Here is a 144,179-nt window from a genome sequence, read left to right on the forward strand (position 1 = left end):
AGTATCCTAGGGTTACGTGATCACCTTCTGTGACGTTTTGATATTCAAAGTCAATAGGGAAGCTAGATTCACTTAACCACCATGTTACTAACTTAACAACTTCAGTGATTCACTTAATAACTGTGGCAAGGAAGGTCGTAAAACGGGGCAAAATCACACAAACGTCTCACTTAAAAACAGAAATTGTAGGCTTAATTGTAGTTTTAAATGGAGGACTATCTGTATTATGTGACAAATTTGTTATTTTAAAAAAAATATTGTAGTTTTATAATAGTGCAATCAATATTTGTACAGCACTGTCATACACAAATTACCACATTAAAATGTCTAGTAAGCATTAATTTGTTCTATTATTTTAAATTTACTAATATTATTCATTTTTCTCTAATTTTTCTCTAATTAATTAGAAGCATGGATACATTTGAATGAAAGTAAATTCCAATAGATTATTGTGAAAAAACCTTTTAATAATATATTTTTATTTCAACTTTATATAATTTAACTAGACATCATGGAGAACTTAACACTTAACAACAGAAATGTTAGGCTCAGTTGTGGTGGTAAGTCAAGGACCACCTGTAGTCTTACTTTCACATGCAATTCCTTCATTTGGTCACTCCTCGATACCAACTACAGTGATGACTATCATTCCAATATCATTACTTTTTAATGGAGTATTCCTATTAAAATGGTGGTTTTTGAACATTTTTTGTACAAAATATTTACCTACTTGTAAATAGGTAAATAGATTTAAAGATCCTTAGTACTTTATTCATGTGGACCCTCCTCCTTGCATAGAGTATTATGTTGTTTTAAGCAGGGTGGGCTTCTGGGGGTGCACAGGGATTCGGGAGAACCTCTAGCTAAGATTCTGTGCTGTTTGGAGAATTACCAAATCCCACTCCTGGCTGGCCCCGCCCACCCTGCCCCTCCCCTCCCAGGAGTCCCCATGAGGCCAGTTCTGGATACAGGTAATTGCATGGCGCGTGCAGAGGCTCGGGGAGGGTGAAAAATAGGCCTACCAGAAGTTTGGGAAAGCCAGAAATGGGCCCATTTCCGGCCTTCAGATGGCCTCCAGAGCCTGGAAAAGCCGTTTTCGCCCTCCCGGAGACTCAAGAAAAGCCTCCGGAGCCCGAGGAGGGCAAAATCACCCCCCCAGCTGTGGTGCAGGAGGTGACTAGGCCACGCCCACCTTGGCCACGCCAACCCAACAACCGGCCAGAGAACCCCTTGCTAAAAAATTTTAAGCCTACCCCTGGTTTTAAGGTGTCCTTAACTCATAAGATCTTCAAAGTAAATCTGCACTTCACATCAAAAACCAGCATGAAAAACCTTCCTAAACCATAGCATATTTCTAGTCATTCCTGTGCAATTATTTATTCCTTTGCAATTATTCCTCTGTAGATATGTAAACTCTTGACTACAGCCATGTGTTTTAATTCAACAAATATGTTCCAGGAGCCATGCATGATAAATCCGATACAGAAACAGTCTTGGTCAGATTGAACAATGGTCTGTGTGGAAGAGGGGCAGGAAGCCATGTTAGTTAGGATTCTTAGGGGTTTGCACAAAAGGGGAAATGTTGGTGTGAATCCCATAAACCCATCACATAATGAAAGTTTTGCTGATTTTGGGGGAATCAGCTCTGTTTCAGTAGAACCCAAAGTTGGAAAGCTTTGGGTCTTCCAAGTTTCATAAAAACAAAATCTTACTGGGCAAATAGTGTAATATTGGTGTGTGCTATGCCCTATATACCTCTCCCTGTTCTTAGAACAGCACACCTAGCTGGTGTGCCTGTCCTCCAATCCTCCTGATACTTTCTATCACCTTTCTTTATTCTATTACCTGCCCTGATTTTCCTAGCACCTTTCCCCCCCCCCACTCCCTTGCTGCCACCAATGCTGATGATCCAGCTTCTCCATATCTTCCTAGAACTTTCTTTTCCTTGCTTTCCTTGCTTTCCTCAGCCATCAACATCTTTAGCTTTTCCTTAGCTCTTGCCAACTACTTTTCCCATAACCAAACAATTCTTTTAATTCCAGAGCAAAATAAATCTGTTTTGATTCATGCATGAACCAAAGTACCCAAAACAGGTGTGTTTGGGTTTGGAAACAGACCATCTGAAACCAGCTACTCCATGCATGGAACTGTTTGTGCATGGAATGTTTTCCACATTCCTACTTTCAATCACAGATGGTATCTATGTGGGGCACTTTTCTGGGTTGGCAGGACAAAGCTTTGGTGATTCATAAACCCAAAGTCACTTCAAAGAGTGAGATGGATAGCATGTAAATTTAAACAAAGAAACAAACATTGTAATATTTAGCTTTGCTCCTTGGCATTTATGCATCGTTTTTTAAATCTATATAAAACCACTAATTAAAGTAATTCAGGGAACCAGGATTAAGTATTAGCAGACTGGGTTCTATAACGATTTGCCATAGCCAATTGTACTGCAGCGAGTTGGCCAAGGTGAGTTGTCTATGGTGAGTTGTCCCATTCCGTATCAGAGTTATTTGTTCTTGCTATATTAGCCAGATAGTTCAGTGTATATGCTGAATCAGTATCTAGGACCTGCAGTATTACCTACTAATACTTGCAGTATTGTAGTACAGCGGTCCCCAACCTTTCTGGCTGCATGGATGGTGCGGGCGATGGGGGCAGAGGGGATGTTTTCGCGCACACAACCTAATCCTGCACATATGCAAATGAAACTTTGCGCACTTTGCTGCTTGCGTGGCCCAGTTCCCAACAGGCTGTGGACCAGTACAGGTCCAAAGATTGGGGATCAGGGACCCCTGCTGAAGAATAATTAATAAAATGTAATTATCTAAATCTTTTATCTTAATTAATTTACATCAGACAAAAGTAGTATTCACTCTGTTCTCTTTCAAGATTCTCCTCCTTTTGCAGGATTATTTCTGTAAAATCAAAACACTTTTTTCAGGAATCTCCAGTCTTAGTCTGACATGAATAATTTTATTATACTGTTCTCTGAAAAGACAGATTTGAAGTTTCAAAAGTAATTTTAAAACCAGTTCCATGTGGATTCTATGACTTAATGTACTTTTTATCAAATTTGATAGGTGGACTGCAAATTTTCTTCAATAGGAATGACCTTACAGAATGCACAAGTTCTAGTTACACAAAAATTAAATTACTACAAGAGAGAAAAAGTCATGTTTGTTCATTAGAAACATTTCAGAATCTAATAAGTAAGGTATTTTTTTTTTTACTGAGCTCTTATCAAAAGAATTACAAAATGGAATTCCAATATATGAAATGGAATGGTCTCTCTATGATGCTGCTTAAAGACATTCTAGAAATTTCCATTGTTTCAAAGAAGTTGCAAATTTGTTGATCGAGCCACCTCCAAGTAAAAGATTCTATATTACTGTATTTTTATTGGCTGCAGGTACACATTATTCTTAAAAATTATTCATGGTGATATCAATTTTAAAAAAAAGTAAGTGCCCTGGGTCTAGGAAGTTTCAAAAATCAGATTCCTAATGTCAAATATTACTTATTCTTACAAAGGTCTAAGACAAACCTTTTTCTGTGGACTATACCAAATGCCAGACAAGTGAATTGCCCTATAGATCTTTAAAAACTTTGACCTGTCTTTTCTAGCTGGCATGGTCAATGGCAAGAGATTAGAGGAGTAGTTGTCCAAAATATTTTATTTATTAGATTTTTATCTCACCTTTATTACTTTATAGGTAACTCAAGGCAGAAAAACAAACAAAAAATTTCTTCCTCCTCCTATTTTTCTCAGTAACAACCCTGTACAGTAGGGTGGGCAGAGAAAAAATGACTGGTTTAAAGTCACCCAGCTGGTTTTTATGCCAAGGCAGAAGTAGAACTCATAGTCTTCTGGTTTCTAGGCCAGTACCTTAGCAACTTCACCAAATATCTGGCAGGGACTACTTATTTATAATGCTTAATAATATATTACATAATGATATCATAATATAAGTTATATAAGTAATTTATGTTACTTATTGCTGTTTTTGGATGCTAGCATAGCTTTCATTTTTAGCTGTTCTGTCTTGCCCCTTTCAGTGGTGAAATCCAAATTTTTTTTACTACTGGTTCTGTAGGCATGGCTTGGTGGGCGAGGTGTGGCTTGGTGGGCGTGGCAGGATACTGCAAAATCTCCATTCCCACCCCACTCCAGGGGAAGGATACTGCAAAATCCCCATTCCCTCCCCACTCCTGGGGAAGGATAATGCAAAATCTCCATTCCCGCCCCATTCTGGGGCCAGCCAGAGGTGGTATTTGCCGGTTCTCTGAACTAAATTTCCGCTACCGGTTCTCCAGAACCTGTCAGAACCTGCTGGATTTCACCCCTGGCCTCCTTTCTCTTCTTGCTGGCGCAATTTACATTATTAAGTACCATTTCCGTTGCTTAATTCTATTGTGTGATTGCTCAGACTATTTGGATTTCCACAACTGGAAGAGCAAAATATATCCATAAATGAACGGATAGCAATATTGCAACAGCGTGTGGAACAGAAAGGGTGGAAGCGCCGTTTTTGCCATCGCAAACTCTCGAGTATTCTCTGGCTTTCTCACCCAGGACCCTGCGGACGAGAGCCCAAGCGTGAGCATCCCCTCTTCAGGACAACAGCCATGTGTCTGCTCAAGTGTGATTAACACTCACTTGCCAAATCTCTCCCTGGGCCATTTGGAGCTTGCACGCGTCCACGCTCCTTGTTTACCCCGCTGCGGCTTTCACGCGCAGCCTTTTTGTTTACCTCTCCGGCAAATGAGATAAGGTGGCTGGAACTGGGAGGCTGCTCGGCTATCGTTATAAAAACCCCTCGGGCGGCAGCCGATCCACACAGCCCAGCGCGGGGGAGGAGAGGAAACGAGAGGCTGCCCGCGTTTTACCGGTGGGTTGGCTGGGTCTGAGAGCGGCCACAGTCAGAGCATGGAGACTTCGCCGCTCTGCCTCCACAATTCTCCGCCGCTTGGAACCGCAAACTCCCGGATCTCCTGCTCCAAAGACACTTCAGGGTAGCCGACCTCAATCACCACGAGAGCCCATTATGGGCAACCTGCGCTTAAGAGCAAACCTTGGGGAGGAGGGTGGGTGGGAGGTGATCCCCATGTTTTCCAGTTGCTTCTTGATCGCGCGGGAAAAATGGAGCCAGCCCCATCCATGGTCCCGGGAGCTTCCGATGTTCTCCCCCTCCCTTTACTGCGTCCTATTGCCACATCGCGGCTAACGCAGGGTGTCTAATATATTTGTAGGTCCGAAGGATTCTGGAGACCTTGGATCCCCACCCCAAAAGATGCCGAAAGACAGGGTGTGCAAAACGTTGAGGTGAGTGTCCTGTAGTCACAATTATGACAGCCCTTCCACATGGGCTTAGATTAGGCTGCAAGGAACTGGTCTTTCTTTAGTTGACTAATTCAATGTTTTTTCACTTAGGAGTAAGGTGAAAGGAAGGAAATGTATTGGTGTTAACGATTGCTACTAATTCTAGACTAGGGATATTGGCGCATTAACAATAATACAGATCTCACTGCATTCCACGAAGGACCTTTTTTTTAAAACAACAACAACTAAAAGGATGGTTTTCATTACTAAATTAAGTTTGCATGTGGGGCTCATCATGTGACTGAAATGTAATTCCTAAATTGGTTATGCCTTTTGCAATGTAATATATCAGTTTGTGCTAGGCACTATGAAAGGCAGCAATTTATTAATTCGAATTTTAAGGTTTATAATGATTGCACTATCAGGAGAGGGGAAAATAATCATGCATTTGCGTTACAGTGCATCGGGTGTGCTGACGAAAATGAAATCCAATATTTACTTTGATAATCACTGGATGACTCTAGGTCAGTCATGCTCTTTCAGCCCAGCCCACCTCACAGGGTTGCAGTTGAAGAAAAAAAAATGGAAAAGGGAGTGCCTAATACACTTCCTGAACAAAAGGCAGGAAACAAACATAGTATTTAATAATAACATTATGTATTCTTTTATTATACACCACCCAGAGTCGTTTTCCTGAAATGGGTGGCTTTGATTTGATAAAAAATGTATGAATATTAAATAATCAATTTCAAATTTTTTCTTTCTGAAAATATCATAATTTTCAATCATTTGTTGACCTTTATTTCTTGCTCCAGTTGCACAGCCCTTCTGAGGCTACAGAAGACTCTGTAAAACTTGCACAATATACCCATCCAGTGAGGTAAGACAAAACAATTTCATTTTTTCCTAAAACATAGTTTTACTGAGACTCTCAGGATTAATCTTTTCCATTTTTCCCAGCTGGGCTCCTGGGCCCTAAAAAGCTACCTATTGGGGGGGGGGAGGGGGGAGGGAATCCAATAGGTAAAGCCCTCAATTGGATATATTTTCAGGTAGTAGTTAATCATACAGAAAGGTATCAAGAAAAGTGATAGGATTGTATGTAAGATTTATTTTGAATAACATCTGAAATCACACAAAACGTATCAGGACTTAAACTAGTAGCTACTGGTAGCTTTCTGAGTGGCTTTGGGTCTCTCCCTCGTTCTCTCTCTCTCTCTCATTCTCTCTCATTTTCTCTCTCTCATGTTCTCTCTCCTGTTTTATCTTTATCTTTATCTTTCTCATTCTCTTTTCTCTTTCTCTCGTTTTCTCTCTCACTTTCTCACTCTTTCATTTTCTCTCATTCTCTCATTTTCTCTCTTGCTTTCGTTCTCTTGTTTTCTCTCAGTCTCTCATTCTCTTGTTTTCTCTCTCACTTTCTCATTCTCTTTCATTTTCTCTCATTCTCTCTCGTGTCTTGCTTTCATTCTCTCATTTTCTCTCTCATTCTCTCTCATTCTTCTCTTTCTCTCTTGTTCTCTCTCTCTCTCTCTCTTTTGTTCCCTTTCTCTCAATCTCTCTCAGCCCAATCTATTTTACAGCGTTGTGTGTGGAAAAATAGAAGTACTGCTTCTGTATGAAAGGCAGAATATAAATAGAACAAAACATAACATCAATAAATAATTAATATAGCTTTTTCAACATGATTTCTCAATATTTCAGCAGCTTCTCCAATTATTAGTCTAGCGGTTAAAACACTGGGCTTGTTGATCAGAAGTTTGGCAGGTCAAGACCTAAGCACCGCACCACAGAGTGAGCTCCCATTCTTGCCCTAGGATCATGTCAATTTATCAGTTCGAAAGCATGCAAATGCAAGTACATAAATAGGTACTTTTGTGGGAAGGTAACAGCGTTTCGTGTGTCTCAATGTATAGTTATGCTGGCCACATGCCCACAGAAATGTCTTTGGACAATGCTGGCTCCCTCAGCTAGAAAACAGAGATCAATACCGCCCGTAGAGTTGGGCATAAGTGGTCAGAGAAACCTTTATCTTTTTTTAAAAAACTATAGGTAGCCCTCGACTTATAATCATTTGTTGAGTGACCATTTGAAGTTACAACTGCACTGAAAAAAAGTGATTTATGACCACTTTTCACACTTATGACCATTGCAGCATTTCTGTGGTGATCAGTATATGGGTGCTTGGCAATTGGCTTGTACTTATGATGGTTCCAGTGTCCCTGGGTCATGGGTCACCTTTTGTGACCTTCTGACAAGCAAAGTCAATGTGGAAGTCAGACTTGCTTAACAGCCATGTTACTAATTTAACAACTATAATGATTCACTTAGCAATTGTGGCAACAAAAGTCATAAAAGAGGGCAAAATTCACTTAACATCTTGCTTAACAAATAAATTTTGGGCTCAGTTGCGGTCATTAGTCAAGGACCATCTGTATTGCGTAGCCTTAAGAAGATTTTCTCTCAGTGTCTTCCATATTTACAGAATATGTTGTTTTAATTTTGTGGTTTTAGTGATGTTCTCTTCTGTCTTTATTCTTTTTATCATGTGCAATAGCAGTTACAATAGATGAAAGTATATCATATGATCTGGAGCTGACAATGTCAATTAGCAGAGTATCTTTTGAACTAATTAGAAGACAGCAAAATACTATTTTCTTGTTATTTTTATACATTTATTGCCCGTGAAAAGAAGAGCCAATTCAAATACATTTATTTTTGAAACAATGTTTTTACTTTAGTATTAATCAATTATTAAATTTATGTGCCTCCGTTCTTGCTATCCCACACACTCTTCTTATTTCAGAACAGACTTGAAGGCTTTGTCTCAAGTGCCAGAAAATGTTAACCTGCTGTTGGGATTTTGAATATTGATTGGGAGAGTTGTTGTTTTCTGTACACTTAAATGTCATAGGTTGTTGTTCTACCAAAACTGCCCTCGTGATATCTTTTTCTGCCATGTTCCTTGGATGTTCCTTGCCACGTTCCTTCATCTTCACCCCAGCCTCTAAGTTAGACAGCCAAACCTCTTCCATAGCTTGGCTTGTATTAAGATAGCATTTAGTCTCGCTCCCTCCAGGGACTGTCTTGTTTTCAGTGTCACTCCATCATGCCACAGACTCTGCCTTTTTTTGTGCACATCCGAAAGGGAGAGCTGGCGATGTGACAGTGTCATACGGCTTTCACTATTCCAGTGGAAATGTTGGCTCCTACAAAGGCTTCTGCCTGAAGTGGCATAAAATCTGTTAAGTTTTATCACCGTGACCTTGGAGGAAAAATGACAGGACATGAATGAGTGGCAAGTGAAGCAACCGAGCATGTAGGGTTTGCAAGCAATTTTTGTGAACTCAGAATTGTTGAATGTTAAGCATTTCAACTCAATAATGGGGAAAGACCTTAAGAGTGACTCTAACATGGTCACCCATACTGTACTATTTTATTTATTTATTAAATGTATATGCCATTCATCAAGTGGTGGGATTCAAAAAAAATTACTACCAGTTCTGTAGGTGTGGCTTGGTGGGCATGGCATGGCTTGGGCGTGGCTTGGGCATGGCATGCGAAGGATATTGTAAAATTTCCATCCCCTCCCCACTCCAGGGGAAGGTTACTACAAAATCCCCATTTCCTCCCGATCAGCTGGGACTTGGGAATAGATGGGGGCAGGGCCAGTCATAGATTGTATTTACCGGTTCTCCAAACTACTCAAAATTTCTGCTACCGGTTCTCCAGAACTGGTCAGAACCTTCTGAATACCACCTCTGTATTCATCATGACTCTGGAAGGTTTACAACTTTATTGTTTTCCTGCTCTTCCTCTGGCCATGTTGTAGCATCTATATCAATTTTTTTATTTTTTTATTTATATGAGAGATATATTCTGCCCTTCTCATGTTTATGTACCACAGTCAAGAATAAGATCCCCTAGGGATGTTATTTGGTTGAATTTTGCTGGCTGATCCAAGGCAAAGCTTTCTTTGGAACTGATCACTGTACTTCCCAAATCATGGGACGTGATTTTCAAAGCAGTTGATAAGGAAGTTGGCATGGATCCCTGCAGCAGATGTGTCCAAATGCAGTCAATATTTTTGTGATAGCTACATCTGCATATTGGTTACACTGTGGATCCTTACCAGATGCAGGCTGAGGACCTCAAGATCCAATGCCACTCATATCATTTCTGTATGGTTTCTCTCCTCCTTTACAGACTTAGTCACCCTCTGTGAGAACAGCATAGGATGAATTAGAAACCTGCCATGGTATATTTACTCAAACATTTGTTTTTTCCCCTCACAGATAATGGAATATTATCCTATATGTCACTTGTAGTAATCAACAAAACTGAATTTTTGTGCAGTGCTAAACTTTCTTCATTGGATATAAATAATAACTTCTATGGAATTATTAAGTGCCCCAAATTATTAAAAACTGCAGCTATAAAGTCCATACCAGATGTCTTTGAATCCCATTTAATTTATGAATAAGACACAATGTGTTTGAATTGTGAAGTTGCATTTGACTGGTTACCATTTTTTTCAGTATTTGATTATTTGATTATGCAGGGTGATTATAAATGTGAAATGACGTAAGTCTTTAATAAAATCTGAACTTCTCATTAAACATTTATGATTGGTGTAATCAAGGAAAATTTCAGTGTCTTAAATCATTGCCTTTTATTGTAAGAATAGAAATTGGGATATTGATTGGAAAAATTAAAGATTCCCTTTCAATCTGTGATTTTTTCCCATAAGCATTCCTGGTTATTTGTACTACTTCTGCAGATGTGTGTTGAAGAGGTCATACTTGCTGTAATTAAATGTAGTGTGACCTTAAATGAACTTATCATGTCTTCTTGCCTATGTGCACTTACGGTTCTTTTAAAATCCTTCCAGTTTTAAAAAGCACTTTCTGGTCTTAAGCTCCTCTTGAGAAATGTTAGAATAGTCCTGTTGAATGTTCTTAAATATGTTCAATAAAGTGGCAGTTAAAAATGAATAGTTTAAATCTCAGAAGGTGCTTTTGAGTGTCCAGTGTTACTTATTCTGCCTAGATATTGACTTTACCATTTGTTGGAAAGGTATAGATCAAAAATTCATCTGTACAGAATATTAGCAGATATGTGTTTAAAGATAAATTTAGAAAATAAATTTTTCCTATCTTATCACAGTATATTTTATGAAAGATTTATGACGGATTTTGAGGTAGAATGTTAATGCAAATTTGACTTTCATGCTTTTACAAATTAAACAGCATTTAGCTCCCCTGAGAGCATAAAGGCAATCTTTGAACAAATTTATGCATTAATTAATTCAGCAGCAAGTACTTGGCCTAAAAAGAAAGGGGTATCTCTAATTGTGTATAAATTAGAATTGTGTACAATTAGAAATATTCCATTTTGTTGTCAAATACTAATATTAAAGAAATGATTATTTATTTTAAGATACTTTAAGCTAACGGTAGGTTAAGTAGAATGAGATGAAGTGATTTTAATTATTCCTTACATATTAAATTACAAACTTTTCTATTTGTTTTAGGCTATTCTGGCCCAAATCCAAGTGTTTTGACTACATGTATCATGAAGCTGAAGCACTTCTGAGGAACTTTCCTGTCCAAGCCACAATTTTCTTTTATGACGAATCAGAGAACGAGGAAGATAGCGATGGCACAGACCATGAGTCTGGAGCAGAAATGGATAATTAACTGCACTGTTTCCAAATGACCCTGTTTATATTCCTTTATTTAAATATTAATATCAAAATGCAATCATAATATTTTAAGTAATTTATATGTAAGTTATTGTGAAATTAAAATTATTTTTATAGTACTGGTATGTATGGGTTTTATGTCTTCTGCATGATCTTTCCTCCCTTATCCTTCTGAAATCAATAATTTAGTTATGCCAAGAATTAAACAATACTAATATATTAATTAAGGGATGCAGTGGCTAAGATGCTGAGCTTGTTGATCGAAAGGTCGGCAGTTCAGTGGTTCGAATCCCTAGTGCCATGTAACGGGGTGAGCTCCTGTTACTTGTCCCAGCTTCTGCTAATCTAGCAGTTCAAAAACACATAAAAAATGCAAATAGAAAAATAGGGACCACCTTTGGTGAGAAGGTAACAGCATTCCGTGCACCTTTGGCGTTTGGTCATGCCGGCCACATGACCGCGGAGACGTCTTCGGACAGCGCTGGCTCTTCGGCTTTGAAACGGAGATGAGCACCGCCCCCTAGAGTCGGGAACGACTAGCACATATGTGCAAGGAGAACCTTGCACCTTTACCTAATATATTAATTCATAAAATGAAAACATATAAAACTACAGGAGCGGCTAGATTAAGTAAGAGTGAGATGGTAGAAAAGATTGGTTGAGAGGTTCTATATTGGGATTCAATAGTTTTGTTTTTTTTTAGAACAGTGATTTTTTAAATGTATTTTTTATTTTTTATTATTTTTATTATGCAAACCTCAGAACACTCAGCCTTGTGGTTTTTAGAGTTATAGTAGTAACATGTGAAAAGAAGAAACACAAATTTCCATGTTTTACACCCAATATAAATACAGGTAGTCCTTGACTTATGATCACAATTGAGCCCAAAGGTTTTGTTGCTAAGCAAGAAAATACTTAGCAATAGATGTAAAATCTCAGCATTAGAAAATTCATATGCATGAAAGAATAGCAGACATGCGTTTAAAGATGAATTTAGAAAATACATTTCTTCTATCATAGCATATTTTATAAAAGATTTGCAACAGATTTTGAGGTAGAATGTTAATTCATTGTGAAAATAGTTTTGTCTCATTTTATGAAATTTCTTGCTACAGTTGTTAAGTGAATCGCTGCAGTTGTTAAATTAATAACATGGCTGTTCAGCGAATCTGGCTTTCCCGTTGACCTTGCTTGTCAGAAGGTTGCAAAAGGAGATCATATGATCCTGGGAAACCAACCATCAAAAATACATGCCAGTTGCCAAGTATCCGGGTTTTGATCACATGGCCACGGGGATACCACAGTCTTAAGTGTGAAATCACTTTTTTTCCACTGCCATTGTAACTTTGAACTTTGACCAAATGAATGTTGTAAATTGAGGACTACCTGTATACTCTACAAATTACCCTTTAAGTGGTCTGATTTTTAATTTATTAAACTTAATGTTGCAATCCTGCAAGCTCCTAAATCCACTTCAACTCAAACATGGGCGTAGGACTTTAAACCAAATTAGTAACTTTTAAATTCAATGAGGCCTAATTTTCTTCAGTGCTGTGGAAAATTTTTTAATGATGTCATCTTTATTAATCTCTGTACAGTATTAGTTCCACATGATGACATTTCAGAGACAGCACATTGGATTGCATGGGTATTTCCCTTGCATAAACATGCATAAATATGTAGTTCTATCCAATATGAGCTGGGCAGTGTTTCTGATAGGAAGGGAAAATAGTGTTTGAGGAGTGTGTGAGGTCATGAACTTAGCGCCTGCCTGCAGTTCCTTAGAGCACATGCAGCTTTTCCCACGATCATGTGGCTGTCCTCCACAGGTGAAACATGACCCTGGAAGAGATTTACTATGTTGAATTTAAAGACTTGCAGGCAAATGCTATAGAGACACTGACATCTTCCAGAACTTCTATTTTGCCTTCAAATCTGAAGTGCTGCAAAGTACAGTATTGTTTCCTTCCTTTAGCAGTGAGATTAATAGGACAATTGAATGCATTCTACTGGAAGTAAATGTCAGTATGCCAAGATATCAATTATTTTTATTTTTATACTTTAACATACAGAAAAAAGAAAATAAAAGCATACACTACACATAAAAGAAATCAGTCAGGCCAATTTTAACATATCAGGCTGTGATCATGCAGAGTAATATTCATCAGTCTTTCTACTATACTTCTAGGCAGTCCCTTCAAAGACAGCAGTGGATATTGTGCATATAATTGATCCAGGAATGACATATAGGTAGTCCTCAACTTACAATAGTTCATTTAGTGACCGAAATTACAACAGCACTGAAAAAAGTGATTTATGACCGTTTTCCCCAGGACCATTGCAGCATTCCCAGGTCATGTGATCAAAATTCAGACACTTAGCAACTGACTCATATTTATGTCGGTTGCAATGTCCCAGGGTCATGTAATCACCTTTTGCAATCTTCTGACAAGCAAAGTCAATCAGGAAGTCAGATTCATTTAACAACTATGTTAACTGCAGTATTGTGTTATTCACTAAACAATTGTGGCAAGAAAACTCATTAAATGGGGCAAAACTCACTCAACAAATGTCTCGCTTGGCAACATAAATTTTGGGCTCAGTTGTGGTCGTCAGTTGAGGGCAACGTATACTGGGCTCACCTTGTATTTCCAATATTGAAAAATTAATCTTTGCTTGATAATTCTACTGTCGATCATATAAGGATACATTCAACTTTTGTTCAAATGTATATGCACATCTTTAAATGTTATTCATCTATACATCATCATGTACTGTCTGCTGCCCTGCTCCTGCCACATTTTGCTAACAGCAAAGACTGAAGCTCAGCGTAAAAGACTTCATTTTAGCCATTGATCCTTTGCAGCAAAAATAAAGATATCCTTTTTGGTTTACTCCATTCTGAAATTACAAATTAATGGGTCAAATATATTTTGAGAGGGTTCTTTCATTACTCACGTAAGAAGAAAAATCCGGTCTGGTTCCAAGCTGGGAGAAAGTACAGGAAATAAAATGGAGGCTGACTGGAAAGAAGGACTCTTCTTTATTGATGAGCAGAACCGACAACAGCATGTAGTTCTGGGACAGCTGACAAAATGGGATTGGGATAGGTGGGCTTTTATACACTCTTTGGGGTTTTATGTTTGAAATACTCCAGGAGGTTGTGCAATGTAGTGAGCTTCCTGTGTTTTGCTATTCTAATAGTGGTGGGTTAATCTTACTATGTCCTAAAAGTCTTGTCCTGTTCTTAATCCCATCAGATGGAGTTGAAGGTGTTTTGTTTGTGAATAGATTGGCTCAGTCTTTCTTAATGGGCACAAAATATCCATCTCTAAAGACTCCAGGCATCTACTGGAAACTGTTGGGGATGATTTCTGCCTTTGTTAAGATTTTTTTCTCCATTTCTCCTTTGGGGAAATATAATATTCTGCCTCTTTTAATATTCCCTGAAATATTTCATTCTCTTGGGGTGGGGATGGGGGATGGGGAGGCTTCCTGCACTCATAGTTGTCACTGCTTTGAAAACAATGTCGCTGATTTGAAAATTATGCAATGTTTATACAATAGTCCAAATTTTGGTTTAAGATTTGTTTATTTATTACATTTAAATCTATAACTAGACACAAGGACAGTTTTCCCCCTTGCCATCAGTCTGCTAAATAACTAATTCCCACAAGTCAAACTATCTAGAAAGGCAATATTACCATTATTATTCTCATTTTCCCTATTCCCTATCTCCTTATGACTATAACTGTTGCTTGTATCCTCTGATTTATATTGTTTAGTGTTCTAGTTTGATTTATGTTGATTGCTTATTTAGTATCCATGACTATGATTGTTGCATCTAATGTTTTATGATGAATGTATTTTTACAATGACTATGATAATGATCTATCACTATTGTTGTATATACACTGAGAGTTTATGTACCGGAGACAAATTCCTTGTCTAATCACACTTGGCCAATAAAGAATTCTAATTCTAATTAACTACTTATTTTAATTATTTCCTTCTGTTTAATTACTTTGTTCCATTCAGGATGGGCTGTACATTAAGGAATCTCAAAACCTGAATTTTTATAGAGTTATAGAGGTAAAAAAAATTTTTTTTGTTGTAAAATAAGGGAGAAGAAAAGATAGAAGAGCAACCCCAAATATAATTAAAAGGAATTTGTTTTTCTTTAAAAAATATATGTATATGTGGGATTAATTATGGATAAGAGAATGTACATTTACAATATATTTATACAGCTTTTTACAGCTTTTTCATAGTGGTCCTTCCTTATTACTATTTCCACAAATTTTACTTCATCTTATTCCAAATTACTCTCTGTCCCCATCATTTCATTTACAATATATTTCTTTTTTTTTTCATTTCAATCACTAAATTGTATTTTACCAATTTTTCCCATTATTTTTGACATTTCTTTTATCTCCCCCTTATTTTTCTTCTTTTTTCCTTTCGTCCTTTCTTCTTTTAAAGCTGTAAAGAGTCTTGTATATAAGTGTTGTATGTCTTGTACTGTTTTACTGTGTTATAAATAAACTTTTTTAAAAAAAAATACAATATATTTTAAAGAAATAAAACTTTTTTCAAAAAAAAAAAAAGATTTCGTCTTCTTGCAAACACATTCTCCCGTTCCGTTCAAAACCATTCGCAGACCCTTCAAGAAGGCAGAAGCTTTCCCCACCACCACTGCTTTTATATTTACTTTGTATTTTGTATTTTATAATACTTTATAACTCAAAAAAAAAAAATGTTAAAATGACCAAAAAAAAAGCAGAAACGCTTAAATTGGTCGGGCGCGAAGCAAGCACGCAACAGAGTGGGGCGTGAAGGTGAACTAAACGGAGGAGGGAGGGGGGAGAACTATCCTCCGTAACAGCGAACGCCGCCGACACTTCTCCCCCCGCGTCAATGAAAACGACCAAACTCAAGCGCGAGCGGCTGCCACCAGGAACAGCTCGCTCGCGCGTCCTCTCCCGGCGCGCGCCTGCGCACTCTCCCACCCCCGCCTCTCCACCCGGGGCTGCTTTCACAGCAGGCCCGAACCCGGAAGCGGTTTAAACTCTCTCCGGCTCCGTTGTGGTTTTTTTTTTTTTTAATTATTTCTATTCAGGGAAGCGGAGGATTGTGTCGGCCTCCCGTCTGATTGCAGCGGGAAGATGCTGAACGTGCCTTCTCAGTCTTTTCCTGCCCCCGACTCACAGCAGCGGGTGGCCATCGCGGGACGCAGCAAGGTGCGAGGCTGGGTTAGCGGCTTTGGAGTCACCCCATACCTGGTGGGGCTGCTCTGTCTCACGCCCCACGAGAGACTCGAGGGTCGCTGGGTGGGTGGGTGGGTGTGGGGTGGATTTGCGGAGCAACGCTTGTTAGAAGTGACGTGGGGAAGAAGGAGGGCTGTTTGCATTGTAAATCACCGGGCGGTGCGATTTGTAGCGGGAGACGTCGCACCTGTTTGATTTCTGCCTGTCGTGGAGAAATGGTCCAATGGAAAAATCACGTTGGCCAATTAAACAGAAAAGTTTTATATAGTCATATTGGCTTCTTAGTGGTATGTGCTTTTTGTGGATCTGAAATATTCACTCTTGCGTAATCAGTCCTTTGCAAAACAGAAGGAAGTTCCTGTATTTAGGCTTGCTGGGGAACAGAGTTTATACTGTGCAGGGTGTTCTGCCAATCCTGATTTACATGAATAATATCTGGTGGTCTTTCTTAGATGCTTATAATTAAGTCTTTCCCCCACATGTCTAGATTTGATATTCGTGGATCAAATTAAAAGTGAGATGGGGGAAGAGGAAAAGCAGATTTTGGAAGTGGTGGAGAAGCAATATGATTATTTATGCGCCATCATTTTTTTTTTTTAATGTGAGAAGATGAGCTTTAAAGATGCTCTTTATTAATATGGACTATCGACTTTGTGATTGGGAAACTGGGAAGCCAGGTCGTTGATCTGATTTGCCCGTAAAAGTCTGGCAAGTGGAATAGTAGAGAACATAAAGTTTCTTTAAGTAGTTTGATAACTGTACCAATTTGTCGGTTGCTTCCCTTCCTCAGAGACCGATGGAGGAGCTCATGGCACATCTAGTCAGGATGCAGTTGTGACACTGAAGCCCACATTGCAGAAAGATTATGAAATGTGTGAAGCCTCTTCGGGGGAAAATTGAGTCAAATAACAATTTCCTTTTTTTAACATTGTGCTTTTAATATCTCTGGCCTACTGTTTCTTACTCAATTTCTGCTTCTTGTGTAATATACTTACCTTGAAAAATTGAATTGATGTAGCAATTTGCTTTGTGTGTCAGTTACTAGATGAATATCTGTGATGTGAGCTTTGGAACATTGCAATTATTTCACAGTTGCTTCATATAAGAACTGAAGTTTATATACTGAGAAAAAACAGACCCAAAGTATCTTTTAAGGTAATTACGCAGTGACCCTTGTATATTCTGAAAACAGCACTTTTAGCCGATCCCTCAGTTTACCTAAATTTTACCTCATTTACTATTTCACTGTCTTTCCCAGTTGGAGGGCTATTGAGTTTCCATATGTAGCAGAGCAGTAGCTCTAGCTATCATGGCTAGTTGTGTTGGATGCTGTAGTTCAGCTTTATGGAAAGCCCTAAGTATGTTTATTATGTGTTGATTGATTAAAGTTTTATTGCTGTCTTTCTATAGGAACTTGATGTAGTGTATATAGTGCTTCCTCTGCTTAGATTCAATAATTTCCAATTTTGTTAAAAAAACAACAACTAGATTGTCATATGTAAATAAACGATACAGAATATATACTTTATAAATACCTACTACATCTTTTCACCATAGCCTAGATGTCCTTCTGAAGTCTACTCTGTGCTATTGTGTATAGCTTTGGATTCATTATGTACAACTTGTGACAAATTAGAAATAAGGAGAATTTGTATTTTCTGTATAAATGTAGAATGGAAAGGGCTGTACTGATATTTAATAAATAAGGGTGAATCACAAAGGAATACCTGATATGCTAATCAGCAATGGAGTGGAACATTGGTGAGGCAATAGAGGGCATGGCACGGGTGTTCTTCAGGATGGAAGTAGCTGTGAAAATTTGGCAGCAGATCGGGGTGAAATGTAAAATTTGTTACTACCAATTCTGTGGGTGTGGCTTGGTGGGGTAATGTGACTGGGTGGGTGTGGCCAACTTTTTTTTTTTTTTACTTTTCAAAGCATTTTTTCTAATGCTTTGAAAAGCCTCTGACGATCAGGCAACTCAGCTGGGATCGTCAGACACTTTACAAAGCATTTTTTTTACCACCTCTTCTGCCAAGAGATTGCAGAAAAAATTCTTTGAAAAGCCTCTGATGATCCCAGCTGAGCCGCGTGATCATCAGAGGCTTTTTTTTTACTTTTAAAAGCATTTTTTCGTTGGAAGAGTTTGTAGAAAAAATGCTTTTAAAAGTAAAAAAAAAAAAGCCTCTGATGATTGTGTCTCAGCTGGGCATGGTGGGGGGGGGGGGTGCAGGGATTTTTGCTACTGGGTGTCTGAACCACCCGCCGCCATCGCTACTGGATTGGGCGATCTGGTCCAAACCGGGAGCATTTCACCCCTGCAGCAGAGCCTTACTTGTGGTGACATTTAGTGGCAGTGGGTTTTTTTTAAAAAGAAAGCTGTACAAGGCTACCTGACTGCCATATGTTGTCCAAATATGCTATGTCTATTTCATTTATTCTGTTAATGTTCTTTATTCCCGCCTTTTCTCTTTTTAGGTACCTTTGAAATCAGGTCGAAGTCTTATGGACTGGATACGGTTAACCAAAAGTGGAAAAGATCTAACTGGTCTAAAAGGAAGATTGTTAGAAGTTACTGAAGAAGAGCTTATGAAACATAATAAAAGGGATGACTGTTGGATATGTATTAGAGGTGGGTTGTTCTGTTGCCAATTCTTATACAGTTTGTTTTTCACTGTATCTTGGTAACTGATATAGGATAATAAATCTTAGGGGCAGGTAATTTGAAAAAATATGATTTATAGAAGCTTTTTAAGCATGTACAATATCTTGTGTTTTATGCATAGCTAATAAAACATCCTAGCATTTGCTGCACAATCCTCTTAGATATTCTTAGGAGACTTATTTCTGTGTTTAGAAGTATTCACAAGATCTACTTTGTAGGATTGTGCATACTTTTCAAATGATTTCCGAAATGATTCAATCCAATCAATGAGTGTGCAGCTCCAAACAGCTTCAATTTGGGACAGATCTGCACTAGCCTGTCAACACAGATAATGTTGCTTTAAAATCTGTCTTTGAAATAAATTGATTCTTTACAGAAACTTTTTTTCCAAGCTTTTGCAGAAGCTTGGAAAAAAAGGGAACTGCTTTGATGAAAAAAAAGATGTGGTCTGCTCATTTCATGGACATCCTGTTTTTTTTTTTTTTACTAACCATAGTTTTTTCTGTTCCTTTTGAATTCTCTGTCTGAGAAACTGAATTTAGTATACGTATTGTTGGTTTTGGTGCTTGAATGAAGAGCAGATCTTCTTTTATTATTAAATTGAGGCCCTACCTTTCATTCGGAAACCATAAATGACACACATAATGTTTCCTTTTCGTATTTTCCTCATAATAACTGTGAGATAGGATGGGTTCAGAGTCACCCAGGGAGCTTCTGTGCAGAATATGCAATCAAAATAATCTTTGAATTACAGGATCAATTGCAGCACTGATAACAGTACAATTAAGATCACAGAGAAGGCTATAAGTGTATTGTCATGATGAAAAAGCTGTTGATGAAGCTGTATGATTGTAAAGTACTGTATCCTAGATAAATATCAACATATATTGAACATTTCTTGACTTTTAACCAATTTTGTTATATACATGATGTACAATGACAATAAAGGCTGTATATATAATTTCATCAATTCTTCAAACATTTATTTAATAGAATATTCTCTATGAAATCCTTGGTGGTCTCTAAGTTTGGTTGTAGACATTTCATTACCTGAATAGGTAACATCATCACTGCTAGTGACTGTGGAGTTTGCTCAAGCTCCTTTCAGGCATTTGCCAGAATCTGTTGAATTCAAAATAGAAAGAAAACAGGAGTGTACATAGCTGTCAGCTGCCTTTACTGCTTGTGGATCATGTGGAGAATTGTGCTTGTTATAAAGTTGTCACAAAATCTTTTTAGCCCTCCGATTTACATTATATTCCATATACAGATTGCAGCCTTCAGGCAAAAACATGAAAAGGTTTGCAATGGATAGTGCTCAGATAAGGTCAGCTGAAGTGAGTTTCAGCTTCTAAAACTTTTAAAGTGTGGAAATTCCTTGATTTTTGTTTATCAGAAAATAAGCCAAACTGAAGAAGAAAGGACATAGGACATTATCTGTACAAATATGCAGCCAATACTACTCACCATTATTTTCTTTTATTATCTATCAGTAATCTATATTTTGATCTTTAACCAATATAAAATAAAAATTTACTAAAACTATTATTTATTATAATAAATAACATTATTTATTATTTATTAAATTTGTATGCTGCCCATCTCTCCAAAGGTGAATCTACAGTGTTAGCTGTAGGATTAATGACTATTATTTAAGAATGACCTTTATTTGTATATTATATATATACCAACTATGAGGTTATGAAATAGTTTTTATATTCTCTATCATTATAAAATTATTATTGAGCTGAAATCTGTAAAGATATAAAACTTTATAAGATTAAAATTATGAAATTCAAATTAAACCTATATCAGGTATATTTATCATAATATAGGCCCGTGATGGCGAACCAATGGCACGCGTGCCACAGGTGGCATGCGGAGCCATTTCTGCAGACACACAAGCTGTTGCCCTAGATCAGCATCACTGTGCATGCACGCACGCCTCCTGCTCGCCAGCTGATTTTTGGGTCTCTGCCACACGTGGGAGACATGCGCGCATGCCCATGATGCCCCTCCCCTCCCAGGAGTCTCCACACGGCCCGTTTTGGATGCCAGGTAAGTACAGGACTCACACGGAGGCTCTGGGAGGGGGAAAAAACGGGCCTACCGGAAGTCTGGAAACAGATCGTTTCCAGCCTCTGGAGGGAGGCTTCAGGGATGCCTGCTAGGCCCAAAACGGGGCACCGGGGAGTCACGCGTGCATGCCTAGGGGGGTGAGAGCACGGGATTGTGCGCACATGCGCAGTGGGAGGAGCATGTGGGGGGCATTGCATTATGGGTGTGGGCATGCGCGCATGCACTATCGTGTGCACAAGTGTGCTTTTGGCACCTGAGGAAAAATCGGTTAGCAATCACTGATATAGACAGTCTTCTCTATTAGGATTCTTCTTTGGTAGAGAAATGTCTGCATAGGATTATCAAGTGAAGATGCTTTGCTTGTGCTCATTTATGTATGTGACAACTTTTTTTTTTCTTGAACAGGCAGGGACATAAGGTACATTAATACATTCTGATGCTGTATGATGAAAGAGGTGATAAAATTCATTTGTCAGCATAGAAAGTAAATGAAGCTGACCTTCGAGATAATGTATAATGTAAGCCGTTTTATATGCAATATATGCAATTTTGCACTAGATGGCATTCCTAGTACAAGTAACAAAAATGCAAATACTATATAACCATAATCTATAATATTTATGTCAGCCTAGGAAACAGGAACATTTTGCCAATTTATCTTCCACTTGTTTGGTTTCTGATTCAGTTCTTCAGAAGGTCATTCTATTTTTTTTCCTTTCGTGTGTTGTTTTACATTGTTCCATTTTATTGTGTGCTTTATGCAGAGTCCAGAGATCATTTGGAAATGAAGCATGGCGTAACATTTTAAAAAACAAATAAATAACTAATTTATACAGGATTATGGTTATGTACTTGCTTGAGGTCCATTGTCATGGATGAAATGTTTTGACAACTATTTTTAGAATAAGTGTTTTTTTATGCCATTCAATTCAGCTAACACAACCAACAAAGCATAACCAGCTTCATTGTTTCAGTCTATGTTCAAAATAAACATGACATTTTATACCACATTTACTTTATACCTCCTCATTTAACTGGTATTTTTAATCATTGTTCTTTGCTTTCTAGGGCTTGTATATAATGTAACACCGTATATGGAATATCACCCGGGTGGAGAAGACGAGTTAATGAAAGCTGCAGGAACTGATGGCACAGATTTGTTTGATCAGGTAGGAAAAGAGTGTAGTTGGTGTTCAATTTCTAAAAATATTGTTGTCACGTTCCATAGTTCAGCATCAAGAAACCTCAGACAACACAGTTCAGTTTGAAGCGTTTATCCTTGAAAGCGTGAAATCCGGCACGAAGTGACCAACAAGCAAAGAAGCAAAACAAAATCAGCGCTAATTGCAGTTTATCCCTTCATCCTTAAGTATGTGCATTTATCCCACCCCCTGGCATCCCCAGCCCCTGCTGTCTGCTCACCATTAGCCCAGCAGAAGTTTTGCATGTGCGCCCGCCCCACCCCCTGGCTTCTGAGATGCTGACGCTCAGCTGTTTTGGCCAGTCTCCGCTTCCCAGCTGATTACAGGTCTGGAGGCATACCCAGCAGCTCAAAGCCAAATGGAGCAGCTGTTCCGCCTCTTAGCTGATGGCTCACTCGGCATGGTGGATCCTCCCCTCCCTGAATGGCAACCCCGGGACGACTCACCCCACAGCTAGCAGTTTCGGGGCTGACAATTGTGCTGCACACTAAGAGGTCTTGTTCCCGGAAGAAAAAACTGCTGCTTTGTAATGTATCTCATTAAAACATTACATTTTAAGGAATAGACTTAAACTTAGATTAACTTTATTGTCATTTTGCATGTACACTAATTGGCATACATTAAAATGAAATTTCCTTGCATATAGCTCTCAAAGGGTCACATCTCCAATATGCTAATATAATTATTATAATAATAACTAGTTACCGTATTTCCCCAAAAATAAGACCCTGTCTTATATTTTTTTGAACCCTGAAATAAGCACTTGGCCTTATTTTCTTATTATTTGGGGCGCGTGGAGCAAGACGGGGCTCCTCTTGCTGTCATTGCCACACCTATGGAACAGACCTGTAATCAGACCTGTAATTACAGGTAGTCCTTGGCTTATGATTGATTGCTTAGCAATTGTTCAAAATTACAGTGGACCCTTCAAAAGCTATCTATGATCCGGTTTCAAAGTTATGACGGCCATAAGCCATCCTGCCCATTCTCAGTCACTTGATCACATTTTGGGTGCTTGGCAGTTGGCTCACTTTTACATCCATTTGTAGCATCCTGCACTCATGTATCTGCAATTTTTGATGGGTTTGGTTTTTTTTTGCCAGTTTCTGGCAAAACACAACCAATGAGTATAATGGATTTGCTTAACAACCATGGTATCACTTAACAACTCTGTAAAAAAAAAAAGTTGTAAACTTAGTTCTGGTCCTGTGGTAACCCGCTTAATAATCACAATGAGTTATGACCATAATCTTGGGTTCAATTACAACTGTAGGTTGAAGACTGTCTGTATGTTTTTGTTCACTTGGCAATTTAGTGTTGCTTAATTTATGAGATTTAGAATATTTTCATGGTTATTTAGAAGTATGTTATCAAGAATGTTAGATGAACAGATGTCAAATATAAGATTACATTTTTCCTTGCAGGTTCATCGCTGGGTCAATTATGAATCGATGCTGAAAGAATGCTTGGTTGGAAGAATAGCCCTGAAACCTGCAGCTTTTCTAAAAGGTATATGCTCTTTATTCCATAAGGTGTGCTCAATTTCAGTGACCTGAGTGAAGAATTATTGGAGTGCTCTTGTATAACATGTCTCAACAGCAGTAGCACCTGGCTGACTTTACCTGGGCTTAGAAACGTAAGTTTGCTATTAGGGAGTTTCAGATATATAGAATAGGTGGTAAGTGGAAACAATATTCTGGAAATAGACAATGGTAAGCCTTCTTCTGTGCTGTTGCCAGGAAAATAGTATAGATTTGTTTATGCAGTTGTAGATTTGTTTATGCAGTTATTAGGAGGTGAACCTGAGGGTGTTTTTATCCTTAGAATATATGGAGGATATCAGAATGCCTGTCTCTATGACAAAGATTAAACATGTTAACTTTAAATACAAGACTCAATATCAATAAACTCTCCAATATGTTATTTAGAAGGCATGTGGTTTTCTACTTTATATTGGATTAAAAAAAAAATGCTGGCCAGAAATATACGGTGATTTGTGTTAAAAGTATTGCTGATATTACTCACAAGGTAATCAAGTAATTGGTGGAAATTTGCCAGTGCTTCATTGAGAAAAATACTGCTACTAAGTAACAATGTGTACATTAATCTCAATTTCTGAACGTATTACTATTTTTCTTTATTTCATATTTTAATATTCCTAAGAAAGCTATTCAGAATATTTCATGTTTGTAATCTGATTTGTTTCTGATAATCGATTAGTGTATGCTAAGTATGCATTCCACCAGGAGATTTACATTTTTAATGAGAAAACACTAAATAATAACGGATAATTTAACATGTATTTTAAAACAGAAAAACAATAAAGGTGCAATTAAACATATCAGAGATTTTGAAAGATTTTTTTTCCTTACTATTTAGAACGGAGAAGGGCGGTGGATATTATTAAGGATAAAATACTGCAGTATGACTATAATTTTTGGAAAAGTATACGTTTGATACAAACTATTTTGTATCAAATTTATATTTTGCTGATATAGGGGAAAAAAGGTAGACTAGTATAGATCTATTTCAAGCTATTTATCTCTCATCTGCTAGCCATACCCTTACTTGGATTCGAACTAGTCTTCCTTTATTTCTTTATCAGCAAATATATATATGGAAGCTATGACTTGATGATTCCTAGGGAGAATATGGAAAGCCAATAAATCTCCATGTCTGTGACATTTTTGTGTTGTGAAATGACCTTTGCAGAAGTACATCATACTATCTTATGCTGGTAAAGAACTGAGTTGTAGCTACATTGCCTCAGTCAGTTGCTATAGGTTTAGCAAAGAAAAACAAAAGACAGATTCCACAATCTGTCACATACCTCCACATATGTATGGGTACTTGCTTCCAAGGTGCTTTGTGCATCAAAATCAATTTTCTGAGCAATCCTGTACAGTTTCATAGAGCTGAAGCGTAAATTCATGTGTGTTGCTGCCAATTCCATGTTTTACTAACAGTTGACTTCAAATTAATTCCTTAACCTCTGATTTTGTTGAAGAGTGGATGGTTCTGAAATACTTATTCCTGCAGATGTGTATGAACACCTGTTTAACCTGCAGCATTTGAACATTATGGAAGACGGTTTTGCTGGCTTAGATATATATAATGTTTCATAATTATGTAGCACCTTGACATTTCATGATGTGAAATTATGAATGTTTTCCCCCCAGACTCAATAATCAGAAAAAAACACATGTTTTAAGTTGAAACTTCTTATCCTGTGATCATACTGTTGACATCTTTGCCCTCTTCTTTAAAACTGATTATCTAATCAATTTAGAGAAATCTCTCAAACAGTGAATTTTGCTGTTGCTGTGTAGCTTACGCTCTCTGGATAATGTAGAATTCATATTTGACCTAGCAGAATAATGATTTAATTGTATCAGAATCATGATTGTGTGTTGGTAAACATTAACAACAGCACAAACAGCTTATAAAACAAGCCAATTTAGCCCAGCTTTCAATGATTAAAATAAGATTCAGGGACTAGGTTTCCTAGACAATTCTTAATATTGTGAGTGATTATAGTTTGTTTTTCCCCCAGCTGTTGGCTGATTTTCCCTTCTATTGTTTTGCTCTGCATCTGGTCCTTGTTCCAAAGCAGTTCTGTGCAATCTTGCCCTTGTGCCTTCTTGCTGTGTTTAGAATGGTGCAGTAGCTTTAAGAATAAATAAATAAATTACATAAATCTCTGTCTTTGGATGCTGGTATTACTATTAGGAGGAATTATAGTACATTCCATACTGGTCAGCTGCACACTAGTGTTATCAAAATTTACCAGTGTTTTAAAAGGTGTTGAGGGTAGATAGCTTCTGACACTCATGGATTTTATTGGGGTTTGTAGAATGTGTATTCAACCCAATTTAACAGACTGCTTTTTAGTTTTTCTTAGTTTTCTAATAATATTTTTCTTTATTTACTTATTGGTAATAGAAAGTATAAAAAGCTGCAATTTTAAAAAATATCAGAGGATTCTGGTGACACAAGACACTTTTTTCATGTTATAGCTCCCTCTGTTGATATAAAAGACTACATTCCATTTTATTCACGAGATGGAAGAACTCTATGAAAAATAACATCATCAGAGTAGATATGGTTGAACATTTTTATTCTAGTTTTGCATATTTTGGGAGGAGATACTAAAGAACTAAATTGGTGTCATTAGCATTGAGGAGTTTTGATTTGTTTGAGGATAATTCAAGTAACACAAGGCTTTGTAAGGCCCCCTCAGAGCCACCGATCCCCCATATGTTGAAAAGTCCATATATTTTGACTTCATCTTCTTTGAAAGGGTCTCATTCTATGGCTCATTTTTGTACCTCTGTCCTATTGATGTTTCTTGTGATATTGCCACGGTGTGACAAACTGTCTATGTGCTATCCTCTTAGCCACTAGACAGTGTTTCTGCACCTTCATAGATCCTATCTAAGGGCATAGAGTAAATCATTTTCCATTACTGGAACATAAAATGTTCATGCAGTTTGGCTATCATGATTTTGTAACCTCCAATAGATGCCAAGTGTGTTTGTCGTTTGCTAAATGACATCCTACACATTAGAGTGTAATACTAGTATACTTTTTATGGACACAAACACTACTCACATTTCATGCACTTAAAATGATTGCAGTAGTTAGAAGTAGCTTTCTCTTTAGTATAGTGCTCACATTTCTTAGAGCTAATATTTTGCGTGGTTAATATTCAACTCTAGGTTGTTTTTTTCTTGAATAAAGCTTTTGACGTTTTTTTTTGCCCAGAATATTTGCACATAGTATCATAATTGGAGAGGTTTTCTCTATTGTGATCACTACAGTATTTTTTTTGCATGCTTTACAGAAATTTGTCTCCCTGTAACTGAAGAAAACAGAACCTTGAATGGTGAGTATGATAACATCCACCATTTTTTTTCATACAATTTAGAAAAGGAAAATATGTATTCATCCATGGAGCAGCAGAATCTTGTACTGTACTGGATTTCCTACTGAAATATCATACCATCTGTCTCCAGTTCACTATTGTAATCCTTTCTACCAACTGGGCCGCAATGTTCCATAGGTGTGGCAATGAATAACAAAAAGGGACTCGAAGTACATTTAAAAGCATCAGACAACATGAGAAAGAAAGAAAGAAAAGAAAGAAAGAAAGAAAGAGACAGACAGACAGATAGACAGAAAGAAAGAAAGCCTCATGCTTCATAAGAAGTAAATGCTTTGCATTGGTAGTCAGGTTTTAATTATATTTTACCCCCTGTTACTTACTGTTTACGCCATGTCTAAAAATAATAGTGTTATTAAAAAGAGAGAAAATGAGAATATACTGTTCTGAATTCTTTTTTGGCCTTTTTACAGAAAGTCTGTTCCAATGGCTCTGCTCTTGATTTTCTCCCTTGTTTTTACTTCCAATTCTTATACTACCTTGCTTGAATATCATATAGCAGAGTTTATTTAAAGCTCAGCTTTCTTCTTCTCTACCTCTCCTAAAAATGGGGGGAAACTAATACATTGAAACATGCTTATTTACGAATGTGAGAGTGTAGGTAGTCCTTAACTTACAACCGCAATTGAGCCCAAAATTTCTGTTGTTAAGTGAGACCAGGGTGGATAAAAATCAATGATTTTTTTTTAAAATCAAAAAAACCAGATTTTTTTAATTTAAATCAGATTTTTTTGATTTTTATCGAATTTATTTTAATAAAAAACTTTTGGGGTAAAAACCTATCGTAAGATAGTTTTCTATTTAAGATACATAAATAATTTAGTTTATTCAGCATGAAATGGAGCTTAGTTATGTAGCATGAGGCTGTATATTCTGCAATACTGGGACTATCGGTGAGTCAACAGTGGGTCAAAGGAGTAGCAGAGATGACAGTTGCTCTTTAAAAATTATGATTTAAATCAAGCCTTTTTACTAGTGATTTAAATCATGATTTAAATTGTGATTTAAATCAACTCGATTTAAATCAAATCCACCCTGAGTGAGACATTTGTTAAGTGAGTTTTGCACCGTTTTAGGGATGTTCTTGCCATAGCTGTTAAGTAAATCATTGCAATAGATAAGTTAGTAACCCAGTTGTTAAGTGATTGTGGCTTGTCAGAAAGTTGCAAAAGAGGATCACATGACCCGGGACACAGCAATGGTCATAAATATGGACTAGTTGCCAAGCATCTGAATTTTCCTGAATCACAGGATCACAGGGATTCTGCAAAGGTCATAATTGAAAAGCGGTCATAAGTCACATTTATCAGTGCTGTTGTAACTTTGAACTTACAGTTCAAAGTTCATTACAAAATGAACTGTTGTAAGGTGAGGACTACCTGTAGAAGAATCTTCTAGTTTGGGCTTTCTTTGGAATTCTGGTTGGCTTGGTGATAAATAGGTACTAGATCTTTCCCAGGTAAGAATTTATCTGGTAAGCAGAAAACCGTTTTTGTCTCTCTTCATTTATAATGCTGCTTTGTGGTGATAAATTGTGGGTCTGAAGTTGAGAAGATAAAACAAGGATCACTTCCCTCCTGAGGAAAAACCCATTTCTTGAGCAAACGGAAGAACAGCACAGAGCTTTAACTTTGAAAGTATTCCTGACTAGAAAAGACAACTGAGAAAACTTGGTGGGACTGCTTCACTTCTGAAGCACTTTCCTATCAATTACAGCCTTCTGGGAAAAAAATGAATTTATAAAAAATTCACTGCATTATGTGAAACACTGCTTTTCAGAGATGAAGTACTAGTTATTTTAGGTCAGAAAATGGTAGCACTAAATCCCTTAATTATTGATTCACACAAAACAAGGATGACTCAGCTTGAAATATATAAAGGAAAGAGAAACCGTTTCTAAAAAGTTAGACATTCAAGAGGATGTTACAGGGCCCAGGTTATAGAAATTTATGATTTTTAAACATTCCTTATAATGCTGAGCAAAATTAGTTTGTAACTGCATTTATGGAGAAATATGTCAATTTTTAAAACTGAAGCAGGAACAAATATAAGAAATTGAAAGTGAGAGTGAGATGGGCAGTATCTAAATTGGATAAATAAGTCAATAAAATAAAAAGTGCTTATTGTACAGACATCTGCTTCTATTCAGTATAAACTCCCAATCCTATTTTGTGAGATTTTTGAGATCTATAATACGAGTTTATATATATTTATCTTGCTAAGTGGGGTCTTAGCAAGTGGAACTTTGGTAAGAAATATTAAAAAAAGATGATTTTTTTCATAGCTGCCTAGACAGATGGTTTAGAAGCAGAAGTTATTCAGTAAAATTCATTTAGCAACAAAAAAAAAAATGGAGTGATTTATTTTCTTTTTCCAATGATTCCTGTGGCTTATTAAGTTGGGCAGAAGCTTATTGTTTTAAAATCATCTGAAGAAAATAAGTGGTAGTGTTGAAATATTTAGTATTTTTCTAGAGGGAGATGGGCCACCTTGGCTTGGGATAAGTGAGGAGTAAATCCCCGCAGTACAGTTTTTGGATTTTTTTTTTCAGTTTCCTTTATTCATTGTATTTTCCTTTGGTTTTAAAAAATCTTTTAGTTTTTAGGGTTTTTTGTTTTTTCCCTTTCTGATTATTTATGCTTCATTTTCAGTTATTTTAAACATTTATCACAAGTAATAAGTAATTATTTTTGCCCTTGACCTATGACTATAATAACTGCTTAATGTGCATTTTTGACATATTTTAATCATTTTCTGGAATGTAAAAGGTCTTAGATGTCCTTCTAAGAGGAAACAGATGTTCTCTAAATTAGGCAATTTAATACCTAACATTGTATTTCTTTTACAAGAAACTCATTCTTTCCCAAGAGAAATATCTTTTATCTAAGACATATATTCATATGGATAGAAATTCAAAATTTGGTTAAGGCATCAGCATTTCTAAAGAAACAAGGAATAAGTGATCTCAAAGAATTATTTTAAAAAAATGTTTATTAAATAGGTTATAACTTTATTTGTTTGTATTGGTCTATCATAGACCATCCAGTTGTTTTACACAGGAATTTTAAATACTGAGGGATTAGATAATTAGTGGCTGGAAATTCAAAGCATGTTTTCAATCCTTTGCTAGACCATACTGCTGTTCTAGCTAAATTATATTTCTGAGCATGGAAAGGGCTGCAGACATACATATCAAAGTTTAATTTGATGATTCTGTGAGGAGAAAAGAACTGCACTGAATCAGAAAAATGAAACTCAGATCCCAAGTTTTGTTTCTCTGGTCTACCGCTCTTTCTTCCATGTGCAGAAGAGAACAGCATTTGGCCGGAGAAAGGAAACTTTGGATCCTCCCCCCCCCCCAGGAGTTTCCCTCCCCTCTGTGTGCTAGTCTTTCTACCATTCAGAAACATTTCTGGCTAGAAGCCTAGCCTATATTTTTAATATTGCAGTAATTCATACAGAGAGAGGCAGAAATACTAATTTTTAATCTGATACAATAATATTGTAAATATCTGATTAGTTTCCAGAGATAGCCAAGTAACTGAATTTATTTCTAAACCTGTTTTAATGTGGCTAAAATCACCAGATGACCTTTTGGTCTCTGCTATTTTTCTGTGACCATTTTACTATTCTTTTGCAAAATCTCAAAAAACACAGTAAAGTAGAATCCCAAAATTAATCAAATCCGATGCTAAATTTTGTAGAAACTTTTGTTCCTATATAGCTTTTTCTCCTTTCTTCCAATACAACATAGAAAGTACAATACAACACAACACAACACAACAGTATTTATAGATTTATTAATTTATAGATTTCTGTTTCAGCTGAACTGGATAGTAGAAATTATTTAATAACTTCAGAAATCAACTTCAGATTTATTTTAGAATTCTGATATATTCCAAAGTTGGTCAACTTAGAGTTCACTAAACTTGATTTTGGTGAAATTTAGTCATACATTTCTATGTATGACTAAATTTTGACCCACCACTCTCATCATGGAGTGAAAGTATCATTTATATTCAGCTGAGCTAAGATTATTAAGATATCAAATATGTTTGAGATGTGATTATTTAAAATAACACTGCAAAAGATAAAAGACGATACAGATTTTTCCAAAGTTCTAATAATTTAATATTTTGTCTGTATTGTAGTAGGAAATTAACCTTTTCCAATAAGCTTTGCATCATACTTTCTGAAGGGGCATGGTTTGACAAGATTCTGCTGGACTAGAGTTCCACCAATAGAAGTGGGGAAAGAGGTTTTTCAGAAATAAAAACATCAAATTCCTCAGTTTCCATAAAAAATAAAGCAGGTCATGCTATATGGAAAAAAACCTACAGTAGTTCATAATAGGAGTATCTTTTACTGTGAATGAGGATGTACAGTATTGTGGTATATTTTGCTATTTTACTATGGTGGAGACTTTGTTTTCTTTCCTTCAGTAAGAATAAACAATTTTTATGTTGCTGTTACTTTTTTCTGCAACCAACATGGCAATTGTATTCCTTAATGTCCGTGATGGCGAACCTATGATACAGGTGGCACGTGTAGCCATATCGGAGGGCACGCGAGCCCAGCTCCGGCGCGCCAGCTTATTTTTGGACCTTCTGGACCCACTGAAAGTAGGGAAATAGGCTGTTTCCTGCCTCCGGAAGGCCTGGGGGAGGGATGGGGAAGGCCCATTTTTGCTCTTTCTCAGCCTCCAGAGCCTTTCTAGGAGCCTGGGGAGAGCGAAAATGGCCTTCCTCACCCCCACCCTCCCGGAGGTCTTCCTGAGGCAGGAAAGGGCCGTTTTCGCCCTCCCCAGACTCCTAGAAAGACTCTGGATCTTGGGGAGAGAGAAAAACGAGCCATCGCGTGCCAGGAGCGGGGGGTGGTTGCACGCTCATGCACGGGGGAGGGATGCATATGTGACCTCCCCCCTCCCCCACCCCCCGCTCCTGGCACATGATGGCAAAAAAGTTCGCCATCACTGCTTTATGTGGTGTGCTTGGCTGTTTTCTAAATGCGTTTATTTTGGATTTGTACTTATGTTTGGATTTATTCTGGATTAAATCACAGACTTAGATTATGGACTGCACATTTTCTGGAAAGGAAGAGGAAGGAAGAAGTTTCCCTTTTAGCTTCCTTCTAGAAACAAAAGAAAAAGAAGTGGTGTCAAGGATCAAGACCAGAAGGTAGAACTAGGTGTTCTACAGTTGTTTTCTACTAACAATTGATAGCATCTTCCTGACCCATTTAGACTTCATTATGCCAAAATAGCAATAACAAGGATAAGAACGGCAGTTGTGTGATGCTTTGAAGACATTGTAAGAAGTGGAGAAATGGCTTATGTTAGTATCAGAGGTATTATAAAGAAGTTGTTTCATTTTTATGATGTACAATATTTGGTTACAGTAAAAATAATTCATTAAAATTCATTAATAATAACAATACTAATATTAATAACATGTCAAAACCAAGGTAAAAGGTTACCTTTATTATCTTTCATCTATATAATAATTAAAATTTAGGATTGTTTGTCTGTTGGTAATCTTCCATTGGATGAAATGATCCATCACAGGGCATCAGTTTTTGAACCAAGGTACCTCAAACAGTCTTATAGAATGCATTCAAAATCCCATTCTCCCATTACTTCTGTTGGATTGAAATTTGGAAAAGTTGTGGCCACTTCAGTGAGCTGGGCTGCTATGGTTAGCCACGGTCACATGGTTGTCATTTCCAGTGCTGCCCTGACAGATTCCCACAAGTCAACTGGGGAAGCTATTATCAATCCCATTGATAATAATAATTTTTTATTTTTTTGTAATAGTTTTTTTGCTTTGTTATTTCTTATCCAGGGTTGTTGCTTTAAACCAGCAGTTTCAACAACACATTTTTATTTATTAGAGCTTGATAATTTCTCTTTGTTGCCAATTTATGGTTGTTTGGCTTTTTATAATCTAGATCTGATTGTCTTATTAAAAGAAAAATATGCAAACATAATTTTTAAGACTCGGAGAAGCTTAAGAGTGCATCTTTATTTGACACACACAACCCCAATACACCATGATAATGTCGGCTTTTTTCCCCCTCATCCCTATTAAAGTCAAGCCAGACTAAATAGGTTTATGTAAGGAAATCCAAGATGTTGAAATAAGTTTTGAAAGTATATTTAGCTGATTATCATAGAATCATTTACCAAGTATTGAGGTTTGTACTATGTCCCTTTGTGTGTATTAGAGCTAGTGCTCTTTTTACCCCTCAGGAGAGTTTGTGCAAACACAAATAAGTGCTGTTATATAGTCAAAGCTACTTTTAAAGGATCTGTAAGTTCTTTTACTGGTTAGGGTTAGGGTTAGGGTTAGGGAGAATTGCTTGGCAACCTTGTAAGTGATTTCTTCTGATATTTCTAGAAAAAGTGTAGAGAAGAGCAACTAGGATGATTAGGGGATTGGAGACTTAAACATATGAAGAATGGTTACAGGAACTCGCATGGCTGTCTAATGAGGAGAAGAACCAGGGGAGACAGGATAGCAGTGTTCCAATATCTGAGGGGCTGCCACAGAGAGGAAAGAGTCAAGCTACTTTCCAAAGTAGCACCTGAAGGTCAGACAAGGAATAATGGATGGAAACTGATCAAGGAGAGATTCAACCTAGAAATAAGGAAAAAAAATTCTGACAGTGAGAACAATCAACCAATGGAACAGCTTGCCTTCGGAAGTTGTGGGAGCTTCATCACCAGGGGCTTTCAAAAAGAGATTGGTCTGCCATTTGTCAGAAATGGTGTAGGGTGCTTGGGCAGGGGGTTGGACTAGATGACCTACAAGGCCCCCTCCAACTCTGTAAATCTGTAAACATCTGTAAACATCATTGATATGCAAATACTAATGATTCATCTGATATAAAAATAAATTACATGCCAAGGTTTTTCCATTTCATGTGGCTTTTTAAAAAAGTGAACTGCAAGCCAATATTTTCCTCATTTCTGTAGTTCTGGATATTTCTGTGTCTGAAAAGAACAAGACATTTGAATGGGCGGTCATAATAAATTTAAATAATAATAGTTTAGTGTAAAATGGTCTGTGATGTTCCTCTTGCTTCTTATGCTAGGATTGTGTAACCAAATATTAATCTTAAACAAACAAGTTTGAAACTGGAGGTTCTGAATTATTTCTAGTAGCCATCTCCATAAGCTTTTATGATTATTTGATAAGTAACAAAATTAATAGTATTTTTCATCTAACCCTTTGTTCATGAAAATCAGGAACATATTCTCCCCATTATTTTTCCTGCTGTCCTGAGGAGTAGATTAGGCTGATAAATCCTTAATGCTAGAATAATGTTAACCATTGTACATTACTGTACTTCTTATATTTTGTAGGTGTACTTTCAAAAAAAAAAGTTTTGGAAGACTGTTCCAAAGAAATAATTCCCAGGTATTGTCATATTTTAGCATTAAGTGGGATTCTATTTAAGGAAGCACTGAATGAAAATTTATTAGAAGTATATTATATAATTTACAGAATAATTGGAATAAATCAGCCATACTGTACAGACTAATTCCCCCCCCCCAGAATAATAATAATAAATTATTAATAATTATTCCTGCAGAATAATTATGATATAGTAGCATGTTCAAGGTTTGCTGGTCATACAGTTTTAATGACACCAGTATTGCTTCTAACACTTAGTTGTTTCAGACAATCAAACTGAATATGGATAGTTTCAAGCCATTGTCCAGGTCTGGGGTTAAGTCTCACAATTTATAGATTGGCTCTGATGCAAGTAACATTTTTGAATTTGATTCTGTGACACAAAGTGTAAATGAGTTCTACTGCCAGTCAGAACAGGTCACATACTAAGGGTGAAGATGCATTCTCTGAGCTTGTGGGTTGGTTTCTGAATTTTCATTACCAGACTAAATAACATCTTCAGCGGAGTTTAGGGGGTGTCAGTATTCTTCTTTTTATAAGAGCTTCAGGTGTAGGTGTGTCAAGAGAGAATCTTGTGGTGGATCAGCTGTGAGTCATCAGCGAGTCTTGTGATGGGTCTTGTGATAAGGAGATTACATCAGATTAGGGTCATTAAGAGGTAAACTGGTGGGGGAGTTGTGTGAGTTGGTTGAGGGTGGTGCTGTCTCTGGTTGGCTGTGTGATTGATTTGGATTCTGAGGGGGTTGTATGTCAATGTGTCTGTTGATGAAATTGCTTGTGGAGTGCTAGGCTTTGATGAACTCATGTGTATGGCAGGTGGTAGGGTGGCCGATGATTTTTGTGTGGCCCCAATTGAACCGGTATTGTTTGGTGTCGGTGTGGGTAGACATTAAGGATTTGGGATCATGGTGTTTGACTGCCAGTTGGTGTTCGATGTTACCTAGCCTGGTAATGAAACATTTGGAAACCAACCCACAAGCTCGGAGAACGAACCTTCACCCTCATCCTATCCCTGAGCTAAAGATATTTGCCACTATTGCAAAGTCACATAATGTTGATTTGAGACAGAATTAATTCTATATCTGTTGAACTTTATTTACATTTAGTTCCCTAAATGGATATTAAAATGTAATAGCAGTACCAATATCCTATTCGTTTATCAGAATTCTTGTGACGTTTTCCTTCAGTTTAAGGAAGTCTAAAATTATTCCTATGACAGCCCCATTATTAAATAATATTTAATAAATCACACATGAAGAAAAATCCCTGTGGAGGCACATCTTTTTTTTTAAACAAAAATTTACAGTTTTCTCAATTTATTTAAGTTATGACTGGTTCCAGACAGAAGATTCAGTCACTGTGGTAATATACACTAAACAAAAGGTAAATAAATTCATTTGCTAGAAAAGATTTGCAATATTGTAATCTTGTCTTTTTTCAGTATAGGCTTTGCCTTTGTTTCTTTTCTAGCTGTTATTTTAAAATGTTTAAATGTATCTTACTTCATTTCTTGAGAACTCTTTCTTTCTTTCTTTCTTTCTTTCTTTCTTTCTTTCTTTCTTTCTTTCTTTCTTTCTTTCTTTCTTTTAATTTATTAATCATATTAACCACCCATCTCCCTCAGACATCTTTTTTGCTGTCTCACATATTTAAAGTTTACTTCTAGATTATTAGTATAACCGTTCTATTACTACTGTAAAAATCACCTTTCTGTGATTTTTAATCACATTCTGAATCTAAACCTAAATGAACCAGATGTGCATTCTTCACCTACTTCCCTCATCTTCACTTTCTTCTTGTTGCTTCTTGTTACTTTGTAAAATGCCATTGATTGTGCCTAGTCATAATAATGTAGAACAATGTTGTAACAGCTGTCTGTACCCCATCCCCATTTTCCTTCCCTCTGAAAGGATATGAATTCTGAATTGGTGATAGCAGATGTTCAAGAACGTACATTAAGAGGAGAAATAATTGTGAAAGACTTCTCGTACCTTATACATGTTGGTAAGCTCATGATTGGCATATTTAGTTCACACTTTATCAATAAATAAATTGATTAGATTGCATTAACATAACACAAGTTCGGCTGATGCCAATATTATGTGCATTTGTCAGCTTTTGTATATGGTGAAGGCTGCATTTACCGTATATCATAAGACTAGGATCCAATGATGTAAAATGTGCTACACCATGTGATAGAAGAAAAAGTGTTTATTCTTGGAGCTTTTTTCCTTTGCACTTGTTCCTGCTTCTTGAGCAAGATGTTTAAAAAGCACCTAAACCACATGAAAAGTGAGATTATGACAAAATTTCAGATTCCTCAGTACTGAATTTCAGTAACTGGGAGCAAATGGAAAATGCATGTCTGTGTTTTTTGCATTAGGCACATTTAATGAATAGAAATCTAGGAAGCATCAAAATACTAAGATGTATTGTTCGAAGTAGGTCAGAAATGTCTTCTGTAAGAAGCAGCAATTCTCTGAATTTTATGTTCAAGTGTTTCCAAATCCATCTTTAAGAAACCATGGATTTAACTAGGAATACAGCATATCTGATCTACCACTGGGTTATCCATTCCTTTTCCCAGGAAAATTAGAGTTCCAGTTATGCTCACTTCTTGCTCGGGTTCAGTGATTTGATGCTACATGAAAACCTCTAGTTTACATATATTTTATCAAAGCTCTTTATTACACATGAGTGGTTGCTCCAAATTTGTTTTTTCCAGGTTAGTGCAAGCCTGTTTTATATGCAAAAACAGTTTTGGAACTATTACATGCCATGGAAAGAGAGGAAAACTCCACAAATCTAAGGCTCATTCATGTAGTAATGGAATTGTGCCAAATAGCTCGTTGTGTAACTTTTCATTGTACAGACTTTCATAAATTGAATTACACCATGATCCATGTTTAAGCAGTTTCACATTTTCTTTTTACCTTAATACTTAACAGACTTTATAACTAATAATCTTATGTAAATTAAAGACTTTATTTAACCAAATTATATGGATTGTTTCAGAACTGAGTTATGAAGTTTATGAAGATATGATAGGTAAGTAACTCCATTATTTTGTGGTTCAAACTTGATTTTTTTTTTCTTTATCTTATTAACATACTCAGGAGTTGATGGAATAGGAATATTTCATTTTGATTTTTTTCTGGTATTTTTAATTTTTTAAAAATCAATTAGGGAGTGAAAAGAGAAAGAAACAATAGAAGGAAAGCAGGACCAAATAATTTATTGAAAGCTTTCAAAGCATAAAACTAAATAAGGAATTTGCAAAATGTTAAAGCACAAAGAAATTTCATTATTCTTACAAGTTATATTATATTGGAGTAAATATAATTGTACAACAGTTCCACATTCCAAAACTAGTTGTCAAGAGTTCCAAATAACACCCCCAACTAAAGAAGACTCTGAGGCTAGCAATTCCTCAAAGATCCATTTTATTAGAGATGTCATATTGGCATATCTGGGAAAACCCGAATCTGAAAGTTCCCGGGTTTTCCCCACCCAAAAGAAAGTCAAAGGCCCATCCCCTGCACCCACATGTCCATCACATGATCCAATCAATCCACCATCCAAACTGGAGAACGCCCTTGACTCTCAGAGAAAAGAATGTTATTATGGCTATATATCTTCACCAACTCCTTGCAAACCCCCCTTCCCGTTTTCTCAGGCACTAAATGTGGCAGCCCTGAAGTTCCAAAGACAAGATGGCTTCCGGGCCTGACAGTAGTGCTAGAATCAAATCAGAAGGGTTTTTTTCAATCTTTCTTCTTTAGTTTAAAAGTTCACAAAAAGTAGTGCCAGAATACACAAGAATTACAACATCATCAGGCATTGATGATATTATCTAGTTTGGTAATGAAAAGTCTGCAAGAAAACCGTCAAGCTCAGAGATCACCAAGGACCCCACAATAACAAAATTTAACCTAAGCTAAACCAACTGGATGACCCTCTGTCAGTCATTCTCGGTTGTAAGAAGGAGACAAAGGCAAACCACTTCTGAAAAACTTTGCAGGGATTAGTCCAGGTAATCACCAGGAAACAAAACTGATTCAAAGGTGTGCACATCTCCCTGCCTCTAAAATTCTGGCTTTATATTCTATTTTGTTGTTGTTGTATATATTCCCATGCAAGGGGATCTAATCCAAACACTGCTTAACTGTAAAAATGTGCTTTCAGACTATGGCATACAAATATTTTGGAAGTTTATGTATGTATAAAAAAAGTTTAATTCAGTAATACAGGTAGCTCTTGGCTTACAACAGTTCACTTAGTCACCATTCAAAGTTACAACATCACTGAAAAAAGTAACTTATGAGCATGTTTCATTCTTATGACCGTTGCAGCATCCCCATGGTCAGGTGAACAAAATTCAGACAGTTGGCAACTGACTCGCATTTGTGACCTTTGTAGTATCCTGGGATCATGTGATTGATAACCTTTTATGACTTTCTGACAAGCGAAGTCAATGGGGAAATCCAGGTTCACTTAACTATGGTGTTACTAATTTAACAACTGCAGTGATTCACTTAAACAACTGTAGCAAGAAAGGTTGTAAAATGGGGCAAAACTCACTTAACAAATGTCTCACTTAACAACAGAAATGTTGGACTCATTTGTGGTCATAAGTTGAGGGCTACCTGTATGTTCTGTTTTAAAAAACTGAATGAAATTGCCCTCCAGCAGCATTTGATGGATAGCGATTTGTAAAATTACATTACCTGTGCAAAATGTTGTAGGTGTATTGCTATAGAACAATACTATGTATATTTTTAGTACAGATTTCTGAAAAAGTGGGAAAAGTGGAATTTGTCTTGAAGAAGAAAGAAAATTTGTCCTGGAAAAAACTTGGGCAGCCTCTAAAGAGCCATAATTCTTTTGTCAAATGTACAGATAGAGGTAATACATTTTATTGTTCTACTCAAAAGTTCGTTTCTACACACCTCCTCTTAATTTTAGGGTATAACAGAAATTCCTGTTCCCATTCTATACATCTGTGAAGGAATATACAGCTGACCCAGTAGTGGGTTTCAATTTAGTTTGCTACCGGTTCGCTCATGCGTGTGTGCAACCCTTCTGCACATGCGTAGAAGCGTCTGAGTGGGTGGGCAGAGCCTCTCACCTACCGGTTCGCCCGATCCGGGGTGAACTGGTGGCAACCCACCACTGAGCTGACCTTCAGGAAACCTGGGGCAAGCCATTAAGGACAGACACGCAGAAAAGATTACACAGTCCTGAGAAAGAGGAATCCATGGGGAAAAAACTCAAAACAACCCCATCTTAAGTGTGTTTAATATTAGATGGGACAGAATAAGCCTTGGGCAGGCTTTTCAGGTTCTATTACTATATCTATAACTACAATTGAGATCATCCCCTGAACTCCTTCCATATTTGGTTTTGACCTAGCCTCTGTCTACAGAATCAATACCGACAAGGATATTCCAGTTTTGGGAGATGCTCTTTGGTGGAATTGTATATAGCTGTGTACAACTGTGTAGCTCAGAACATCAGTGCCTCCAAGCAACTGTAGGCAGTTTAGATAATAACAGGTCCCATTAATAAAGCAGGATGTCTGTCAAATTTGTGATTTTGCTTTGGCCAGAAGCAGAATGATAGAGTTAGGGAAGAGAGAGTGTCTTTGATATTGACGAATGTTCTAAACTCTGAGGATATAAGGAAGTGCCTCTAAAACAAAATGAATAGTGGTAGTCCCCTGATTGTGCTTGAGTTTCTGTCTATCTTCTGTTCACCCTTGCTTTTATCGAAGCATTGATTGATTATCAGTAGCTTGATACACATATTTCCGAATAAATTTTCAGGAGAGGCTGGATGAAAAAAACAGCATAAATGAGGATTAGACCATTGTGTGTCTCACTGTGACAGTTTTGTTTGCCACTCGGAGAAAAAGTGGTTGTTATCTGCTATGCTGGCATAGCATCAGTTTGTAATGATGTACCTTTGCATCATCATGTCTGTAATTGATTTGTTTTACACTGTAAGACTTGAATATGTGGACCAGATTTTTTGGCTAGAAATGTACTTCGAATCTATATCTCAAGAATTTGAATATATTGGCATTATTAATATGCCAGTAAATATAAATGTTAATATTTTGAGATTAAAATATTAATGTAATATTTGAAAACTTTGGGTGAGCAGAATACAACACTTTGTAAGAGGCACAGAATTTCAGTGACTTAGAATTTTCATTCTGTTTCTGTAAAGAGAGTTCAGGTCACTGAGAAATTTCTTTCTGAAATTCCTGAACAGAACAAAGATTTTAAATGTATTTGAAGCATGAACATTTAACAGTGTTAATACTTGAGCAAAGTGAATTCAGTTAACTCCTCGGTTTCTGTGTTTCTAAGATTTGTATTACAGGAAATGCAAGCTGCTGTCAAAGACAAATGTCAGTCATGATACTAGACTGTTCTGTGTAGAGTTACCACCAGGAACTCATCTCCAAGTGCCAGTGGGACACCATCTTTACCTCAAACAAACAATTACAGGTAATGGGGGTGAAAATCTTACCTCACTTCAAGAATTTATTGGTCCTAATTCTGATTTTCAAGGAATGCACAAGTAGTTCATTCTTTTACTAAGGGAAAAACATATATCTTATACATTATATCATACAGCAGGGGTTATTTGCTCATCTATTTGATGATAATGCAGTATTATAAGGTATTTTCTGCAATCCTGTGATTTTGACACATTTAATATATATATTTTAGATACTTGGTGTTGATCTTTGGCATGGCATAAATGGGTCTCCTATGGGGCCCCACTACTGACACTCCTTGGCCAAAAGTAATAACATCGACTAGAAGACTAGAGACAAATGATACTCAAAACAGGTTGATGATTATTATTATGGATTTTTCTTTTGCACTGTCTTTCTTTAGGTACAGAGATAGTCAAGCCTTACACACCAGTATTATCTTGCTTGGTATCACCATTCAAAATCCCCTCTTCCAATTATAAGGCACAAATATTTTTTATGATTAAAATTTATCCTGGAGGACTTTTCACACCGGTGCTTGACACTTTGCAAATAGGTAAGACACACATTTTTCTTCCTCTCTCCGAGCATCTTAAAAATCTATTATTTTTTTTCTTTTTCATTTTTAAAATATTTTCAAAATATATTATACATTTTTTAAAAGAATAGTATTTTGTAGACTGCAAATTGCCCAATTTCATTTGTTGCATTATTTTCTGTAGAATACCTGCGATGATGCTAACTTGTATCTATCACAGGGAATAGAATTATTATGATTTTCTAATCCTTGAACATTTATAGTACTATATTTGTCCTATTGCATTTTTTAACAGGAGACTATATTTCTTTGAGTAATCCTGAAGGTATTTTTAAAAAATCACAACTGGAAGATGTAGAAGATTTGGTTTTATTGGCAGGAGGCACCGGATTCACACCAATGGTTAAACTGCTCAATTATGCTTTGAGTAATAGTGCTACCCTCAGGTATCTTTCTGTTCTAAGACCTACCTTAAAAAAGTTTCCTGTTCATTTGGGGCATTCAAAGCCTTTTCTTTTTATTGCTTCAAATAAACTATACTGATGAGTGACCAACTTCGTAATAATGATTGCCAGCATATACTTTTACCATGTTTCCCTGAAAATAAGCCCTCCCCAAAAAATAAGCCCTGCCCCGAAAATAAACCCTCCCTGAAAATATTAAACCACATGGGCAGCTGGTCCCCGCCATTTCCTCTGGTTAGGGTTAGGGAGACAGAGCTGGAAATCAAGTAAGACAGCAAGAGGAGCCCTGAAAATAAGGCCAAGCGCTTAGTTCAGGGTCTTATTTTCGGGGAAACACGGTACATGCCAGTTGTTTGATCTGTAGCTCTTCCTCCTCTTTCCCAAGGTCATTGCCACATATCATTACAACAGCATTACAACAGCATTAGCTGCCTCCCCCATTCCATCAACAAGATCTTTTAAATTCCTTGTAAAGACAACATCCTTTACACGGAATGCAAAGTGTAGCTTCAGCCTATTACAACCTATTATGTTTTTATTTTACGATGTGTATGCCTGAACCAAGCTAGCACCATGTTTAACCACCAACAAGCCACACCCTCCCAGTCACCTTACCACCAAGCCATGCCCATTAATTAAGCCACGCCCACAGAACCGGTAGCAAAAAAATTTAGATTTCACCCCTGGGCAGAAGGGCTATGAGCTAAGAAGGGGCAAACAGAAAGCTGGAACCATCACATCTTACTATTTTTTGTGTGTTTCAGAGACCTCCTTCTAGAGTTGAATAAGTGGATTAGCTAAAGGCATTCTGGGAATTCTTACTAAGGTGCTCAGGGTTGTGTTTTTCAAACAATACTGTTTGTTTTTAAAAGTTGAACATTAAATATTGAAATATCCTTTTAAGGGCAGTAAAAATGATGTTCTTCAACAAAACAGAAGATGATATACTTTGGAAAAGTCAGCTGGAGCAGTTAGCTCTTCAGGACACGAGGTAATTAATAGTTTCCAGAAACTGATGTATACAATGACTTTGTATTTTTTTTTAATCCTGATACATTGAAGCCCTGTCTGCTGTTCACAATAGAAGAATGTGATACAAAAGCCCAACATTTAAGCAGGGACTTCTTTTGGGGAAGAATCAATGGGAGTTGGAAGGGGATCACTTAGGCTTCCAAATCTGAACTCCTGCCCCATTCAGAAAGCCAATTAAAGCATTCATGTCAAATGGCCATCCACCTTGGACAGTGAAGGAAGGATTCTGCCTCTCTTGGTATTTTGTTCTACTATCAAAATTTATTGTTCCATGCCCTGCCCTCTAGCAAATGGAGACACAATCGTAATTATTTTTATTGTTCCTGAACTTTGTGACCACATTCTATGTCTTTTTGATATCTCTAACATACAATATTTTAATTCATTTATTAAATTTGTTTGCCGCCCATCTCACCACAAGGTTATTGTATATATGCTGATACGTATATAAGCATAGATACAATACAACACATATGCTAGCTAATAGCTATGGTATTCTGGGATTGTCTATATATACACTGAGCTAAATAAGTGAATTGCCAATGTTGGGTGAGGGTAAGGCTAATAAGAGCGGATGATTACCTTCTCAGGTATGCAAAAGTAACAGGTTCTAAGAACTGAATGTTTATATTAAATTTAACAGTAGAACCTGTTACTTGAGAGCAAAGTTCATCACTTCCACAGTATGTTCTAAAAGTAGACCGCTAGAATATTTGAAAATGATTAGTACTTCAAATAAATGGCTGTCCTAGCACATTATTTTAATAATCAACTTTTCAATGGGCATCCAGACCTTTTGTGACCAGTCATTCACTCTGATTGGCTCAAGGAAGAGAATAAATGTTTATGGAGATTCTCAGTCATCCAGGTCATGGTTGTCCCAAAGGTGCTTTTTCAAGAGGCAACTGAACTTCCTTGTTTTTCTTTGAAGACGTTTCGCTTCTCATCCAAGAAGCTTCTTTTTCTCTTGAAAAAGCATCTTTGGGACAAGGAAGAGAATAGGATGCATTGGTCTTTTTGATGTCCCTAAAATCTACTTCAGATTACAGACTCTAGTCTAGAGCAATGTAGCAGTGTGAAGAGAAAAATTATTTGCCTTTTAGTAGTGATCTCAGCTCCTTAGGCCGATAGAAGGTCAACTCTGGATCCAACTTGTTGCATTATTGTGCCAGTAATGTAGAATATAAAGCAGAACTATCCAAGATAAGTATGCTGATTCACTTTACTGGAAGTACAGATAGTCCTCATTTAGCAACCACAATTGGGACTGGCAACTTGGTCATTAAACAAAGTTGCTCTAAGTGCTTATGGTTTTACTTCAGGATTTCTTTGGCTTTATGGACCTGTGAAGGTCCTAAATATGAGGACCTTCATTGCCATCTTAATTGCTGATGGTCACCATGCAAGGCAGTTGCTAACGGAGAACTACCTTTTTGTTCTGCATGAATTGGTATATGGATTTCTAAGCATTTGAAATGTGCATTTTAAACATTGGTGTCTTTAATTACTGTTTCTCAGGTTTGACATTCAGTTTGTTCTCTCAGAGCCAAAGAAAGAATGGCCAGGCAAACAAGGAAAAATCTCCCTCTCTCTACTTTCTGAATTTGTGAAAAGAAGTAAACATGAGTCTAAAATACTTATATGCATTTGTGGCCCATTGCCATTTATGGAACAAGGAATACAGTAAGTGAAATGGGAACAGGATATAAATACTGTTCAACTGCATATTTTGTACATTGCATATTTTAAACACTTGAAACATTCACTCTCATGCTTTATGTGAAATGTTTTGAGCATAAGTAGGGAAGAGTACATTAAATAAATGGACAAATTGCTTAAGCTCCTGTTTGAATCATTGTGGGTTCAATTGCATTTTATGGGTATTTTAACTCAGGTTTTGTAAGTATGTAACCTCCATACCAGAGTACATATGAACATATGACTTTTGTTAATTGTTGTTGTTTAAGCCATGGCTCATTGGGCAAGTCATCTTTTGCCACATAAAACCCTTAGTCTGACTGGCCAGATTGATTTATATTTACATTTATCAGTATGAATCAGTAATTAAGGCTAATAATCACTGGATCTATTTTGAAGCAATTTTCAATAACATTTGGCACCACTAAATTAATATATGACTCAGAATAGAGTTCTAGTCATAGACTGTGTTTTTAAAAGAACTACATTTATAGTTCCTATTGAACTTTGATTTAGTTTTCAATTGTGAAACAGGTCAAATAAAAACTTTAAACAAAATTAATATAGTAAATGTGATAAATGAATTTTCTCTTCTTCATTCCATACCTTAAGAATTGGCATGCCTGCCAGAGTATACTTTTAATAATCTTACAGCTTGTAAGGAAATAAAAACAGACTTTTACATTACTTTTTTCACACAAACTAGATTGGGGTTAATTTTCCATTTAATACATTTTGTTTCAGGTTTTTGCAAACCCTTGGACATTCGGGTAATGACGTACATTGTTTTACCACATAACAAAAAGAGAATATCGGAACTCCTGTACATGTATTTCATCATCATATTTATTACTTTCATTCGAAGTTCAGCAAGAAAATATTATGCATGAATAATGTTCATTTTAATATAAGTACTTGAATTCTGTATTCTCGGTCAAGAAATAATTTTATATTCTGCTTATTTGTAATTATATTTATCTTTGCTACAATGTGAACTGAAATATTTTAGATAAATTAGCTCATTTTATATGCATTGAGCAGAATGAACTCTAACCTCCAACGAGTAAGGTTTAGTAGCATTCCTTTGCACTGATACGCACCAGATACCTTTTCTTAAGTTATAATTTTGTTACTGTAAAACTCCTTACTGGCAATATATTAGAAAAGTACATATAAAGTGGTTAACTCAGGAAAAAGATTGATTACAATATAATCCTATTAATATGAAGCTCTAGTGTTACAAATGTTAGCTTTGTGTTCTTACTCACAATACATAAATTTTATATAATGAATTACTTTTTGTATAAGACTAATAAAGCAAGGAAATATTAATTAAAAAGAAATATTTGTAAAATTTCAGTCTTCTGTATTGACTTTAGGAGATTAAGAATTGCTTAACATCCCATATTCTGGAAGGATGGCTTTCTGAAGCTAGGTAGTCTTCAAAGTCAGTCTTCTGGAGAAAAGTTGAAGAATTTATTTTAAAATAGTTCGCTCTGGAAATATTGATCAGGAAACTCTATTATTGTTTGTTTGTTAGATTTATATCCTCCTTTTTCTAGGAGCTTAAGGCAATGTGTACAATGTTTCCCTCTTCGACTTTTCCACAACCACCACTCTGCAAATGACTGAAATTGGACATGAACCTACAATATCTTGTTTCTAATTTAACATCTTGACGACATTGGCCTTCTTTTCTGAAATATATTTAAGATTGTTTTGTATCAAAGTATGGAAAAATGTATAACAGGGTCAATAAAATACCGATTCTAATGCTATAATTAAAAAATTGGAAATATCTAGGAATAAAACTTAGCAACAGTAAAATGGGCAAATGTATGCCTGTAACCACAATGAATCTATAGTTGTATTTCTCAAAGGGAACCAGTTTTTACTGAATTCCATATCAAGGTTCTTCCTTCCCCTTGAGATCCCACTTCCTCCAGATTGTTCCCCTCCTCTCTGGAGGGAGAAACCTGGGATATGTTTCAAGTTGCTGTAGCTTCCTTGACTGAAAAAGGAAGAAAATTGAAAGTTTTTTCAGATTATACTAAAATATTTGGTTTCTTTTCTATTGTCAGAGAAAATCTATTAATATGAAAAGGCTCTTACAAGATTAAGGGTGTTGAACAAATTACAAAATAAAGAATTGGCTTCATATATAGGTTATCAAAGTCCAATTGTATTTTTTAACCGTTGTTGCTGCACCTTTGGGAGGTGCAAACAGAATCCAGAGAAAGTGTGAAGCACCTTTTAGCTGCATTGTTATAATAAATTCAGCTTTCTCAAAAGTTCAGTGTATTGTTTTCATTTTTCATTTGTATTCATTTTGGAGTTTGGATTTCTAGAGGAGTTGTGGCCATTAAGTTTACACTACAGCAGATCGGGGAATTTGATGGCCTTTGGGCCACATCTGGCATTTTGGATATCCCTGTCTGGCCCGCATGAGGTCAAATGGAAGTAAGATAAAATGTAAATAAGCATGCCGCAGGGGGCAGGAGAAGAAGCTGAATGTGCTGTTCAGTCAGCTGGTGAGAGAATTTTTTTTCTGCATCTGTGGCAGAAGAGCAGCAGCTGAGTTAAAATGGTCTCTGCAGTATCCCACCTTCTATCACTGATAGAAAATGGTAATAGTTAAACACATTAATACTCTCTGACTTGAGAGAAACAAAGACACGTTTTAAGAAACTTAAGTTTGCTCCAGATGGAAAAAACATTACAGTCAAACAGGATGTATACACAAAAATGTAATAGAAAATTAAGGGGGGGGGGAGTTGCTGTGTATTTTATCTTTAAAATGTGTGTAGTCCCATTAACTTAAAATGGAGCTCTCCTTATCTAAAAGAGGAATTCTTAGAGCTTATTTTTGAGAAAACTGTAATTGGATACAAAGGTTTGGGATACAAAAAAAGGGACATCCAGGGATGGTTGTAGAATTTTATTCATTCTCAGTAATACTTACATTAAAGCAAATGCAAAAAAAAAAAAGTTTGTGTTATTACTTGACAATTTAAAATAGCAATGCTGTGGGCACCAATGAATAGAACATTTTTGATTGTAATATTATAAACAATTCAGAGAATGTAGCTAAATTTAATAGAGAAGGTATTTAATGAAGATACACTATTTATACATCTTAACTGTTGAATTTAACTGCCACACAGTATTGTGATAACACACAAAAGCTGTAGAAGGGCATTAGATAAGTTCATGAACATGGGTGTGGTTGCCTGAAATAATAACCAAAATAACTTTTTACATTCAGGAAGACCCTGTCTTAGGTACCTGATTCTGAGAATTAGGAACAAGATGAGAATAATAACTTTGTGTTTGTGCCTTGCTGGCAGTATTCTCAAATAGCTGGAAACTTGCATTCCCCCCCCCCCAACATCAACTTATATTATCACTGTATCATTCCCAACATAGATCTTTTTTTCCCTTTGAAGAGTATAAGTGCAAACTTGCTCTGGAGTCTCCTGTTGTCATAGTAACATAGACAAGTGGAGCAAACCACTGGAAAATTACCTGCTTATTCCAGAAATATAAAGGATGTGGATACAATTCCTCCTTCAGTGGAATAGAAAAGTCAAAGTGAGATCATTACTTAGAAAAAAGAAAAAGATGTACAGCTCTCCACAATGCTGTGCAGCAAAGGGGGAACAAGCTTGTACATACATTTTTTTCTTAATATAGTTTCCAATATTGCATTTCCTTTTTCCTCCATCTTAAATAGTTGAACTATATTAAAGTGATGTCTTGCAGCTGCAAAAGGGTACTGAAATCTGCAAAATTCCATGAGACATTCAAAAGACTAGAAAATTGGATTTGGATCAGTTCTGGGTGTCTCATTATATACTAACCATGTTAGCCAAAGCAACAATACATTATACTGGTACTATCACTTCATGTTTCTGTAACTCTCCCCTTATTTATTCAGTTTATGTGCTGAATAAATATTGAGGGAAGTGTGGCTGGAATAAATTGAGTGTGGTTTTAAAACTGGAGGAAGAAAGTTCAATAACCTGTACTATGTTGATGACACTACTGATAGCTGAGAATGCAAATGGCCTGCAAGCTCTAACAATGAAAATTGGAAAAAAAAGATGTAAGCTTAAATATATAGAAGCCCAAAATAATGACAATAAATATGACGACCAGCCTTTGAAATGAGACTGCAGGTTACTGACGTGACAGATAGCTTTTGCCTGTTAGAATTGGCGGGCGAGAAATAAGTCATAGACCGGTACCGGATGCTGTGATGTCTCCATACCTACAAAGATTAGAATTGTGTGGACAATGTTTATTTCTGTGACCCCATGGTAGCAAAAATGGGACTTTGAAAAAGCATGATAGAGGATGAGGCTTTCTTACTTGTGTTGGAAAAGACTTCAGAAACTGACAAGAAAACAAACGGATCACAGAATGAAGCAATCCAGAATTCTCCCTCGAGGCAAAAAAACGACAAGGCTCAAAAGTATTATCTTTTGGGCACATTATGAGAAGACAAGGCTGCTTTGAGAAGTCCATAATCCCGGAAAAGGTGGAAGGAAAAAAAAAGAAAGGATGACCAGCAGCAAAGTGGATGGATTCTATCTATCATTTCATTATCTTAATTGCCAAGTCTAAGGCCGATTGCTGGACTTCTCGTCTTCATTTTGGGTTACAACTTTTACAGCTTCTTCTATTGTTTGCCCCCCCGGATCTGGGCTGCAATATCCGGACTTCCACTAGAGGGCAGCTGAGAAATGCCGCAGGAAACTCTAACCGCCTCAGAGGCGCCGGCGTTGGCTGCGCGGTGGAAGGCGACAAGGCTGCAGCCGCCTCCCTTCGGCAAGTCCGGCTCTGCGGCGCGGCGCGGCGCGGCGCGTCTTATGAATGAAAGCCGTCTGGCGAGTGGGCGGCGGACGGTGGAGAAGATCGCGGGAGCGCGCCTGGCGAGTGGAGGGAAAGGAGGGAAAACGTGGGAGGGTAAGTGCAATCTTCTCTTACGCGTGAAGGAGCAGGAGAACGCGCAGCCTTCGTGCAAAATTGCAAGGGAGAAACTGTGATCGCAATAGTCATTCGCTGGGAGACGTGAGAAGGCGGCGAGATGCTCCGGTCATGTCATCTCAGCGAACTTGGGATCTCTTTAAGGCGATCTTTGAAGGGGTGGCAGCATGATTTGGACACTTCCACCTTCCTCCCCCACCCTTCGTCTGTCTGATTGCCAAATGATTTTGTTTTACACCTTTATTAGGGGGAGGTGGCTCTGTTTTTAAAAGGCTCCAGAGAGGTTACACAGATGTCGCCCTGGGTGGAAGGCGGTGGTAGGGCAGCGTATTGGTCCTGCTAGGGGGAGGTTTTGTGTGTGGACAGTTATGCGGGGTGGCTTTATGCAAATTGTTCCGGTGTTAGAATAGATACTCAGTTTGGGAATTCTGGAGATGTAAACGAGGAAGGAAGCAATATCTCCCCATCTCTCCTGAGGTTGATCTTATCCACTTGGGTGGTGTGCTAGGGAAGGGGTGACGTCTCTGTGCCACTTGGGTTATAAACTGAAGTTGCTGCCGATTGAATTATGACAGACCTTTATTTAGCATATTTTCCCGTTTTTCTGGTTCTTCAAACAGATTCTCATAGATGCATACAAAAAATAAAGGTATTAAAACTATGGCATACAGCTTTAAAAAGTATATAATGCCCACGATTAAACAATCAGATAAAATGGGAATAATAGCAAAAAGCAAATTTAGGAAATGTTAAAGATAAAAAGCAACAGGCCATAGTTTTAAAAGACTCAGGCAACCGAAAAGGTCTTACTTAGTTTTGCACCAGGAGTCTTTTCTAGGAACTGTACATCTTGTCCTCCCTTTTAGAGTGAAGTGGACTTAGAGAAGAACTCTGAAGATCCTAACAGGTAGGCTGGTAAATGGAGAACATAAAAACAGCCTTTCAAGGATTTGAAGCTGTTGAGGGGATTGAACTGTGCAGTATTCAGGAGCAGATTGGTAGACAGGGCTCTTGGGTTTTTTTTAAAAAAAAATTGGTTTATAATATAAAATACAAAAATACAAACACAGATAGTAGGCAAAATAAGGGAGGAAAAAGGGAAGGGAGAAGTGTGGAGAAGAAGGAAAAAAAGAAAAAAAGGCATTGACTTCCAAGTCCCTCTGATGCAGTAGAATAAGACAGTAAGATTAAACCTCAACTTTTTACTTTTACAAAATAGTATAATAAACTAACCATTTCTATAACAACAAACCTATCTAATCAGTAAAACCCAAAATCAAAGTTTCATTTTTTCCCACCTCAAGCACAAAGTCCAGAAGCGGTTTCCAAGTAGAAATAAACATACTAATTCCTAAAAGTTGGAAATAGATGCATAAAGGAAGAGGGAAATATCCAAGATCTGGTAAAAGATATGTTGTTGCGGTAATTACTATAATGTATTTTGTGTTGCACAGCTCTTTGTCCATCCTTTGCAGCTTTCTTTTTGGACAGCATTTTCCTTGTTTCCTTTCATGTTTTGCCCTAAACCAAGTTTGAACAATCCCAAGGGTCTTGCTTCATGCGCTTTGCTAAAGCATAAATCATAATGGCCAGACAAGCTATATTACAGCATGATGTGGGAACTCGGCAAGAGTTCAAAATGCCACATCACTTTTAAAGAAGTTGAAAGACAAAATGATTTGGATCCATTTTCAGAAAATTCAACCAGTTCTAGTTATCTTCAAACAATTTTCTTGGCATAATATTTAGTCCCTTCAAAAGAAGATAGAACAGATCAAGTGAAAACATTGAATATATCTTCAAAATGATTCTGGAAAATATACAACAATATACAGTAGTGGCTAAAATTGTGGAAACCTTTTGGGAAAAGTGTATTTTTGGGGTTTGATGGCTAATAATACCACTTTTTTTTTTTTTGAGTTTCAAGATAATCATATTCCACTGCTGGAATGGCCTGGGAATAGCCCAGACCTTAACCCAATTGAAAATCTATGGAGCTGACTAAAGAAACTTGTTAGTCAGAAGCAACCCAGCAATAAAACCCAGTTAATAGAAGCAATCATTCAATCTTGGTTTCACATTATAACAGCTGCAGAACTAAAAGACTTGGGAAGACATTGTAAGGTTGTAATTCATGCTAAAGGTTACCCAACTAAGTATTAACTGACGTGATAATTTATGTATATCTTGTTTTTTCTATGGTGATAATTTTTGTATATCTCATTTTTTCTATGTGTGTCACTTTTCTTCTTTATACTGTAACTGCTATTTTAATAGCAAATCCTTCAAAAAAGTTATTCCATTACATTTTTGATTAAATTATCTTTCCATTGATATATAATTTTATGGTACTACTCAAAAAAAGTGGTGTTATTAGCTAGTTTTAGAAAATACACTTTTCCCAAAAGTTTTCCACAATTTTGGCCACTACTGTAGTTGTACGCTGTGCAATCACTTTTTGAAATGGGCAGCTGTATAAATGGGACTAATAAACAAATAGTTTTCATCCTTTTTTCTGGTTTATCTGAATTCAGATGGCCAGAGTGCAAAATCTGGGATGCAGTGAAATTTCAAGAAATTGTAAAATCCATCTAGAAGTTGTAACACATTAATTTGATGTCAAATTATGTTGGTTTCTTAGAGAAAAAAAATTAGAAAGCCACGAAACAGGTAATACTAGGAGCAAACCAAAATGTGAAAGAAAAGTACTGGAGAGAAGGAGAAAACAGAAGGCCTGAAAAATGCTTACCAGATGTGTCTAGACTACAAATCTGATGATCCTAGGGACTAACACATCATATCTGGAGATCACACAATCTGAGGACGGCTGATGAACAGGATAGTGCTCCATCTGCAAAATGCAGTTTAGGTAGCGTTTGAACAGCTTTATTGAATTATTTGTTGCTAGGCTCTAAACAAATTTCTTATGGCCTCAAGCAGTGTTAAAATGTATGTCCTGTTCTTTTTAGCCTCTTAAATTTGGAGAAAATTGAGGAACAATGCTTTTAAAACCTTGATTTTCTTTTTTTCCTCTCCTGGATACTTCCCTATAATGAGTTTATTCTGCAATGTTTGTTCCTTGACTTTTTTATTGCTATGCTTTAGGTTTAGAAAGCTTCTTCCTCAGGGCCTAATTAACGCATATTGCCAGAATATTTTTTTTTTCTACAGTGATCTTTCAGATGACACAGAGATCTTCACGTTAACCTATCAATTTATTGCTCCTGTAACCAATATTTTCAGTTCAGTTTCACATTCTTTCCTGCTGCTTGGTATTTGTGATGCCATTCTCAACGATGTAACACAATATGGTTTCCTAGTTTAATTCCTCCTTAGACAGGTGGCATAGCCTAATTCAGCCATGTCATTTGGAAATGTGTGAATCATAAATAATTTAACTAGAGGAGAATAGTGGAAATGAATTTGAGAGGTGCCTTCCTGTCTTCTAGAAGGAACTAAGCCTGAGTGTTTTATGTCAGCCAAATCTTGCATTAGCAACCCTAGGAGGGCAAATTATTTCTTTGCAGAATAAAGTGAAAACCTGAAATCAATGTGGTTTGATCCTGACCTTTGATACATCTCTAGTTTTATGCTTTATTCTGACATTGTTGCGACAGTGTAGCAGTAGCAATTGGGTATGTAGAATTGGAAAAAAATAATAATGCTAGATATATGCCATAAGAACAGCTCAACGAAAGTCCCCAAGAAACATCTCTTTACCGACAACCCTCTCAATTTAAGTGGATGGCAAAGTTTCCAGATGTTGGGGATCATAGCATGACTTCAACCCAAATTCAAAAATACTTTAATGGTCTGAACCCTGAGAGATTTGGTAACCTCATTTCTTGTGCAAAACAATTCATTTAAGAGACAGGTTCTGAGCAGAGCAAACAGAAGTGGTACCATGTGAACAATTTGTACAATAAGCACTAGGAGAACATAGAGTTGCATAAGAGAACAGGAAGCTGGAATTAATTTTGTTTGGGAGATGTTTCCGGTTTTGGACATTATCCTGTAGTGCCAACAACCCAGCACCCCACAGTAAGTGAATCTGATTGTGCATTTAGAGTTGTATGTGAAAAGGAATAAAAAACAGAACTGGATGCTATAGCAGTTTTTAATATGGTTTTAAATTAATTAAGCTGGATATAAAGGGGAAGATGAAAATATTAGGTCTGGTCTAAATAAAATATCCCATCATCTTTACAGAATGGATTGGAGAAGCTTTCTCCTTACTTAGGAGATTTCTACTATCTTCGGTAGAGCTTGTATTTTTTGGTTTTTGAAGGTTTGCTGCTTTGGATCTTACATTATGGCTACAGAACAATACTAAATACAAAAATGGAAAGGGTTTTTTTTTTTGGAAGGGGCAGCATAGAACCTTAGATAAAAAATAACGCTGGTAGATATAAATTTAGGAAATAAAATCAGAAAGATTGGGTGAGGCAAGGCTACAGAGAACTTTGAAGGCAAGCTTAGCAGTGTTGGCAATAATGACATCATGCTAATTCATTTCATTTAGTTGTTTTTAAACATTTATATCCCACCTGTCCTCCATACAGGTTTCCAAGGCAACACGTACTTAAGCAATAATTGGATTGAGTCTTTCCCCTCACTGTAGGTTTATCAAAAGAATGATTGCGGGTCAGAATGTTCCAAGCGTGGGCGGGAATAACTCATATATTAATGTTCATGCTTTCATCAAAAACTCAACAAATGTATTTCTTATCAGATCGGATGTAATAGCTTTATATTCTCTGGCAGAACCAGCTGTGGGTGAAAAGCACTGGGGGAGGAAGCACTGGTTCTTGAATTGATTCAGCAAGGGTCAGTATGAAGTCAAGAATCAACTTTTTGTATTGCTTCATGCCTCTGTTGTTGGCTGAAACAAATTAAGAATCTGAGATTATTACCTAGTTGTGTCAGTGAAACTTTCTATAGAAAATCAAATATGTTTGTGGCCAACAATCCCAGTTTGCAGGCCAAGCAGTCTTCCTTGAGTTGTTGCCCTGCAGGATTGTTTTGAGAGTTGAAATCTTAATATATCTGGAGTAAATCAAGTTGAGGAAGGCTGCCCTGCAACTTCAGTGGGTAGGTGCTGAATCAGCAAATCTGTGGAGAAGAAACTTCTATGCTTCAGCAGCTTTTCTGTCATCCAGGAAAGAAACTGAACCTATCATAAGTCCTTAAGTGTCAAAGAAAGAAGCTTGTACTCACACATTTCAAAAATAACAGACAGCACACCTCTGCCAAGTGGAAGCTGCGAAGCAAGGTTCAGATCTCAGCGAAGCAATCTTAAAGGGAAATCGAGATTAGCACCTTGGAGAGCTCCATGTGAAGCTCGGTTTGCTAAATCATAAAAAATATTTTAAAACATGGACAGATTAAAGAAGCTGTTACAACACAAGTACGCCTCCCAAATCAGAATATTGAAACTGAGAACAAGATACAGTTCAAGGGAAAAAAGCCAAAGTTTTAAAGCAAATTCAAAACAAATACGTCAAGATCAATGCATTTTATGATAGAGGAAAGGAAATTTGTGGCTAAAGTCTGCATTTTAATAAACATATTCATCTATGGTCTGTTAGTTGCAGCTTTCTACTTTTTTAATTTGAAGTATGAGATAAAATTCCATTCTCTCCCATGCCACTCATTAATTGATGAAGCAGTTACCCTCTTTCAATAAGCTATTGTATTTTATTTCATCAGCTGCAAGTTAACAATGAGTAGAAATACTGTATTTCTACTTTAGGGAATTATTGTACTATATAATTAGCCATATTATTGGATAGTTAATCCAAATTAGCTACAGTACATTAAATCTGAAAGACAAACTTTAAGCAATAATCATATATGGAATTATACATTAATTATATATCACTTAGGATGTCTGAGATTTTTGTTTCTGAGAAATCTGTCTAGACATCTATTCTGAACTTGGTTTCTACATAGATACCTAAAATGTTTTCATAACGTTGCATTTATAGGAATTAGATACCTATTTGGATGTGTAAATTCAGAGAGGATAGAATAAAACAAGTGGGAGCACTAAATAACTTTTTGATTGGAAGGCTGGACCAGTAATTTCAGAAATAGAATTATCTTTACTGAAGGACCTACTCAAGTTTCATTTTTTCTTAAATATGTAAGACTTGTCTAATGTAAATATTATTCAACAAGTCTCACATTTTTAAGGAAAAACACTTGCAACAGACAAGTGGATATAGAATTTTAACTGTTTATTTGTATAATGGCATATCATATTTGATTTTTTAAATCATATTTTTCACTTTCTTGTTATACCACTTTTACGTGTATTTTTTATTCTCTTTGATACTATCACTATCACTGTTTATCACTATCACTATTATGTTTCTGAATTGTTTTTTATTTGTTATTAATTAAAAAATAAACGAGATTTTGTTTTCCATCTTTGTCTATTGGTGCATGTAATTGCAAGCAATATTCTCTTTCATTTCTTCTTTTCCTCAATGAACGCTGCATATGCACTGAATCCCCCAAGTGGCTTCATTGAGTCTGTATATTTAATGGTTGGCTTGATTCCCCTTTTTAACCTCTCTTTTGCACCTCCTTCCCCAAATAGATGGGCTCTTTTTTATGCCTGGAGATTTGACTGTGGAGTTTTGAAAGATACTTTTGCATTGAAAGCTTTTAACAGGGCTGCATCATAGCTGAGCAACTACAATTGTTTTATTATGATCTGTGTCAGCTGGACGTTCTTTTTTTATACCTTGATCACTAAAACTTAGCAAATTCAGCAGAAATGCTTTAGTAATTTTATGATTCATAGCAAAGGAAAAAGTGCTTTCAAAAAGGAACGTAGCATTTTGGATAGCTATTTTAGGAAGAATTATTTATTCTTTCCTCTCTGGTGTTATTATTGCAATATCTACATTCAAATTAAGCAATCAACTTTCTCTCTCTCTATATATGTGTGTGTGTGTGTTTGTGTGTATGTGTGTGTATAGTTGATATAATGGCATATGGAAAAGTTGATTTTGATCATCATCATCATTGGAGGGTGATGTATATGCCTAATTTGAATCTTTTCCTTCCTTTTAATAACCTCTATAAATAAAATTTAATAAAAACACCAATCTAGAAACAGGAAGTATTGCACTGCCAGTTGTGTGAAGAAATGAAATTTCAAATATTTGAGTCTGTGAGTTGACCTTTCAAAGTTATCAGATGTTTTTGAACATGCCAATACTTATAAAAGATTTCATCCTGATATTGTTATGTTTGGCTTCCAGTTGGCTAAATTATATGAACAAGCCAGAGTCAGCCTTTAATATCACCAAATCAATTCCTCACTCCACCACACAAGGTATGAGCCTCTTGTCCTGCTCTTTGATCTTTTAGAGAATCCAATAGAAGGTGAAGGCAGAGAGAGTGCACACTGTGGACACAGCAATTAGATTGATTAGAAAAAGCACCCACAATATTATACTCATTAATCTTATGCTTCTTAAGAACTCTGAAATAGACGTTAATTAGGTTGTTTTTATAGCCCACTGTTCTTGCTCAGTCTTGAGGCAATTATTACACACACCCCCACTGGAACTTAAAAAGAAAAACGTGGTCCGTAAGAAACTGTGGCTATATATTTCAAAACAGAAAATAGCTTTGTGATTTAAGAAGTGTTTCATGAAAAGGGTTGTAGAAGGGGGTATTTCTTATTGAACAGTTTCTGGTCTTAATGCCTAGAGCAGTGATGGCTAACTTTTTTTTTTTTTTTTGATTTGATTTATATGCCGCCCTTCTCCGGAGACTCAGGGCGGCTTACAATTTGTTAAGCAATAGCCTTCATACTTTTGTATATTTATACAAAGTCAGCTTATTGCCCCCACAAACTGGGTCCTCATTTCACCTACCTTAGAAAGGATGGAAGGCTGAGTCAACCTTGAGCCTGGTGAGATTGCAGACAGCTGGTGTTAATCACAATGCTTTTAGTCTGCTGAGCCACCAGGCTTTTTGCCATCGTGTGCCAAAAGTGCGGGGAGTGCAGGGTGGTTGCACGCGCGTGTACCCACACCCATAATTCTATGGGCCCTGCCCTCCCCATGCATGCACACCCGACCACCCCGTGCTTCTCCCGCTTTTGGCATGTGATGGCACGATGGACCCGGTAGGCCCATTTTTTGCCCTCCCCAGGCTCCAGAGGCTTTCTAGGAGCCTGGGGAGAGTGAGAACAGCCTTCTCCACCCCCACCCCCCGGAGGCCAGAAACAGCCCATTTGCTGACTTTCAGTGGGCCCAGAAGGCCCAAAAATCAACTGGCCAGCATATGCATGCGTGCTGGAGCTCAGCTAGGGCAACGCTCGTGTGCCCACCAGTATGGCTCCGCATGCCACAGGTGGCATGCGTGCCATAGGTTCCCCATCACAGGCCTAGAGCAATAGGTCTCATTTTAATAATGTAGGAGGGATCCTTCTGAATCGGAGCAAAAGCCAGCTCGGTATCCTATTTCCCATGGATAAATTAGTTTGTGAGAATCCCACAGCAAGGACCTGATGATAGTAGTATCCTCTATTTGACCTCTAACAACTGGTCAGGGGCATCCAGAGAAAGCTGAAATTTCCTCAAAATGACCGGATGTGCATTGTGATGTCACATTGCAGGTTCAGCCCCTTGTGTAGTTACATGCAATGAACAGTCCATCGCCTTCTCCCCTTTTTCACTCTGCCATGGTCACTCATGCAACTGTCATTGAGGGATACAGTTAGTCCTCAATCTACAAGAGTTAATTTAGTGACTGTTTAAAGTTAACAACAGCATTGGAAAAAGTGACTTCTGATTGTTTTTCACACCATCTTTGAAGCATCCTCATGATCATGTGATCAAAATTCAGATGCTTGGCAACTGGTTTATACTTATGACGGTTGCTGGGTCCCGGGGTCAAAATTCAAATGCTTGGCAACTGGTTCATACTTATGACCGTTGCTGGGTCCCAGGGTCACATGATCCCCTTTTGTGACCTTCTGACAAACAAACTCAATGGGGAAGCCAGATGCACTTAACAACCATGTTACTAATTTAACAACAGCAGTGATTCACTTAACAACCGTGGCAAGAAAGGTTGTAAAGTGGGGCCAAACTCACCTGACAAATGTCTCACTTAACTGTATAAATTTTGGGCTCAATTGTGGTCATAAGTGGAGGAGTACCTGTAAATTTCTGACCTTGAATTTTTTTTTAAAAAAAATAATAAAACCTCTCTGGCTTGTTTTGGCAACTGTATCAGTTCTTAATTGCTTTTCTTTTGTCTGCCATAGGCTTCGAATCCTCTAAGGTAGAAAACAATGCAGATTTCATTCAGATTTCAATGTGCCAGGATTGGCAAACAAAGACATTGCTGAGCTTGCTGAATTACTCCCTCCTCAGCCTTGCCCCCTGTTTCTTAGGAGGCTGACAATGATTAAAGAGAAACAACAGAGAGGGAGAAAAAGGATGGGTATTCACCTAGAGTGGTAGCTTTATTTGTTAAACAGACCAGGACTAGTCTATATAATAGGTCACAGTACTTAAATGGAAAACCCAAATAATAGAAAAATAACTTTTGCTAGGGTGTTTCATCATCAAAGTGTTTCTCCTTGAGTGTGCCTTCTATTGATGACTCTCAATATACATATTTCTTTTACATATATTTCATTGCTTTAGATCAGGGGTGTCAAACTCACATTGTCACGGTGTCATCATGTGATGACTTTTTCCCCCTTCGCTAAACCGGGTGTGGGGACGTGGCCAGCACATGACACATCCGGGCCGCGAGTTTGACACCCCTGCTTTAGATATTTAGGCGTTTGTGAATTTCTGAAACTTAAAAAAACCCCAAACCTTTGACATGCTTTGTTAGCTTGGTTTATATTTGGGAGGTGGATCATTGTGGCCTCATCTCACCTGAGAAGGAATCTTATTTCCTTTAAATTGCCATTCTAGCTCTGGTGCCATCCCATACGGCAGTGTAGATTAAGCTCAGGTGCCAATTTTTATAATGGTAGCTGCTGGTAATAAAGAGTTTACTGCTTGTTGTCTGGATAATATATTAGCTGTCTTACAGCCTCTGATTGTGGATGAGGAATTGCCATGATTGTTAATTATTTGGTTTTGGGTAATGCTATTTTTCATCTCCTGATTATTCTTCCTCGGCAAGAATCCACAAATGAGTGTAAATTTCTGACTCATTCCTACAACCTTCTTCTCACGGTATATTGTTCATATGCTAATTAATGAGGATTCTGTTTTGTATATTCAGACAAGCACATATATACAAGGGGTCTCAAATAAAATACTGGGTGCCATTAAAGGTAGCAGAAAATGAGGTGGACAGGTTGAGTTAATAGACCACAATCCTTAAGCAAATCCTCTTGACGGAATCTTATTAACATGGGTGGGCATTGCAGAAGTAGCTATAGGAACAGTGTAAGGCCACATGAAGGCACAACTTTTATTTATTTTGATAAGTTATATGTAGCATATTTTCCAAAATAGATGTGCCATAGTGACACAGATACAGGTATATTTAGCAGGCTGTCATTTAGATTTCCTTCGTCGGATGGCATGAGTGACCCTGTATAAGGGCAGGATATGATTAGGTGACTTTCTTTGGGGGTATACGCTTCCAATATATACAATGAAAGAAGCTGTGTCAGAAGCATTGAGTGAGATGGGTGGTTCAAAAATGTGAAAAATAAATAAAATAAATGGATTCTTACTTCGCTTGGGTATAGTTTTATTCTGCAAAAATGCATTTTGTTAGAATATAAGGACTCTCTCTTTGATCCAATCTGCTCTTCCTCTTCATATATTTTTCTCAGAGGTAGTTGAGTTGATACATAGCATTGAAAAAGACAACTAGTAACTATTCCCAAACTGCAAGTTGCTGTAAGATGCTAAAACAAGGTTGGCAAAAGAGGGCAAGATGACCTTGTATGTGGAGAAGTGGGATAAGGAATCCGTGAAAGGGAAAGGTTGAGATACAAGAAGTAGCAATGCTGTATCAAAGAGGAAAGATGCCTAGAGAGAGGAAAACAATTATAGATTTTTCTCCAGCACTTCTCTTCCACCGGAATGGCTTCCACTTGAACCTGTCTCTGATGAAAACTGTGGAATAGATAATGAGACTGCATGAATGTTCTGAGAAGATTGTGTGAGATCTGGTCCTTTTCTGCTTTCCTCTTCCTTCCACCTATGTCCTTTTCTCCTCCCTTGCTGAGCATTATAATCGCTTATCAAATTTCAGGAGCCCAACTTTGTAACTAGAAGATTTGATGATCTTCTAGTACTGGGGGAAAAAAACCCAATTATCTGACTTTGCATAGTCCTTCATTCAGCTGTAAGTGAAAAAACAGCAAAATGGAAGAGGAGAGAATTGCTGTCAGGTTTTCTTTTCTTTTTTTTTTAAAAAAGAATTTTTTATTTATTTTTATTTCTCATAAACATACATAAGTGTACAATCTCTTATCATACGTATTATCTTTTAACCTTCATATTAGTTCATTATACTTGACGTTGCTCTTCTACCATTCCATCTCCCTTATTTCCCAACAACCCTTCCTCTTCTTCTCCCCTTTCCCTTCCCTCCCTTCTTCTATCCTTTTCTACTTTCTTCTTTCCTCCTCTCCTACCCCTTCACTATTTCCTCTTCCTTTCCCCTACTCCTCCCCTCTTCCTCCCTTTCTAACCCTCTCTCCTACTCTTATTTCCCCTTCTTTTCTTCTTCTCCTTTCCCCTTCCTTCTATCCCTCTCTCTCGGGTTTTCAAGATTCTGTTATTTTATCTTCTGATCGTAGAGTTCCAACAATTCTTGTGATGGTCTCTTTTCTGATCTGGTCTAGTTTGAAGGGCTGATGTAAATTCTTCACAACTCAGAATGAATATGGCGTTTAGTTTTATATGTTGAGTGCTGGTCTGCAACTCACATTGGACATAAAATTGACTTTTGGAATCACCTGTTCTGTAGCTACGACATTGCTAATTTTAGCCATGTGAGCAATAAACTGGAAAGTGTAGGTAAATCCTAATCTTTGCAATGGGATAGGATTACTATCAGTCATTGAAAGTGGTAGGTAGAAAGATGAGATACTATAGGATAAAGCAGGTTGACATTGAAATTGCTTTATTCAGCAAAAGCTTATCTCATTTATGTATTGTCAGGCTGGAGATGACGGAACATCACTATATTTCCAACAAAACATCCCAACATGCCTTATTATCTCATTCTGATTATAACTGGGAATATGAATATTATGAATATGGCCCAGTTTCTTTTGAAGACCTCAAGGCTCACAAATGTAAGTCTTACCTGGATGCTTTATGTGTCCAAATCTTCTTTTGCTCCTTCTCAATGATAAATTTTAAGATGTATACTTTGAATTCAGTTTCCCCACCCCTTCTCCATTACAGATTCCATTGTGATCGGATTTTGGGTCGGCCTTGCTGTCTTTGTCATTTTTATGTTCTTCGTGCTGACCTTGCTGACCAAGACCGGAGTACCACACCAAGAGTAAGTCCTGCTGCTGGCGCTGAAAAACCATCATCTCTTTTAGCTGAGTATTTTTGAGCAAATGACTCAGGGATTTACATTGCCGTGGACCAAACAGCCAACTTGTACTGCTATTTAAGAATTACTCCAAAAAGTATAATAACTGCTAATGCCAGAAATGCTATGTGTTCACATTTAAATCTAAATATTTCGTAACAAATGTATGTACTTTGTTCTACATGAAAATGTAAACATTGCCCTCGGTTATTAGGATTTATTGAAACGCATTACTGATGTTGGAACAGCTGAGCGAGAGACACTTTTCACCCAGAACACTAAGAATTGCAAATTGATAATATTGGAGAAATATTATCTATTTTCAGGACCCAGGTAGTCCTTAATTACCAACTGTAATTGGGACTTGGAAGCCGGTCACTAAGCAGTGCAGTTGTAAGGCATATCATGTTGACGATGCTGACTTACAGTAGTAGTTCCAGCAGTTGTCATCTTTAGGCAAATCCTGAGCAGTCAACAGCGTTCCACAGACTTGATCGCCATCTGCAATTTCTTGCTGGCTTCCCCATTGACTTTGTCAGAAACCAACAGGGGAAAGTCACAAATGGTGATTGTGTGATTGCAGGGGCCCTGCAACAGCCACAATAATAATAATCTTTATTGTCACTGTACAACATATGTACAATGAGATTGATGGAGTTCCCTAGTGCAACTATGAAGACCTGTGATAAGGATTTCTCATTGAGCTTTGTCAGAACTTTGAACGGTCCCTGAATGAGCATATGTTAAGTGAGAACTACTATTTAAAATAGGACATGTTCCTATTTTAGTCGCTTTCTAGATCGGGACTCGTTACGCACAGTCACTCATGCCCTCATCACCTCTCGTCTGGACTATTGTAATGCTCTCTACATGGGGCTCCCCTTGAGGTGCACCCGGAGGCTCCAACTGGCGCAGAGTGCGGCTGCGCGGGTGGTTATGGGAGCAACATGGAGCTCCCATGTAACACCTCTCCTGCGCGAGCTGCACTGGCTCCCGGTGGTCTTCCGGGTGCGCTTCAAGGTTCTGGTTACCACCTTTAAAGCGCTCCATGGCTTAGGACCTGGTTACTTACGGGACCGCCTACTACCATCAACAGCCTCCCACCGACCAGTACGCTCCCAGAGAGAGGGGCTCCTCCAGGTGCCGTCGGCCAAACAATGTCGGCTGTCGGCCCCTAGGGGGAGAGCCTTCTCTGTGGGGGCACTGACGATTTGGAATGAGCTCCCCCCAGAGATACGGAGGATTCCGGATCTGCGCACCTTCCGCCGCGAGTTGAAGACGCTTTTATTTCATCAAGCTGGCCTCGCCTAAATCTTCTCCCTTTTAACTGTAAATTTTAAATTTTTAATGTATTTTAAAATTATGGGTTTTTTAATTATGGGTATTAATTCAGCCAAATTTATTTAATTCATTTTATTTGATTTTAAATTTTGTATATCTATGTGTTTTACTACATGGCTGTGCACCGCCCTGAGTCCTTCGGGAGTAGGGCGGTATAGAAATTCAATAAAATAAATAAATAAATAAATAAATAAATAAATAAATAAATAAATGTTTAAGTTCATCCTCAACCAGGGAAGTTCAGTGAGTGACATTTTGCGCCAATCTCTTCATTTTAGCAGATTCTTAAGTTACCTCACAGGATTGTTGGGGGAAAAAATGAAGGGAACGTAACATGGCCGCCATGAGTTCCTGGAAGAATGGCAGTGAATAATTCCAATTAATTAACAAACATTAATAAATATGTTTTGGCACTTCCTGTTTCATACTGTGCACCTAAATGACACTGTAATAAATTTCTTATCCATTGTTCCTCTCTCTTTGTTTCATAGGCGTATAAATTCTTCTGAGAAAAAACTCTGCACAAACAACTTTGTAGCTGACTTTGGACAGCCGCTAGATTCTGAGAGAATTTTTTCTCAGCAACTGTTTCTCCATTACTACATCAATGAACTTGAGGACACAGATAGAACCAAGCAGTGTCACAAGGTGCCAGTTATGGACACTAGCATCCACTTCCAAGAAGTTATTGAGAACGGTGGACGACTGGAAGAGGAGCTGAACTGCCATACAAAATTCAACATTCCTAACTTTGTGAATTATGATTCTCTGGGTGAAGATGACTTGTTAATTTCTGAGCCATCTATCATTTTGGAGAACAAACCAGTGAGTCAAGTCTCTCGCCAGATTCTTGACTGAAGAATCTTGAGCAAAATGTCAATCCTTGCAGCTGTCTTTGGATGTCCATTAAAAGAGAATACCCTTTTTTCTTGTATTCCCATCCCATCTTACCTTTATAGGTTTCAGGACTTTGGCTAATGAAACATGCTTTAGTTTAGTGCATGACATGGGATTGGTTTGGAATGCATTTCCTTCTTTAAGGTCTCACATTTTTAAATTTACACATTTTGTTCTTTAGAACAGGGGTCCCCAAACCCTGGGCAGTGGCCCACTAATGAGCCTCAGCCTGATCGGAATTGGGCCGTGGAAGTGGTGGGCAAGCATGCGCATGGCTGGAAAGTTTGGGGACCGCTGCTTTGGAAAAACAAGTTTGAAGTTGCAGTGAGATTCTGTTAAACTCTATACAAGGAAAAGCATTCTATCAACTTCTATGGAGACTATAAATTCCACAATTCTCATAGAACATATGTGCTGAATTTAAACAGGCTAATGTCAAGGTAGAAAACAAATTCTGATGTCAAAGAAATTGGGTGCAGTCATATTCTGAAATAAATCACCTCACCATTACCGATTTAAACCCTGTATTAAATGCTTGCATTCACTCTTCTGCACTGATGCAGGTAATGTTGCTGCAAAGTAGCATTTATAAAGCACTGTGATGTGATGCGGTCAAATGTCTTTATGAAATCCGGTTTTCAATGTCTTGAGAGTCATATTCTACTTTATAGGAATAGATGGATGTCTGTTACTGTGCTTATCACCCATTATACTGTACCAGATATTCCCAACAAGAGTGAAACTAAGAGCAATAAAACAAAGATTGTACTTATTCCGGAATACAGCTTTTGCCTTTTTATTAAAAAAGAATAAGAAACCTAGATGCATAATTATAACTTACAGTATATATGTTTCTCTTAAATCTGATGGCTTCAAAAGTACTTGATTTTTAGTTATTTTTGCAAGGCCGCTCAAGCCAAGCAGTAGCTTAGTTTAAACTGGGATTTGAGTTGCATTGCATTTAGCAGTTTCTAAAACACCAAGGACACCTCTACTCACTTCTATTAACTACATTAAGTCAATGCTTTAGCTACGACGCTGGGAGGGTTGAACAGACCTTTCCGCCCCGCTTATCCCCAACAATTGGGTTCCATTCTAGGCAATGTCTCTCCTCTGGCTGGTCACTCTATGGGGTTGTCAGTCAACTCCTTCCAATATGTTGCTGGTCACTATTCTGGGGCCTGAGCCCCATTGTGTTTTGTGAGGCAGTTCTCAGACATTACATGGATTTCTTCAACAACATTGATAAATAGTAGTATGAGAAATTGATTCTGGCAGAGAGGTGATATGTTGTCTTTTAAACCATTCATTGGTAGACAAGTGAAACAGCGGTTATTTCCTTGCATGTTTTACTTGTTCATCCCATCCATTTGGAGCTGGAGTGGCTTGTAGCTTGAAGTGGCCTGGCATTCAATTGCTTAAATCATCTGCGGCAAAACCCTTGAAGTATGTCTGTTATTAACTCCACTGGTGAAAATAAGTGGTAGAGGCATATAATGATCTAAAAGCAAGGAAACGGAGGGACAGAAGGCAGGGGGTGATTGGTGATGGTGGGAAGGGGAAGGCAGGGTCCACTGTGGTTTTTAATATCAAGTGTGAAAAACCAGGTCCGTACATGAAGGCTGAAATAAACAGATTTATTGCTAAAAGCTTATGCACAGGTAACTTCTCAAGCAAAGATCAGTACGCTTGTGACTATGTAATGATTTTTAACTGATGCTTCTTTTAATTCCTCCCCCTGGCTCTGCTAGCCTTTCTCCCACAGTTCAATCTCTCATGGAAAAAGTATAGCAAGGAATAACCCCAAACCTTTTCCTAACAACAGAAAACAAAAAATAAGGAAAAAAAACCCACTGAAATTCTTTTGTCAATTTTTCATGTTTTTATTGTAAGCTGCCAAAATGGATAGCATATTAAGTGAACAAACAAACAAGAGGGATAATTCCCCCCTTCCCCGATCCCCTCCCTTCTCTTGACATCACAAATGGCTACTGGACTTCCAGATTAGAATCCTATTATGTTTTTGGCTTGTTGACATGCTCTTAGTGGCTCTTGCTAAGTAAATGCTGGTAGAAAGTATCTCTTTGGATGGTAAAATATGGGTGGCCCCATCTCCTCATCAGTATTTTAAAGGGCAGTGAATTGCTTATTGTAAACAAAAAACTCCTGCACTGAGCAGGAAGTTGGACTAGATGACCTTGAAGATCCCTCCCAAATGTATGATTCTGTAACTGCTGGGTATTGTTTACTCATGCAAATATAAACCATCAAAGACCCACCCATGAAAGTGGTGCTTGCTCTCTGATTGTTGGAGCTAAAGAATTCCAAAGAAAGTCCAGTTGCCTCTTGAAAAAGCACCTCTGGTACAACCATGACCTGGATGACTGAGAATATCCATAGACACTGAGCTAAAGAATCAAGATTGGGACCAACCAGGTAGACAGAAGACCTGGCAGGCATTGTTGCCACAGCTTGACATCCAGGCAGTGGTTAGTCTGGCTTCATAACCAACTGGCATCACCCAGTAGACAAGGAGCAAAATGCTACAATGTGGAATTGCCCTAAGACTACAAACAAGTGGAAGTCAATGACACTGCCTTGGAAACGTGGTACTTACGTTGATTAAATAACATGCCCAGAACGCTGATCAATAATGAAATATGTCACATTTAGTCATTACAAAAAAGAAATGTAGCTAGACCAGAAAGATGATGGTCACACTTGGCTCTCAACATCAAACAGATCTGAATGCCAGAACCTTTTGGGAGATTGTAATTCAACACACATTAGAAGGACAGGAGCTCCACTGTAGATCACATTTGCTCTTTGATGATGTTCCATCAAGTCGTTTTCGATCCCTAGTGACCACATAGATTTTCTCCAACCAAGACAATCTATCCCTAACCAGTTCTTTCAGGTCCGTTAATGGCATCACCACTGTAACTGGGTTCACTGACAAAATTTCTTTCAGCCACTGGAAGCGCTTGCTGAACTGAACCCCTTGTCACTGAGGCAGTTTCTAAATGCTGAAAAGCCTCCTACAGTACTTCCCTTACGGTTGTGTTGGCTGTTGCCGCTTCTATGCAACAACTGGATGAGTTTCGTTTATCAACATCGTCTGGCCATATTTCAATCCTGATAGAATTCCTTTCTCATTTAATGAGAATGCTGCTTGTGGTTAGCATTACCCAGAATCGTTCCATTTCTCCCCTTATGTTACTCTAGCTTTCTTGACAATGGACCAAGGGGGCGGGAGCTGAATTCTTCTTTTCTAAAGACAGTGGCCATGTCCTCCCTGAAGGCTTCTGTCTCTCTTTTCTCCTCTACCATTGGAGACAATGGAAGGGGTTGCTTTTTTCTAAGAGGGAGATCCTTGATTGCGGGATGGGGCAGGGATGGGGCTTCCTTCTAAAAGAACATGAAGAAATGCCAGGCTCAGCCCTGCTTAACATTTGAAGAAAAACCACCCGGCAGCTGAGACTGACAATGCTGTCATTAAAATAAGGTGAGAGCTATGAAACATCATCATAATCAGCATGGGAATGAATGGGAAATGGAAAATGTGTCTCTCAGGAGAGTAGTAGGTATAAACAAAGCTGATAATTTGTTATTGAAAAACATAGCCGACACAACAGTTTTCAAATATTTTACAAAAGCCAAATAAGATTCTAGAATATTTTATGAATTACTCCTATGCTAACTATTTTTTGCTGAGTGCAATACACAGTATTTTTATATGACACTTTGATATTAATCTTAAAACTGCTTAGACCTATTCAGTAGACTTGGACTGCAATAATTGTTTATACCTTGAATGAGCTGTATTACTTTACCCAATTTTACATAGTTGGCCTTTGACTATAAAAGTCTAAGGTCATACAATTAATAAGGGGAGATATTCTATTCTTCCTCCAAATCCACTCAGAATGCTACATTAGGTGCTCTAATTGGGCCACAATCAGCTAAGCCAACTGTGATATTGGGCATTTAGCAATACTTAATGGGACAAGAATCCAGTTAGAGATTACAAAACTGAGTAGGTTTTTTTTTTTTACTAAATATTTTCACAATTAAACATGATGCAGAGATAAAATCAGAGATTTTACTGCAATTGTTGGAAATAACTATAATTTTTTGCTGACTAAAATAAAAAAGCAAGCTTTGTGAAAACAACCATTATGTTCTGTCCCTATGGTTACCAGTGCCTCATCATCTCCAATTGCTGTGTCATCCAAGCTTCTCAGAACTCTTGTGAGGTTAAAAAAAACAAAACAACTGGTAATCTAATCACATCTACTAAAATGTTTAGTAAAATATATTTATTTTAAAATATGAAAAATTTTAAAGGATAAAAAAAAACAGATTTAAATTCTAGATTTAACTCCATTTTTAGTAGAAATCTGGACCGAGTCAAAAACACTAACCAGTGACCTTTACAGAATTTCAGCTTATTTCTAGTTTTATTAGAGCTCTCAGTCTCTGATTAACTCAGATGTTCAAATTTTCCAATAATTTTCTGGCATATTTAAGCTACCTGGTGTTATAACAACACCTTGTTTCTGCAACTGCCGTAGAACATCTAACATTGAATCTAGTTCAATGCGGAATTTTTCCAGTTCTTGATTCTTCAACAGAGCAAGTTTCTTCCATTTCTCGGTTTCCCGAAACTGTTCGACTTCTACATTGTATCGTGTTTGTTGTATTACCTGTACAATATGAAAATAGTTATTGCAAAACACATGCTCATCAATATCTCCAAGTCTGTTTTATTCTTAGAGCATTTACAGCAACAACTATGGTAAAATTGAATTGAAAAAAATTCTTGCACTAAGAGATATGCCTCACAGTACCAGCCCATGGGGTTTAAGGTAAACTCTTTTAAAGTGTATGTTATTCAGATGTTTCTCTGAAAGAAACCTCCCATGGCTTGTAATAAATTCAGTTCATGCGTACCGAAGGATATTGCCCACAAGTATCTTTGCAAAATGAAAAAAGATAGGACGGCCCACTGATTCTAGAAGAATGGGGACTTGGCAACATGTGAAATGGCCTTGAAAAGTAATTCTGAGAACAAATTCTTCATGTAAAAATACTATGAGACACAGTCTTTGAATTGATTAAAAGCCCTTAATTCTAGACTCATTATGAAGAGAACCTACAAAAATTTGACAGCGGAAGTAGTGTATGGACAAATTTATAACAGTTGTCACAAATGACTTGTTTTCTTGCCTTTTTTAAAAAAAGATAGCTTCAGAAGCTAGAACTGAGAAAAGATTATGGTGCCGTTGGCAGAGCCAACAATAGCAAGGAATGGGAAGGGAGGCTTTCTTTCCTGGCTTCTGACCTCACACCTGGAAAGGCCTTAATCCCCGTGTGTCCAAATACTCATTCTAGTGTCTAAGGAGGAGGTAGGGGAGGATTAAGAAAACACCTTTCTGAATTCACCCTACTGCAAGGGCAGATGCTGAATCACAGGAGCTTGGCAACAATTCAGTCATTTTGTCCCTTTTCAGAATCCAGTGCTGCAGGCTATCTATAACTGAATATTTTAACCTTTATATTAAATCAAAGAATCAGAAAGGACTTGCAGCATTCTCCACCCAAGCTGCGTTTTTAAATAACAATTTGACTGCTTCTTACTGTCTGGAAGTAGATTACATAGACACCGAAGAAGATTGTAATGAAACTAGTCTTTTTTCTGCTGCATGGGACTATTCAAGTGTGATACTGATAACCTTCAATTTTTCCTTGACTTTTCTCCCAAAACTACCCTGGGAGTTTTTCAAACTCTCCAAAGCAAATTTACAGGCTACTTGGGAGATGAAAAATGGAAGAGGGAACATCTTCCCACTACATTGATGGAAGGAATTCTACTAGTAAGAAGAGTTTATTGCATATTGCTGTAAGCCAATAATGTTTATAATGATTTTTCAATATACAAGTTAATGATATCTGCATGTTTTCACAACAGATTAGAATCCCAAAACCAGAAAATATTTACTGTGATTCTGAAAGGCTTATAAACTCTTTATGGTTTAAGATTAATAATTCCTTGTTTTCTTACCTGCTGAAGTTCTTGCTCTCTCTGTTCATAACTGGTTTCTAATTGTTTTATTTTTCGTTCCAGATATGAAAAGCGTTTCGACTCAGGACTCTGATTCTCTCTAGCTACTTTGAGCTCTTCCAATAACTTTGCCATCTGGAAGGTAATTTATGTAATGAGCCAGCATTTAATTAAGCTGATTAATCAGTATTAATTCAATTATTTAACCTATACAAACATGTATCAACCGTATAAAAGCATGATTCTATTTGTGGGGGAATAAAGGATATAACATTTATAGGGTTTTTTTTGTGTTCTTCTATGCATCATCATAATTAGATATTACTGAACTTATCCTAGATATATACAGGTAGATCTCATTTAAGGATGGTCTTTTGGAACCAGTAACTCAATCGCTAAGCATTGTGGTCATACTTAATATGACTGTGACATTTTAAAATGGCAGTTGCGGCAATCACAGCTGTCACTGTTAGCCAAATCTTGCATGGTTGTAGCAACTTGCAGTCACGATTGCCATTTGTGACTTCCTGCTGGCTTCCTCACTGACTTTCCTTATTGGAAACTGGCAATAGAAGTCACAAATGGTGAACACATAACTGTGGCACACTGCAATGTTGTAACTGAGACCTGACTGCCAAATGCCTGAATCATGATCATGTGACCACGCACCAATTCACAAATTGCTGTAGTAATTTTAGAACACTTTAGATTTCAATTTACCTCCTTCTGAAGAATGGCCTCCCTCCTTTGTGAAACCACAAGGGCTCCCTCCTCCTTTTGCAGCTGATGAACTTGCTGCTGAAGGTACTTAATAAGGCTCTATGGGAAGACATAAATATTCTCAATGATTAGATTATTCTAAGTTTTCAACATGACACATTTTAATTTTATCATAAAAATGTGGTGGTGTGTAGCCCTTCCACTTTAGTAATAAGAATCTGCATTGATTCGGACTGGAAAAAGAGAATTGTGTTGCCTTAGCTCTTCTATTTAAAAAGCAGATAACTTGCAAAGAATCGTTTCAATTCCATATTTTTAATATAATTTTTTATTGAAGAAATGTTTAACAAGATTAAAATGATACAAATATTAGAAAAGAAACAAAATAAGAGTACTAAATAAAAAAGAAAACAAAAGGAAATAGAAAAGTAAAAGAAAAGATTATAAAGAAATGACTTCTAATCTTTTTGATAATAGTTATAAATACATTTATATATTTTATGTCCTCTAAGGCCACATCATAATTTCCTTTTTTTCATAAATTATCCTTTCTAATCCTCAAACCCCAGACAATGTTCAATCTCATATCAATCTTTTTGAAATGGGATGAAGACAGAAATTGACAAACTCTATAGAACTAATACACAAACCATAGGTTCATTTTTCTCCTTTCTCAACAAAAAATCCCTAAGGGGTTTCCAGTCACTGATAAATGTTACTGGTATTTCTGTAATCATACAAATTAATTTTGCCATCTCTGCTAGTTCTGTTATCCACACAAACCATTCTCCCATTGTGTGTGTTTCTATTGGTAAAATTCTGCTATAAAACGTGATGTATACTGTTCTTTCTGACAAAGTGGGTAAGAATATCTCTTGGTATATTTCTTAGCTTTGCAAATTGTGTAAACACACAATTTACATAAACATGGCATTCAGAGTAATTAATATATAGTACAGCGGTTTCTATGCCAGAAAAAAGTACTTGCTGTAATGGCAAGTATGTCTGCAAAATACAATACATCATGGGCTTTAGGCTAACGTTGATGCCTATGTGTGCCTGTTTGTATCTGTAGGGGTGTGGTGTAGCATGTATGTGTGTGAGTCCCTCTCTCTCTCTCTGGCCAATTTTACCTCTTGAGATGAAATCTTGCTGTTCAGTTCTGCTGCTTTGGAAGTAGAATATTCTATTGCTTGCTGGCAAAGAATCCTCTCCAACTCCTTCTGGTGCGATACTTTAAGAGTAGCAATATGACCTTGTAGCTCTTCTTTAGCTCTATAAGCACAGTGAAAAAGAAATACTTCCTGTTGTACTGGTAGTAAGCTAAATATATTCAATTCTTCCCAAATAGTATGAATGTCATATCTGGCTTGTATCTACTATATTTTTCAAAAGTTTCTGCAGCTGTAAACTCAATCATAATTGTTCTTCCCATTGTTCTTTTTTTTAATACCACTCTTATACATGAGGAATAGGGGGAAGAAAGGAGAAAAAGATGTCCAAACCTTAAGATGACAACATTTAAATCTTTCATTATAATAAAACAAGCACAAGATTCATCATCAATGTCAGTGGAAAAAGGACAAAGACAGAGCCAAAAAAAGAAACGAACCGTGCCATTTCTATCAATTACAATTTAAATAAACAAGCATATTTTACAAAATGAAATAGTTTTGTGCACTAAACAAATATCTTAGGAAAATTATGCATAGTATGGAAAAACAATACACGTATGATTTCTATTCTAACTAAACAGACCCCCTTTAAAAGATTCTATGTAACACTAGCTGACCAAAAAATGCTTGTCTAATTTTTGAAAAACATTTTTAAGAAATCTGTGTGTTTGTCGTAGTGGTCCAAATGGCTGCACGTACCACGTGTTAACCTCCATAAATTTATTTAAGACTAGAATGCAAATAATACTATAGAATTGTAATTTAGAGTGTATTTCTAACTCACAGCACTGCATGAAAATTAATGGGGGAAAAAAATCAACTGATGCCAGTGGAAGCTTGACTTAAACTGCAAGGAAAAGCTTTGATTCAGTCTGGCCCTGCTGAGGGAGTTGCTTCTAATGAACAGACTGCCATGGGGGTGGGGGAAACTTTAGATCAGCAAACATTATTACTGTACAGGAATGAGTGACCCTAAGTAATAGTGTGTTAAAACTGTAGATAATAAAAATACTACGGTACCTTCTCATAAGTTCTTCAGCATTTGCCAGAGCTGCTTGAGATGATATCCTTTCCCCGCTTAGTTCTAGTTTCAACTTTCCCAATTCTTCTTTCAGGTGGGCGTTTTCTTGTTGGACTTCTGAAATGTGAGCGTCAGCAAAGACATTGGGCTGGTATATCTTATCTTTGAGATTATCAGGAAAAAAACCTGGACTCCTGGGGACCTTTTTCTCAGGGCTCACACAGTCTTTTTCCAGCATTCCTTTTTTATCGAGTCTTCTTCCAGAATTTGTACCAGAGAGCATCCTCCTCCTCTCTTTTTGAAGCCTTTCAACAGTTTTGGTGAGGTCTTTTATCTCCCGGTTTTTGGCGATCATTTCCTGATTCAGCCGAACCAACTGGGCTTTTGCACGAGCCTGCTCCACCTGATATTCCAGTGACTGCAGATCTGCGTCGTCATCTCGTGGGTTCTTCTGACTTTCTAGCTGAGCTACGTGGCTTCGGAGGGAATCGATTTCAGCCTGAAGATTCTGAACAGTCTCCTGGTGGGCTTCGTTGACCTGACACAGTTCCTGATCAAAACTGGATGACTTGTCTTGAAGCTTCTGAGGCTCATTCAGCAGTTTATATGCTAGCAGTTGTTCAAGTTCCTCAATTCTTTTCTCATATTGAAGCTGTAAAGACAGATTGCAGGAAGTAAAGATTCACCTATATTAGGTTTTATTTGCTCTGAATCTCAAAGGAGAGCGAGGGCGCAATAGTTAATGGTTCCATAATGCTTTCCAAGGAACACATGATTGTTTGCTAAGCAATCACCAGGGTGGATCCAGACTGAAATATCCAACTATGGCACTTTGCATACCAACCTGAGAAGTGTATTATCTGCCAGCTTTCCTAAAAGCCACCAAGCCATGTTCCTATAGGAGTACCAATGCTATGAACAGAAGTTCAATGAAGTATGGTAGACTACATTATTTTTCTCACTCACTTTGACCACGCTCATTTAAAAAAAGACTCTGACACCAATGTAATACTTGAAAATATTTTTAAAAATGCAGCTTGTTGAGCAGCATAAATAACCCAAGTAGAAACACTGGCACAATTATCACTTCCTTTCTAGGAAAGTTAACGTCGATGCTAAAGTGACGAAGTAGGCACACTTACATGCATGCTTTAGCTTACGCAAAGGTAAAATGAAATACAAATATTGGATTTTGTGAAATTGCACCACGGAACTTAAAGGAAAATGTGAGAATGTTGATCAGCATGATGGACAAGAAATTTTGTAGGGATTTTGGAAAGGAATAACCTAGATGTCAAACCAGTAGTTTCTCAGCATTATCTTCTGGACGTAGCCTAATAAGGAGAATTGGAATCACTGGAAAACGAGGCCCAATCCTGTCGGACATTTCAAAAGTATACTATGATTTATTTGTTTATTGTAATGCTGTCCATCTTTAATTGACTCTGGCTCATCGCATAAAAACAATGAAGTAACATTTTTAAAAAATTCGTAAAAATAAATAACATCTTGAATCCTATCAGCAACAATGTATCATGCATGCAAGAAGGGGTTCTAACAAGCTATGTCCAAAGCCTGGGAGAAGAACCAGGTTTAAAAGTCCATCCAAGATGCATCAGAGTATTAGAACCTGCTGATATACCCAGAAAAGCGACCAGAACCACGGCCCTGCAAGGCAGTTTTCAGCATAACTCATGGTTACCAAATTAATCAAACAATTTTAGTATACATTGCCAGAACGACCAATTGAAATGGGCCTAGATAATTAGTGCTCAGAGTTCTTAATCAACTTTCTCAGAATATAATGTTTGAGTCAGGTTTATAATTGCCAAGATCTGTTGAATCAAAGGTTTCTGCTGAAGCCCTGGCTCATCTCCACCTGTGTTTTTTGTAGAAAAGTAATAATTAGTCTGTTCTGTACAGATAAAATGGAGGCAAGTAATGCATTCCTTATTATTTTTACTAGTGCAGAATAGATTGTTACTTGCAATGGTCTCATCCATACCAAGAGGCCTTTCACTTGCAGTCAAATTGACATCTTAACAGCTTCATTCTTCTCAGCTGTCAGCTAGTAGATTTCAAAAGAAGCATTTAAAACATTAGTGAAGTATGTCACCTTTATTTTTTGAAACTGCTGTTCCATGGCACGGAGACTTTTTTTGGCTTCGTCATCTTTACCCTCCAGTTCAGTTTCTAACTTTTTAACTCTTCTTTCAAGAAATTCCACTGTATTATTTTTTGGTGAAGCATCACCGTCTCCCTCAGAAGCTGCTGTAGCAGCAGCATATATCAAAGCTGGCAAGGAATTAGGATATCTTCTCTTCAGAATCCCTTCCATTTCCTTAACCTTTCAAAAGATAGATTAAATCCAATTAAAATAAAAAACCACTTAGGCGATCAAAAGGTTTAGAGGAAAGGCATTTTAATTTTACATTTTCAGTGACAGAGAAAAGTGTCTGACAATATTTACATTGAAATATTAAACATACCTAAGGATGCTTGTTTCCTAATTGAACAATACAAATATGCAGACGATACCCTTAATAAGTTAAAGGTAGAATCCTAGGAATACATTGAATAGAACTAGTGAGATTTATAATTGACAATTCAAATTATAATTTAGAATTAACAATTCAACTATAATTAATATTTGACACATGCTTTCTCACAAGCCTCAGCTGTAAAAATGATTTACTAAATGAGAAGAGAGAAGAAAACTCAGTGGCAAAAAATCTTTTGCATACTAAAAATATCAGAATCAACCTTTAACGGTTCCATCTAAATTTGAGGTAGACAGACATGCATGCACACAGATCGTTTTCCAAAAACCATACATTTCAGGCATCTAGGCAAAGAGCAATGAAAAGACATAGATATATAATTTTTTTTTATTGATTCTCTATCTCAGAAGGGGACTGAAATATCTCTCAATTACTGTACATGAACTAAACATCCTTCCTTGGACATTATTTTAGTACAAAGATTATTTGGCCTTAATTCCCTATTTCCACTCTGGAAACCTATTTAACAATTTTCTCCCAGAAAAGAGCTTGAAAACAAACACAGTTAAACCACCATTCTAATTATTAATGAAAGTAGATACTAAGATAATACAAGGAAAAGGACTGTATTACATACCTGCCGCTCAAGGTCTTGAATCCGTTTAGCATCTGCTGCCCTATTTTTTAGCCGTGTCCTTTGCTGGGCAGAATGATGCCCAGCTTCACTTCTAAGCTTTTCAACCTAAAAGTAAAGTACTTTTTCAAGTAAAAGTATATACTAAGGAGTGCCCTAAACAATTCATTTATCATAATCATAACACATTGTGTTTTCATTCTTTTTCAATGGAAGATTTTTCTTAATGAAAACAGGAGGACTGGAACCTTGACATTGAACTTTCTCAGTAATAGCTTGACCCTCTGGAATAGCTTGCTTCCCCCTGATGTTAGGTGTGCCTTGCTCTGATGATGTATCAGGAGATAGTAAGTCATCCTCTCTATGATAGCATTCACATTACCGAATAATTTCTCTCTCGTCAATAGATCTTTATTGTTTTTGTTTTTAAAAAACTCTTAGTATTTGACCAGCAATAATTTTAAAGCCTGATAGTCAACATACAAGTTGCTTTTCATTCTGTCAATTTCGTATCAACATGGGACTATTTTCTTAATTGATTTGATTGCTGATACTGAACCATATCATATTCCATCAACATTTTTAGGGAGCCTATAGGTTGGATTGTGAGTACAATATCACTAATAAATAATTTCAATTTAAGTACTTGTGCAACTAATCTGACTTCTAAAATTCTATTTTTTTATGTATTTGGATTGCCAATGGTTCTAATGCTAGCTCTATTAGCTAATAATGCTAATAAAAATAAAGGAGAGGATACCCTTGTCTTGTGTCTCTCTTGTTTTACACATACAAAATATTTAATATTACATACTGCAGTATTTAATTTATATTTAATTTTGTATATTGCAAATTACAATTGGAGGAATAGGAAGGAAGGAAGGAAGGAGGGAGGGAGGGAGGGAAGGAAGGAAGGAAGGAATAAGTTGACATAAATAATGAACCTGAAATTCTACCTTTCTTTTTATTGAACTTGTGGAAATGTTACATATGACAGAGAAATCATCACAAAAATGATAGATGAAAGAACAATTTATAGAAGTTGATCTCACTCATTCACACTTCTGTGTGAACGAATGTTGTAACCTGACATTCTTGAACTATAAAAATTTCAACATATTTAGGGCACATTGATTGTGCAATGGCCATATTACTGGCCAGCTAACCAGCAAAAGAGAACATTCTAGATGGAGTCTATTTGCATTCCAAGCCTCCAATTCCAACTATACATTTTCTGAGCTACTTCTTAACAGAGAAATCTAAAACTCTAAAATACAGAACAGTTGTATGCCAGGGTACAAATCGCAGTGTCTCTTGAACTTAAGACTTTGGGATATCAAGCAGAAATCCAGGCTGATTCCATCACCTAGTTCTGGTTAAAAGAGAAACTGCAGCAAAAGTAGCCACCTCTGTTCATATGCTAACAGGCTGGAATAGAAAATTCCCTGATTGCTTATATAGGGACCATCTTCCCCTCCTTACTTGTTTTGGCAGTTAGTGGCCAGATTATATACTTATAATGAGAAACAAGATGTGACCATTACTGTTGCCCCCCAAGAAGTCAGGCAATAGATTCCCCCCTTCCCCCCAAATACATGCATTTCTGGCTATATGATACTCTGTCTAAGAGGGCAATTGGGAGATCTGGCACCTCATGCCTTTTGCTTTGCATTGGTTTAATTCTAGTGATGTTTGATACTATAATCACCTCTACTTTCAGCTTATCGATTTCTTCTTTTGCTCCCCTGAGGCGAGCTGCATCCTTATCCAAGAGTTCCTGATTTTCTGCATACCACTGGAGTCTTTTTTGTAAGCGATTAATTTCACCTTTGTAGGACTCTTCCATAATTTTCATTTCATACGATTTCTCACCTAGGAGATAAAATGACTCATGCTTAATCCTTTTAGAAGCATCATTGTTATTTTTCTTTACTTTTGTTTTAAACTGTGAGTTACTTTTGTATAAAAAATTACTTACTTACTCACCTACTTATTTATTTATTTATATCCCATCTTTATTATTTTTACAAATAGCTCAAGGTGACAAACATATCCAAGACACCGTCTTCCCCCTATAACAACAATTCTGTGAGATGGGTTGGGCTGAGAGAGTGTGACTGGCTCAAAATCATTCCGCTGGCTTTCATGGCTAAGATGGGACTTCCAAATGCAATAGTGATATTCTTTGGGTTTCTTTTTCATAATGAAAAGAAAGCAGTAGAGGTGTTTTACAATGAACAGGACTCTTTGTGCATTCGCCTCCAATCTTTAAAGTAGCTGCATTTCTTGCAAAGCTGTTTCTGAGGTGCCATGTAAGCCTTACTAAACAAGTGGCTGCTTTAGTGTTTTGTTTACAACCAGTGTCATGCACAGTAACAGAATAACAGAGTTAGAAGGAACCTTAGAGGTCTTCTAGTCCAACCCCCTGCTCAGGCAGGAAACCCTAATTTCAGACAAATGTTTTCCAATCTCTTCTTAAAAACCTCCAGTGTGGGAGCATCCAAAATTTCTGGAAGCAAGTCATTCCACTGATTAATTCTTCTCACTGTAAGGGAAGTTCTCCTTAGTTCTAGGTTGCTTCTCTCCTTGATTAGTTTCCATCCAATGCTTCTTGTTCTTCAGATGCTTTGGAGGATAAGTTGACTCCCTCTTCTTTCTGGCAGCCCCTTAGATATTGGAACAGTGCTATCATCTCACCCATCTGCTTTAAATGGAGCATTCTGGCTAGCAAAATGCCTCACATCAAAATGCTGAAGTCACTGCATCCTCTTGAAGACTCAGTGTGACTGTTCTCTACATATGAGTACATATATGCATGGAAGACACTTAGGCTGGAACTACACTATTTCTCAAAGGCATCCCTTGCACAAACACATTGAATATTAAACAGATATAATATTTTCCATTTTTAGGAACACAACAAAACAGCAATCTTATTCACTGGGAAATAGTCTTCTTAAAACAGGGTGTTACCTGAGGCAGAAACAATCTGGGCTCTTGCCAGATCTCGCTCTTTCTTCATTTGTGCCAAATCAACTTCAAGGGCTTGTTTATCTTGCTTTAGATGCTTTCTCTCTTCAAGCAAATTGGTTTCTGTAGCCTTTGTTCCCCAACCCAGCACAGGGATATCAGACAAGAGAGACAGACAAAACATGTTACTAACCATTGAACTGAGCCTTCCGTATGGTGTGGAATAATGACGGGTCTATCCAGAGATCTATGCCAGCGACATACTCCATATTCTCTTTATCAAGAAATCAGTCTGTCCAAGTGCCCAGATGGAATTGCCACTTAATCATTTACAGCTGCAATTCCCACAAAATTAAGATAGTGTAGATCACGCTACACTTTATGGTAGGAAAGCAAACGAAAAGTTAATTTGCAATTTCAGTTCATGAAATTGGCTCTACTTTGTAAGAATTATATGGAAAATAAAGGGAAACTCCTCAACAATAAACTCTGTTGAAAATTGCCCAACTGTTAGGGGCATCAATAAGAAAAAACTGATCCCCTGCCATAAACTGAAGTTTTATTTGAATAAAGAAGGCTCTTGAAATTTGGGGATTAGAAAGATGATGCACACTTTAAATGGAAAAGGATGATCATCTGGTCACAAAGGAACAGGAAAGCATTTGAACAGAAACTTTTGTGTTCTGTTCTGTTAAATCAGAGTAATCTACTTTATCAGTTCAAGCTAATGTTTATTTAGAAGGAATATTAAAATAGAGATATTATAAAAATTAATCACATATCTACATATCGATGGTATGAACGTTGGCAATATTTTAAATATTAAAGCAAAGAAATTGCAAAAAGACCTACCTTGGCTGCTCGAAGTTCTGAAATCAAGTCTGTGAAATTCTGATTCCCAGATGGTTTATCATTCTGTACCCCATGTGGTAAAACATTATTTTTTTCCAGCTTCTCCCTATTTTAAATTTAAAAAATATCACTTTTGTAGTTTTATATTTAAGCTAGAAAGTGTCTTTATTTTGGATATGTCCTGCAAATGAATCTAACTTTTACACCGTGTTTCCCTGAAAATAAGACCCTGTCTTATATTTTTTTGAATCCTGAAATAAGCGCTTGGCCTTATTGCCATGCGCTCAAAAGCCCAATTGGGCTTATTATCAGGGGATGTATTATTTTAGGGGGAAACAGGGTACGTATATGCATATTCCATTGCTGACTTCTTTGTTTATTGCAAATGACAAGAATATCTCAGAATAATTTAGATGGTACTACTTCTGAGCAGAATAAGGTTTTTTAATTTCTATACTGGGATTTCTTGAATAACTTCCTTTTTGAAGTTATTCAATTTGAATAGCAAGATGATGATGAGATTCAGAACTTTATAGTAGGTGGCTAATTTACAAACTTAATAAGAAATCTGTCCTAACCCAAGCTACTTCTCTAAAATGGCTTCTCTTCTGCAAAACCTTTTCAAAAGTACTAAGTTAAAAAAGGCACATCTATTAATATAATTCTACCCACTTTGTACAGTTTAGAAATGAGGCAATACTTGAAAGGCAACTCTTACCTAACTACCACCCAATATTAGAATGCCTAATTAAAGCCACTGATTTTGGTGGGAATGGCTACAACTGAATTGCTAGCTAAAAATCAATTAGACAAAACACAATTATAATCATGTTTATTTGGAAATTAGTCCTACTTATGTTCAAAAGGAATTATATATCCAGATAAATGACACATTCCTCTGTTTACTTTACCTCAGAAATAATTTATGCAAACGTATCATACATTTTGCCATACATTTGAATAAACTCACTGTAAAGCTGCTAATTGAGTCATCAAACGTTGATTTTCTTTAAACATAATTTCCTCATTTGTCTTGTTATTTAGTTGAAGCTCCTTAACTTGCTTATATAATTTTTCATTCTCCTTAATTAAAAAAAGAACAATTAACTTAGTTACTACAGGTTTATGTGAAAAGATGTGCATCGCTATCTGTAGTTTCTAATTCCCAAACCAGTAGTAGTTTGTTACATAAAAGTATTGTTGACAGATCTCATCCAACATTCTCTCTGGCTCAGAAAATAAAGCTGCTGCCCAATGCTCAATTTCATGAATCAATAACGAAACTCCAGGAACCTTATTTCTGAATAAATGTGCAAATTTAAAAAAGCTGTCTTTAAAACAATTCAAATCGAACAATATCTTGTTACTTTATGGGACACAAGTGAAATATTTCAGGATTAGAATGGGAACCTATTAAATGAATAATGTTGTATGGGTAGCAGCACAGAAGCTATGGACTACTGCATTTAATTAAATACAGCTAGATTAAAGTGCTACACTGCATTGACATTTTGGTGTGTGTATCATTTGTAGTTTTAAAGTGGTTGTATGTTAAATTATATTACATAAAATGATAAAATTTGGGAGGAGGATGTGGCAAAACTAGTCCTTAAGTCTTGTTTCAAATGTTGCTTCAATGAAAGAACATGTATTGATTGAGCCGGAAGCTTAATCTCTGCTCAACGAGAGGATTATCAACAGAGTAGGATGACCAGAACCAGTTACAGTCAAAAATTGGCAGCAGGATATACTTATTTCCTGATACAAATTATGTAAATATTGTCTTCATCTATGAGATTATGACATGAAGAAATTTACTAATAATTTGCAGGGAGAAAAGCTGATTATAAATCTAACAAATGACAAACAAATAAATAAAGTAAGGCTTCAAACTGAATTTTCAAAAAATAAGTTATTTTGCTTCTAATTTCTTCCACTTCTTGTTTTGCCAAGACAACTACTGCTGAAATCAGAACTGCTGTCTAACACATTTGGTACGCAGGACAAAAAGCCCAGAGTCACAATATTGCACGATCTTTACCTGTTGGTATCCTTGGAGAAGAATCTCTTGATTCTGGATTTCTTTTTGGATTTCTTTCAACATTTCTTCATCGTTCAGATTTTTCTCACGAATACTTGACCACATTGTTCCTCTTTTTAGGTCTTTTATATTATTTAGCTATGAAGAAAATGCCTAAGCATTAAGCGCATCTTATAAAAATGCTAATAATATGTGGTATCTAGGCAATCACATCTCCAGTGTTTTGGTTGAACATTAGGGTACATGCACAACAATTTCTTAGGATCTAAATGCCATCTATAAAACATTTTATAAAAATTTTCCCTCAAATTCTGCGACTGTGTAAATTTAACATTCTGAACCCATATTTTTTCCCATGTTTCCAACATCACTGGTTCTGCAAAATTTTGTGCCCACTTTATCATGCAATCTTTAACCAATTCAGTTTCTGAATCCCTTTCTAACAAAACATTATAAACCCTTTTAATATACATTATTATCATGTGTGGTGGACTTGTAAGAAAGTGAAGGCTTTTTGGATAAAAATTTGGTGGGTTATGCAGAATGTTTTGAAGAAAAAAATTCAGTTTTCTCCACAATTGTTTTTATTGGGTATAGTTAAGGGTTTTACATTGGGTGAAACAAAGTTGATATTGTATATGATAACAGCAGCGAGATTACTGATAGGTCAATATTGGAAAAATGAAGCTATGCCTACTATTGATGAATGGACTTTGAAGATGGCCAGCTTTGCAGAGATGGCGAAGATTTCAGCATATTTAAAAGATCGCTCACAAGAGACTTATGTATGGGAGTGGAAAAAGTGGATAGATTATGTGCAGAATAAATATCAAACTAGGAAATATCAGATAGCTTTTATATAGAGATAGAATAATTGAATTTTGTGAAGATGTGAAAAATATACAGGGGGTGGAGGGGTTCAAGTTTTATAAAAAGGGGATTTTGATTTGGATTATATTATGTGGAAGTCCGGGGGGGGAGGGGTGGGCTAGGGGGGACTAGGGAGGTCAGCGAGGGTTGGGGGGGGGATTGGGGAGAAAATGTAATTGTAAAACTTTTTCAATAAAAAAAAATGCTAAGAAAAAAGAATAATTTTATGTGTAAACTGAATATGTATATAATTGAGAGAATATAGATGTCATTATTCAAGTAAATAACATTCATTTATTGAAATGTTATATTACCTGAAAATCATATCTATATTCTACTTTTCCACCAAGTAGTTGATGTGTTGGATATGGATTTATCTGGTTTTATAAAAGTGTTCCATATTTCTGTAATTATTAGGAATTGAATAGTAGTTTTTTTCTTGTTTAGTAATATACATTTCAATACATATAACTGGGTAAGAGTAGAAAGACAATTTTGCATAGTTGAGTTGCATCTCCAAAAATATGAGTAAGGTGGGTAGTTTCATGGACATTTTTATCAAATGTTAAGATAAATGTTGTTTTAGTGGAATATACCAAACGTGATGCTATTTATTAAGGAGAATATAAAGAATATAAAAAGAATATAAGATGGTACCTGTGTTTGAAGAACATAATTTTCTTGGCTTAACTGAGACAGCTCTTTATCTTGCTGCACTTTCCTTTCCAGAATCTTTGCCTCCATTTCCTTCTCTCTTTGAAGGGAGGTGGTTTTCAGATGTTCAATCAAAGTATTGGCTTCAGTCAATTTTTCCTCTGCTTCCTGTGCTCTTTTTAGTAAATAAAGCTCTCTTTCACTATGAAAGGAGGAAATTGGGGCTACCTGATGACACACAGGAAACACATACAATATGGAACGCAGAATCAAATTCAATTGCTAATTTTATTTTCAGTTTTTTAAAAATATAAAAATGAAACGTTTAATGTTTTCTAAGCCTGTTCCAGTATGCAAAATATTTCAATACTGTAGAGAGGAATTAAAACTCTGCTGTTCATTAGGAAAATGCATCATTTTAGCACAGAAGCAAATTAATTCAAGTACATGAAATATAGAGAAATAAGTGCTATGCTCGAGAAAGCATTTGAGTGCATCCACATTTATTTTAATTAAAATGAATAAGTACAAAAATGGGAAAATACAAGAGCTGGCCTAAGCTCCCTGAAGCAAAGATGGAGAATCTATTATTCCTCCAGCAATTTGTACAACCCCCAGAATTTTCAGCAATAATCACAATGGTTTAGGCTGCTGGGAATTGTAATTCAACATTTCCCAAAGCTGTTTTATAAAAATAAGGATATAAATGAGACAAACAATATTATTATACTGTATCTCTTTTTCAGACAAGCCTCCTATGTTGGAATTCCAATCTATCCCATTTGCAAGAAGGATCATGTACAAAATGAGACTTCCCCTCCTCCTGCTGCCTTCTGTATCACCTCACATCCTGTCTCTGCACCCAAAATAAGGTATTGAGTAAACTGAGGGACTGCAGATTGAGGAAAGTCAAAATTACTTTTTCGCCTTTCCTTGAATTTATGAGTTCTATTAATGGAATCCAACTCACGTATTATAAATCCAATGATAGGTAGTTGTCTATGGTAGCACAAGGATTATTTAAAACAAAAAAGAAATATGTACTTTTTGTGCTACGGTTTGGGCTCACTATATATAAGCATAATGCCAAACTGGGTGTTCATTTCCCTTTCACACATCTGAGGAGAGTATACAGGTAGTCCTCATTTAGCGACTACAATTGGAATCAGCAACTCAGTCAGTAAGCCAAGTGGTCGCTGAGTGAAACGGCAAAGGTGCTTACTATCTTACTTCATCTTTCTTTTGCTTTACAAAAAGTAAACTCTTGCTTTACAGTGAAGGTTGTAAAAACGAAGCTTGGTAGTAAAGTTACTTCTTTATCACCGTGGTAACTGAAAACAGTTGCTCAACGAGGACAAGCTGTGTGTGAGTGACATTAAGAATACTTTGAACAAAGAACCTTCCTCATATTCTGCATTTTCATTTCTCAAACATTCTCCTTTTTAAAAAAACATACCCGTTGAAGAATAGTGGTTGTATCACTAACCTTGTAGCCCTGGCTGTCATTTTCTTTAGGCTCTGGTGAACATTCACCTGGAGATGGTTGTCCAGGATCAGTAGAATCATTTCTTTTGGGGAAGAGTGAATGGGGTTTTGTCTGAGTTACATTAGTCACTGGTGTGCCTTTGAAAGGAAAACAATCAATTACAGGTAGTCTTCGATTTACAACAGTTCATTTAGTGTCCATTCAAAGTTACAACGGCACTGAGAAAAGTGACTTATGACCATTTTTCACTTACAATCTTTGTAACATCCCCATGGTCATGTGATCAAAATTCAGATGCTTCATACTTATGACCGTTGCAGTGTCCCAGTGTCACGTGATCCCTTTCTGTGATCTTCAGACAAGCAAAGTCCATGGGGAAACCAGATTCACTTAACAACTGTGTTACCAGCTTATCAACTTCAGTGATTCACTTAACAACTGTGGCAGGAAAGGTCGTAAAATGGGGCAAAACTCACTTAACAAATTTCAATTCAGAACAGAAATTGTGTGGTCATAAGTTGAGGACTACCTGTATGTCTTTTTTTAAAAAATTGCAATAAGGACTATATAATTTTTTATATAGATACCTTATATTTCTTGGAATAATTATTATATGCCAAAAAATCAGTTATCCTGACTTTTAATAGTTTTAAAAAATATATTATCATATTATATCATATCATATCATATTATATCAATTTTAAATGTTTTATAAATATACCTTTCTGCTTTGGAGGAGATTTGACTTTCAGAAGTGGATTTTTGTTGCTTTCCTTCAATGTCTTCTCGTTAACTGTAGGAAAGTGCTTCAACGAAGAATTGGGTTTTCCATACCCAGAGCTTCTAACAGAACTATGTGATCCAGCCAAATGTTTCTTTCTATGAATAGTCATTGTGTTTTTACTACTCTTATACATTACTTGTTTATTTGGTACTAAATTTGGATTTTCTTTATTCCAGGTGTTGGGTTGATGCACCTGTAAACAACACATACATGTATGTTATTGACTAGTTTGGTTTCAGAATGTAAAATAAAGGCTCAATATTTAAAATAAGGTTATGCAATCACTGAATTATACTTCTATAGAAAAGCAAGATAAACTTCTACCAAATAAATTCTATCAAAATTATATTAGTTTGATTATATCCCAAATAAACAACTCAAACATCATATATAAAATTAACTCAAAGATTTAGAACAGAACTGTTCTGTTCTGTTCTGTTCTATTCTAGTCTCATGGAAAGAAGTAGACACTCAGCTGCCTAAGCAGTAACCTAATCATAGTGGTCAACAGGTGTATCTTAAAAAGTCATATTTCACAATCCTGGAAATCAGTTGTTTCAAGAAAAATGAAGAAAGTGGGAGATAAGTAGGAGATAGGGAGTATAGGTTGGAAGAATAGGATCAGAGTTTCAACCATCAAACCTCTCAGCAGCTGTACCCATGTATTAAACTCTGTTACCAAGCTGGATCTTTTTGAGTCCTCACTGATGGCTTCTTATTGACAGGCAAACTTATTTTTTAATTTTGGGATTATGAAATAGATTTGTCCTGCTGACGATTGGTTCCTTTTTTTGAAAGGTTACCTTTTGCTTAATGGCTTATTTTGGACTGGCTATAGCTATAGAAAAATAAAACTCTTCTTTGTGGTTTAAGTATGACAAGGAAAAGCTGCTCACCTGTCCAGATTTCCTCTCATGATAGAGTGTTGAACAATTTGAGAGAGTGCTTAATTTCATAACACCATGTTTAATTTTATTGGCTAATTTCTCCTTGATAACTTTCAGATGAGGACTATCTTTGCTACTTTCATTTGAAACTTCTAAAACTGAAGTATTTTCTTGTTCGCCAGGATGATTTAAAAGACAGCCAATGTTTTGGGATTCCACGGCTTCATCAGACAGCTTCATTAATCCATCTGTGTGATCTTGTGTGACTTTCACAGAACTATGAGATGGAAGGGAAAGAAAGCCATGTATGAATAGGTCTGTTGTTTCCATTAATAATAGCTTAGTGAAAAACAATATGGACATTTGATACTGAATTGCACACTAGTTTTATATAATTGTTCACAAACTGCAGTAAAACAATTACCTGATCCTGCAGGACAGGACTAAGCAATAATAGCACTAACAACAGATCACTTAGTAGCAGTTATAAAGAAGTATCTCATATTTGACCAGGTAAAGCAAAAATGTTGTTTCCCATACACTCAAAAACTCCTTGACTATGTAAAAAAAAAACTATACCCAATACAGTAAAAATGAACCCTACTTTTACTTTTTTACTTTTATATATTAGCATACAACAAACTAGAAAAATAAAAAAACACTCATAAAAATATTCTGTCTCCTGCAGCGGACACAAAAAATTAGTAAACTAAGTTGTCTGACCACTTTATGAAGGCGGAAGGGATAAAATCTAATCAGATGTAGCTTTATGATTTCATGGGCCTGCACTATTGAGATAAATTCACACCTTTGAAACTCAGTCAAGGTTTGCCTTCTCAGTATGGGGATCTTGCTTGGGGGGATTCTTTCCCATGAATACCTCAAGTCTTCTATTTTACAGGTAGTCCTCAACTTACAACCATTTGTTTAATGACCATCCGAAGTTATAACGGCATTGAAAAAAGTGACAGGACTGTTTTTTATACTTATGACCATTGCAGTATTCCATGGTCACGTGATCAAAATTTGGACCTGTTATGATTCTCCCGGATGCATCCCCAGATGCTAGTTCAGAGGAAGATGAGCTGGCAACCGAGGGCTACGAGCCAGGAGCATAGGGGCTAAGCACAGGAGCAACCAGATGAGCAGCCAGCTGAGCTAGAGACAGGAGAGGCTCAGCTGCAGCTGGGAAGCCCAGAGGCATTAAGTGGAGAGGGCACAAAGCTGCAGCTAGTCAGTGGAAATAAAGAACTACCTCCTCCTCCAGATCCGGGAGCATGTAGGGCTGAGAGGAGGCAGGGACAAAGGTCAGCCATGCTACTCGTGAGGAGGTAGCCTCATCCCTCTTGGTGAACTGCTGGAAATGACGTTTTCCTTTTCTTGCTGTGTGTTCTTGCCCTGAACTTTGAATCGTGTCTCTTCAGCTGTGGCCTTGCTCTGCCTTGCCTCGTGGTCTTGCCTTTGCCCTGTGGATTTGCCTTTGTCTTGCCTTGCCTTTTCCTATGGACTTGTCTTGTCTTGTGGATTGGCCTTTGCCGTGCAGACTTGCCTTTGTCTTGAAACAGGCTCGGAAGCCTTAATAAAGATTCCTTACACCCGTGGTGTGTGTGTGTGTGTGTCTCTGTGAGAGCAGGAAGCAACTGGCCTGTATTTATGATGGTTGCAGTGTCCTGGGGTCATGTGATCATCTTTTGCAACTTCGGATAAGCAAAGTCAATGGGGAAGCCAAATTCACTTGATAACCGTGCTACTAAACAACTGCAATTATTCACCTCACAATTCTGGCAAGAAAGGTTGTGGTAAATGGAGCAAAATTCACTTAACTGCCTTGCTTAGCAATGGAAATTTGGGGCTCAATTGTGGTCATAAATCAAGGACTACCTATACTTAATTCTGCCAGCTACAGGACTGAACAAACAGATACCATTTTAAGGTTGAAAGCTTTCATCTTAAATTCTTCACTCCAATTATTGACTAAATAGATGTTAGCAGCAAAGATATATTTAAATCTTAGGAATAATATACTCAAGGAGCAAATGATATCCTACTAACACTACAGTAGTAATAGCTTCATTTTAAAAAAGGGTTAAAGAAAAAAAAATCCATGAAAAATTTCATTGGCTATGTCATGCATTTTCCAGAATGAATACCTAATAGGCTCCAGTTCAAATCCCCTGACAAAAGATAAATCTGCTCTGATAGGTTTCATCAGTTCTTCTATAGTGGGCAAATCTAGATAGAAGGAAAACAACACACTTGTTATTACTTCTGTAGCAAAAGTATTTTCAAATAAAATGTGAATGAAATTTCATTTTTTGGTCAGAAATTACTACAAGATTGGCATAAACAATACCTGGTTATATTGGGACTGGCTTGTTTTGTCCATCTTATTACATTTTACAGTGATTGATGCAGTGTATTAATCCCTGATTTTAAACTGTTTTGAATAGCTTTGGTTTTACATTTTATTGTACATTTCTAGGAGACATTGGCTATCTACAGAATAGGGATAGTAAACTAAACTAAACTAAACTAAACTAAACTAAACTAAACTAAACTAAACTAAACTAAACTAAACTAAACTAAACTAAACGCAAGCATTACTTTCAGCTTTTCTTCTCTGAGGTAATTTGTGACCTAATTACAACCTACTGAAGCTTTATTTTTTTATAACCATAGTTTACTTCAATCTTTAATATATTTATTTTCTATAGCAGCCTTCCTATCCTTTACTATTTTGCAAAGCCCAAATACTAGGCATGAAACAGTGAGATCAAATTTCAGCCACAGAGTATATTGGGTGATTTAGGGCAATTGTTACTTCTGCGCCCAAGCTTCCTCATAACTGTGAGAATACAATTATAGCTTTCAAAAGTGTCATCTTGTGCTCCTGGAGGAAAAGAGGGATAGAAACTTAATAAATAATAACAAATTTGAGGTAATTCTCTGAAGTATGACTTTATAGAGATTACTGATTTAGTGATTTGGTTAGTAAAAAATGCTGCTGAATTAGACTGAAATTATATATTTAATTAACTATAATATGCAATAGGTTAGCAATCATATCATAATATTTTTTATTCAGGGTCTTATAGCAATAGCATTTAGACTTACATACCGCTTCACAGTGCTTTACAGCCCTCTCTAAGCAGTTTACAGAATCAGCATATTGCCCCCAACAATCTGGGTCCTCATTTTACCCACCTCGGAAGGATAGAAGGCTGAGTCAACCTTGAGTCAATCAGGATCGAACTCCTGGAGTGAGCAGTGAGTTAGCCTGCAATACTGCATTCTGACCACTGTGCCACCACAGCTCTTACAGTGATATATCTTATTTTTCCTACAGTAACAACCTTGCATGATAAGTTGAGCTGAGAAAGAATGACTGGTCATAAATCATATAGTGAGTTTCTGTACATCAAAGTCCAGGTTTCAACACTTTAACCGCTATAGCACATTAGCTCTATATTGTTAGTTCTATTTAAGAGATCAACCAAATATATAAGTAGCAAAATTTATTGGAATGCTAGGCCAATATCAAATCACAATAACCGAGCTGCCGTTGCTGCCACCGAGAGATCATACATTTGCTGGCTAACTAAGGAATTACTCATTTTGTTGGATGTCAAATAAATAAAATCCCAAAAGCTGAGGAAAGAACTCACAATAATCAGATAGTCAATTAGGATAAGCGATCAAGATATAAAATGTAGCTTTCGATATATTTCCTTGGATGCCTAAACTGTGCTTCTAAAGCGTTTCCATATGCTAGAAAACTACACCACCAATTATGCTGGTCTGCATTACAGTATACATCTGTTTAACTGACTTCTAGACTGTTAAAAGTGACTACTAAAGATGGAAGGGCATGAATGAATTGCCAGTGTTCTGTTTTTTTTCAATTTCTTGAACTTATTTATATAGATGTAATTTTCTTACCAACAGACTAGTAGTACATCCTTTGATATATTTCATTAAAAAAAAACCTAAAGGAAAACATTTAGTTTTTTAAATTTCATGGTCAAATTTGTAAAATGTTTTGCATTCTACAAATAGAACATGTTTCTTCTTTGAGAAGTTTCATGAAAGAGATTTCATGAAAGACTTTTATTCCATGAAAGAAAGAATCTGCACACTGGTTAGAATATAAGAAAATGAATTGCTCATCCTATTCACAGAGACCTTAAAAGGGTGGGGAAACCCCATAATATTGGCTTTGGGCATAAATAATGAGCTACGGTGGCACAGTGGTTAGAGTGCAGTACAGCAGGCTACTTCTGCTGCCTGCCTGCAATTTGGCAGTTCAAATCTCACCAGGTTCAAGGTTGGCTCAGCCTTCCATCCTTCTGAGGAGGGTAAAACGAGGACCCAGATTGTTGGGTGCAATAAACTGACCCTCTAAACTGCTTAGAGAGGATTGTAAAGCTATGTAAAGCGATATATAAATCTAAGTGCTATTGCTATTGCTACACTCACAGGAGTCAGACTCAATGACACAAATCTCTTTCCCATAAAATAATTGCCTACCCTTCTTTCTAGAAGAATGATAGTCTGATAGGAAAGAGTCATGTAATTAACTTCATTAGCACATTTTTTGAAATCAGTGACATGATACAGTCACGCGGGATCACAATTCACAGAGGTGGGTTCAGCATTTTCTCAAGTGCAAACAATGATGTCATCAGAGATAAAGCAGAAGAAGCAATAGCAATGGACACTTTAATATTATTATGGAAGGAGCTATTTATATCTTCTTTGGAGGGGGACCATGATTGAGAACACAGTCCAGCAATCGGAGTATGTTTTATTTCAGTGCAAACAATCTTGGGAAGTAGTAGAATTTACCAGAATTAGTAATGGAAGTATTTTGGGGGCAGCTTTCTTTATTTTGTGAAGTGTCATTGACTAAGCTCTCTTCCACTTCCATTTTTTCATCGTTCTGTTCATCTGTAGTTCCTAAAGACTGTTCAACGTGACGGTAAGCTTGCTGCAAGGCTTCAATGTCGCTGTTTGTTTGCCCAGTGGAAATACCTGAAAGGAGAAAAATTAAATGTTTCCAGATGCGGCAGGCTGAAAATAAAATATTCATGAGGAACAAATCAGTAAAATAATAGCACTAGTAACCTGGTGTGACATAAGCAAAATTCCAATGTCATATAGGGCCAAAGCTTGATCAGGCAACAACAGGACTTTTAACCCTTTGCAGGCACTCAATTCAGCTCAGGATTTTTCAGGCTCAGAGCAGATTTTATGAGTGAACAAAGGGAAAGGAAAGGAAAGGGAGTTTTGTCTGTGGCGATAGGCTATTAGACCCTTTCATTGCAATCCAATATATGTTTTTATTTATATAGCATCTTCCGCTGAGATTCAAATACAAATATATCTGGAGATGAGTTTCATCAAGTTCAACAGGATTATTTCCAATAAATACACTTAGGATCGAATTGTAATTGTGTCAGATCGTAACAGCAGATTCTAACCAACCAGTAAGCACTAATGTAAAAAAAAAAGTAGATTATATCTACAGACAGTACTATAACTTAAATTCAGTAGCTACTAAGACCAAAGAACAGAAAAATAGCATTCCGTGCTTTTTCTTGCATTTTCCTTCATCTCAAAGCTAGATTCAGCATATAGGGCTGGAGGTAGTCTATTTGATCATGTGGAAAAAAACAACACAGTATCTAAGCTACAGTTGCATACTTTAAGGCCCTTTGATTTTAAATACTGGATTTTCTGCCACTGAAATCAATGGAAAGTCAGTGGGAAGTTTTGTTTTGTTTAGATGGATACTTACACGACCAAACAGTAATTTTAATGAATCCAAATGGAATAAGACAGACTGCTCTTGCCTCACATCAGTTTAGAGCAGGGATGCCCCGTTTTGGCCGGCAGGGTGCTGCAGGAGGCTGTCCAGGCTGAAAACAGGGCGCGGGAGGGCCATGTGCCCCCCCTGTACCCCAGTTTGGCTGCCAGAGGCACCACGGACAGGTTCTTTGTTATTTCCAGGCCAGCCCCTTGGGCCAGATTTAAGCACCCTGTGGGCAGGATCCGGCTGCAGGCCTTGAGTTTGACAGCCCCGGTTTAGAGCATGATCAATAGAAGGAATAATTAACAAACAAAAAGTAGCCTTACCTGTTCCAGTCATTTCTTCTGCAGTAGTTTCTTGAGCTATATGTTGTTCTACCACAGCTGCATCTTGCTGCTCATTGGCTTTTGGAGTTTCTAAAACTGACTCCTGGGAATCCAAAAGAACTACAAAGGAAGAAGAATTGTATCTTCTCTACATTAGTGTAGATGAAGAAAAGGTAATGCCAATCTTACACTTAACCTGCAACACTGGAGTGGACAACATGCAGTAAAGTTTAATATGTAGACATTCTAAAAATTGTTTAGATAAGAAACTTTAAGATAACAGTAAATATTTAATAAATATATTAAAATATAAAAGGCTTTAAATAAGAAAATGAAAAAGATGTAAAATTATGTATAAAATGTTAAATCATTCACAATCATAAATTATTTGCAACAAAATGTTAAAGTACAAATCACGGTTCTTGCTTATGCAACAACCGGATTTAATCATGTCTCATGCTTGCAGATGGTTGGGGAAAAGACTGCAATATTAAGTATTCTAATTAGGCAGAAAGCTGTGTCACTCAGTGGGACTTCTTTTAAGTAATCATATATACAAAGGGACAGCACTTTTCCCCAGTTAGTAGTATGCTTTTCTTTATAGAGAGACTGATGGGTACTATCCTGAAGCTTGCCTCTAATTTTAAAGTATGCAGTTCCAATATATACTCATACATTTTTAATATTTTAAACTTTATATTATTTCCAAAATAGAAAAATGTTGATGTCAATTGTTCACTGACATTGCCATTTTTATTTTTGATCAGTCTTTGAAAATGACTTCTAGACAAAGTTAGTTGTATAACACAAATCTATAAAATCTTTCTTTTTGCAGTTACAGTGACTGATATGAGTACTGTTGACATACTATTGACATCAAAGTATTCCTGTATTATTTTATTTCATGGGGGAGCCCATTATGTTTGAATATTTATCTCCCAAATTCAGGAAGATCAAACTCATTTTATAATATATAATTTCATATTATATGAATTTCATACCTTTGGCCAGCATGCCTGTCCTTTCCTCCTAGAAAATAAAATAATATATATATATATAAATTTAATACTTGTAAAAAATTATTTTGAATATGAAATAGGAAATTTTCCTGAAATAATTTATCATTTTACAACTTAAAATTTTGATATTTTTCACTTACATAAAATATTTCACTTACACAAAATTTAAGTAGCATCAAGTCAAAAGATACACACTACTGAAAATCGTAGTTAAAAAAAATAAATCAAAATCTGAATAATACTTTAAGGAAATAATAATTGAAAGCATTTAATACATGTGCAAATCATTCCAATCATTGTGCCTTTCTCCTCAAAATTCTGTTCTGGGCATAAGAATTCTAATGTATGCATTGATTTCCAATAGCCAAATGGTTAAGAGCCATGGTGGCGCAGTGATTAGAACGCAGTATTGGCTCAAGGTTGACTCAGCCTTCCATCCTTTCTAAGGTAGGTAAATTGAGGACCCAGTTGTGGGGGCAATAAGCTGACTTTGTATAAATATACAAAAGGATGAAGGCTTTTGCTTAGCGCATTGTAAGCCGCCCTGAGTCTCCGGAGAAGGGCGGCATATAAATCAATTTTTTTTTTTTAAAAAAAAAAGCACAATGGAGTAATATATAAGTTTAAATGCTATTGCTATTCCTTGAATGATTTTGGTGAAGAAAACTGATTAATACATTTAGTGCTTTTAAAATGGCCCTTTTACTGAACAGAATGCTTCATCTGCGCTGGAAATATATCAATCAGAGTACACATGAAAATACAAATCAGAGAAGATGGCTAGGAATACAAGAAAACTTAGATGGTAATATTTTATACTATTGGATTAGAATGTATTATTTATTTGCAATCCTGTACATACCAGTTCGTTCATTTTTTAGGAGTTTCATACATGAAGTTTAATGATGTACAGACTGATAATATCATTATAATATCATTTAAATATTAGAATCCTGACTCAGCTTTTATTAAATCAGGAACATATGCCTTTGGAAATAATATCCCTTGCTCTATCATTATAGGATCCTGTGATTCCCAAATCTGTTTTAAAAATCTATTAAAAACTGTATGTATGTCTCAAGAGAGTTATGTTTGGCATCAAGATCTTTAATCATATCATTATTGTTATGTGATTTTGGCATTGATGCTGAGCCCTTATTGTTCTTTTATCCTTCCAATAGTTTTGCTTTATAGTGGTAATCTATCTTTTTATAATTCCAGAAGTATAAATTGCCTGAAGAGCTCTGAACATAATTAGATGCCAGATATGAAATGTTACAAGCTATATGTATCTTCAGGAACAAAACCAATAAATGCATTAAAAGTCAACTGTATGGCACATTTCTATCTTTGAACATTTGGGGTTTCTATTTTAGACAGCATTGTAAATAACTAGGTAAGCCGAGTCGGATAAAACACTGAAACCACAAAATTTAGAATGCTTAAAATAGGAAGTGATTGTACTTATCACAAATGCTCACAGTATCTTCAGACTTGACCTCCTGTTCAGCTTTGTTGTCTTCATTACACTCTGAATTTTCCTCAAAATCCTCACTATAATCACCTGAGTGTTTGGAGGAAAGTCTGTGTTTAGTTCTTCAAAAGAAATAAGAGAAACAATGCCATTTTCCTTTCCAAGGATCCATTTCATTCTTTTATTGGATCAGATCAAACAGTTGAGAAAACTTTCAATTATAGCTTAATGTTCTTCTTCCAGTACAGGGCTGTCAAACTCCCGGCCTGCGGGCTGGATGCATCATGCGCTGGCCATGCCCACGCCTGGTTTAGCGAAGGGGAAAAAAGTCCTGATATATTACGTGATGCTGCCATGACGACGTGAGTTTGACACCCCTGTTCCAGTAGAATAGCCAGCTATGTAATTGTGCTTATAAATTGAATAATGTTACAGGAATAAGAGAAATGTGCTGTTTCTCACTGAATGGTAATGGTACAAGCAAACATTAAGATATGGTTTAAATTCTTTCTATTTAAACTGTGTCCAGTTCTGACTTAAAAGTATATATGCAGATACTGAAAACAACAACAACAACAACAACAACAACAACAATAATAATTTTATTTCTATACCGCCCTTCTCCCGAAGGACTCAGGGCAGTGTACAGCCTATTTAAAAACACAGACAAAACAGCAGTTAAAAATTAAAATGATTAAATAGATTTGGCTCAATTTAAAACCCCAGAAATTTAAAATACCCCAATTTAAAATTATTATGTTGATAGGCCAGCCTGGCGGAACAGGGTCTTCAGTGCGCAGCGAAACACCCGGAGGTCGGAGATCTTACGTATTTCCGGGGGCAGTTCATTCCACAGGGCTGGGGCTCCCACAGAGAAGGCCCTCCCCCTGGGTGTCGCCAGCCGACATAACTTGGCCGATGGCACCCTGAGGAGACCCTCTCTGTGGGAGCGAACTGGCCGGTGGGAGGCTATTGGTGGCAGAAGACGGTCTCGAAGGTACCCGGATCCTATGCCATGGAGCGCTTTAAAGGTGGTAACCAACACCTTGAATCGCACCCGGAAGACCACTGGGAGCCAGTGCAGTTCGCGCAGGAGGGGTGTCACGTGGGCACGAGTTGCGCCCATAACCACCCGCGCGGCCGCATTCTGGACCAGTGTGCTCTTCAAGAGGAGCCTCATGTAGAGAGCATTATAATAGTCCAACCGGGAGGTAACAAGGGCGTGAGTGACCGTGCGCAGGGCGTCCCGGTCCAGAAAGGGCTGCAACTGGCGAATCAGGCGAACCTGATAAAAGGCCCCCCTGGCCACGGCCGTCATATGCTCTTCTAAAGACAGCCGTGCGTCCAGGAGGACACCCAGATTGCGAGCCCTCTCTGTGGGGGGCAAAGATTCACCCCCAATAGTCAGCGATGGCACCTGCTGACTATATCGTGGCGTCGGAAGCCACAGCCACTCGGTCTTGGTGGGGTTGAGTCTGAGCCTGTTCCTCCCCATCCAGACCCGCACGGCCTCCAGGCAGCGAGACATCACATCAAGGGCATCGTTGGGGTGGTCTGGGGTGGAGATGTACAAACCTATTCTACAATTACTGGTTGCATAAAGTCTTCAAATTCTGTTGCAATGTAAAAGAATCCTTGGAACAGACCAGTGGTGGGATTCAATTTTTTAAACAACCGGTTCTGTGGGTGTGGCTTAGTTGGGGGTGTGGCTTGGTGGTCATGTGACCAGGTGGGAGTGGCTAGCTGGTCATGTGACCGGGTGGGCGTGGCTATGTGCATAGGTCGGACTACTCAGAGGGCTGAAAAAAGTCATTTCTGACCAATCCTCGCACTTTTGACCGGTCCTTGCACTTATGACCATCCTCAAATTTATGCCCGTTGCGGCATTCTTAACAACCGTGTCAGTCATTTCACCACTACTTCTCTTCACCACGGTGACAAGATAGGGCGCAAAATGTAAAATGTGAGGACAGTCGTAAGTTCGAGGACTGGTCAAAAGTGCGAGGACCAGTCAAAAATCACTTTTTCAGCCCTCTGAGTAGTCCATATGCACAAAAGGATACAGCAATAGAGAGGGATGAAGGAAGGAGAAGAGAGATGGAAGAAGGAAGGAGAGAGAGGGAAGGAAGAGAAGAGGAGAAGGAGAAAGGAAGAGGAAGTAGGGAGGAGAAGAAGAGGGGGGGAAGAGAAAGTAAGAAGGAAAGAAAAGAGAGAGGTGGTAGGTTTGAGGAGAAAGATTGCTGTACAATAAAAAAGATGAAAGGGAAGAAAGGCAACCCCAAACAAATATAAAGATATTAAGATAAAGAATGAATTGTTAAACTTTAAAGAATAAAAGAGAACAAATATGAATAAATAGCAATAATTAGAAACACACATACAAACATACAATTTATTTTCTTTGAACAGAGTATTTGGCCGGTTCACAAATTTAAACAGTGTTTAGTCATTTCAATTAAATTTACAATTTCTATATTTCCTTTTTGCCATATTTATTCCTCATCTATTTTTTTTAAAAAAACCAATATTACCCTTCATCCTCATCTCTAATCTTAATCAAATTCAATCTTTCCCTTCTATTCTATATTATACCCCTTCCCATTGTCATCTATTTTTATATCCATCCTCACATGGTTAATTATGTAATATTACAGTTGTTTAATACAAATTCAACATTTTAATATAAATCAATTAGTTATATAACTATCTTTTTTGTATATTAATCAATATGAACGTGAATATTCCAATTATTTCCATGCAATCCAATTTCTTACAAATCAATTAATTATATTTACCAATAATAATAAACCAAATAATTTCCCCCATATATTCCTCCAAACCACAACTTAACCATTTCTGCTTTCAACACAATATACAATTAATAGTATCTCAATTATTACAATTCCCTAGTTAAATAGAGCTTTTTTTCTTTTGTGTGTTAAAATCTTGAACTCTCCTCTTTTGCCCTAAATTTCCCATTGTTTGCACCTACCTTTTTTGGTGAGCAAAAAGGAAAAGAAATCTCTCCCTGCCTCATTTTGTCACGTTGCAGCAAAGAGCCTGCTTTACTTTCAGTTTCGTTTTTTCAGCATAGATAGGGGGAAAAAAATCTGCTCCAGCACTCTTTGCAGCTAGCAACAGAGCCCTGAGAGCAAATCAACTGAGAGTCGGGAGGCCAATCTAATCAACTTGTGCTAATTAACCTATGCTGAAGCTGAAAGGGGCTGCAAGGCCAATAAAATTACAAAAAAACACCAAACCATTTGTTAAATTGCTGCCTCACCCACCACTATTTATTGGCAATAAACAGTGGTGCGGAGGGGCGGGGCAAGGGGCGGGGTGAGCCAGCAATTTAACAAATGGTTTGGCCAAACCGCCTAGAACCGGCAGAATCCCACCACTGGATCAGACTCAATGGCCTAATGGCAACAATATTTTCTTATTTGTCTCAAGTAACTCTGGACTTATGAGGAACTGCCCTTTAAATTAATGTAACATCTCATGACTGCCTTTCATGATTCTATACGATGAAATAATAAATTGACAATATCCTTTGGAAAACAATACCATGTAAGTAAATAATCATTAAACGTAGGTTATTAAGCAAATGGTTTGAAATTACCAGATTTTTCATGACTCATACATTCACTGTCATTTTCTTCTTTTGTCTGTTTCACTTGAGGCTGGTTGCTGCAAAATATTAGGAATGACAAAATATTTTTCTCTTTACACTTGAGGATATTCATTCTAACGCTATGCTGTTCTAACAGCAAAAATATTTCTTTTAACCACCCCCAAATTTTTCCTAAGCAACTAAAGGCAGGCAGGATGGGTGGAAGTAGTCTGTGAATATCCATATCCAAAGAAGATTTTAAAATACAGAATCTGTATTTTTTTAAAAAAAAAGAATCTATAATCACCAATTTTGCTTTACTTATATTTATAGATATACAATTGAAAAATATTTTAGCCCATTAAGGCTTATAATGAAAATTATATACATATTTATATATAAATCATAAAATTATAATGAAAATTCCTTTACTAATAAAGACTAAATCCCAGTCTAGTCCAGTATTCAATTACTATTGTATTGCTCCTAGATTGTATCTGCATTAATCCTAGTTTGGACCTAAGAAAAATACTGTAAAAATATGGATGGCCACTGAATATTTATTTAGTCACCCATTTTACCACAGGGTAACTCTGGGTGGCTTATAATCATAAAAGCTAAATATACAAGCCAATTAAATACGGGGAGGGAGCAGGATGGGGGGAGGTGGATCTGTAGTAATTGATCAACCACCTCCACTATGATGTTTCCCCATTGGAGCCCCAAGCTAGTTGGTAGAGCTAGACCTTTAGGCTCTTACGAAAGGTTAGGAGGGTTGGATATTTTTCAATTTATCTATGTCTTATTTTTGTTAATATTGAGAGGTGAACATTTTCATAAATGAACAGAATCACAAATGGTAAGCAATTTTTCTACGGTAGTCTATCCATAAATATCTGTTTGCTTCCCCTTTACAATCTCACTTTCCTGTTCGGCTTCCTTTTGTTATCCATACCGTGTCATTTTCTACTCTACAACTTCCACCCTACTTTTCAATGCTACAAAACAGTATGAATATTTATTTAGCACAATTTGTTTTCACAATGTTTCATTGTTATATTTCCAAACTACTGCAATTCAACATGTAGCTACCATTGTTATCTTTGTTTACTTTACCATAAAAATGTGTGCAGGATTTCAGAATTATTAGAATCTAGTTCCTTATTTAATTTTGAGTAGTCTATGGTAGAGGATGCTCCTTTCTCAAGGTCAGCAAAAAACTTCTCCTTTTCTTCTTCTTCTTCCAAAGTATCCAATCCATCTCCCAAAATATTCTCACTGGGTCCCAAAGCAACAACTGAATCTAAATGATAAAAGTATCAGAATATAGATAACCATATGAGTTTATACCTTAGTACTGTAACTGCCAAATGACATTCAGACGTTTTAAATAAGAAAACAGGAATATTAGCATATGGTTCTAAATTCCCATTTGTTTAAACATAGGAAGTAAATTCAAGACTACAAAGGAATGTGTGGGCAGACTGGTTCCCAGTGGGGAAAAAAAGAAAAAAAGGGGAAAAAAGAAACATGCTTTGTCTTTGTATAGCAGGAGTGTTTTGTGAGCTCATATGGTTTGAATGAACTATCGGACTGGGGCAATTATATAACTAGTACAGAAACCTAAAGCCCATGTATTTTCTAGAGCTGAGTTGTAAAACACTCCTTGAATCAATCACAGTGCGTTTTAAATCGTGGCACCAGGGTAAAAATAAATATATAACATTTTGAAGTGACCATTTCATTTCTTCAGAACTATGCAACATAAAAACCACTTTAAAAAATAACTAGTCTATGCTTGCAATATATTAGTTAGCAAATTCTTAAAATATAGTATAGTAAAAGAGACGTTTAATGTCAGAAGCACTTTTACCATTGGATTCCAAACTATCTTTGCTTAAAGAGACAGAAACACCATGAAGCTGCGGGAGCTGGAGGTCTTCTCCAAAATCTTCATCTACTTCCTCAATAGAAGGAGAAAGCTTCTGTGTTTTCAGAAAGCTTTTGCTGGTGTCAAGTATACCTTAAAACATAGCCGGGGGAAGGGGAATGAATATTGATAAATCTATATTCAAACACAGAAATATATTGAATGATGGGTTCAAGTACTTTGCCTATTTAAAATTTCCATTTTCAAAGCAGTTTACATATTGCATTTGATCTAAAAAGCTACCCAAGAATTGTGATGTGAAAAATCATATTCCCAATGTATGCTTTCCACAGAACACTTTGGATTTTTATGGCAATTACATTCATCAACATAACAAAATGATAATCCTATTTTCTAGATTACTGTTAACAAACGAACATCCAGTTCTCATTTGTTTCATTGATAATTTAAAAAACAAAAACTAGATTCACACTACAAAACCTAGGATCTACTTATCTTATAAATTTAATTGTATTTAAGGATACATTATGTTACTGAAAAATATTTCATATTTAAATAGTTCCATAAAACAGATTTAACTACAAAACAGAATTTTTTTAAAGGTTGGATTATATAGTATATATATATATATGTGTGTGTGTGTGTGTGTGTGTGTGTGTGTGTGTGTGTAGTTTTGAACTGAATGCAAGCTCTCTGCAGTACAGAGAGAATAATTCTTTAGCTGCTCAATGAATCCTAAATATACAAACAAATAAATCACTTTTATAAATATAACTGGAATATAATTTTGCTAAAGATTATTCACCAAAATATTTCAACATAAATATCAATAAATTTTGCAACAGATAGTCAATCATTTAGATGAAGAACCAACATCAACTTTATATAATATACACAGCTTCTTTATAGGACTAGTTTTAAAAATGTAGCCTTTACAACATGGGCTCTCACTTGACTGACTGGCCATCAAAGAAATCAGATTTCTCATATACTTGTCATTAGCTTAATTTGAATCACAGCAGGATTGTTGTAATTTTTCAAAATGGCGCATTTAAACATTAACTTAAATTATATTGGAAAGTCCTTTAAAAATGGCTTATTACATGGCTTTTGATTCAAAACCAATTTGTAGAATTAAATATTTCATAAAAACACAGGAACTGTCCACCTAGCTCTTTACTGACTGTTTTAGAAAAGTCTCACCTAAAAAGCAGTCCAGGAGTAAATATGATTGAATACCCTAATTCATAGTGATTCAATAGATTTTCAGATTAAAAATATTTTCAATTCTGCTTCTAGATGACATAGGTTAACTAATCTTATATATATGCAAATTAGCATTTTAGCAAGTTCACTCCCCTTGAGATTATAAATGGCAAGGACTCACTTGAGCAGAAAAATTAGTAACAAAGTAAAAGCATAGTTACTAGAAATAAATTAATTTTGAGTCACAACACATCACAGCTAACATTGGCATTTATAAACAGGAAATTTAATCCAGTACCAGGCTCATTATCTGAAAATGATACCCTCTTTTCACAATCTTCAGCCACTGCATCTTTTCTCCCAGTAAGTTTCTTCTCATTCCCTTTTGATAAACTTTTGATAAACTTGCTCTTTTTTGGAACTTTAGAAATTCAAGAAAATAACAGAAAAGATTGCAACTGTGAGTGAAAAGTAAAATCAAACCACCAAGAATAAAAAAAGCAGAGTGCAGAGAGTGTCAATTTCTAGACATGCCATGTATGAAAGTTTGGAATCAGAAACTATTTTCATTTAAAAATAATAGCATCCAAGAGTACTATTTGCTCTAATCATTTGCTCTAACTAATAATATATGGGAGAATTTCCTCAAACTATAGAAAACACTGCTAAATCGAAGAAGAGAAATTGCAGTGCACTAGCAAGCATGCATGTAGGTGGTTTTGTTTGTTTTATTTAGAGTTGCATTTTCAGTTAAATGTTGCAAATCTAACTTTGCTCAAGTAACAATAAAATAACAAAAATCATAAATTTCTACTTCTAAGCATTATTTCATTTGACCACATTTCTGGATAGTTTACTTTCTTTTTCTTATAACTGAGGTAACGCCTTAACAAACATTTCAAGATAAACAATCTATTTTGAATTATACACAGCTTATATATTGCCTATTTTTGAAATTGCTGCATGAAGTGTCATGTTTCTCAAATAATAATATCAATATTAATAACAATAACAATAACAATAATAATACTGTGTTCCCCCGAAAATAAGACCCTGTCTTATATTTTTTTGAATCCCAAAATAAGTGCTTATTTTCGAGGAGATCATATTATTTTGGGGTGCATGGAGCAAGATGGGGTTCCTCTTGCCATCTTATCTGATTTCCAGCTCTGGGTTTAAATATTTTCAGGGAGGGCTTATTTTCAGGGGGAGACTTATTTTCAGGGAAACAGGGTAATAATAATAATTTCTTCAGCAAAAAAATCCCAGAAGCATTAATATTAAACAAGCATTTTGATTCTCAGACTGTGTATTCCAAAAACTTTAATTGCTATAATTGAATTAACGTAGCATTGAAAATCTCAAATTTACAAATCACATAATAACAATCTAAAATCTGTATAAACTTACATAATGTATAAACTTACATAATGGGATTCCAAAAACTGTTGAGGTAAATCCTGCTCCCACTGGCATAAGTGTAATAATTTATCCTTTCCACTCTAGTCCCCTGCTCTCCCAAGATGTCTGGACTTATACAGGGAAGGACATTTGGTAAAAAATAATCTCTCTGTTTATTGTGGATCAGAGAGTCTTCCATTTGCAGAATTGCAAATCTAGATCCCGCTTACTAAAAATAAGGCTAAACAACTGAATTTGCTTTTATCATCTCATTGCTAAATATTTTTTCTTGTACTTTTCATCAGAAAGAAGAATACTTCAAAGTATCTGTTTTGAAATGGTAGCTTAAGAGCTATAAATATTATAATGGGTTTTTTTTCCTTTACAAATGTTTTATATTAAAAACAGGGCACTGAATTAGGAATTTTCACTGCAAACTTAACTCTTCACAAAACTGAAATATTTTGCAGTTCATTAAGCTTTACTACTATCTACCAAATTTTATCCAATAGTGATCATATTATTTGTTTTTCACCCATTTCAGAAAGTATATTGATTTTCACATTGCTTCTTTCAACTAAGTTTCTTTAGAGGACATGCAACAGAATAAATGATTTATAATTAAAGTAAAATGTTATATAAAAATCCCAAACTACATTATTATAAGACAGTGCCGTATGACAGATGAAGAAATTTGCCAGATCCACTATTTGGGTATTTAGTTGGAAAGAATACTCTAAGTGTTCCTGTACAATGTGCTTTACAGTTTAATAGTTAATTTCTCAATGAACACATGTAGCACCTTAACAATACGATCCTTTGAATATTTATTTCATATGAATAAAATTCATCTTGAATTAATCCACTTCAGATTGAAATCATGTTCATTGAAGATAATTTACATGCAGGTCTAGTATGAGTTGTTATGTATCCTACTTCTCAGGCTAGGCCTGAGAGACAATTACTGATCCAAAATTTACACACACCGTCATGTATATATAGACACAAATAAGAGTACAAAAGTGATTCACTGACACCTTGTGGCAGAGATGTTACATAGAATAAATTTCAGTACAATACCTTCATCTGAATCATCTTCTGTTATCCACCATGGCACAGGATGCTTTTTATTTTTAGACTGCTCAACCAATTCAGGAATAACATTTTGATTTTGTTCATTTCCAAGTGAATCATCTGAAAGAGACTGAATAAAAAGAGAGTCAATTTGCTGTTACTATTTATTATTGCATCATTTTTATGAGCCAACCATGTTAAAGCATATTTACTGTCACTGATTTTAAGGAGGGTTAACTCTGTGCTTAAAATACAGTGGTTCTTAAAATAAAATTTTGCACCGAACATGTCCGTAATAAATTGTTGGAGGAGCAGGTCACATTTTTATGATAAAGTGTAGTATTTATACGATGCTACTAGCTATTCCTCCAACAGTATTTAGCCTACAGTTTCATCTCTGATTGTTTTCCAGATTCTATTTTAGATCATTTTCATTTCCAGCAATAGAGAACATGTGTGGTTCCTCTTCAAGCCACACTTTTTTTGTGTGCAAGGAAAAAAAAAAAGATGCAAGAAAACATCTTTACAGTTTTTCTGGAATACAGATCATGCATTGTCTGAGAGCACAGGAGATAAAATTTGCAGGGCAGAAGGGGTATTATAACTGAAAATTATTGGACTATATCTGCGGAAATTCAACATTTTGGGGCAACGTATTTTTATTTCTCCCTAGTTTTTGTCATGTTCATCAAATTAACAGTTATGTATGCCAATTATCAGACTTCCCAATCACTAGAGTTCCCGAAGAGCACAGAATATCCTTATAGAATCCTTAAAGATCTCTATGTGTACATCATGAAGATTAATGTCTCCAGAGCAACACAAGTGTATTTTTACTTTAAATTTTATGTAAGTGAATCCACTCATAGGAATTATAAAAATAATTCTTCTGATAAGCCATGCAGTTTAATATGTTCTTCTTTCCCAACACTGGAAGAATCAAAGTAGCAGCCAATCTAATTTGAAACACACTTTGATATTAAAACTTGTACTCTGATCTGTTTTGGTTTAGTGCTTGTAGCAGAACTATTCCTGGAAGATTTTTTTCAAAGCAAAGACACAAATGGCCAGGACAAATTAATCCTTAATGTAAGTGAATTTTTTATTACTAATCAAAATAAGCCATTTCAAATAGAGTACAAGCTTGAATATATAATGTAATAATATAACATAATATAACATACCGGTAATAGAATAGAATAGAATAGAATAGAATAGAATAGAATAGAATAGAATAGAATAGAATAGAATAGAATAGAATAGAATACATAATAGTATATTACATATATATACTATTATATAATAGATAATAAAAAAGCAATGGAGATTATATGGCAGAATGATTGAACTCTTATAATAACTTTTTGTTCACATGTACTGTATGAATATATAGGAGCAAGGGTTTATCTAATGGAGCTTCAGCTTATCCCACATGATTTGTCTGGAGCTGGAATCAAAGGCATACTTGAAATTTATAAATGCCTAATACAGCACTGCTTAGGATTCTCTAGAGCAATGGCTGCAACCTTTTGGGCACCAGGGACCGGGGGGTGGAGGGTGGGGGAAGGGGCATGGTTTTGCATGCTACCTATATCCCGTGCTTGCGCAGATGAAGCTTTGCTCGCTTGTGCAGCCCAGTTCCAGATAGGCCGTGGGCCAGGGATTGGGGACCCCTGCTTTAATACTAATTAATATAAATATGAGTTGATGTCAGGATAAGACATTTAACAATATTATAGAAAAGAGCACAATATTCTACTGTTACACTGAAAACAGACAAATAAAAATATATCTGTACCTCTTTTAAAAACTGCTCAAACTTTTCATCTATATCTTTAATTGAAAACCGGTGAGCCATAGTTAGCAATAGAGTTCAACTTCTCAAGTCACTGGAGTGATCAACAGATCCTAAAATGAAAAAGGAGCATGTAATTATTGTGGCCAGAATTTTTAATTTATTACTTTCTATGCTTACATTATAAAACTTCACTTAGCCTATAATGAGGGTGGACTATACATTTTTCCCAATGCATCACCAAATTTAAGCTCCTGTTGCGTTGAGGCAAGGAATGAAAAATCCATATAATAATCTTAAAACACTCTTAAACTATAACTGTTTCAACAACCTCCAAAGAAACATCCTAATTTAAATTGGTACTTTGTTTACATGCATGATGTGGCATTTTGCACTGATGGTGCTTCCATTATAGCTCTCAATTTATCTATTAAAAATGCTTACTATTCATCTTTCTCTCTTCTTCTTCCACATAGATAACCACATATGGTAGATAGTTAGCCTAATTGTTTTTGTAATATGTATAGATATAGCCATTTTGTATATTGTTATACAACAATATACAGGTGGACCTCTACTTACGACCACAATTGAGCCTAAATTTTTTGTTGTTAAGTGAGTTTTGCCCCATTTCTTGCCCCAGTTGTTAAATGAATCACTGCAGTTGATAAGTTAGTAACCTGGTTGTTAAGTGAATCTGGCTTGTCAGAAGGTTGCAAAAGGTGATCACATGACCCCGGGACACAGCAATGGTTATAAGTATGAACCAGTTGCTAAGCATCTGAATTTTGATCACATGATCATGGGGATGCTTCAAAGTTCGTGTGAAAAATGTTCATAAGTCACTTTTTTCAGCGCTGATGTAACTTTGAAGGGTCACTCAATGAACTGTTGTAAGTCGAGGACTATCTGTACAGGCTTGTAAGGCTGTTGGTTTTCCAGCTGATAAGCCCATCGTCTTAACCGCTAAGCCATGTGTCGCCCTATAGATATAGCCATTTTGTATATTATGTTATATATTCAGTGTTAATTGAAAACAGCCTTCAAATCAGTTTTTGGGGAGTTATGAATAGAATGATTCCTACATTTTAATTCTGTAATAACAGAATAGACCTTCTTCTGCGACAGCCCCTCCCCAGTTCTCTTCCAAAGCTGTTCTGTATTTTGAGACACCTTCAAAATGGTGGTGGGAATATGGCTGTAGGGTGAAGTGATATCTGTATCCTTTCTACCATCTGGAGCACTGAATTCCATCTATTTACTTACAAGCAATTATGCAAGAGACACAACCATTGAATTAATACCAGTTCACAAAGACCTTAGTTTTGAGATGGACTATACAGTCCTTGCGATGTGGACATGTGTTTTATTAATATTACTCATTAAAAATACTAATGGACTCAAATAAACTGTCAAAATGAATTACAACCAGAAAACCATTGGCTTCAATACATATTTTAAAAACATTCGTTATGCTGGTTTCTAAATGCTATTATTTCAAAATATTATGCTATTTGTCTCTCCTTAGTTTTAAATATACCATTTTCATATGTTTCTGTACAGACATCAATAAAATATTTTTACACCAAATTTAAATAAAAATATTATTGACTCATGCTAACCAGACAATGATCCAATTCTATATTTCAACACAAGTGGACAGCCACATTACAAAAGACTTCGTTGAAATAATTCAAAATCCATCAATTGTGTACACTCTGTTAATAAAAAAGAAAGTATTTGCAGAATAATTTCTAATATAAAGAAATGTTTTAAGTTCTTTAGGTATAGCAACCAAGTGCAAAAAATATTTATATTCCATTATTTTCTTAGTAATTCCTAACACCAAACTAACCCATATTCTGACCTACCAATTCTGTGATCTTTATGTCATAATGCATCCAACAACTGTACCTAATTTAATATTCTGCATGGAACAGTTAAGCAAGACCAGGCCTGATTAGTACAGCACTTGGACGGAAGACCATCAGGAAACACTAGGCTACACTAGGAAAATTGTATGGTTTCATATTGTTGCAAAGAAACCATGGCTGAATGGCAGGAGTCAAACTCAAATGGAGTAAGACTGTATTTTAATCAATTTCATTAGATTTGCATCCTGCCTTTTATACTGTAAAGGAGCTCAAGGCAGCATATAGAGTGCTTCTTCCTAATATTTTGCCCCACTATCACCCCCTTATGAGGTAGATTGGATTTAAGAGGGAATAATTGGCTCAAAGTCACCCAGGAAGCTTATGGCCGAGTGTGATATAGAGCCTGGGTCTCCCAAGGTCTCCAATACTTTAATCACTACATCTATCAGCCTCATTACATTTACAAACTTCAAATTTATCTATGTCTGATTGCAATTTAAATACGACAAGGAGCAAGACCCATAGAATCCAGCGGTATTAAATAAGCACAGTTTGGATCACATTATCTATCTTTCCTACTTTCTACCAGTTTAGACAGATTATTTCAGAACTCGTCAATGTGTCTTTCTTGCATTTTAGCATTTTCAGTGAAAACCACTACCATGAGATTAGACTGTTGGTCCATTGACTTCAGGTCATTATCAAAATACTCTGCTAGCCACCAAGCTCGATAGGTAATATAGGTAGTCCTCAACTTACGATCACAATTGAGCCCAAAATTTATGTTGCTAAGTGAGAAATTGGTTAAGTGGGTTTTGCCCCATTTTACAACTTTCCTTGCCACATTTGTTAAGTGAATCTGGCTTTTCCCACTGACTTTGCTTGCCTGAAGGTTGCAAAAGGGGATCACCCAGGGGTGAAATTCAGCCGATTCCTACCAGTTCGCGCGATACGGTAAGGCCGACTGCGCAAAGCCCCGCCCATGTCCCTTTTTTGTGATGATTTTCAGCCTCTGAGCATGCGCAGAAGGCTTTGCACACACACATTTACGAACCGGTAGGGAAGGTAAGTGAATTTCATCCCTGGGATCACCAGACCTCGGGATGCTGCAACCCGTCATAAATATGAGTCGGTTGTCAAGCTTCCGAATATCAATCACGGGACGATGGGGACGCTACAACGGTCGTTAAGTGTGAAAAACAGTCGCAAGCCGCTCTTTTCAACGCCGTTGTAAACTTTGAACGGTCACTAAACGAACTGTTGCGAGTCGAAGAAGACTACCTGTACTGAACCCTTCACTTGTCTTTCAGCCTTATAAACCCCAAAGGTTTTTCAGGACCCTTTCAGAAGGCTTTTTAATTGACCCTTTTGCTCAAGGCAACCTCCACGCAGGAAATCCGAGCATCGCCATTCAACAATGGGATACTTAAAACCCGAGGCAAGAGATGCAAAGTTAAGGATGAGCAAACAATTTCGGGTCGCTTTTCGGTTGACTTCAAGGCAGCCCTGATGAACAGCTCTCTCTGCTCAGATAGGGCGGCAAAAATATCGGCGATCTTTAGGGGATAGTAAAGAATTGGAGGGTCCTCTCTCCCTCTCTCTCTGCTAAACCCCCCCCCCCCTTATGCTATTGCAGGTCCGCTACACCCCCTGCACGTCCATTTCTTCTGGGAGCATCCATTGGGAGGGGGGAGTCGGGATCTGGAAGCCACTCGAATCTCGTTTCGCGAAAGCGGGGATCGCAACTAGCAGGGAATTAATTACCCCTCGATCAACCCCTTCTTCAGGCCTTCCTACCGAGGGCTAAGGGGACGTAGAGAGAGCCACGCCGCTCCGGCCCCCGCGCAGTTGCTGCGCCAGCCGCCCCTTCAGGAGGCGATGAGGCGAAGAAGGAGGTCAGGGCGCCGACTAAGTTCACCTGTCGGAGGAGGAAGAATCGGCGAAGGTAGAAGCCGTTAGACTGAGGAAAGTTCCGGGCATCAGTGGAGGGGGGGGGTGTAACCTAGGTAACCAGCTGAACCCGTGCGGCCGCCGTAGCGCAAAAAAAAAAAAAAAAAACCCAGCGCTCAGTGCTGTCACAGGTTACGTGCCGGTGACGTAGACACGGAACGCCGAGAAGGATTACGAAAAAAAAAAAGGCTACTTTTCCGTCTCTTCCCCCGTGGTCACGTGATGCAAACAGAACTCCCGTGTACCTAAAAGGGCGGGAGGAGGTTTGATTGGGTGGCGATGAAAGCGGGTATTGAAGCGGGTTTTGCTTCAACCCGGGGATTTTGCGCCTTGATACTTTTCCATTTGAAGGGAGAAATGGCTCCGAACTTCGCCGGCTTTTCGGCGGCAGGACCATTACCTTCTCTGGGACTCATACCAGAAAACGCCGCAGAGGCAAAGGCAGAGCAAGTTGCTAGTCCTCTGGGCCAGGAGTCTCCAACCTTAGCAACTTTAAGCCTGAAGGACTTCAACTCCCAGAATTCCCCAGCTTTGTTTTGCTGGCTGGGGAATTCTGGGAGTTGAAGTCCTCCAGGCTTAAAGTTGCTAAGGTTGGAGACTCCTGCTCTGGGCGGCTCGTAATCGAGAGGCTGGCCCTAAGGACGGAGAAAGCCGCCCTATCAGGATCCTGACCTAGTCCCCAAAACTGGACTGCAAAAATCCGGATGATCGTAAAAAGTCGTGGATGGCCAAGAGGAAGTTTCCCCGCGTCTTTTTTTTTCCCGATCATCCGGATTTTTGCAGCCCAGTTTTGGGGACAAGCCCAGGATCCAGATAGGGCGGCTTTCCTGTCCTTAGGGTCAACCTCTTGATGCCGTTCAGATGACTGAATTTATTTTAAGCTTCTGAGATTGCTTGGTGATAAAAAAAGTTACCTGTGAATCCGAAAGGTGGTTTTTCAGGAGGCAACTGGACTTTCGTGTTTGTCTTTGAAGACATTTTGCTTCTCATCCAAGGAACTGGATTCTGATACTGAAGAAGCTTCTTGGATGAGAAGCAAAACGTCTTCAAAGACAAACAAGAAAGTCCAGTTGCCTCCTGAAAAAGCACTTTTGGGACAACCATGACCTGGATGACTGAGAATCTCTACAGACTTTTAACTACCTGTGAAGTTATGCCTTGTCCTAAATATGTCGGCTCTGTATAGTATTTTGTTTGTGTGCAAAAGGTGGTGACATCAAAGCTAGAGGGGGATCATGTAGACTTCTGATTCCCTCTCAGGGCCAGAATCCAGTTTAAAGCATCCCTGACATGGTTTGGGAAGAAGCAGTAACTAGTGTTATCCATACGGAGTTAAAACATTCAGCTCACAGAAGCTTTCAATGCAAGTGATCTGCAGAAGAGGAAACCACTGGTTTGGGGCATTGTATGAATCCTGCCGTTGTAAATAATTTATGGTTCAGTGTGCTATTAGTTTCAAAGCTAAGGATGCCCCCTTTTTTTCCCCTGGCCAAATTCAGAAGCATATTATGCTACTTATGTTTTGCAATTTTGGCAGATGGGTCCTGGAGTCTACAATAAAGTGGTTCAGGATTGTCTGCAAGATTTGTATTGGTTACTTCTCGAGTACAGTGAAAGAAGTTGCCTGTATCTCCTTGCTTGCTGTCTTTGCTAGATGATGTAACATACAGTTGGTCATGAAAAGGGAATTTTAACTTTAACAGATATAGTCTGAGAGAGCAAGCGTATGAATTGAAAGTGAATAAAACAGAAATGTTCTTTAAAAGGTCAGTGGGCAGTAGCATGTCACTGGGTGTTCCAGAGACTGATAATTGTTTATTAAATATCTACTATTTCCTAAACTGTAACACCATTCAGAGGCACGATGTGTAAATGCAGGAATGAGATACTTTTTGCTGCATTGCATATTAAGCAGATAGAGACAGCTGTATGGATACTCTACTTATAGCACAGTGGGTTCAGAGAACAGTTCCCCCCCATCTCTTAAAGAGCAGGGAAAAAGAGACCAACTTATAATCAGTGAGTTGATTTTTCTTCCTTAAAAAAGTAATCTAAAAGAAAACTCCCCTTACAAATCCTGATATATGGAAATAAGGAAACCTGTTCTCTAAATGTTTAACAACATGCACTTAAGCCCCCAGATTGTATAAATAGGAACAAATGACACAAAGGCAATGGAGTTGCATAATATTTCTCTCTACCTTTAGTTTAAAACAAAAGTTTGTCTTAATTGTGCCATTCTGACCTCAAGTATTTGGAGCTAGAACATTCCAGGGGATTTGAGCAATTTCTTAAAACATTCCAAGACAGTACTGTTTATAGGTTAGGCTATTTACCTGGTTATCTTTGCTAAAATTAACATTATTACATCCTAAATGGCTCAGGAGAGACAGAACAAAATTGGAGGATGAAAAACTCAACTTGTGCCATCTTTCTCTACTTACACTTAATCACAGTGCAAACTTACTCTGGAAACATCTTTTTTTCCCCTCCCATTTTCCTGTGGCATTGCTTTCATCTCAAAATATTATTTCATAGATCATATGGAGTGGTCAGTGGTAGATAAAATCAGAAAGCTTATTGACTGTTTCAGGCTGATTTTTCAGGCTCCCTTCTGAATGATTCTTGAGTGTTCTTATCTGTTGCAATTTTCCTATTGTTTCCTTAAGGAGCTGGCTTACTTGCCGAAGTTTGAAATAGTAGAACAGGCCTAAATAATAGAACTCTTCCCCCGCTTACTTCTTGAACAGAGCATGTGCATCTGGAAATGATCACGTCTCTATAAAGGAAGAAAAAGAAAAGGGGTGGACGTTATAATCAGGATTGTTGCTTGTGATTCAGCTCCCTTTGTAACTCCAATCTGTTTAATTTTTGTTTTTGTTTTACTTACTGTACTCCATTTGGGCACCTATAGAATGGGATACTGGAAGACAAGGACAGGAAGGAAGCTAGAGAAGATAGGCAAAGTCCTATAGCCAGAACTGCAACCATTCCTCCTGCAGTGCCTTGTTTGATGTTCAGAACAAGAAGGTCAGCAATACTGGAAGAATCAACCAGCTGCTGTTTATCATTCACTGCACAAGCGAAATCAGGACAGCATCACTGGCAGTGAGTCAAAATAGAAGACCATAAAGGCAAGATAGGAATCAGCGGTGAAGAAGCATTTTTCATACTGGTATCATTTTCTGCTGATGGATGGTTAAAACTTTAGCTTCGCCACAGGCAAAGGCTCTTAGTATGTACATTAGGGATTTGTTTCTTGCAACAAACGGGAGGATACGCTTAAAACAGCAAGTGAGAAGAAAAGATTAAAGCTAATGTATGGATATCTTGTTTATTTCCAAGCCTGATGTAAATGGTGTGGGTTTTTCAGTAGGCGAGCATGTAGAACTGTGCATACAGGCTACTACAAAAAAATCCTATTAATGCATCTGCAATTTCTATGTAGACATTTCCTCCCCTTTGTTTATATTCTGGATTATCAGAAATGCCTTCTAAAATAGACTACTTAGAGATATTTTGCCTGTTGGACTCTTTAGCACCCTAACTATTGGGTGTGCCAAATTCAAAAATATTCTGAATAGATTACGGGAACTAAATATATAGAAAATAACTGAATTTTCTTGTCCATGGCTACCCTGTACTATCCTGGCTTATAGTGGATAATAAAATGAAAGTATGTGTGTGTGTGTGTGTGTGTGAGAGAGAGAGAGAGAGGGGGGGGGGTAGGTTCTACAAATCCCAAGGAGGATAACCATCTGTTGCTACTACACTAAATCTCTTGATCTTTTGATGTTTTATTGAGCAGAACAAGTGGCGGCAGCACCTAATCAAATATGACTAATTTTGAAAAAAGTTAAGAAGGGTTAGATTTGGCTAATATTTGGATGAAAGATCAGCAGACACTCTCAGGGTTGAAGGTTAGTTTGGGAAGTCAACAAAACATCCCGCAATAAGAGAACGAAAAACCATTTCCATATTGTTGCCAATACTAATATGCCTATATACTCACTAGGAGTTAAGCTTAAGGGGTCTCCACTTTTTTTATGAATATGTTTTAACATTTTTGCAGGATTTCAGTGCAAAGAAAATAAAGATCCTAGCTTCCTTGGTCACATCAGCTTTCAACTAGGTTCAGAACAAAAGCAGGGTATGCGTGTTACATGGCAAAGTACTCGTTATATGAGGATCATTTGGCTTTAGGAATTCTGCACCACTCACTGTTCAGTAAAACTATTTTGCTGAAGAAAACAAGTTCTTATTTATGTTTCTGAGTTCTTGATTTTTCTCATATGAAAATATCAAGATATTTATAAGCTAATCAAACTACGCTTGGTTTTGAAGATTTTTTTTTCATTTTCTTTGTCTTAATTGTTAAGATTTACATTGTTTCCCAGCTTTACTTATTAAAGTATACAGATTAGTAGGCTTTTTAAAAAAATAAGAGGAACATATGTAGAATCAAAGGGCAAAATATGATTTTTATATAATACGGTCCAAGTTTGAGCCATATTCAAAGAGGCATTAGCCAAACTACCAGATGTGAATCTGTGCTTCCATGAGACTATGCATTAATTAGATTACACTGAAAGAAATTCATATATTTTTAATATATGCTACATATTGACTATATTAAAAAAATTGATGGATCCAGGGCAAATAAATAACATAAAAGTGACAAGGGATCTGCCTATACGACCTTATTGTCCTCTGCCTATGTAGTATGCTGAATAAATAAAGAGTAGAAAGTTCAGGAGCATCCTATTATCCTATTCATTCATACTCAATACAAGAAATATGGAGCAACTATTAAATTGTTATTTTAAAAAATCTCTTATAGTAAAGCTTTTGAATGCAAGAGCTCACTATAAATTGTTTCATCCAGATAACAATTCTTATCATCTTTTTCCAGAATGCTATACAAATGCCTTTCATTCTTTTAGCTGATCAACATATTTGGATATTTTTTTAAAAAAACAATGATTTTGATAGATTGAGTGATAGGTTAATTAAATTTATATAACCTCCCATGTCATGATAAATGACTGGGCAGCATACAGTATAAAAACTAATACAAACTAAACTTAAAGCAAAAAGTGTAGTAAGAAATAATAAAAATTGCAAGAAGAAAAAAAATGAATATGATAAAGAAGTATATAAAGAAGTGATTTCTAACCATCCTTACAACAAGAATAGCCAAATTTAATTCTTCATCCCCTATAAGATTATAAACTTTCCCACATCTATAAGAGAATCCATAAAACATCCAACTTTTTGTAAAGCCAATAAAACATTTTTTCAGGTTGTTCTCTTGATTTGTCATTTGTATTTTCCCTTTAATTGATAAAACTTCATCCAGTTTCTTTCGTATACCCAATAAAGCATCCTTTTCCAGATCGTTCTCCTGGTCTGTCCTTTATAGTTCTACTTTTTCTGTCTTGTCAGCAAAATTTGCTCCTGTCATTCCTTCATAGACATCTTTTGGATGTAATCTGTCCATGGAATCAGACACATTATTGACACTGTTGATATTGTAGCTATTAAATTTATGGCTCAGTTTTTCAAAGATCCCCTTTAATAGTTCCAATGTTGTTGTTTTTCTTACTATTTAGAATTTTTAGTCCCCTCTAGTGTCAGTTTCTAAAATCCTAAAGTTGCTTATTTTTCTTACAAGCCAAGACAGCCAGAGTAACTCTGGTTCCCATGAGAAGCTATTTCTATTTTATAGTTCATTCCAAAATTTTACAGTAAAAGTCAATATTCCTAATTTAACTAGACCCTTAATTTGTTTGTAACTTCCTTAAATCAAAATTTTATTTAGCTTTCTGCTGTTTATTTGAAATTCTTTAAGTTATTAAGCTTGTAATTGGTTTTCCTTTTTTTTCAGTGTGGAAGCTGAACTCGCCCAGTGATTTTTCAAATGTGTAATTCCGAAGATCTCTTATAGCTTTAGGATGGTTAACAGGCAATTTCCAAAAGTAATCAGAGTGAAGCTTGCAAACTTAGTGTCTTTTAAAGGCTCTGCCACAATTTTGAGCAAGGTGGCTAATTCTTTTGTCTCCTGGTGCTCAAACCTGAAGAAGACTGCTGTCATGACTCCTTATGAAAAGCAGCATTTGGGACATCTTCTGTCCTCTCTTTATCCAGAGAAGTTCTGAAGAAGTGATCTACTCACTGGTTCCTTAGTCTTTGTAGAGGTCTCCAAACTCTGTAACTTTAAGACTGGTGGACTTCCAACTCCCAGAATTCTTCAACTGGCCATGCTGTCTGGGGAATTCTGGGGGTTGAAGTCCACCAGTCTTAAAGTTGCCAAGTTTGAAGATCCCTTGCCTCTGTTGTTGGCTCCACGTTCATGGAAATGTCTTCAGTTCGCCAAGCCATCCCTGGAAGTCCCAGTCATATTTGGAATATGGAGGTCATGTGTATGCCTGGCTATTGTGGAGTAAGGAGCTTATCCAAAATGGCTCCGTTAGTGTTGTGGCCCGCCAGCTGCCTGTGCGGCTTGTGGCTGATCCCAACGAGGAGGAGGCTGGTGTGGTGTTGCACCAGCAGCCTGTGCAGCCGGCGCTCGCGTCGGACAGCGAGGAGGCTGAAGAGGATGTGGTGCCAGAGGCAGAGACTCAGCCAGGGCCTTCAGAACCTCCAGAGGCTCCTTCAAGTGTAGACAGTAAAGTGGAGGAGCCTCTCCTCAATGCTTGAGCACGCAAGGGCTGCCAAAAGGCAGGAGTGGCTACTCAGGAGAGGAGGTCTCCTCGAGAGTAAGGCTTGCGGCTAATTGGCCACTCCCTTAGCCTATTTAAGTCGCACACAGTTAGCAATTGTTGCTGGAAACAACGTTTAATTATTACGCAGAGCATTTTGGAGAGTGAGTTTCTTGGTTTCACATCTTGGTTTCTGGGCTGGTTGCCAACCTTTGTCAGACTTCGTTTATTCTTTGTATACTTTATAGCAGGCTGATAAGGACATTTGCACTGAAAGCCTACATTTTGAAGGGTTTGTTTGTAATAAATGGAGTTTTTGGAGCTTGGTGTGTGTCACACTCCTTGGGATCCAGAGCTGGGGCAGAACAGTAGAGAAACCATAAGCATCAACTACAAGAAGGCTACCAATAAAACGTCATAATAAAGTATGTCATAATAAAAGATTTAGTCTTCAATATTCAATAGGTATATGATAGCTATAACAAATTAAAAACAACTGTTAAACTGATCTTCTAATGTGGCTATTAATGTGACAAAGAAATACTCTGAACTGATGTTTCAAATATTTATAGATCATGCATTTTTTTCTTTTAGCTTTATTAAGCAATGTATTTTATTTTTGAATATGGTAGCAATGCCATGGTACTATATTTAAAAAAGAAACTTATGCTTTTTTAAAAATATCAGAATTGCATTCAGCCTAAATGAGGATACATTATAACTGTGGGAGATTATGTGTTTGACTAAGGCATCTGATTAGATTTCAGTATTTCAGGACTGGATTTGCCAATATGGGAAACAAGAGATTATGATAATAAATTGTTGGCCATTTTCAAAGTAACTTTTTTTTTAACATTAGAAACTTTATACAAAGCGAAAAGCAAACAAACAGCAGTAAATGGAGATTTTTCCCTTAAACGACAATCTCTATTCATAGCCAGTGCTAGAACTTCCTTACATGACTGCAGTAAAAATAACACACAGCAGCTGCACACTCACACTCTCTCACACACACAGCAAAAAGGAGGAGGAGGAGGAGAAGAAGAATGGATTAGCACACATGGTCAAGTTGTACAGAGTTCAGAATTTCCATTAGTTTTCTGGAAGACATATTTTTACACAAACAATGTGAAGAATATGGAAATTCTATCAATTTTATTGATGCAGTTTAATTCTGACTTTCATAGTTGAAGGTGATAACATAGGGTGAAAGGAGCTTTATCCCAAACAGAAACACACCACACAGGACCTGTTAGAACAAACTAACACCACATCTCTTCCCTACTATATAAGAAGATAGTAAGTTCTCAAACTATTCCAGGACAGCTGGCAATTCAATCATTGACCCATCTGTACTTAGGTCAGCTTGGTATAAAGATTTTGCTCCTGGGTTTAGTCAAAATTTCAGACTTTTATTTTATAGACACTGTATTTTGAATACATAGAAAGGTATTATTAATATTTGTAAATACAAATCTCTATGTCCAAGCAGTATTATTGGTATATTCAGAACATTCAAAAATTAAAAGATGAACAATTCCAGCCATTTTTTGAAAACTCGTTATTTAAAAAGAGAAAAACACTACAAGGAGCTAAGATTGTTTATTAATTTTCAAGAGGAATTTAAATGATAATTGTTATATTGTTGGGATGCTGACTCTAAACCGCTTAGAGAGGGCTGTAAAGCACTTTGAAGCGGTATATAAATCTAAGTGCTGTTGCTATTTCAACCTAATAATCCTCTAATGCAATAGTCCCCAACCTTTTAGTCACCAACTTTGGGACTGGCTTTGTGGAGGGCAGTTTTTCTGTGGACTGGGTGTGTGTAATTTTGTGCACTGCCTGGATCCTGTGCATGCATGGATGGGGCTTTGCTTGCTTGTGTAGCCCGATTCCTGGTGGTCTGTGGACCAGTGCTGCTCCATGGCCCAGGAGTTGGGGATCTCTGCTCTAATAGGCTGAAATACATTCCTCCCCTCATCCAAACAGAAAGCGGTTCTGCAGTTTCTAGTAGAGGGAGGTAACATTTTTTTCTGGCAATAGTTCCTCAACTTCAGGGAGGTCTGACCATTTGGTGTGGAGATGTCAGCAATGTAGGAAGGATAGTATCTTATTGGGATTCAAGTAGGTTGCACAATTCTCTTTACTACTTTCCTTGTACCCTCCTCAGATACAACAACCGGAAAGAAGTTAAATCTCTGAAGAGTTCAGTTGAGGAATAACTAATCCACATCACTCCTGGATGAAAGCACGTGTGGAGTAGGATATTTTCTTGGACCCCCAACTTGTGCATTCTGGAGATGTTAGCTTTTTGCTCTAGTTCTTTAAAACATGGTGAGGTTCTTTTGAGGTTTCTTTGTGTTGCGCTGCCTAGCAAATATCATGTTAAACCAGCCCATTGTGAAATGCTCAAAAAGTGAAATTCATGGGCCGTTACACACATTTTTTTTGCGGGATGACTAGGTTATGACTGAGAAGGAGTTCCATTGAATATAACATAGTGCTTTAAAGAAAATTGTTTAATGTCACTCAATAGAAAACTGCTTGCTCAAAAAAAGCATCATCTCCATTCTTGCCATCTTCTCAGGCCTGTTTCCTCACCATGCCAGTATCAAAGCTCGTCCGCTCCCATCTTTTCTTTCTTCTAATAAACTTGCTTCAAAATGCTGGCAGAAGATTCAGCCATCCCTTGCAGAGTTTTGCTTGGTTATTTTTAGTCCTTCTGAAGCCTGGGAAATCAGCAATATAGCTACTTTGAACAGACAAAAGAGCCAACTATAGCACAGGCTCTGAATTTGATTAGATAAAAAAAACAAAGAGGTTCTGTTAGGGCAGAGGCAGGAAGAACTGAGGTGGGTGGCAATATCTGTAATAGCTCAAGGGAAATGTAGCCTCAAAGCATTCAAAAGTGGGTGTAAAAATAACATAAGCAATAGGCAACTTTCCCACATCTTGAGGTTTCTCTTCAGCCTAAAAAAATCCTTTGCTTTCACTCATTCACTCACTTTTGTTTGGGTACCTTTAAAGTATAATAAACAGCAGATGAATGAAAGTTTCTTCTGAGGATCTTTAGGAAGAGATTCTCACCAGTCTGAAATCCATGTTTTAGGAAATAAGAAATCCTTTACAAGAACGTTTTTGGAACTGAAGTTCCAGAATCAGGATTATGTACAAGTTGTCATCTGATGTAAACTGAACCAACTATTCAAAGTATAATATCTGCTTAAATACATAGGACAAGTATCTGGTTTTCAGAACCATCATAACTGAAGAAGTTTTGGTCAATGAAAGAAATTTAAGAGAAGATCGTATCCTTTTCAGAACAACAGAGCATCATGACCATCAGTAGTGGGTTCCTCTTACCTTCGCTACTGGTTTGGAACCAGGAACGAGTGTGCGCGCTCGCTTCGCTCACACACAGCACTTCTGCGCATTCACAGAGTGTCCGTGATGACGTCTGGGCGGGTGGGCGGAGCCTCCCGCCACCGCCACTACTGGTTCACCCGAACCGGGGCAAACCAATAGAAACCCACCACTGATCATAGTGGAGTTCTTAGAACTGTCTTGTACTCTTCAGTGCAGGATTGGCAATCTTACTCTAATGCCAACTGATTAATCTGAGGACTTTAGAGTCCTACATAAATAGTTCCTTAATATTGGAGAAGTTGTTTAATGGTGGGGAAGGTACTGGTGCTACTGAATTACCACTTCCAGAAGCCTCCGTCAGCATGTGGAAGGGTGAAGAATGCTGCGAAGTTCATTAACATTTAGAAGACAAAATTGTAGATGTTTTTCTTTCCCACTGGTTGATAGTGTAATTCGGTTTTTCAAATCTGAAAGTACACTTCTCCCACTATCGCGTTTATAGTTGCATAAAGTGTGTACCTAAACAGTGTGTTAGCTGCTCTTCAAAATGGAAGAGTATATAATACTTTGTTCCATGTTCTATTTGATTATCTCCACACATCCTCAGTGCAAAAGAGTAATTTATTTGTTAAGGAAAGTATATTCCTGGGAACTCACTTATAGTTTTCCTAATCTCTGGTTTGTTTTAAATAGTACTAAAGTTATTTTCTATTAATATGCTTTGGTATTTTAAGAAAAAAAAGCAAGAGTTTACTGCAGGGTTTATGAACAAACTTTGACCTAGTTGATTCCAATTCTCTCTCTTAACTAGTTTTATCTTAACTACTCTTGGTTCCCATTATTTTTATTTCTTGAAATAGAGACCAAATGCTATATTTTTAGGGAGAAATCAAAATTAACAATCAAAATGCAATAGCAGGCATATAGCATCTGGGGTACAAAACTCTGTGCTTCAGTGAGTTGGCAGGAAAGATCATTTTCATTATCATTTATGTCCATATTTTTGCAGCCCATTATGCTGGTATAGTACCATTCAAGCATTTTACACTAAGATGATTCATTTCCTGCTTTGATTGCAGCAGGTAAATTCAACTTGCAGCGTTGAATTGAATAAAGGATTGAGCACTGTAATCTAATTTATTTCTGGAATGGGTGGAGATTCCATATGTCCCAAAATAGAGTATTATGGAGCTTACATATTTATAAGTACTATAAATCACTGAAAATGGGTGGTAGTTTTCAATAGTCCCAGAAAAAAGCATAAAACATGGTGAATTATTCTGGCTATTTAATTTCCTCCCTCCCTCCCTCCCTTTCATTTTTTCATGCTTTTTAAAGATCTGTCCCAATACATATGATCAACATTAATTCAGATTGCTTAGAACATATGTCAGGCTTCATTGATTATATGTTGCTTTATTGAAATTCCTTCAGATATATCCCCAAATGGCTTTGCGATTTACCCCAAAGCATAAAAAAACCCACACCCACATGCTTTTAAAAGTTGGATTCTCTGGTCTTTGATATTTGATCTGACTCAGATATAGATTTCCTAGGACAAGCCTTTGAAAAATTATTCATTCCTCACTATTAAAGCTTCAGCTTTGAAGATTTCTGGGGCACTGCTTTTGCTGAGTTGGTGGCTAATGATAAATATTCTGCGCTTTTGTATGAAAATGTGCACAGTAATTATTGTGGCCCTGATTGATTGACTGACTCATCTTTGGTGGTTTGGATGGCATGTGTGGAATTGTGTTTTGGACAGAGTACTTCAGAATACTAACACTCCATCAAAAAAAAAATGCAGCACCCCACCTGTATTGCAAATGGTTGCATAAGAGAAAACATATGTTAACCTGCAGACCAAGTGCGGAAGGAAAGGCAACAGCCATTACGTTGGCATGTGTGAGGATTTGTTTCTCTCCCCAGCTTCCTGGGATGATTTATTCATTACTAAATCATGTTTGATTTTATTTGATGCCAGCCAAATCACTGCAACCAGATCTTGTGGAAACAACACTAGAGGATGTTTGATCTGAATAGATAAATTATAATAGCAGGCATAATTTACAGTGAAAAGTTAATGTTGCTTCTTGTTCTAATGCATGATGTGGTACAGAGTTTTAGACCTGACTTTTATTAACACAATTTGGTCTCTCTGCACAATACTACTCAAATAAGAAGGATTAGAAATGTTTCACTTTTTAAATTACTATCTTTTCTCACAGCGATACACAAGGTATCCCAATTTTGCCCTGTCACACCTGATTTTTCTTTGAAGACGTTTTGCTTCTTATCCAAGAAGCTTCAGAGCTGAAGAACCTTCTTGGATGACAAGCGGAACGTCTTCAAAGAAAAACCAGAAAGTCCAGTTGCCTCTTGAAAAAAGCACCTTTGTGACAACTCTGACTTGGATGACTGAAAATCTCCATAGACATACACACCTGATTGAAGGTTTGAATTTGGTAGCTTCAGTATAACTCTTAACTTTCTAATACTTTGCACTGGCTTTTCATATATACATTGCAATATACTGTAAGGTGTGTGTGTGTGTATGTTGCAAACAAAATAATAATAACTTAAGAACAACGGCAAAGAAAGCCAGAAATGAGAAGATAGCAACCAACAGCAAATGCCACCTCTGCAAAGAAATTGAAGAAGGAATAGACCATCTAGTTAGCTGCCCTAGTTGACTACAAGCAATGGCATGACAAATTAGCAAATTAGCAACAGTGGTACATTGGAATATCTGCTAGAAATATCCTTTGTCTGCAAGCAAGAACTGGTGGGACCACAAAATAGACAAAGTAGTAGAAAATTAAGAAGCTAAAAGACTTTAGAATTTAAACAGATAAGCACCTGGCACATATCAGTCCAGACTTAACAGACTCAAGAAAGACAAAAAAGTCTGGACGATGGACATTGCAATACCTGGAGACAGCAGAACAGAAGAGAAAGAAATGGAAAAAGTAATAAAATATAAAGACCTGAAAATAGAACGACTGGCAAAAGAAAGCAAAGATAATTCCTATAGTAATAGGCACCTTGGGTGCAATCCCAAACATATGGAGCCCATTTGAACAGCATCGACATTGACAAAATCACTATTAGTCAATTGTAAAAGGTAGCTCTACTTGGCACAGCTTACATCCTGTGATGATGCCTTTAACACCATCAAAGAACAACATCTGCCTATCCCAGGTCCTTGGGAAGGACTCGATAGATGGATAAAAATGCCAAACATCTGGCTGGCAGTGTAATCAACGACAATTATAATAAAACAACCTTTAATCTTCCCATCCTAAACTACTAACAGAAAAAAGAAAATGTATAAAGTAAGGAGAGTATCTTTTCAGACTTCCAAAATTTTAGTGGCTGCATCTTTCTGGAAAGAAATGTAGCATCATATTTCTGGAAAAACTCTAGTCTCAGTACGCGAACTCTCAGAACTCTTTAAAAAAAACACCTATATTCCCCAGAGTGAATGAATTATAATTCAGTTTGAAGTATAATCCAACTATCCTGATAAGACACACAACAAAGTGGAATCACATTTTCCTTCCTGTAATTATCCTGTGAAAGAACATTGGCTACCAAAGCGTTTCATTATGGTGTTAGCATGATCAGTCAATTAACCCTGGGCTTCACAAGCAGATTTGTACCTCTTCTTGTAACTGGCTGGGCCACATGGATCAGTGGTTAGAATTTTATTAAAGGTGACTGCTGAAGCACCTGTTGACCCAGAGGACAATTGTGTTGCATAAATGCCAACGTATATTGCAGTATCGCTGTGGTATTGGGATATGCTGAATATCCCTGATCTAATTCCAAATGTCTTCAGATAAAGGACCCCATGTAGCAGAGCTACAAAGGATCTCAGCTGGGTCTCATCCTGTTTTAGCATAAGACAATTTCACATATGTTCACATATTTACATTGCTATTTTATTTGTTTGTAAGGTTATATAGACAGTGTTTGATCAGGGACAACATCACAAAGTCTATATACATATTATATATATTTCCTAGTATACTATATATACTAGGATCACCAGAATAACAGAGTGGGAAAGGACCTTGGAGGTCTTCTAGTCCAACTTCCTGCTGAAGCAGGAAACCCTATACTATTTCAGACAATATAATCAGCACATTGGCAGTCTCTTCTTAAAATTTCCAGTGTTGGAACAGCCACAACTTCAAGTCATCCCACTGATTAATTGTTCTAACTATGAGGACATTTCTCCGGACAGTTTGACCAAATACCTAATCCTAAATCCTAAATCTTAAAAATTTACGTTTTTTTGACCAAATGCCTAATCCATTTTTTCCCTTCTAAATTACAGCCAGGAATATACATTACCTGCAAGTTCATAAGTCACACATAATGCAAAGCACACCTTGTATCATCAGAAGGGATTCAGACTGAATCCCTTGCTGGGGATGAAAATGGATACGTATTTAGGTTTTTTGGGAATAAGTGAGAGAGTAAGTTAATGGGACCAATTAAACTGCTAAATGAAAAATCAGGAAGGACATTGATGTATAAAGTACAGGGACTTTGTGGCTGATATAATAATGCTTATGTACATAGGAAGCAAGCAAGAGAAGCTTGATTGCTTACTACAAGGCAGGAAGAGAACTTGGTTTTAATAGACCTAATAGTATGATTGTTATGAGTTAAATGCAACCCGCTGAAGGACACAATTTGTTCTGAAGGAAGAGAGTGAAAGACAGTGGTGTGGAGAGGGGATGGTGGGAAATTAATATGGGAGAACTGCATCAGAAGGCCATTGATTTACATGAGAAGAAAGGGATCTGTTTTCTGGCAATTATAGAACAGGCAAAGGGAGGATATGTCAGAATTTTACACAGCACTTCTACTTTCTCCCCTGCCCAGGGTTGGGTTCTAAATTTTTTTACTACCGGTTCTGTGGGCGTGGCTTATTTTGTGGGTGTGGCTTGGAGGTCATGTGACTAGGTGGGCGTGGCTAGCTGGTCAGAGTCATTTCTGGAAGGTCCTCGTACTTACGACCAGTCCTCGCACTTACGACCCGACTCATTTGTTTGCTTTTAACACTGATCAGCTGTAGGACGGCCCTTTGAAACCCCGCGGCAAGAGTTTAAACAGTTTTTTTCCCTCTAGTAATCAGCTGGGACTCAGGAGGCAGCAATAGATTGGGGGTGGGACCAAATAAAAGGTAAGAATAACGTGGGGGGTTGGGGGGGGGGAGAACCGGTTCGGTGACATATCTTCACCGCTACCAGCTCGGCCGAGCCGGACCGAACCGGGAGGAACCCACCACTGCCCCTGCCCCAACTTTTGTGTGACTTGCTTTAAACGTCTATGGAGATTCTCAATTATCCAGGTCATGGTTGTCTGAAAGGTGCTTTTTTCAAGAGGCAAGTGGAACTTCTTTATTTTCTTAGAAGACGTTTTGCTTCTTATCCAAGAAGCTTTTTCAGCTTGCTTTGAACCTTTTCTAATTTACTGGATAGTCTCCCATACCTCATACTTAGATTATCTGCAAGCTCAGTGCTTGATCTGGGAGCTAGGTGATGATGATGATGATATCCAGTCATATCTAAGTCATGTAAAAGTAGTTATTTCCACTTTTAAGGATCTTCCAATACTTCTTTGAATAGTTCTATGCTCTGGGGGTAGGATAAGGGCTTCCCAATAAAGCAGGAGAGGGTGCTTTTTCATGCAGCATCCCTATCCCAAAGCTCAGCCTTTCCGCAGTTGGGGGAGAGATAATAGTTTTTGACAAATGGTTAAAATCATGGGCTCACCCATCTATCAAAGCCATCTGCTAATTGTGATTGGCAGATGGTTTCTTGGCAGCTGGTAATTTTAGAAAAAAAGGGAGGGCAGGAAAGCCAGAGAGTTTAATCGGTGGCTTTGCTTAACATTTCCTGCAATCCTAAACAAAAACTTTGATTGTTCAAGTTGCATAGACAGTCCTTTAATTGAACTGTTTAACTCTAACTCCTCCAGTATATGAACAGAAGTTGAGTACTGTATATACATGTTTAGGTGTGAGAAAAGATGACAGAGAGGACATTATGGTACTTTTTAATTGTCTGAAGTTGCATTCTTCATCATCCCAGAAACAAGACACAGAATTATGCCTTAAATTACAGGCAAGTGGTTTCTAAGTGACTTTGAGGAAAAAATTCTAATAGTTAGAACAGTTTGACAGTAGAGGGACACAGTTGATGCTGAATTGCCAGATTAGTTCAAGTAGAGGCTATTGTAGCACTCTGTTGTGAATTTCTTAGTTTGGATTCCTGCATTGAAGAGAGGTTAGACTCCATGACCTGAATAATCCCTTCCAATTCTTATTCTGATAAATTCTTGATGAAATTTCTGTAGTGCTTTAGGAACAACAGTGCATTTGTGTGTGTGTGTCTTTGAGCCTGTGTTGATTTCTGAAGGCTGCCTGGATAGACCTGGCAGCTTTCTTTGGAAAGATTTCGTAAGTGGTTTGCCATTGCCTCCTTCCTAGGGCTGAGAAAGAATAACTGGCCCAGCTGGCTTCAGCCCTAAGGTGGGACTAGAATTCACTATCTCCTGGTATATAGCCTGATGCCTTAACCGTAACATCAAACCAACTGTCTAACAATACTAATATATAGCTCTAAAATACGCAGCTCTATAGTATTAACATTGTAAGACATGAAATCACTTTTGAATGGTTCCTGTCCATTTAGCTGACATTAAGCTAATCATTTCCCAGTTTTAGTATTATTCATATTGATCCACATATCTTATAATTCCGGATGTTGTTGTTCTTGTCTCACATTGTCCTTGGGCAGAAGAGCTGCGTTGCTGAGAATTATCCTAACAAATTTTCTTCTAACATTGTGAAGTGAAAAAAAAAATGTTAGAAAACTGAAAATTATCTCTTCCTTTGAATGCTCATATACCTTGACTAAAGACTGACATGTATTCGAATGTTTTACCAGAGAATAATGCAATCGATGTTCTTCTGTTTTCTCAACCCCTCCCATCAGTTTGAATATTTCCAGATTCACTGCCAAGCTCATCTACCTCTATGCCAGTGGTGAAATCCAAATTTTTTTACTACCGGTTCTGTAGGCGTGGCTTGGTGGGCGTGGCAGGGGAAGGATATTGCAAAATCTCCATTCCCACCCCAATTTGTGGCCAGCCAGAGGTGGTATTTGCTGGTTCTCTGAACTTCTCAAAATGTCCGCTACCGGTTCTCCAGACCTGTCAGAACCTGCTGGATTTCACCCCTGCTCTATGCTGAATGGAAATTCGGTCCTACAGGGCTATGTCACTTTGTTGAGCCAAGAAGCCAGCAGTACGAATCCACATATGGTATTGTTTGTACTCCAAAGTACGAAAGAACGAAACAAGTTCGCAAATACAGATGGTCAAAATCAGTAAGGGTGTTTAACAAAAACAAACAAAAATAGTTGTACGTAAACCAAACCCATTTGCCGCTTGCTCCTTTTGACCAGCAGAAAAGTCCTGTTTTCTGAAGCCACAGCAGCTGCATTCTTATGACAAATGTCCTGTGTGGGTGTTCCTCTAATCTAGGGACTTCAAGTCTCTGATCGTTGTTCATTTTTTTCATTCTTACTTGCCTAATGATTTGAGTTTTTAAAAAGGGCTTGAAGCAACTTGGAACTGTGATTACTGATTTGTACGGGACAAGAGAACTAGATTAGAGGGTTTTTTAAAAAAAAATATGCTTAAAAATATGAAGGCAGAAAAAAAATCAATTTTATCAGGCACTATAGTTTACAATTCATTTTTCAGCGAATCACATGTAATTTTTATTACACTTTATAATCCACTGTGCAGTCCAAAGAGCTCTAAGCAGTTTTCACAGTCTGTAGGATTTATGTTAGGATACCTTTATTTTGTTTATTTATGAGTAGCACAGATGATGTTATGTAGTTTGAGTAATGAAACTTCTGCAAGAAGACAACCAACCTCAGAGAACACCAAGGACTTATCACCTTTATTTTAACAGGTTGAAAACGGTGGTGTAAGTCAGACTTTCCACCTGCAAAGCAAGTATGGAATGAGAGGGTTCATATTGGATTTTGTAACTTCGCTATGCAATTTTGGAGAATACACGACTCTGGATTTAAAAACAAACAAACAAGCCCCCACCCTCCCAATGGAATGAAGGGCTATAGTGGATCAGACTAAAGATCTATTTAGATCATCCTTGTGTTTTCTGCACTGAGTAACAAAATAGCTAGAGGGAACTCACTAGGAAGGTGTAAGTGGAAAAGGCCTCTCTTCAGGTAGTGACAGACAGTTGAACAGATGTTCTTGATCTTTATAATAATTTGCCACAAACAAAAATTAATTCCAGCTGTTGGCTATGCAAGTGATTTCTTCTATTAAAAGAAACTGACTATCGGCCCATCTGTGCACTGATGATTATTAACAGCTATATTTATATCAAAAGGTAAAGAAAAAAAGAAATGTGACTGATTTCCGAAAGGAAATACTTCTCCTTTTTTAAACATGACCATTGTGTGGTATTCCATGGCCAAGATCTGGTTAAAGTTCTGTCTTGTCACTTACATGTATCATATCAACATAGCATTCATCCAGATTGTAAAATGCTGGCATGCTAATGCTTTATGTTAAAGGAACAATGGCCCGATTTAAGACTGAGCCTTGGGAAATTCCACTAAGATAAGATTGAAGAAACACATACCCCCCCCCCTTCATGATAGAGGTCTATGATGATATATTTACTTTCATAGCCCACTATAAGAAGAAAATTTAGAATAAATTGTTAATCCTGCGTTGTCCATCTTAAGCAAAGATCGAGTTTCTAAAATGCATATAAACTTAATATTCTGTTTGGTCTTAAGCCTGGGAAATCTGTAAATCAATATCTAGTAGCAATGTCATACTGTTCCAGAAGGCTTAAAAGAAAAATGTAGAAATAAATATCAGGGGATTCTTTTTAATGAGACATTAATCATATCACTTTGGGGTTAATCTCTTGAGCTGCACTGGAGTGGATGAGGTAATATTTGCACATGTTGAGGATAAGATAGAATAGAAATGGATGAGTGGGAGAATGGGATGGTAACATACCGTGAAGATTATGAGCCTGTTGGCTGAAGTCAGTATGAGCTGTGACTGACTAGTAATGTGTGAAAATGCCAGATTAGAACGGTTTTAATAGAGAATGTGATGCCCTTGGCGACTCCAGTTTTGCGTAGACTGTGCTGCAAAGAGGATTGCTTGCAGAAATAGTAAGATAAGTAATTGAGGGTTTGATATAGCGCTGAAAAACACTTATGGAGCCAGCATTTATAGGGGATAAACTTTCAGCTGTGTCTCTATTGATTTACTTAGGAGTGTCAGCGAATGTCCATGGAAGTGAGATGAAGATAAAATGCTGTTTATCTAGTTTGTATGCATCTGGTACTATGTTCTACCATTATAGCGTCATCTGTTATTGAAATTATGGAAGCTGTGTATTTGCTTCAATGCACAGTTTAGGTCTATTAAACGCGCATATCCTAAAATGCCAATTTAATTGATGAGCATTTAGCAAATTGTAGTTCAACCGGATACGTATTTATAATTTGCTTTGGGCTGAGGTCAATATTCAGTGGATGTGCAAAAATAACTGGCAAAAAGGAAGCTTGACTTCGAGATGTGTAGGAGCAAATTCTGTTTTCTTTTTAATGTCATGGCCTTGAAATTGCTAATTCATTGGGATGACAGCTACTGCTACTACTGTGTGGCTACTCACTGGTGCGTACCCATTAGGAAGTGTCAAATTTGCTTCACGGACAAAATATGAAATTCCAGGACAGTGGTTATTGGAAGCAGGGACGTGAATGACTTCTCAGATAATATTTCAGAATGTATTCTGACATTTCCTTAGAGTTGTAAAGAAATGATTGGAAAAAAAATTGGCAGGTCCTTTTGGATTAGTGGCATCATTGCTTTGGAAAAAAAGGATTTCAAAAAATACTTTGAGATACATCTGTCCAGTTTAGTTGCAAGAGTGAAAGGCAGACATATAACCATCTGGCATGAACAAACAGATACTAGTCCGGTGCATCCAAATGCTTACCAACAGTGTAAATAACACTCAGGGTCAACTGCTCTCCCATATTATAAATATGATTCTTGAAGTAACATTCCTACTAGACTATATCATATCGGAAGCTGTATGTAGAGGACTGAGTGAGAAGTGGCTCATTATCTGCTGAGAGTTTTCTCTTCTCTGGGGACAGAGGACTTGATTCAATAGATGGATGGATTCCAGAGAGCTCTTTGAAGTTCTTGTGGAATTATTCCGCAGCATTTGCCAACTGTCCTGCTGAGGCTCAAGTCTCTGGCTGGAACAAAAAGATGACTCAGACGACCAAACTGCAAAAGTGTATCAGGCCCTTGGTGTTCCATCCCAGCTGTGGAATTTCCTTCAAGAGCCCTTAGACCTGCCCTATCATTGCTTGCATTGAGTTATTGAATACATTTCCTCAATGTAGTCTTTAACTGAAACCAAGGGAGAAGCTACATTTGAGCCTTTATGTCTTTAAAGGGTGCCACAGTGCATGTGTGTCTGTATACAGGTAGTCCTTGACTTACGGCCATTCATTTAGTGACCGAAGTTACATCAGCACTGAAAAAAAGTGACAAACGATCAGTCCTCACACTTATAACTAATGCAGTGTCATATGATCAGAATTTGAGTGCTTAGCAACCAGCATATATTTGTAATAGTTGCAGTGTCCTAGAGTCATGTGATCGCTATTTGTCCAACGAAAAAAGTCAATGGGGGAAGTAGTTTTGCTTAACATCCATGTGAATCAGTTCACAACGGCAGTGATTTGGATAACAACCATGGGGAGAAAAAAAAAAGGTTATAAAATTTGGCATAACTCATTTAACAACTTAGCAATGGAAATGTTTGTCCTACATGTCGTTGTATGTCAAGGGCGATTTGTATTCCTTTTCTCATATCCATTTATTGTTTTGTGGTTGTACAATGGTGCAGATCCAATTCCGGTCTCTACTGTCGTGTGTCAGAGAACAGTGCACACTATTCTGAATGTGGGAATAACAGGCCGAGTTTGAAAGATCAGGTATGCCTTATAATTTGTATTTACAGTTGGATCACATGCCACAAGATGTAATTATAGTGTTACCATAATATCTGTGTCCTTCAATCCTTCTGGCACAATTTCATGTGCCTGTCTCTAAGGCCTTAATATATAGCAAGGGTGTCAAACTCAATTTCATTGAGGGCCACATCAGGGTTGTGTTTGATCTTTGGGGGATGGGGTGGCGTGGCCAGGGTGGGCGTGATCAGCTTGATGTCACTTGTATCGGGGGGTGCCTGTGGTGGCCTGAGTCAGGGGTGGGTTCTACTTACCTTTACTACCGGTTTGCAACGGGGCCGCGTGCGATCGCTTGCATGCGTGTGTACTCTTCTGCGCATGCGCAGAAGCGTTCTGATGATGTCGGGGTTGGTGGGCGGAGCCTCCTGCTGGTTTTACTACCGGTTCTATTTACTGCCACCTCCTGCAACCCTCTGCCAGCCTCCTGCAACCCTCTGCCAGTGAAAACGGAGCTCGGGAACCTGTTTTCACCCGTTTTCACTGGCAGAGGCACCGAGGGCTGGTCCCTTGCTGTTTCCAGGGTGACCCTGTGGGCCAGATCTAAGCACCCTGAGGGCCGCATCCAGCCCATGGGCCTTGAGTTTGACACCCCTGATATATAGCAACATTAGTAATCATGAAATATTATGTTGATCTTAGTAAGGTTCTAATGTTTAGTTGCAGCTCCAATAGAATCTCTAAGTATCACAAAATTTACCCAAATTATTGCTTAGCTTAATAGCAAAAGCCGTTCTCTTTGTGAATGAAAAGCCTGTAAAGGATGAAAAAGACTGCTTAATTATTGTCCTAAGGAATCAGATCTGCCAACAAAAAGTTTCCACAATAAACTTCTGAAGTTATGAATGTAATGATAAGTAGTTTCAGAGTTCTTCATTTTGTTTGTCTTGTAAAAGAAAAGAATCATATGTAAATTATCTACCTTAATTCAATGACATATGTAGGGATTTTCTTAGAAGGCAAATGCTGGCACAGATAAAGGACAAGACTTGTAGCTCAAATAATGCATTAAAAATCCAATTAGAGTAATAGAATCACATCATTGCATGGACTGGGATTATCAACCAATTTTAAGATCAAATTAAAAGGGATAATGCAGATCAGTATAATCAAAATGGTATACCTGAAGGTTTTCTTTTTTCTTTAAAAAAAAGCTTATTCAAAGTATATGTTTAAGGATGCATTTTCATCTGCATTCCCCTGACTGATGGGAAGTTTCAGGAGTGCCAGAATTTATTAAAAATGTAGTTTACTTGAAGGGAGATTACTGGAGACTGGTGGCATTTCTTAAATATGTCAGCTATTTATACAGTGTATACATACAGGACCCCTATTCAGTTTCATGTTCTACAGATACTCTAAGTACAGATAGTCCTCAACTTGCAAGAGTTCGTTTAGTGACCATTCAAAGTTACCACGGCACTGAAAAAAATGATTTATATCCGTTTTTCACAGTTATGACCTTTCCAATATCCCTATGAGCATGGGATCAATGCTTGGCAGATGCTTGGCAACTGGTTCATACTTACGACCGTTGCTCTAACTCAAGGTTATGTGATCACCTTTTGCGACCTTCTGGCAAGCAAAGTCAATGGGGAAGCCAGATTCACATAACAACCTGGGTTATCAACTGCAGTGATTCACTTGGGCAAGAAAGGTTGTAAAATGGGGCAAAATTCACTTAACAAATATCTAACAGAAATTTGGGGCTCAATTGTGGTCATAAATCAAGGACTACCTGCAGTCAACGAGATTAGCTCTTATGAGTTTGGGAAAAACTCACTTCTCTGATCATCAGAGCCTACCTGACAACCCTTCTCCAGCTTTTGCAAATCTATTAACAATCTTTTCATTCTTTTGTCGCAGGTTTTTGATGCTTCTTTATCAGGCACGATCTCAGGATATATGAGTTAATGCCCTACTCTGAGGATTCTGATTCAAGAATGACAGAATTGTGGTATTAGTTTAGCAACCTTCCTACCAGGGGTGAAATGCTACCGGTTCGGACTGGTTCGGGTGAACCGGTAGTAAAAAATGCTACCAGTTCAGGTGAACCGATATTTCCGATGATCATCTGGGTGACAATCAGCTGTGACACACGATTTGTATTAGCTAAAATTGTTGGATTTTCTACTTTCTAGCTAATCTAAATTATGTGGCACAGCGGATTTCCCCCCCCTCCCCGCTGTTCTACTTACCTTTGCAGACTCGGAAGGCTTCAAAATGTTCCCTTTTTAGTGCTGTGCGGGTGCGCCTCAGGTACGCATGCATGCGCAAAGCACACACTCGGTAGCAGACTCACAGAACCGGTAGCAGACTTCAGAAGATTTCACTCCTGCTTCCAACACTTTTTAAGTCTGCAGTACTAAGCAGGGTTACCAAGGAATAAACCTCACTGCAATCAATTTAACACATGAGTAAACAAGGCTGAATCAATGAGATTTAAAAATGCCTCCCATATGGCAATAAATCATTCCCATTCCTGCCTATACTGTAGGTTCAGAAAGAAGTGCAAGCGTTACATGGAATTTCTATTATCACCTAATAAATTCAAACTTCTGAATTCAAACTGTTGAATTCAAAATTCAAAACAATACCTAGGATTGATTGACTGGTTTGATTGATAGATGATGGTGTATCTAATTCTCCCCCAGAGCAATAAGAACACACCATTATTTAGGATAAGGTCTGATTCTTAACAGGAGAACCACTGAACACGAGCAAATTATATGTTATTTTCCTTTCTACAAGCAACTAATTAAAAAAAAAATCTAGAACACAATATACTCAAAAGTAAAGCCAATCAGAATCTGACTTTGTTTCTAATATGTGTGCATGAAATTGCAGTCTGAATGCTAATCCACATTTAGTAGTGACAGAGGAATTGCTTATTTGTAGTGGGTATGAAATGGCATAATCTTATATAATGACCCTTTTCTGGGCTTCATGTTTCCATATTTTAATGTAATGCTAGTGACCTATGGTAAACAAATGTTTAGGCTGATGAAGTCATTTCCCAAAATGTGCTGGCTGCAGATAAGCTCGTCTGCTTTAATGAAAAATGCTCATTCATTCCTGTCACAGTATGTTCACAGACTGGAATAGACATGGCAACAGGTCAGCCAATGGGGACTGTTTGGAAACTGAAACATAATATTTGTTTGTATGGGACCATAAGAGACAGTTTGGAGTCTGGGCATGGCTTAGACTTTCTGAACTGTATATAAGAGTTGGTTTGGCCTCTGTATCTCTCTACCCTATAATGACTTGCTTCTCTGAATATTGGTTCTGTGTTCCTGATATTGTATGCTGAATTCTCCTGTATGGTACTCAGTGGTGGGTTGCCCCCGGTTCGCACCGGTTCTATAGAACCGGTAGTAAAACTGGCGGGAGGCTCCGCCCACCGACCCCGTCACCAAAATGCTTTTGCGCATGCGCGGTCGGCCCCGCTGCGAACCGGTAGTAAAGGTAAGTAGAACCCACCCCTGATGGTACTGTATATAAAGAAGTTTCTTATGTAATTTGAATCCTGCTGAAGTTCATTTAATTGTGCCTGATTGTGTGTGCTACAACAAACTCTGACAATTCCACAGATCAAAAGGATGTGAGATCTGGTTTAGAAATAGCTCTTTTCACTTCTCCACATAGCTTGTCCCTCCGTGTAGCAAAGTGGGATCTCCTACTATTTTACTGTGCTATCCTACCACCTCTTACTTGTTTTTGCATAAGCAGGAGATTAGGGAACGCTATGCTGTATTTAAGTACAGCTCTACCACAAGAACACGAAACCTGTGCTTCCAAATAGTTTGAAAAAGACCATGTGATGAAACTCTTCCTACCTGCAGTGAGGGTGGGAATTCTCAGGATTTTTGCTGGCTATAGCAGGGTGCCAATATTTCCTCCGCTGGGTCTCCAATCACATGGGTTAGCTCCAGTGGTGGGATCCTCCCGTCTTAACAACCGGTTCGGTGATCGTGTGTTTTGAGCGTGCTTGCTTCGCACGCACCCATGCCTAATATGTGCTGCGCGCACGTGCGCAGTTTCAACAAATCTTCACTTCCGGGTTTCTTCGGAGGAGTAACACAGCTGATTCGCGTGGCAATTGGCTCTGCTGCGCGAATCAGCTGAAGAAATAAAGGTAGGAAAATAGCGCAGGCAGCTGGGTGGGCCCATCTGATCGTCGGGACTAACCAGTTCGCTCCCAGCTGATCCTCAGAGCTACGGGTTTGCCCAAACCAGTCCGAACCAGTAGAATCCCACCACTGGTTAGCTCCATGACATTGGAGACTTGGCTGTGTGTATGGGGGAAATAACCCTTTCTCCTTATTTCTCCTGTTATCAGGAATCCAGTCCAGGGGTGAAATCCAGCAGGTTCTGACAGGTTCTGGAGAACTAGTAGCAGAAATTTTGAGTAGTTCAGAGAACCGGCAAATGCCACCTCTGGCTGGCCCCAGAGTGGGGTGGGAATGGAGATTTTGCAGTATCCTTCCCCGCCACGCCCACCAAGCCACACCCACAGAACCGGTAGTAAAAAAATTTGGATTTCACCACTGATCCAGTCCCATGGATCAGCTGGCAATTGGAACCAAATTACATGTAATCATTCAGCTAGGAAAATGGCATCATTTGTGTAGGTATCTATTCAGCTGGAGATCAGGAGAAGTCACATGTCCATAGCTGTCTTAAATTCCTTGCCAGTCTTTGAAAAAAAGTTTTATTCCCCTAAACTGCAAAAAATAAAAATAAAAAATTATAATTCCAGGGAAAGCTTTAACAATCTTCTACCCTACTTTTAACCAACAATTAGTTTTAGAAAATAGCCCAGGCTATTGCCTGGAATCACATGTGATTTCTATTCAAGGAAGACAAAAATCTTATTCAAACCAGATCTTTAAAGCTCAACACAAAACTTAAAAGAATGACTCTTAAGTAGTCTCTATCCTTCATTTTCTAAAAATGAAACAAACATGCTCGTATTTATTTGGGAAAAAAAAGTTCCCCTTCTTTTTTTTTTTTTGTCTGCCATCTGGAAATGGAAAGTTGAGCCTGGGCATGCCTTCGTTCTAAATATCATAATTCATTTCATCTTTACGAATCTACTGTCTCTCCACCAGTAATCCACTGTCATTTTGTAGTTCTACTTTGGTGCTTGCTGATATTTATTATAACTTATTAACAAAACTATGTACCCAGGAGAGCATGCTAAAATGCAACATACACTGATTTTAGATATTCATATTCATTCTCCAAAATCAATATAAGAGAAAGAGATCATTATGTTAAAAAAAAACATGGGCTGTATTTATGGAGTATCAAAAATCTGTTTTGGTTTCTTCTGCACAGCAAGCCTAAAAACATAGTTCCTGTTCTTTTACTACATATTTTACAATCAAAGAAAGGGGAAATATATAATGTATAGACCTGAGGGAGGGAGGAGGGAATGACACTGGAAAAAAAAAGTGACATTAGTTTTTTCTTATGAAAGAGAAAGAGAATGAATGAATGATTTGGCTGGCTGAAGCATTTCAAGTGTTTTCTCTACAAATGCTACCATTAGGCTACACATGTCCAGGCTGGTGCTATAAATGGCAGCAAAGGGGTTTTTCAGCATTAGTTTTCTGCCATGTTCTGGTTATCCAACTTCACAGTTCACCTATTACAGCCCTACAGATTAGCAGGTACAAGTATCATCCACCAACGCGTTCCAGATGGTAGGTGCCCCCACAGAGAAGGCTCTCCCCCTAGGGGCCGCCAGTCGACACTGTTTGGCTGACGGCACCCGGAGGAGTCCCTCTCTATGAGAGCGTACTGGCCGGTGGGAGGCTATTGGTGGTAGTAGGCGGTCCCGCAAGTACCCAGGTCCTAAGCCATGGACCATATTTATTAATAGAGAAGCAAATAGCCTGATGTTGGGAAAAATGCTGTCATTGTTCTCCATTGTGAAGCAAATGTAACAAAAGTGAAGGCACAAACTACAGGGGGATTTGTTTTGTTAAGCGTGTCTTGGAAGGTGTTTGGCACAATTCTGATCAAAAGAGCATGGAAGGTACCAGTAAGTAGAAATAAAGTTTATTATCTATTTGTTGATGTAGAGAAAGCATATAATGCAGTGACTAGCCTTGATTTGTGGGTTTTGAATTATTCTTTTTGCTGAGCCCCATACTTGGTAGAATCAAAGTTCTTCAAAAAATGTCAAATTCCATATATTGGGACTATGTCTCTTTAACTTCTATTCTTTCCCCTCGGGGCTATATTATATTATAACTTGAAATCAAAAGAGAGCTCTGAGTGAACATAACCAAATCGTGTGAATGAAATACCCTTCACATTTTTTGAACGATACCAGCACAGAGCAATCTGTATATATCTATTTATAGTTTTCCAGCAAGGTTTGCATATTTTTGTGGACTAAGAGGAACTATTCACTGCATAGATTTAATTTGTAATCATTTGCTATAGAATTGTGGTACAGAGAAACATTTTATTCAGTTTAAAATGTTGTTTTATGAAAATCAAGCCCCATTAGACTCACATATGTTGGTTATATACCGTAATCTCTGACCTAATTACCTTGGAGAAAAAGGTAGATCTTATACCTACCTGTAGAGGCAGTTTTATGGGCAACATCAGTTCTGTAGTGTGCATAAAGTGCATAAAGTGCATAACTGCATTTTAATATTCATCCTACCTGAACTCTGGTAGTAGCAAATACACTAGGTCTACCAGGATCTTTGCCAATCTTTTCTCTCAGGCTGACTTTCTCATTACCTTGGAGAGTTATGTGCATGTGGCTGTATTGGATGCATTGATTCTTGAAATATTCCAAACAAGCTCCAAAATGGTAGTTCCAGATATTTTAATGAGATCGGCACTCCATTTGTTGGGAATATACATACCATTTGTCAAGAGATATCTGAGATTTAAATGGAGGAATAGCCATTTAAATATTCCTTAAAATCCTGAAATGATATATCCATCAAGTACTCATTCTACCCATTCCATATCATGGAAAACTGTGCTTTGATAGAACCACTTTCCAATTTGTTAAAAAAAAGTTTTACATTTCATTAAAAAATAGTTTTCCCTAGCTTTTGGCTTACAAGAAATGAGAGAGAGAGAGAGAGAGAGAGAGAGAGAGAGAGAGAGAGAGATGTGTATATGTATATGTAATGTTTATGTAATTTATATGTATATTTATATGTATATGTATGGACAGCTCTCACGTGGCAGGTTTTCTTCTCTGTTGAGGCATCCCACAATTTTCCAAAGCATATAGTTTAAAAATGTCATCATCTCGGAAGGGCAGAAACAAATTGAGTTACCAATTTTCACACCTAATTCTCTGTAAAGTATCCCAGCAGTGACCATATTATTAACACTGATCATCTGAACAATCATCAGGGGGGGAGTTCCTGCAGCAAGATTGCCTGCCTTGTTCCAGTGCTCCCACATGTTCATCTCAAGGCATGGAACAGGTTGGAAGCACTAGTTCATAAAAGATTAACTAAAGGGCTCTGACAGGCAAGCAGGCCTCTCATCTGTGGGATAATATAGGTGAAAGACAAGTAATGGGAGGAGGTGAGACCTTCAAAGGGTCTTGTAACTCGAGTAGGGCTGTATTTCAAAATCCCAGAAGGCAGCAAATGATTATGACAAGCTGTGTTTGGACTACAAGACTGTTCTTGAGGCTTTTGTTTGGTGGAAAGCCTTTGGTGAACATTTCACTTTCAGGTCTAAGTACGCAACAAGACTCTGCTGGGAATTCATCCTCTTTCTCAACTGTGGGAGGGAAAAGCCAAGTCAGTGAATTATATCCTGGCTTTCTCAAGCCACCTACAGCATAGAGGCAGATCTACAAAAGGGTGCATACCTAGCAGACTTTCAGGGATAGAATAGGGTGGGGAAATACAGTGAAATAAATTAGATTTAGTTAGTTTTCTTTTTCTTTTCTCTTATTTCCTACCTTTAGTTGGTTTGGCTTGTTCACATTCCTTTTCTGTGCTTTGTAGAATGCTGCTTACCCTGAAAGGGAATAGTGTGATCGGTATATACTGTGTACCAGAGGTGGTATTCAGCAGGTTCTGATCAGTTCTGGAGAACCGGTAGCGGAAATTTTGAGTAGTTTGGAGAACTGGTAAATACCACCTCTGATTGGCCCCACCCCCATCTATTCTCTGCCTCCCAAGTCCCAGCTGATCAGGAGGGAATGGGGATTTTGCAGTAACCTTCCCCTAGAGTGGAGAGGGAATGGAGATTTTACAGTATCCTTCTAGTTAACATCCAGTTGATAACGGCTGGAAAATATTCTCCCTGCATGCAGATGTGTGCACAGAATCTTCTGTTCACAATTTCTTCTCTAATCCCTCTCTTTAATCATACATCTGTAACTCAAGATAACACAACGTGCATCTAATAACGCAAAGTGATACCATCATAAATTGGTTCTTCCCTAAACTAATGTGATACTCCCTAATCTGGTTGACACATAACAATAAACTATTGTGCGGTTGGTTGGTTTTGGCCTAGCATAATGAAAAAAGCTGAATAAGAAAGATTAGGTGTCAAGTTGGCTCAGACTCTGGAAGTTGTGAGCCTGCAAAACTCCAAGTATTCTCTGGTAAATAAATATAAAGCATTGGTAGCGAGGCACATTCCCTGAATCAAGGATTGTATCTATCATAAGACTTCGGTTCTGCAGAAAGCCATAAAGCTTGCAGAATACTTACAATCACAAACATGCACACACCCACACTGAGAAACACATTTTCAGGGATACCAAAAAAAAAAAACCCATCTTGTTTGCTTGCTTGATATTTCAGTAAAAGATGCTTCTTATATAGCTCAAGTTACTTGCTTTAGTCAGGGGTGGGTTCTAATTTTTTTTACTTCCGGTTCTGTGGGCGTGGCTTATTTTGTGGGCGTGGCTTGATGGTCATGTGACAATTATTTAGGATTTAGCAGAGGTACTGGTCTACCAGGCTTTTAACTGCTTGCAGAGCTGTACCGGTCTACCCATTTATTTTTGCAGGCACTGGTCTACCCATTTATTTTTGCAGGCACTGGTCTACCCATTTATTTTTGCAGGCACCGGTCTACTCATGTATTTTTGCAGGCACTGGTCTACCCATTTATTTTTGCAGGCACTGGTCTACTCATTTGTTTTTGGAGGCACCGGTCTACCCCCAAACTGCCTTTTACCACTGATCAGCTGTTGGGTGACCCTTTGAAGCCCCATGGCAAGAGTTTAAACAGTTTTTTTTCCTTATAGCCCATCAGCTGGGACTCAGGAGGCAGCAATAGATTGGGGGTTGGGCCAAATAAAAGGTAAGAATAATGCGGGGGGGGGGGGCAGAACCGGTTCGGTGACGTCATATCATCACCACTACCGGCTCGGCGGAACCGGGCGGAACCGGGAGGAACCCACCACTGGCTTTAATACATCTAAAGTTACAGTATAATTTAATACTATCACAGTTACAATTTGACTCTGCAGCTTCAAGACATATTTTACTAATTCAACTAGCTGATTTATCTCTTTACTGATTGATTAGGTTCTAAGATTTGAGGTTGGATTATACAGGAAATACTCCACAAAAACATATCAACATGCCCATAGATCTTTTGTATTATGGAAAATTTGATTTTGATTAGGATTAAGATACAAATGCAGACCCTGGGTGTTATTTTTCTATCAGTTGCTCTGTAATTACCTCCATGATTTTTTTTCATGTGTTTCTCAGCAATGCTGTAATACAGTAGCACTGTATTTCCATTAAATGTTAGGCATGTATGAATAAATAGATAATTCCAATAAAATGCATTTAAATCTTAAAAGCAAATACTCCTTGACCACAATTGAGCCCAAAATTTCTGTTGCTAAGTGAGACATTTGTTAAATGAATTTGGCCCCAGTTTATGACCTTTATTGCCACAGTGGTTAAGTGAACCACTGTAGTTGTTAAGTTAGTAAGACAGTTGTTAAGTGAATCTGGCCAATTTCCCCATTGACTTGTCTTGCAAAAGGTTCCATAGAAAAGAGGCCAGAAAATAGCAATAGCAATAGCACTCAGACTTTTATGCTGCCTCACAGTGCTTTACAGCCCTCTCTAAGCAGTTTACAGAGTCATCATATTGCCCCCCAACAATCTTGGTCCTCATTTTACCAACTTTGGAAGGATGGAAGGCTGAGTCAACTTTGAGCCTGTCAGGATCGAACTGCCAAACTGCTGGTAGCCAGCCGTCAGCAGAAATAGCCTGCAGTACTGCATTCTAACCACCCTGCCAAAAGACTAGACTTTAGTTTCCTTGCAAAGGTGTGAAGCTTATTATTGCTCCGTATTAAGATTTTGTTACATGTCATCAAATCCATAGCTAAAGAAATAGACACCGCATCAAATCTACCAAATTCTCTCCTTGCAAGGAATCCCTTCCAAACTGGAGCCTTCATTAAATTAAATACGCTATGCTTGCTGTGTAGGCTTCAATATGGCAGGAAAATCATTAATACTGTGATACAATTTGCATTAACCTTTGCCAAAATTTGAGGGAAACTTAAAATATTCTTGGTCATATATTGGGGTCAATATATGAACAGCTTGTTCAAAACCTGTTAGATCTTCTCTGGAGGTTTGAAGCAATGCAACAGTTTTCCAGTTCACAGTTGCTTCTAAGTGCACATAGGACACATGGTGAGGCATAGTGTGCTCTTTGTTTCAAAAGCACGAGTGCAAGACACCCACAACCTAAGTGCAAAAGTGGAAGGTGTTAGAAAGGTCGCATGCTTTTTCACTTCCAATAGCACTGAAGATCACAGCTTTAGTGATTGATTTGGTTTGTTCGGATTTAGCCCAAGACTGAGTCTGAATTGTCATTTCTTTCTTTCTGAGTAATTGTATGTACAGTAATTTCTTTTTTTAAAAGAAGCAATCATTCTGCAAATCTCAGAGATATTGGGGGGGGGGGGGGAATAGATATGAAAACATTCCAAACCTGTTGTTTCTTTAGTCCTTTCCGCATCTTTTAATTAATTATACATGTCTAGATCAGGGGTGAAATCTACTTACCTTCCTTAAGTTCAGAAGTGCATGTGCCGCGCAAAACCTTCTGCGCATGCGAAGAGGGTAAAAAACACATTACTTCCTGGTTAAAACCAGGAAGTAACTACACCCAGGTGGGTGGGCGCCGCCATCGCTACCAGTTCTCCGAACCACCTGTCACAATCGCTACCGGATCGCCCGATCTGGTCTGAACCGGGAGCATTTCACCCCTGGTCTAGATTCATCAAAAGCCCCAAGCTGGTCAATTTCATCATCCTATCATCATTTTATTAATACTATTAAATCTTCCCAGTTTATTTTGCCCTAGTGGTATAAGCAGCATGCATTTTCCTCTAGCTGCAGAAAAGGATGATAAAATTACTTTTATATATTGCGTTCTGCAGCCCTTGAAAGTGATAATTGTTCTAAATTACATTATAAAAAAGTATTTTTTTAAAAAAATAATAATGTAAATAGACTTAGGAGAATGAGTTGGAGAATACACCATATGCTCCTTAAATGAGGTAACTATTGTGTTGTAGGATATACTGTCTTTGTGGATCCATTCTGTGGATACCTAAGGAATCGCTGGGATTTTGAATGAAACTGGTTTGAAATTTGTCACAATTGTAGAGGACATCAAGAAGATCAAGGATGTCAAACTACATGTTATTTCAAAATCTAGCATTTAAAAAAAAACATGGGCGTGATGTAAATGCGAACCGGTAGTAAAGTTAAGTAGAACCCACCCCTGGACAAGATGGAGTCTCCTCATCATATTGGTAGTGTCAAACCTCTGGATATTGAACCAGGGGTGAAATCTACTTACCTTCCTTACCGGTTTGGGAGCACACGCACCCCGCGTGCATCACAGGTGCGTGCAGACCTTCTGCGCATGCGCAAAACCTGCATATGCACAGAAGGTAAAAAACACCTTACTTCCTGGTTACAACCAGGAAGTAATGACACCCGGCTGGGTGGGCAGAGTTATGCTCCGCCGTCGCTACCGGATCGCCCAATCACTGGCCAAGATAGCTACCGGATTGGGCGATCTGGTCCGATCCGGGAGCATTTAACCCCTGTATTGAACACTGCAAAGTCTGTACAGCTAGTTCTTGACTTACCACAATTTGTTTAATGACATCCGAAGTTACAATGGCACTGAAAAAAGTGACTTATGACTGGTTTTCATACTTAGAACTGTGGCAGCATCCCCATGGTC

General features: G+C 37.3%; 4 protein-coding genes across 11 annotated transcripts; 3 read left to right on the forward strand and 1 right to left on the reverse strand.

Moving 5' to 3' along the window:
* The first annotated feature begins 4,732 nt into the window (after nt 1-4,732).
* Nucleotides 4,733-13,924, forward strand: RIPPLY2 (ripply transcriptional repressor 2). Its single transcript, XM_034408916.2, has 4 exons — nt 4,733-5,019; nt 5,257-5,329; nt 6,142-6,206; nt 10,860-13,924. Exons 1-4 carry the CDS (start codon nt 4,934-4,936, stop codon nt 11,023-11,025), a joined length of 390 nt encoding a protein of 129 aa, XP_034264807.2. The 5' UTR covers nt 4,733-4,933; the 3' UTR covers nt 11,026-13,924.
* A 2,041-nt stretch (nt 13,925-15,965) lies between these two features.
* Nucleotides 15,966-47,131, forward strand: CYB5R4 (cytochrome b5 reductase 4). 2 transcript variants are annotated; one of them, XR_004589777.3, is made up of 16 exons: nt 15,966-16,270; nt 18,776-18,929; nt 22,110-22,210; nt 23,668-23,752; nt 27,087-27,128; nt 34,549-34,603; nt 35,926-35,983; nt 36,511-36,604; nt 37,616-37,648; nt 39,383-39,505; nt 40,975-41,115; nt 41,512-41,664; nt 41,942-42,092; nt 43,015-43,101; nt 44,687-44,825; nt 45,585-47,131. XR_004589777.3 is itself a non-coding variant. In XM_034408917.3 (16 exons), the coding sequence occupies exons 1-16, from the start codon at nt 16,196-16,198 to the stop codon at nt 45,637-45,639; spliced, it is 1,572 nt and encodes a 523-aa protein (XP_034264808.2). In that variant the 5' UTR covers nt 15,966-16,195; the 3' UTR covers nt 45,640-47,131. The 2 variants fall into 2 exon arrangements, 1 of the variants encoding a protein (XP_034264808.2); XM_034408917.3 differs by having other exon boundaries at nt 44,661-44,825.
* A 2,480-nt stretch (nt 47,132-49,611) lies between these two features.
* MRAP2 (melanocortin 2 receptor accessory protein 2) lies at nt 49,612-65,412 on the forward strand. Of its 2 annotated transcripts, none has more exons than XM_034409221.3 (4): nt 49,612-49,808; nt 62,006-62,142; nt 62,255-62,354; nt 64,223-65,412. In XM_034409221.3, the coding sequence occupies exons 2-4, from the start codon at nt 62,013-62,015 to the stop codon at nt 64,587-64,589; spliced, it is 597 nt and encodes a 198-aa protein (XP_034265112.2). In that variant the 5' UTR covers nt 49,612-49,808; nt 62,006-62,012; the 3' UTR covers nt 64,590-65,412. The 2 variants fall into 2 exon arrangements, with proteins under 2 accessions (XP_034265112.2, XP_034265111.2); XM_034409220.2 differs by lacking the exon at nt 49,612-49,808 and adding an exon at nt 49,824-50,736.
* Nucleotides 65,413-69,069: 3,657 nt separating this feature from the next.
* On the reverse strand, nt 69,070-110,894 carry CEP162 (centrosomal protein 162). Of its 6 annotated transcripts, none has more exons than XM_034408919.3 (28): nt 110,688-110,894; nt 106,899-107,008; nt 105,107-105,230; nt 102,924-103,046; nt 101,402-101,551; nt 100,645-100,831; nt 99,538-99,605; nt 95,923-96,005; nt 94,424-94,451; nt 93,423-93,542; nt 92,133-92,318; nt 89,438-89,519; nt 87,297-87,564; nt 86,338-86,593; nt 85,617-85,753; nt 84,134-84,358; nt 82,607-82,744; nt 81,536-81,648; nt 80,566-80,671; nt 79,717-79,843; nt 78,452-78,615; nt 76,747-76,851; nt 75,725-75,955; nt 73,608-74,260; nt 72,546-72,687; nt 71,413-71,511; nt 70,693-70,827; nt 69,070-69,334 (listed from the first exon to the last, which is right to left on the reverse strand). In XM_034408919.3, exons 2-28 carry the CDS (start codon nt 106,956-106,958, stop codon nt 69,125-69,127), a joined length of 4,320 nt encoding a protein of 1,439 aa, XP_034264810.2. In that variant the 5' UTR covers nt 106,959-107,008; nt 110,688-110,894; the 3' UTR covers nt 69,070-69,124. The 6 variants fall into 6 exon arrangements, with proteins under 6 accessions (XP_034264810.2, XP_034264809.2, XP_034264811.2 ...); XM_034408918.3 differs by having other exon boundaries at nt 110,567-110,879; XM_034408920.3 differs by having other exon boundaries at nt 110,534-110,742.
* Between the last annotated feature and the right edge of the window lie 33,285 nt (nt 110,895-144,179).

The sequence above is a fragment of the Pantherophis guttatus genome, chromosome 1, assembly GCF_059756535.1.
Source record: "Pantherophis guttatus breed Tessera chromosome 1, ASM5975653v1, whole genome shotgun sequence".
In the NCBI taxonomy this organism is placed as follows: Eukaryota; Metazoa; Chordata; class Lepidosauria; order Squamata; family Colubridae; genus Pantherophis; species Pantherophis guttatus.

Coding starts and splice junctions, on each gene's coding strand:
- CYB5R4 (XM_034408917.3), top strand. CDS start 16,196: ATGCTGAACGTGCCTTCTCAGTCTTTTCCTGCCCCCGACTCACAGCAG. Junction 18,930..22,109: donor CTGTTGGATATGTATTAGAG/GTGGGTTGTTCT, acceptor TTTGCTTTCTAG/GGCTTGTATATAATGTAACA. Junction 42,093..43,014: donor AGTAATAGTGCTACCCTCAG/GTATCTTTCTGT, acceptor TATCCTTTTAAG/GGCAGTAAAAATGATGTTCT.
- CEP162 (XM_034408919.3), bottom strand. CDS start 106,958: ATGGCTCACCGGTTTTCAATTAAAGATATAGATGAAAAGTTTGAGCAG. Junction 79,844..80,565: donor CAGAACTTCGAGCAGCCAAG/GTAGGTCTTTTT, acceptor TGGGGAACAAAG/GCTACAGAAACCAATTTGCT. Junction 69,335..70,692: donor GAGAGCAAGAACTTCAGCAG/GTAAGAAAACAA, acceptor CATATTGTACAG/GTAATACAACAAACACGATA.
- RIPPLY2 (XM_034408916.2), top strand. CDS start 4,934: ATGGAGACTTCGCCGCTCTGCCTCCACAATTCTCCGCCGCTTGGAACC. Junction 5,020..5,256: donor TGCTCCAAAGACACTTCAGG/GTAGCCGACCTC, acceptor ATATATTTGTAG/GTCCGAAGGATTCTGGAGAC. Junction 6,207..10,859: donor CAATATACCCATCCAGTGAG/GTAAGACAAAAC, acceptor TATTTGTTTTAG/GCTATTCTGGCCCAAATCCA.
- MRAP2 (XM_034409221.3), top strand. CDS start 62,013: ATGACGGAACATCACTATATTTCCAACAAAACATCCCAACATGCCTTA. Junction 62,143..62,254: donor AGACCTCAAGGCTCACAAAT/GTAAGTCTTACC, acceptor TCTCCATTACAG/ATTCCATTGTGATCGGATTT. Junction 62,355..64,222: donor ACCGGAGTACCACACCAAGA/GTAAGTCCTGCT, acceptor TTTGTTTCATAG/GCGTATAAATTCTTCTGAGA.